The following is a 144,179-nucleotide window of genomic DNA, read 5'->3' on the forward strand; positions in this document are numbered from 1 at the left end:
GTCTTTGCAGAGGTCCAGGGTTTCTTGTTGACATCTCTGATTATTTTGCGCTCCAAAGTTTTGGAAATCTTGTGTTTTTTGACTGCTCAGGTGTGGTTTCAAACCGAGTTAGCAGAAAAAGCAAGCAAAAAATCCCATAGAGGGCTAATAATTTTGACCATCTCAATTTTTACCAAATTGTTCATAAATAAATCTCGAATATTTATTTCACATTCCAAAGTGTACCAAAATGGGGTCATATCATTGATGAATGATTTACTAAATAAAATTTTATGAATATTGCTAACATTGGGCATTATTTTGGGGAAATGTTAAAAAGTTGCATGGGGGCTAATAATTTTGACCTTAACTGTATTTACAATGTAAATATAGAACCTAGAGCTGCTTTATAATCAAAACGACATGGAAATCTCACATCATAAAAAATGGGGCTTGTAAATCCATTATTTTTCCATATTGCTTACCTCTCTTGTGTAACACTCATGGATGGAACAGTTGTAACTTTATCATAACTGAGAGAAAGGCCAATAAATAATCTAGTAAATCAAGATTCACTACACAATAAAAATGAATCATTATCATCATTAGAAGAAATAGATGCTAACTGGCTGATATGGAGTGGGAGTGTTGTGGCTGCTGGCTGTAATTTGAGTGGACAGCACTGTACACACACATCTGCAGTAGCAGCAGCTGTGGCAAATTATGTTCCATGTGATTCTACTGTTCACATGTCTGCAAGCTGTAAAACATATTTGTTTGGTGTTTAAGTTATTTAGGATAGAGGAGAAGAAGAATGAATTTGAACAAAACACTGTGCCATGTTCAGAGGAACAGGTAGTGATTAAGACTGGCATCAAAAAAACACACCGACAGCTGGAAAACTCGTTCTGTGTTCACGCACACTTCATTGGTAAAATGTTCCCATATGGAATTTCACACCCCTTTCAAAAAATAGACGCTGGGTTTCTCTTGGCTGCACAGTTTCTTTCAGTTTCCCATCCATTCATTAATAAAATGTTCACTCTTTCCTTCGCCTTCACTTTCCACCTCCGTCCTTGGACCCTGATTGACTACAGAAGCTGTTTGAAAATCCTCAGCCTGTCAGTATTTGGAGGACATCATCCAGCCCCGTTAATATTGTTCATAGGCTGTGGTTCATAAAAAGCTTCCACACTACAGGGTGGTACGTGCAATATGAAACACTCACTTTCACATAGCAGCTGAATCCTACAGTGGCATTGATTCACGTTTTCTCAAAATGAATTTTCATGAGCAAATCTGAGACTTGTGTGGTATCCGATTGTTTGACATGGAATCCTTTTTGTCCGTATTCCTATGTATGGCTGCTTTTAATTTTGAAATTTACTTTGATTGATTTTGTATGCCAGTATGGTAAAAAAAAAAAAAAAAAAAAAAAAAAAAAAAAAACCTGAATCAACTTTAAATATTTGAAGAAGAAAAAGAAAAGATTGTATCAAATAATTATATTATATTGTCAATAGCCTTGTCTGTCTGTCTTGGTGTATGACTGACTAAAACCTACCCACAGAGGGCAGCACTGCAGCTATTATGTGATTCTGTCACAGTTTAGAGACTGGAAGTTAAAAACATGATAAGGAAGATAACATGGATGTGACTAAGCTATGGAGAAATTCCCTGGAGATGGACAATTAAGGAGCAGGGAGGAAAAACAACATGAAGCTTGTATTGTTATAAGTAAATACTGTACATGTGGGACTCGGGAGTTGCCTTTCATTTCGGCAAAGACTCTCCAAACTTATTTCCATATCTTGAGAAAAAAAAGTGTAATGCATGAAAGAGTTTGTGCAAAAGCATTCATCTTTCCCAATCTACTGTATGGTAATGACAAGGTGGCTGTTTGAGTGTTAGGTGTTAGGTAATCTCACTGTCACACAACTAATTCTCATTTGTCTGTGAGGCGAAAAGCATTGTCCTGATATCTGCAAATCTACTAAAAGGCCGGATTTCCCACATGTCATATCAACATACTGGTCATCTATTTTCTTGAAAAAGCTGCAAGTGCTATTCAGTTCAGGTCATTGTGTTCCAGTGAATTTACAGCTGCAGCCACAGGGGGCAGGGTTTCTTTTCTTTCTCAATGGAATTTGCATTCCGATGGTCATAACAAGTACTAGTGTTTCTCGGGGCACAAATGAATGAGTAGTTTCAAGTCACACTTACCTGAGTTAATGTGCAACCATCACCACCAGTGGCTTGATGAAACCTGTCCACATCACCTGCAGGATGCTCTGGGCTTGTAGCAGAGTTGAGGAAAAATCAAGAACTCTCACTCTGCTCCACTTTCCAGGTTCAAAAGTGTTGGACGTGAATGCGCTCAAAGTCTGCAGTTCAGATGTGATTAGATTAGATTCATCTTTACTGTCACTGGGCAGAGTACAAAAGCAAAGCCAATAAAATATAATCCCTTCTGACCTGTTGTGTGACTACATAGAGGCTCTGGCCACCAAATTGTGTTCTCTTGACATGGAGACATGTTTGTTTGGTAGCCTATAGGCTACCAAACAAACATTGGTAGCCTATATTTTGCATATGAATGTATAGCTGTCAGGTTATGTATACATAACCTGACAGCTATACATTTTAAGTTAAAATGAAAAGGAAAAAAAAAACATTCAAACTGAAATCACAACACATAAGCTATTGCAATTGCAATCACAGCACCATATGATTGCAATATAACATTTTCTGCATTTTGTGTGGGTTAAAGTAAGTAGGCTATAACTCCATAAGTGATGCAATATCCTACAATATACTGTGGAAAGTAACAATCTACAGAAATTCTGCATGTAAATAAACAAACAAATAAAAAAAAATGCCACTGTATTTTGTGGTAAACGTTCATTAGTTTGAAATTACTGAAGATACTTTCCCTGCTTTTGATTTTGTGAACTAGTTTTTGCCTGGGTCATGTGTAGCAAGATAATTACTTTGACCTTTGGATATCTTCTTTTCAGTTGGTTCTGGGAAGAGGTGGTTACTTGTGGCAGTGGCACCAAAACGTTATATTATAAATACTAACCATGTATGACCATTTAAAACCACTATCATTATTTTACAGTTTGATTAAACCGGTGAAGACAGCTGTATTTCTTTTCGTAAGGAGTGATTCCTCGTCACGTCAGTAGACGATCTTTGAGTCGGAGCGAGACTGCGAAACGAATCCGTGGATGACGTCAGTTCCGTGTAGCTTTGCTCCTGGCTTCACAGAAAAGAAGACAGCGGATTATTAACGAGGAGTCCCGCGACAAACGCCGGGAGAACAAGACTTTACCTTGCTATGACATTAAAATACTCATAAACAAGTGCACTGCATTGTTTCCCTCGGGCAGTTTCTCCTTTTCCTGCCCGGACTGACAGAAGACACATCAGCCTCCTCCTCCTCCTCCAAGCCGCGCGTCAACTGGGATGCACTGGCGTTAGCTCATTAGCTCGCTCGTTAGCTTCCCCATCATCTCCGTGTGGACGACGGGACCAAGCACACCGTAAGTCAAACCGCTTGCAAACGTCCATATTGCTTTTTGTCTGGGTTTTAGATAGTTGGACATGCATGCTGCTGTTAACCAGCCGGCTTTACACAGTCCGCTCACTTGTTTGCCATAAGCAGCTTCCTATGCATGTGTGAACCGGGAGCAGGCCTTTTTTTTTTCTTGGGAGCAAATTAATTTCCACCCCGATAAACTGCTACAGTGTAATGAACATTTCCGAGGAAAAGCGAATATTAATAGCTATTTTTTACGGTCACAACATAGGGTCAGCGGACACAGACTGAAACCCACGGAGGCCGAGCTAACGTTACCTGCTGTTAGGAGAATAACTGTGCACCTGTGCCCGTGCACCTGTCGGGGCTCCCAGCCAGCCCACCGCTTTGCCCCTGTACTGAATTCCTCAATCTATTCCATGTTAAACGACTCACAAGAGTAATATTTTTATTATAATTATACAAATACTACAGTATGTGCTGCTAAATGTCTATTTCTATTTGGTTTGGATGTTGCACAATATTGATAACAGCCTGTCATGTACTGCTATTAAAGTTCAGGTCAGAGCTCAGCCAAACTACATTTTCCATTGATCTAGTCAGGTCGAAGAGATTGACTAAGAGACAAAACAGACGGGAGACTACGGTGGCACTAAAGGGAAACTGCAGGAAGCAGATCAGGGCCCATTTCAGATGTTGATTTTATGCAAAGCACCAAATTTGTTTGCTCGGTTTATGACGATCGATCGTGACTCTCGTTGTTAATGTAGATTGTCTGATCGATGAGAAGACTTTTCTTCAATGTATAGTACCGCATTTTGTTAATCTGAGCAAATGAGGATGAATGTTATTGGGCAAGAGAAGCTCCTCTGTCCCGCGGTGTGTTAAAGTCAACAGTGTCATTCCTCTGGATGTGGCCCGAGCATGGCAGAGGCAGAGGGGAATAATGGAAAAAGCCACTTAGGCGAGCCAATGTAAACAAGCCTTACTCATACCTCCTTCATGCAACATCCGTGATATTGGTGCCAGCGTAGGCCCACTGCCATAAACCTGCTATACAGTGATGTTTAACATGCTGTGAGACTTGTGTCTGCAAGGTCAACAAACCCCAGTCTGTTTGTGTAATATATATTTTGATGCACCCATTATAATAGGATCTTGCATTGCACAACAGCTTAATGATTTCACGTCAATTAAGGATAAAAGGATAATGTACAATTATGTTTCATAGGAATCTCTTTTCAGCATTCAACTAACAATTATAATTCCAATGTGGTCCGTTTGTTTATAGGCTAAATAAATTATAATTAGTAGAGTAGATAGTTACTTTGTTAGAGACTGCAGGCGAATGAAAGTAAAGCACTGCTCTGTCACGGATGCATTTATTTCCGTCTCTACCAGACTACCCCACCACCCTGCTCTGTTTCCCACAAGCTGTGAGGTGAAGTGGTGCAAAACCATGCACAGAGAGTCCGCACAGAGCTAGACTCCTGTCTTAATCGTTTTAAACTCACACAGTCTACAGCAGATCAGAGAGCTCGCTGGAGTTTTTCCACGCTCCTTCGCGATAACCTTCTCCCACATTTGTAGTCCTTATCTATGCACCACCATCATCTGCGGCCTTGTCACATACAGTAGTCAGGTCCAGCCAAGCCAGTTTCACAAATCATAACAGACGTTATCTTGAGACTCTTTTCAAATACAGCATGTCTACCATACTCTTTATGATATTGATTTCTGAGACCCCGAAAATTAGCAACAATTCAGTGCACACTGACCCATTATTGGTGTTTGTTGGAGTAAATGTGTCAAGCTGTGAATTTATTCCAAGTCCAAGCCCAAAAATATATATATTTATAGTAGGCCTAATCAGTTTGACCTGTAAGAGAATGACTGGAAAATGTTGAGGTAAATATTTAGTCGTCTCCCTCTAGTCGGGGTTTTGAAGGGAGTGGGTGCAGTGAACAAACGGCCCTTTAATTGAGCGGAGTGGCCACTTCAGCGAGATGGCTCATTGTAGCAGCAGCACCCGGCGCGAGGGGCTTTCATAGGTGTGTTGTTTTTAATGCCGAGCGGTAGCCTTGCTCTTTGAAAACCACCTCCTCTCCTGTTTGTGGCAATTATATTCCCATCTGCCTAATGATTTGGCTGTTTTGACTACACTCTTTGGTCTCTGCTCTTCAAAGCAGCATTAAAGCCTCACTGTTTTTCCATGGCTGCCTTTTTCACTTTATTTACATGCAGTGCCCCTGTATCCATATTTTGTCTCTCCTTCTCCCCCCTCAGAAACCGTGCATTATGACAGACAGCATTATGAGTAAAGCTGCCACTATGGAGATTCCTATCAACAGCAACGGCGACACAGGGACACTACCAGAGGACGACAGCCTTGAACAGGTGGGTCACGGCTAATGTTTCAGCTGACAGTGTGCTGAATACTGAGACCACCCTGGGTAGTTGTTGTTTACCTATTTAAAGCACTTAAATAAGGAAACAAATATGCAAACTGTTTGTTTTGAGACCAATGTGATCCCAGGGCAATGAAAGATCATTTACATTCTCACAACCAAACATGCAAACAGAACAGCGTATAGACATTACAGAGATGTTTACTTAGTGACATACCTTATTTATAGTGTTTTTCTCATACTTAATGGTTATACTTGATTTATAACCTCATTTCAATTCTGTATTAGTTTATATTATATATATAATATTTGATTACTATACTATTTCCATATATGGTCCATGCTTGGTCACATTAGAAGTCAACTTAAAGTCAGAGGAAAAATGTTTAGGGTGTTTTTACTGTTCTCAAATGTAAAACTGGATCACGTTGGACCCTCAACATTATTTAAAGGTTAAATAACGTGTTACTTAAACATTTTCCATTGTGCTGTGCTCTTAAAGTAAACTAACAATAATGTAGAGCCCTGTATGAGGAATGTTCATCTTAAATATTCCCTTGAAATTTAGGTTCTCAGGAAAATCACTGCTATCAGTTAATCGTTCATCGATCGATAAGGTCTATCAACTAACAGTTAATGAATTAATCGATAATTTGCGTCCCTAGTCGCCAGTCGGTGTAGTGTTTAATATGTATTTCATCAGGCTCTCAGATATTTCTTTCTTTGCCTTTACTTTTCAATTTTCTCCTCAGAAAAATCCAACAATAGCCTTAACTTGATGATGTAACAGTGATACAGCATGACCTTCAGGGATAGTACTGTATCACTCACATGAGAGCGCATGAGGAGAATCAAAAACCTACATAAGTCAGCCAGCTGATGTCATTACAGGGTGTTACAGCTGGTTGATCACAGTGAGACGGATCAAGGCGTTTGAAGTTGACATAATGGTGATGAGTATTGTTCTCAGCGACCACTAGATTAGCAAAGGGAGGTGACTCTTTTCATACCGCTCAGTGTCCTATAATAAAACGTACTGCAGAATTCAGGGCTTGTTCCTCTTAGTTGATACTGTTTGAATGTGGACACTGAGTCTCTCTGTGGCTCTGCCGTCATGTACCTGTATGCAGCCGAACAGACTGATCATTCAGAGGGTGTGTATCAGTCTCGCTGTGAAATCAAATATTCCCATTTTGCCTGGATTTAACTGCACACTGCCAGATGTCCTTGTGTCGTTTAGCTCGATTAGCTGCAACTGTGGAAAGAAATCCTACTGGGAAATCAGGTGTTGGTGCCCACATGTCTCCTTGGAAACCATATTTCCCCCATTAACTCATGTGGCCCCTTATGTTAAGAGTGACAGATGCGTCTCTGGTGGATTTTCCTAACCCAATATACGAGACTCTCCGATGCAGTTGTTGCTCTGCAGGTAGGAAATGTTTATTCACAGAAGGTGTTTGCATTTCAAGGCCAGTGCTCATTTGCTGGGGTAGAAGCACAAACACTTTGTCTCCACCCTTTTTTCAGCAGTTTCCTATTCAGAGTCAGTTAAAATGAAGTAACAGTGGAGTCGAAGAGTAAGGAAGGTTGCTTCCCCTGCATCCAGGGCACACCTTGTTAGACAAACAGACTGAAGATCCTGGAGGAGGCAGTGCTGCTTATTTGACTTATTTGCTCACCAAACTGAGTGTGGCTCCGGTTGCGTAGTAAAAGGAAAGGCAAACCTTCTCATCGGGTTTGCACAGTGAACAAGTAGTCAAGTATTTGCTGTTTTTTTTTTAACCTCAGTTTTTATGTGTTAAGCATCACTGTTTAGTGCTGGATATTAACCGGTTGTCATAGCAACGCCGCAATTAATCTGGCCGTGTGACTGGCTGCGCTTTGTCCTTGGGTGAAAAGGCCTCCAAGATCAGATTGATATCTGCCGTGCAGCGCTCGGTTTGAAGCTGCAGCAGTTTGTTTTGCCGGAGAACGTACATGTAGAGATGAAGATTGGCAGGTTAGAAAGGAGCAGATGTCCGGTTTCAGACACCGTAGCTCTGCGCTCGTCTCAAAACATGGTCGGTGACTGGCAGCTTGACAGTGACAGAAAGGACCGGCTGCCAGCAGCATCCTGGCAAGAGCATCAGAGGCATCGAAGTGGATCAAGTGGAGTGAAGTCAAAAATACAACAGTTTCTCATAGGTGGAAGTATTGTACTGTAGTGATTTGCGGCGTTTGAAATCAGATTCTCTGTGTATATCATGTTATAACACTCAGGGGCAGCATCTGTGCAAAAAACAGACGAGGCGATTTGCAAGCCAACAAACTGCACTGTTATATGACAACCCAAGTTTTTTTTTTTTATGATGGCTTAAAGGTTCTGTAGATTCCTTCATCTTAGGAAACAGGCTCTGTGTCAACAAAGTGTCCAGGGAGGGATCAGTGTCTGCGTCAGTGTTCTCCCACACTGAACAGATGCCACAGCATGAGGCAGATCTCTGATGAATGAAGGCTTTGTCCGTCTTTTTAAACATGTTGTTTAGTTCAGTGTTTAAAATGATGAAAACTATCACTGTAGGCTGCAGTCGGTAAAATGCTACCTGGAGTTTGGCCATTCAAATGTTGGTGTTTGTGTGTGGATGTTGTGTGTGTGTATGTGTATTGTGTAAACGGTTTCGTCTTACAGTACTTGGTTTTCTTTTCCCTTAATGTCGATGTCACTTTCAATGTCTTGTAAATGAATCCGTTGATTTCCACAGTGTCGAATTCGACTCAGTATTTTGTGTCCAGACAGTGATGGAGTTATATCATGGCAAAGCAGTGGAAACACTTTAGACATGGAGATATCAGGCAAAACATGTTCACCCAGTGGACCCACTTTTGAAACGTTGACATGTAGCAGCTAAAGGCTGAACCCTGACCTGACCTGCTGTGATATCAGTCATCACTGCTCTCCATCACATCCTCGCTGTCCGTGGACGTTACAATGATTTGTCTGGGATTTATTTTTCTTTCTTTGCATCGTTCGATCTTGTTTCATGATTTCCGTCATGGATTTTTCTTTTTTTGTCTCCTTTTCCTTTCTTTTTTTTTATTCTTTTCTTTTTCTGTTGTCGTTCTTGTTGTGTTTGTCGTCCCCACTCCCCACCCCTCTCCTCCCCACTCCCTTTACCCCCCCCCCCCCCCCCCCCCCCCCCTCCTACCCCTATTCCCCTCCGTTCCTCCTCCATCTCTGTGCAGGCTGCAAATCTGCAGTGGAGCTTAGATGAGAAGGTAGGGAGCTCCAGAGGCACCAGGGTGAGCAGGCCATTCGTGCATTCATGTGTGTGTGCGTGTGTCTGTGTGTAGTGTGTAGCGCTGCTCAGTGGTTTGACCATCACTATGTCGTTTTATTTCCACAAAATGTCATTTCTGTTCCAAACCACTGTGCAGCTTGTGCTGTGATGCCTGTTAACTTCAACTCCCTCTAACTCCAGCTGGAGACGGTCTCTCAGACTGGACGTGTCTCTAGAGACGGAGCCGACAGCTGACACACATGACAACCGTTTAGATTCAAAAAACTATCTAGCTCGTGTTGTCTTGAGTGAGCTAACATAGCCTAGATTCTCTCTGTGTATGCGTTTGTGTGATGTGTGTGTGTGATTCCTTAATTTTATTTGTGGTGGGTGTTGGGTGACGAAACAAAACACGGTGGCGTACTACTAACCATCATGTCATACTAATGCTGTGATGCTGATGTGTCTCTGCCTCTCCAGCTCTGTTTTGATGCGTCAGCTGATGTTAAAATAAGAAACGTAGTTGTGTTACAGCCAGACAGTCAGGTGGCCGTTAGATCCGTCTCAACGAGCAGAGATATTGTTCATCAGTGAACGCTGTTTGACCTCTACCAGATCACAGCAGCGGTATTTTTGCTTCCTTTTTTTGTCGAATCAGAAACGCTCGCTGTGTTTGTTTACAACAAGAAAATGGCTTCCTCCCTTCTCCAGCATTCGTCTGTAGTCACAATCTCACCGTGGAGTCCAAGCCCAAGGTTTCAGGAAGTCCCCTATACATTATCCTCCCACTTCATTTCCTGATGGACGATATGGGCCTTTGCCCACGGTTGAGTTACTGTACATTGTTTTTGTAGCAAAAATGAAATGAGACAGGTATGAGTAAAGTTCAACCCTGTCAGATATTCACCCTTTTTTCCCATAAATCCCTCACAAAAGTGTTTTTTTTCTTTACAAGCTGATACGCCAGCAAGAAGGCAGACAAAAGAAAACAGCAAGTTTTAATTAAAGAAAACACACAAGATGGATCATGTGGCTCAAAACACAACCCACCCTCCCCCCCCAGACACACAACTCCTCGTGATCCAGAGCTACACTGAAGCCTGTGATGGTGATTATTCTGGAAGGAGAAAACAGTTTGCTCGAGCATTTCCTGCTGCATAGATCACAGGAGTCACTGCTTTGGGTTAGACTCTTAAGTCTGTCACAGCTCTGGAGTATAAGCCTTCTTTGCTTGCTCTCTCAACAGCATCGAGGCAGCAGATTCAGCTCAAATCCCCCTGTTAATCATTGACTGTGCACTTTAGCGGTGTGTTTTCTGTCACAGTCTTTCCCTCTCTTTGCTTCTAGATAAGTAGTCAGCCAAGTTAGACAATGCCTGACGATCGTGTGTGTAACCAAACCCTCCTAACATGTAGCAGTGTTTGTCCCCCCCTAGTGAATAAGCCTTTAACTTACATTGTCTTCACTGAATGTTAACACTCAAAGTCATAATCGCCTGTTTACATATCCCCACCCCCAAAACCCTTCCCTTTGTTCCTCTGTTTCTTTTCTTTTTTCTTCTTTTTTTTTCACTGTTTAAACTTTGCAGGACCTACAGCAGGTGATGGTATCGGGTCCCAATCTAAATGAGACTAGCATTGTATCAGGAGGGTATGGAGGAACAGCAGAGGGTATCATCCCCACCAGCTCAATCAAAGGTAGAGTCCAACGTCACGCTTTGTCTCTCTCACTCATTTGTGACGTCTTCTTCTGTGTCTTTTCTCAGCCAAACTGTCACTTTGCCATGTTTTTTTTTTTCACTTGTTCTCTTCACTCTGACGTGGAAATCTTTCTGTCAGTTGAATTCAAGTCGTGTTTGATTTTTCTAAACCACCAATCAGACTTTCCATGAGGTCATGCTGCAGTTCATTTGCAGTTATTGGTCGTCAGTCTGTGCTGATTCATCACCAGCTTGGGCCTCCTCCCTCTCAGTCTTATTACTCAGATTCCACAGCTTTATATATACGAAACACTGCACACTGATTTAAAAGATATTTGTATGTACCAAAGTGTTCTCATAGTCATAATCACCAAGCATGATCTGAGTCTGCTCTGTGTAAGAAGGTGTTTGGACAGACAACACAGTTCACCCTCCCTTCATTCTTCTCAATGGGAGCCAGGTGACACACACACACACAGAGCTCCAGTAAGAAAACACAGGCTTGTCCAAGAAAGAAATGCATGACTTTATTACTATTGGCAAGGAGATACATTGACCATTCAAATATGTGCAAAGAACACACTCCATATATTTGCACTGTTCATTTAGCAGCTGTCGCATTCAAAGATAAAAGGACTGCAGCCTTGATACAGTATCTTCACACCCCCGAAAGACAAGCTCATTTTCATATAACACTTAATTGTCCCTGAATGTCAAGAAATGGTTTTGAAACCACTTGAGTCAACTGACGTCTGATGTCAAACAGAGCTGCGATTTACTTTTTAGACCAACACTTAGAAAAATGACTAAACGCTGAGTCATTAATAGATCCAACACACACTGTGATCCTGCAGGTCTGCAGCTGAGGGATTCATATCTGTTTATAGTTCAATCCACTGTTTTCAGCCGTGCAGCTGTTTCCACAGTTTCAGAGGGAATATCACACCATTTTGCGTCTTACTTGATACTAATATCTCTGCATCTGTGTCCCACCCTCTTCTTTCTCTCAGGCCCTGCTGTGCGCTACAATGCAGAGTTTAACAAAAGGATCCCAGTTACAGGATTAGGTGGCTCATTAGACCTAATTATTATCTGTCCTTTTTCATTAATTCTTCTCTTTTTTTAATGTAGAGAAGGGAAGTAAACTTATGCTGGCTGCTCCAGGCTGTTTTTCTGTCACAGCATTAACTAACATTTCTTCCTCTGTTTCCTGGTTGTTGGGCTTTTAAACTCGTCCTTTTCTGTACCAAAACAGAAAGTGTGCATTTGTACGAAGACCTCATATATCAAAATGAAAAGTCAGACGTTATACCAGGATCTAAAGTAAACTTTAAGTTTCTCTGAGCCCCCTTTTTCTCATGTTAATCATTTTTATTTATTGTCATTTAATAAAAGGCCGATCTGATTTATTTAGTATCGCACCATTCAGCACTGCTGCAGTTCAAACTGCCCCCACCGTCCCCATCACTCATTTGTCTGCATTGTTAACTGACTGTCATGCACTAAATGTTGTCTCTTCATCTTTGTGCTTGTCTATCTTTGTCTTCCACCTCCTTTTCACTGCTCCCTCCCACACGTTCCTCATCCTCCGCTTCTCCCTTTTGTTGTTCTTACTTTCCCGCGTCTCCTCGCCCCCCTCCCCTCCCCGAAAAAACTTCCCTCCTACGTTATCACTCCATTTTTGGCACGCCTGCTCACACTCGATAATTACTTCAATTCTAACCCTTGAAATATCCAAACATCATTTTGAATCCTGATCCTGAAAAAACAAAACAAAACATGGGAAACAAAACATTCAACCCCACTCCCATACCCTACCCTAATTCACACTGATCCTGAACCAATCCTTCATCCTTAACTTCCCCGGACCCTCACCCAACCCCAACCCCCTCCCACCATCCACTGTCACAGACCTGCGTATGAAGGCCAGGAGAGGTAGCGTTCCCTCCAGCAGTTCTGTCATCTGCCATTTAGCAGGCCAGTCCCATGAATACCAAGGTACAGGAGAGAAGAAAAGGCTCCACAACGAATAACAACCAGACCAGCAGTGACTCAAAACACCCCTGCAGTCTAGTCTAGTTTTACAATTCATCACACCTCAGTGACAAAAAAATTACAATATCTAGATAGTTTTTCCTCTATGTTTCCTGCCAGTTTGATTCTTGCTTTTCACTCATCAACTTGATTTCACTCCTGTGCATGCTCTCCAGCTGTTTAAGGGTTAATGGTGGTGGACATGGTTTTGTCTCTACTCAGTGCAGGACAGTGTGAATACTCCTTTAAGTAGTCCTGGGTTCTCTGCTCAGTATGCTCTTTGCTGGGGTCAGTCTTGATGTCGGTCTGTAGTGTGTTTGTTTGTTAACCTCGTTCTCGTGTCTGTACGTCTGGGTCTCATCTCTCAGGATCCAACATGCACCACAGCAGCAGCAGCTCGTCAATGGCGGCAGATGAAGCGACCCGCGGCGTGGCTGTGGAAAAGCTAGAAACAATGAAGAAGTGGGGCCTCAACACTTACAAGGTATCTGTAATGTCGACGATAGCTTTCCACCTGTCTTTATGGAGCATAAGTTACAGAAAAGAAGTTAGTTACAGGAAGATGTTTTGCCATACTGATGTGGCCACACATTTTTTTTCCCTGTGTCAGTGTACAAAGCAAATGATCTCGGAGCGTTTCGGTCGGGGGGCCAGGACTGTGGACCTGGAGCTGGAGGCCCAGATCGAGGTGCTGAGAGACACTAAGAGGAAATACGAGAATGTGCTGCGACTGGCCAGAGCACTGACCAACCACTTCTACAACATGGTGCAGACACAGCACGCGCTGGGAGACACCTTTGCTGACCTCAGTCAGAAATCTCCAGAGCTACGGGTGAGGCCCCAAAATGAATTTATGTAGTTTTTAATGTCACCCTCCTCAGTGCTTGGTGGAGTAAAAGCTGAATAGTGCAACATTGTTCTGTTGTATGTGCTAATGCTGTGTTTTTCTGTACAGGATGAGTTTGGCTACAATGCAGAGACCCAGAAGTTGCTGTGTAAGAATGGGGAGACACTACTTGGTGCCATTAACTTCTTTGTGTCGAGCATCAACACACTAGTCAATAAGACCATGGAGGACACCTTGATGACGATCAAGATGTATGAAAGTGCCAGGTGAGGACATTGGTCATTTCATCTAAGAGACTGAATGGAAACTCCTCTCAAGGGATCAGCAAAAAGATTTAGACAAATGAAACTACTGATATTGTCATGTACATCAAATGACAATGTGAAGGAAGGAGATGAATGTGATGAACCCACAGTGAATCTGGAGCATCTCTCAGCTGTGTGGAGTTTCAGTCTGATCCACAACTTTAATGTCTGAGTCGACTCAAACTGCAGAAAAGCTCTAAATCCACTGCTCTCTGCCTTCTCAGCACCAAACATCAGTCAGACTCAGGTGGAGACCTGCTGGTCTGTGTAGCAGCTGTTTCCCTCAGATCAGAAACAGAGGGTGAATGTTGAACGTGGCCAGAAACCAACTCAACATGAATGAAATGCTAAATTCCCAGATAATGTAAATAAGCAGTTCCAAATTCACCATATCAACCTTAAAAGGCGATAATGTCTTTGTTTCTGTCTCCCCCAAGTGGCCAGGTTGAAAAATGATTTCTCATTCATTTATTTTATTTCATTCTTGTCTTTCTGAAAACTCTGTGTTGTCTTCTCTGCTTTTCTTCACAGACTGGAGTTTGATGCCTACCGGTCAGACCTGGAGGAGCTGAGTATGGGTCCAAGGGACGCTGTCGCCATGGCCCGTATAGATGCTGCCCAGCAACAGTACCAAGTGCACAAGGAGAAGTATGAACGCCTCCGCTCGGACGTCATCATCAAACTCAAATTCCTGGAGGAGAATAAGGTGAGTGTGCTGGGTTGCCTGCATCATCATCACCACCAGCCCCTTTTAAGTGAGAAAAAATATCCACATCCACGCTGACTCAGAGTTTTCTCAGTGAGAAAATGTGCACTAACTAAATTCTACTCCCTTGTCTCCGTCTCTCAGGTGAAGGTGATGCATAAGCAGCTCCTGCTCTTCCATAATGCCATCTCAGCGTACTTTGCTGGCAACCAGCAGCAGCTGGAGCAAACGCTGAAGCAGTTCAACATAAAGCTGAGGCCCCCAGGGGCCGACAAACCTTCCTGGCTAGAGGAGCAATGAGAGGGCCCCACCGGACCTCCCGCAGCCTCCTTGTAGACCACCTCCACCTGTTACCTGTTGAATCCCCTAACTTACAGAGGACCACTACAGAGGGAAACGCATACAGATAATTGGGTGGATGAAGATACGAGATGAGTGTGTGACTGGATGACTGAACAGATGAAAGACGACAGGACAGATGGATTGCAGGGTATTATTGATGAGTGGGCTGAATGCAGCAGGAAACGTGGCCAGTTCCATGAACAGTCAGGGGGCTTTTAGTGCCTCTCTCCCCCCAACTTCCTCTTTTTTTCCCACTCTGACCTTCTCCTCGTGCTTTGTTCCCAGAGAAACTGTTCACCCCCCTCTCTCCCCTCTCCCCCATTTACCCGGAACCTGTCCTCTCTCAACACTACTTTGCTGTGTGCGCTTGTGTTCGTCATTCTTATGGCCATTATCGTACTCCTCAAGTGCTCCCAGTGATCTGAAATAAACTTCAACCCCACATCATCTTAGCAACACAGACAGACAAGTAAAGGAAACATAGTAAAATCCCACGAATATACATACAGAAGTAACCAAACACGACATCAAAACTCTTCCAAACCTCATCACTCTCCTCGTGTGCCTCCTTATGTATGATCTAATGTTAGTCCAGAAACATAAACTTCACACTACACATGAAGGGGATTTGTTTGGTACACTGGAAAGGAATGTGCAGACATTTCCAATCAATATAAACTTCAAATTCAGAACTGTTCCAGCTTTGAAGTAAATATTATATGATTGTTTGTAGCGTATAAAAAAGACAATGTTGTATTTACTTTAGTGTTTGGTTAATTTAACCATCATTTCTTTATTTTATTTTTCTAATTATATCAGTTTGACTCAGTTTGACTGTGTCTTATGCCTCAAAGTGAAGGACAGTGTATTGTTAGGCCAATGTGTGCTGGTGTTTAGCCTGCAGCTACTGCAGCGTTGCAGTGTTTACTCTGTAGTTAGTTACTAGAAATGCTACAGATACCAATTATAACCTTATTGACTTCTTTTATTTTCCCAAAGAGAAGAAGGAGAGAGGTAGCTGATGATTGGATGATCATCCTAGCTGTGTTTTCGTGGGTACTGATTGGTTCAGTCTCACTGAGGACTGAGGAGACTTTGAAGGACAGCTCACCAATGCCAATCTGCTAAAATCCAACACACTTGAATGGACTTACTCCATTGTTTAATTGTCTAACAGGCTGTATTTAAAAGGACGTCACACAGATACATCAACATGTGTTTCTGTTGAAAGTTTGTTTGTCTCGTTAACATCCAGGCTCATATCTTCCAGTCCTCCTAAAGCAACATATTTTTGTTTATAGTTTTCTTCAAACTGAAGATTAGCAGTGGTCGAACATTACTGATTATAATATTTCTACATAAAATCTTTTAATTAAGTTGTGATTGGGATAACACTAATGATTCTTTTTTTTTTTTTTATCTCCTGGAACTGAACTGAAACATTGTCTTGGTGTAATAGTAGTAAACAATCATGAATTGTTGACAATTAAGAGAGGGTATTGCCACATAGTACTGCAAATGTAAAGTTGAATTTTATGCATCGCTGTATTTATTGTGTCCATATGTGTTAATCATCAAATTGTACACTGGAATTTCTGGTTTGTGCAAATTACTCAGTTTGTGAGTATAACATTTAGGCATTTTACAGACAACAGACTAACATGAGGACATGCCTCGGATTAACAAAATCAGTAACTGATAGTAACAGTAACTGTGCTCTGAAAGAAAAGAAAAATCTAAAAGTGACAGAAAGAAGCTGCTGTGAAGTCAAATCAAGATAATTCAGTGTAATGAATGTTTTGCCATGCTGCGTTTTTATAATGGAAACAGAAGGGACAGCTCTGTGAAACCTCCATCAGTTAATGTGTCAGGCCTCCAGCTCCTCGTCTCCTCTCTATTTGCATGGCAGACAGCAATCCAAAGTACAGGTGCAGATATGCTCCACTCTTGGCCTTCAGCGTGCTAGCTCGCATGGACTGGCATAATGCCGTGCTTTAGGGTTCACTCTTTAAAGCTGCACTCCTAAGGACAGTCATGAAATAAAGTGGATTTGGCTTTTTATGAGAGGCAAATGTCAAAAATTGATTTGAAGATTTTGGTTTACGTGAATTCTTCCATGCCAGCAGGTCAACTATGTTTTATTCTGGCTGTCCCAAGACCTTGGTTACACTTATGGCAAAAACAAACTGCAGTTTCACTGGCCAGCTCCTGGTCTGTTTGACCACCCCACAGCAATATTAACAAAAATGTGACTCCTCTTTTCCAAACCTGCCCCTTTGAAATTCCTCCCCCTTCCTCCAAAATGAAGATTTATAAAAATGAGATATTTTATTTGTGTACAATTGATATTTTCTAGGTTGAGCTGGTGTATTGTACTGTACAAATGATTGCACATAATGGTATTTAAAGATGATCAATGAAGTTGTGTCATGGATTGATGTGATACTCTGCCTTCATTCCTCACTCAGACCTGAAAAGTCCCACCCTGCCCCCACCCCAAGGGAACAAAATAAAAAGTACACATTTTCAAAATGCTCTGGCTGTGTTTTCTGTTTTGTTCTTTTTTCCCCCATTGCTGTGTGGTTGTGAACTTTCTGTTGCATGTGGAGCAGAGCAGCAGCAGCACCAAACCATCTGGATTCAGTCAAATAAAACGTAATAATCAGCCATTTAAACTGTATCCTTGATAAACTTTTCCAATATAATCAGTAACATTTCAGCATATGCTGTCATGTGAAACCATAAAGAAAATTCTTCACACATTTTCAGAAACAAGTTGCATTAGTTGAGAATTGCTGCCAAAAATGTTATTGCCCTCATATAGTTGAGTTAGGTCATTAAATTCCTTCATCTATTAATAAAATCTAACCTTGTAGTTAGAATAATAAATGACATAGTAGTATTTATACCCACACACTCATATAATATTATACACAGTTTCACCCACCTGCCCGTTTTCAACTCATCCAAACTACCCCTTGTTTTTTTTTTCTTCTCTTACCTCCCCTGAACAGGGCGTGTCCATGTCCACACCGGCAACACGGACTCGAACGTGATTGGTGGAGACGAGCCGTGCACCTGTGATGCTGTCTGTGGGACGCAATGTCTGGATCAGTCTGCAGGAGCACGCGGCGAGAGTCTACAGAGGAAGAAGTTACTTGACAGCTACATTTTAACAGCACGGTGAGTAAAACTAGATCATAATGACGCTCTGGTGACAGTTCAGACTCTTTACTGTGTTTGCTGAGAGGCCTGTTGACGACGGAGGCGAACAAAGATGTGATTTCTAGCTGACAGCGAAAGTTCGACCAGAAAATGTCAAATGAGTGATGGTTTGTTTGTAGGAAAACATTCAAACATATCTCAACAACTTTGAGTGTATTCTCCATAATCTCCTATGTCAACGGCACGCATAACAACTCACTGAGGTGGATGCATTTCAGTGTAATCCCATTTAATTGCTTCTTCTGTGAACTCTGCAGCTTCCCCCCTTTCATCACATTAGACTGTAGCGAACGGTGCCAAAGCAAATTCAAGAGCATCGTTTAATGTGTGAATAAGTTTATTGGTGGATGACAGCTAAGCCGAATTCACTACTGGCCTCTGTAAAGTGATACAAGGTGTAACTCGAGTTATGTGAGGCCTCTTCTTTGCTGTGGACAGGGAAACATTAAATGGTGAGGGGTTTTCTCAATGACGTTTCATGTGATACACTGGAGAAAAATAACCAGAGCATCATACTGTATTGTGCTTGTGAAGTGAATGTTGTGTTAGTGTGTAGTTCACAGAAGAAAGTAGAAGATAAACACCAATGAAATGTAGAGTTGGTGTGGCAGACTATAGCCTAGTGTCTGTCCATTTGACAGGAAGAATTCAAACGAAACAAATTAAGGTGATAAAGTTGATTCTTTTCTAAATGTTTAAGTATTTTGACTAAGAAATATTGCCTGATTGGAATTGTGATGTTGATAAATGGGAACTGTAACATGTGTTTATCCAGAAAGCATCAAAACAATGAGAAGCAGATTGTCCCTGATGACTTTATTGGTGCTATCAGTGAGTGCACACACAGTTTCCTGCTCCAAACTAATTTACCTTTTATGTTTATAATACTGCAGTGTTTATTATCTCCTCAGATCTGAGTGGCCAGCAGTGGGATACTTATTTCCATCGTTGTTTGGATTTGAGAGAATACAGATGGAGGGAGTGCTGATTTTAAAATCCGCATCTCTTCCCAACTGTTCCTTTCAAGACTCCTCAGCCCCCGTGCCACAGGATGCTCAGGAAGATTCAGATCTCCAAGCATCTTCTGCCGTGTCTCCCCCCACATGTGTTGCTGCTGCACCACCACCACCTCCTCCACCTCCCCCACCTCCTCCACCTCCACCTCCTCCTCCTCCTCCCCCTCCACCTCCCCCTAGCAGCTCTTCTTTTGGCTCCTGTAATGTCCAGAGACGATCCATGAAAAAGCTGAACTGGGACACCATCCCCAGCCAGCGTGTCCTGGGTAAATTGAACGTTTGGACGTCCAAGCGGACTCAGAGGGACCTGGTGCTGGACATTCGGAGCATGGAGGAGCTGTTCAGTCATGTGGACAAACGGGCATCGCTGCGCAACTCAAGGGTCATGGGTCTGAATAAGTTTGATGGTCTGGACCTCTTTCTACAGGAACCTCAGGTAAATAACTTTGGGCTGCACTATTTGACTTGAAACCTTGTTCATCACAACAATGGTTTCCTGGAACTGATGATGACCCATTCAAGTTTTTATGGATGGGTAAACTTAAACAAAATCTGTGTGCTAGAGAAGTAACAAGCACGAAAATAGGAAGTTATTTTTCAAAGTTCTCATTCTATCATCACTGGGGAAGTGTTATTGGTGTTTTTGCTTCCTCAAAAATGATGAGTTATGTCTTGTATGAAGTTGTTTCATCTGGGTATGGCTGCACAGAGGTGCGTTGTTAAGTGAAACTTTTTGTTGCTGTCCTCTTCAGGTCACAATCCTTGACTCTAAAAAGAGCATGAACATTGGGATCTTCCTCAGACATTTCAAGAGGTGAGGTAAAAGCTGAAGCAAAGTGTAAAATTAGAGATAATTAGCTAAATAATTGAGCATAATCCTGTGACATATGGAGACAATGACTCACAGCAACAACTACAGTAAACAGTGGTCAAAGAAAGGTGCTCTCATGTCAAACACAGTGGATGGTGGAAACACAGATAATTACGCACAAACCGCTTCCCCTGTGCTAATCATTACCCAGCCGGCAGCCTCTTTATCACTGTGGGTCATATTCAAATACATGGAAATGCCCTTTTTAACATCACCTGAGAGCAACATATTGGAGAACATGTTTGTCTGAAATTTACCTATGACTCCTTTTATTAATACTTCAATGATAGGAAAACATAGAGCTGACGTAGTAAGTGAGGGTGAGCAGCGAAAATTGAAACAGAGGATTAAAGATGTTTTTATTTATTTATTATTATTAATTTATTTTAATTTTATTTATATATATATACTGGAACTGTGCCTGAAACTCTTTAAGGTGACGTCACTGACAGTACAAAGTTGACTCAGTTGTCACTTTGAATATCAAACACTCTGAATGTGTGTCAGCAGTAGCTACTGCTATAATACTGTTCTAGCAACTTTGCATCAGTTTCTATGTTGTAGTGATGAAAGTGCACTTGATGAGGTTTTTGACCTCATATGTATATTGTTTGTTTTAATGTGTGACGTATTTAAGTGAATTAATCACAACAGGCGTTCCATTGAGTAGATGACCCCATACCTATCCATTTGCATCATAAACTGGAATCCATAACTTAGCATTATTACACATCCAGTAACTGTCATTTAGCTACTAAATCAACGTAAAATTAACTTTTCTTTTCTTTTCTTTTCTTTTCTTTTCTTTTCTTTTCTTTTCTTTTCCCTTCTTCTACCCATGTCTGGCTAATAAACAAATAAATAAATAAATAATCTCCTATACTGTCCAGTAGCCACCCCTCTAGTGTGGATGCACTGTAGTGGCCTCCCAGGAGCACCTGAATACACCACCATGAGGAATTTCTCAAAAAAAAAAAAAAAGAACTGTGAGGATAATAGTAACCCATTGTAGCCTGGGAGGTAGGGAACAACTTCTGTGAATCAGGAGGAAGTGTGATGTTAGAGAAGTCATGGTGATGATGAAACTATGGCGCCTTCTCATACTGTAATTGTTGTGTTTTGTCTCCACCTGCAGGCCAGTGACGGAACTGGTGCAGGACATCCGTCAAGGGAACTGGCTCAGATTTGGGACAGGCAAACTGAAAGAGCTTTGTAAACTGCTACCAGAGGAAAATGAGGTAACAGACATTTGAGCCCATTGTAGATACAACACTAGTCAAGAGTTTGGAGACATTTTCCCATTCATTTATTCCTTTGACTGATAGCCTACTTTATGTGGTAGGTAATGATAAAAATATATAATCATTGTACAGTAATCACCATGAAACCCGTGATAATGCACAGGTGAAGCAGCTGCTGTCGTTCAGTGGGAACCTCTCTGTGTTACCTGAGGCTGATCAGTTCATGGTGCAGCTGGTCAAACTGCCAGGGTGAGTCTGGAGGTTTTCAATTTGGTTAAAAGCATTTATGAAAAATTTAATTGATTTATGTACATCTATGACCCTGTATACGGTATATTGTATTATTTGTATGATGCTAAGGCTTTTGCACCAGACAGACTTCGCATACAGGACACAAAAATACGTGTGGCTCATTGAAAACAATAGCGCCTTTTTAGTGATTTATTGTTTACAAATGCTCTCACTGTTGCCTTATCTCTAGATCTCAGATTCAGTAAATAGCAGCTTTGTTTGTGTTGTCTTTCCTCCAGCTACGAGGAACGCCTGAAAACAATGGTGCTGAGGGAGGAATTCTTTCCTCTAATGGAGGAGGTGAAGAACTCTGTTGCTGTGATGACCAAAGCAGCTAACGGTAACATTTCACACACAATCCCAGCTTGGTCTATTTTACACCATCCAGCCTCCAGTTGATGTTTATGTAAAAGTCTCTTTTTCCTGCCTCCTCTCAGAGCTGCTGGACTGTGATGACCTCCACTCTGTGATCCGGCTGGTCTTAAAAGCTGGGAATTACATGAACGCTGTTGGTATTTCTCTGTCAGAATCATGCGTCTGTTATTAATTCATTTGAGCTCCCATTTGGTGATTTCATTTCTTTTCATTATACTGATGTAGAAATTGAAATCATGTCTTATACAGGGTGGTTACAATGCCAACGTCATGGGCTTCAGGATGACGTCTCTGCTCAAGCTGGCAGACACTAAGGCCAACAAGCCTGGCATGAACCTCATGCACTATGTTGCCAAGGTGAGGAGAAGCCCTGGGATGGCAGCTGCTCTCTGAAGAAAATATATGCAAAATTGTGATGCCACCATGCTATGTCATGCTGACTCTCTCTGTCTTCCACCCACAGCAAGCACAGGACATTGACACCGAGTGGCTGACCTTTCCCACCCAACTTGAACATATTGGGGAGGCAGCAAGGTGGCTATATTTCTTTTTATTGTATTTGGCAGTGTAAATGTGTTTTGTTCATAATAGTGAATTCAAATGTATCTTTATCCAACAGTGAATATGATTGGTTTAATGTGTGAGTTTTGCGTGTACCACAGAATTTGTAAAGAGGAGGTGATAACAGACTTTGAGAGAGAGGTGAAGAGGATCAAAGAGGTGAAACTGTACAGCAGCAGACAGCCGGGCATCTTGCAACAGATGGACACCTTCCTCATGGTAAACTCTTCTACTCACAAATTGACCTTTTGCAAGCTTTGTGTACTTTGCATCCTTGTTTTTGTTTCTCAATAACTTTTTTGTTTTTTCTCAGAGGGCCGATGCCAAGCTGGCTGATGTGGAATCCTTTCTGCAGGAGCTAAAAGCCGCCAGCAATGCTGTTGCCGAGTACTTCTGCGAAGACCCGGCAACCTTCAAACTGGATGAGTGCTGCTCCATCTTCAATTCATTTTGCAAGCGGTTTGATACCGCTGTACAGGTAAAGAATCTGCAATTTGACTTTCAACTGGCTCCATCCTCCTGTCCCCTTGTGTCATTGGTGTCCTTGAACCTGTCCTCCCTTTACCTGGCTGTAGGAGAACCGAGAGCGAGAGGCGGCAGAGCAGAGGCACAAGCGCAAGGAGAGCATACGTTTTGCAGCCAAACGACGCTCCACGATGTCTGGCCCAGTACCTGAGCTGGATCGGGACTCGGCCAGTTTGGAGTCAGCCTTGCACAGCTTTTTGTCCACTGCTCCAGAGGGACTAGCCAGAGGTAGGAGGTACTTGCCTCCGGTCGAAGGATCCCCTGCCGACCGTAGTCCTCGAACTGTTAAGTCAGCAGAACCTGAGGCAACGAAACAGAGGAGGTCTGAGAAGAAACAACCCAAACTGCAGAAAGAGCAAGTGGCAACGCCAGAATCCAAGAAGGAAGCTGAGAAGATGCGCGAAGTGACTCGGAAGGTACTGCGCTACCAAAGCAGCAAAAGTAGCCTCGATGGGGACAGAGGTTCGGGAACTCCTCGGCGTTCGGAGAGACCACAAGACTCTCCAGCCACTCCAAGTACCCCACGACCTAGAACCAGAGACTTCTTCTTTGCCAACAATGGGGACATGGGCTCCCCTTGGACTATCTTGAGCCCTTTTGCTAATTCCCAAAGAAATATCCCTAAGCGAAACCGACAAGCCTTCCCACGTAGACTTTCCTCGACTTCCGGTGGAGATGACCTGGATGATGGAGTCTGGGAGACTGATGTCCAAGGCAATAGTCTTCCCAATCAGGACAGTCAGACTTCTCCATCTGGGGGTTCTGCTTCTCTTCCCGAGTGCCCCCATCAGAGAGCTGTGTCGCAGGGTCTGATCCTCAGGTCCGTCTCCATGGAAGAAACCAGGCGATCTCCAACATCTGGTTTCCGCCTGGGGGAGATGTTCCAGAGAAGCATGTCTCAAAGGTCGTATTCTTCTGGCTCAAGGACGGACAATAGAGAAGAAAGCACAAGAGTCTCTCCATTGCATCGCGCTAAGGCCAGGAATCACGTGGAAGGGCAAGTAAGCAGCTCCGGACTTATATCCTTCTTCAGACGCATTGGAGGCAGAAATAAGCCTGGTGATGTGGAAGAACAACACTTCAAAGGATCTAACACTTAATTAAAATTTTAAATAGAGACAGAAACTAAGCTTTGTCATGTTTTTCTCCTTTAAAATTTGTTTGTCTTTTTCTCCCCCCCCACCCCCGTCATGGTTTTACTCTTCAGTGGAGCCAAGGCAACCGAGGACTTGCTTTGAACTGTGAAGACTTTGATTTTTGGAAGTCAAACCACGTACAGAAATCGAAACATCTTTCTTTCTTTTTTTTGTCTTGTTGTGCACAATAAAGGGTGACGTTCTACCTTTTTTATAAACAGTTGTATATGGAATACGCACTTACCATAACATTGCAAGTGGTACCTACCGCTTTTCAGATTGAAATGTGTCCTCATACATCCTTGTCATTGAAAGCCTTGCCGGTGCTGCTAATGTCTCCTTAGTGACGGCTGCTCGGTTTCCAGTACTTACCTTTCACTTCATCTATTATTTCTTCTCTCTGGCAGTCTGACTGGAGGGCAGTTGGTCCAGAAGCACAGACGTTTTATTAAGGTTTTTAACACTCCAAGTGTCTACATTTAGACAATCACAAAGACAAGTGCTTCCCAGATTTGTAATTTAGATGTTGAGTTTAAATTTCAAACATGTGCCTAAATTTGTCATCGCAAGTGACATGGAAATTGAATCTGAATAGGTCACGTTGATGAACCCACACTGGGTATTTCCAGTACCCCTCCTCCCCTCCATGGCTTCCAGATGATCTGTCCACCACCACTGTGCCACCATGGTGTCTCTGCTCAGCAGTAAGTGAGATTTTGGACAGAAAGAAGCATTCAGTTGAGTCACTTGGGCAACAGGGTTTGTTTACACCCATTTCATTTGAGCCCTCACAGTGTAATAATACTCTCTGGAACAAGCTGCTCAATACAGACTCCTTTCTGACTGTTCTGTTGTCCACCCACGTCCATCCCTCCCACTGGCACAAGTTCAATGGGGACATTTGCAGTCGCCTGGCATTTCAAATCAGGGGGCATGATGAATAGATTGAAAGAGGGAATTTGGGAGATATATGAGTAGATTTTTTAAAAAGAAAGTGAGCTACTCCGTGACAGCGAATGTTAAGCCTTTTAGCTGTAAGTATATGCAAACTCTCCTTCATGGTTGCTCAAAGCAAGACCTTGCACACAACAATGTGGTGCTTGGAGCGCTTCATCAGCGGTCACTGACCTGTTTGATGTCAAATGAGAGCTCCAGAGTACAATCAGGGCATTGTTATATCATGTTGAGAGCCGTTGAGGACCATCTCATGTGAATCATCTCCTGGGGACATGAGGTGACCTGCCGTCTTTGCCAAGTTGCACTCTCACCGGGGTTATCCCTCATCAACCTTGTGCTCAGAGTACGTGTGTTTGTGTATGTGTGTGTCCCAGTGAAAGATGAGAAACAGGCATGAATAGAGACGAGAAAGGAGGTGGGGGAAAACTTGGACCAAGTGAGAGAGAGAGAGAGGGAGACTTGAAAGTTGTATTGTGAGGGTGCATTTAAGCAGAGAGGAGCATGTGAGAGGAGAGAGGGAGCCAGTATCTTAAAGAGACAGAGAGAAAACATAAAAGGGGACTAAGTGTACAGGACTTGGAGATGAAAAGGAACACAGCAAAGCCTGTGTAATGCCAACTGTGGATATTCTTTAATGGAAACTGGCCACTGGACAAAAAAAGGTAGATTCATTAATTAATTGACCGAACATTTCAACAATTCAACATGTTTTAATAACGCGTGATAACAGAACAGCTATGAATTGCTCTAAGTCATATTTTCCGTGTCTTAATCTGTGCTTTTCCATGTACTTTAAAATTGAAAGCCTGAGGCATTAAATACTAAAGCAAAGCGTCTATGAGAGGAAAAGTCTTGTTTGAACAGAGCACTGCTGACATTACATTCTCTCGCTCTTCAGTAACGTGACAGAGGATCACACCGTGTGGTTGCTTGTGCTACAAACTTAATCCACCATAACAGCTATGGGTATTAAACTGTTTACAAGGGTGTTGTAATCAGATTTGAGGTTGAAAAGGAAAACCATGAAGAATCCACTCGTGATGCACTGTGATGTGTTTTCATAACTGCATGCGAAATCGGCCTACACCCCTCTGTGGTACCCCTCTGTGAAGGAAATATGAATGTTGACCCTGAGACTAAGGACAGTTTCAGGCCTCACATCTAGCAGAAGAAAACAGGAGGCTGCTAGTTTGAAAGAAGCTTTTTCTCTGTGAGATTAGGCTTTTGCATTCATATCATCTTTTTTTTCTATCTGATATGAAGTTATGATCGTCCTGATTAAGCACAGGCACTTGGCCATAAGATTAGAACAGGTGACTGGTTTTAATGTCACTACTAATCTCTATGTTTTTTCTGGTTGAGTCAACTGAGTTTCAAATCAGATCAAATTACTAATGATTCAGAATGACCTCTTAAAACTGGTCATGCATATTCACCAATCAGTTACAACACTGATGCCATGTTAATGTTATGACTGATTGATTTATAATAAATAATCAATATTGTAGAAATTGTAAACTACTGTGTAAGTAAGTTTTCTCTTTACACAAGGACTCTCATAGACATCATTATGTGATTGTCCAAATATGGACAGAGAAGATGACAGGATATCAATGTTATTGATTGACATGTATCTAGTTCAGTTTTATTTCGAGTTGTCAAATAATTGACCCCGACGTGATTTGAACACGCAACCTTCTGATCTGGAGTCAGACGCGCTACCGTTGCGCCACGAGGTCCTCTGGTGGGCAACGGTGTGGACAACAACTACTATTTAAAGTAGTGACTATTATGTCATGTGGATGCTTGTATGAGTTTGCGATATATTTGTCTCGTGAACTCTCGCGCATCTTCCAACCCAGGCTGTGTATTGCCTGCTACCTGCTCTAGCTTGCACGCGCGGCCACGTTGATAGGAAGTGTCTCCTAATTTCCACATAAGAGAGGGGCAGAAGGTGAGACCAGAGCGCCGCTTTGTCGTTTCATGCACATGGTATGGACATTTACGTGTCCCTCCAGTCATATGTGAAGGTGTTGCAGGTTGTCTTGTCCTCAGTCCGTCACAAGATGGCGCCATTTGGTTTCTGAATCAGTCTTCATCTGTCATCTTTCCATTTTTTTTTTTTTTTAACTTCTTGCTTTCATGCCACGAGACAACCATGAAAGCCCTCAACAAAACAGGTCCTCTTTAAAATGTTGGTTGTGAAGACAGTGAACTCTTATTTGCATTTTATTTGCAAAGTAATGCAAATTTAAACAGGATGTATGTGACATACTTATTCAGGCTCATGGTCCCTTTACACAAATGGAAAGAGGCACTGGATTTAATTAATCTGTGTTAACATGACAACTAAAAACATGATTTTCAAAAGCCTTGTGTAGCTACCTCCCCTCATGTGTTATGAATACATAGAAATTATAGCTTCTGGTTCAGTTGCTTTAGGTTTAGTAGGTCTGTCTGTTAATTCCAGATGTTCTCTGCTTAGGAAAGAAGAGGAGCATCTGGAGAATCTAGGACACTTAACCTGCTACTGTTCATCAACAACTCATCTTTTCATACTAAGATGGATAGGTAAGTGCACACAACATGTAAAAATGTATGGCTTTTGGTTGGTCACATATAATTTGTATTGTCTGTTTGTTGATAACACCAAGATAGAAGTGATTGTCTTCTATAATTGTGGCAGATTGTTTAGTTCTCTCAGGGTTTGTTGTCAGCAAGGTAACATAAATCACTATATTTATCAGTTTGCTCAGTATTATTGTCTCCCCTGAGCTGGAGTAATTTGGTACACATTAAATGGTGAACACACAACAATGACTATCCATCCACTTCTTTTTATTTCACTCTATCTGTGAAAATATCTCACAGATATTCCTGGTATTTGGATGCTGAGGTGGAACCATGGGATTCAGTGTGATTTCTAACACGCGCGCCTGTCAGTGTGCATTTGTTTTGTTGCTGGACAACACAAGACGGACTCTTGATTTTACATGTCACGACTCCTCTTCCCGTCGTCAAGAAACTGTAAGAATACATACAGCCTCCCCCACGCACCTCGCTGCTGCAGCAACCACAGCTCCAGTACTGCTTGATTCTCAGACTAATACCCAACTGACCACATTCACTGGGGTTTAGCCCAATTATAAAATCCATCTAAGACACAATCTACCAGCTGAGAGAGGGCTGGGAGTCTGCTCTTATGACACAGCTAATGAAAGTTTTTTTGAGTGGAGGGTTTGGGGACAGAAATCCTCGTTCCTGTTTGTGTCACCATAGTTGAGCAGTGGCATGATGTTAAAGCGTCTTACTCTTCTCTTAAATAACAGCAGTTAAGCTCTAGCTTCTGTTGAGTTCTCTATCCTACACATTTCCGCTGACCATTTTCCCAAAGCATACTACATTATGTTAATATGAATGCCATGATTTCCAGATTCCCTCTGTTTCCTGTTTATTACAGAATTTGTAGAGACTAGTTTGTAGAGACTTTCTTGAAACCATGGAGCTATTAACATATACGGTGGCCTTTTAGACGCAGGAAGCCACTGTTTGTGTTCTGGTTTTAAATCCCTTACCACATAGATTAATGATGTCTAGCTAATGTGACAGTGCGGCGGAGGGTGAGGGGATGTCAACCACAGCACCTCAGGGAATCTAACCCCATAGAAATGACTAATGAGGGCTGCCCACTGGAGGGCACACACCATGAAAAGGCCAGAGGTCAGAAAACACCACAGACTAGATATGTAATTCCAAAAATTATACACTTTTGATAATTAGAGTTAAAATGCTAATAAGGGGTTCAACGTTGGTCAACTAAAGTATCAACATCAATTACTCCCATTAATTCCTGTAATTTAAAATGCTTTGCACATTGATTATTATACCATTCTGAACCGTATAGACGCTCACACCTGCCTGGAAGTTTGGAGGTCAGTCTGATAACTTCAGGCTTTGGGGAATGATCAACAGGACCACCAGTGCAGTACAGAGTTATTGATTAAACTCCTGTCTGATTACATCAGTTTCTCTGCTCCTGCCATCAGATTATCATAGTATCCACCTGATGTGACTCCAAATGCAGAGCATGTACTGTACTGTAGACTCGACTGGCTGGTTCCCCCTTTATAAAGTAGATGCAGAAATATAATGTCTAAGGTGATATTTGGTGATTCATCTCTGTGCAGTATTTCCAGTGCACTTTCTTGACAACACAGGTAACCAATAGGTCTTTTTTTCTCTTCTGTGAAAACAGCAGTTTGTCTGTGTGCTGAGTCAAAAGCTTTGTCTGTACCTGGAGGGTTTTCTAAACCTGCACAGAGAGACCGGCTTTTATGATTTGCAGGTCAGGGATGAGAAGCTAACTGGACACAGAGAAAGAGAGAGAGGGAGGGAGAGAGAGAGAGAGAGAGAGAGAGAGAGAGAGAGAGAGAGAGAGAGAGAGAGAGAGAGAGAGAGAGCAGCCATCTGTGTGTTCTGCTGCACTGGATGCAGTCTCCATGGCAACATGGTGCTCCCGCAGCAAAATCCTGGGAAGATGGTTTGGGCCCCACCCCCATGCGCATGCACACAAGTGCTCCACAGACACATGAGAGGAGGACGGTGCTCATGCCTCTGCTGCTCACACACACACACACACACACACACACACACACACACACACACACACACACACACACACACACACACACACACACACACACACACACACACACACACACACACACACACACACACACACACACATATGCAGATCCTATAAAACTCCACTACCATGATTCTCCTCTCAGTGTATTTCACTACGGAAATGTAACTATGTCATGTTACATTTCCTTCACAGCTATGATACATTGCTTGTGGAGAGCTTGAAACATCTTTGAGTTCACTCTGTCTCTTTCTCTTCTTTCTTTCATCTCTCTCATGTCTTATGTGCCACTCCATCATCCCTCCAGCGTCTTTAAAGCTGAGCACCACATTTGTCATTCTTTCCGCTCAGTTCCCAGCAGGCCTTGGTCATCCCTTCCTCGGCTGCCGTGGCTGCACCTACACTCAGTCTGTGTGGAGGAGAGAAAGAGTGATAGACCTGGGTGCCTTTTCTGTTTATCTCTTCTTTCATGTGAAGCATCAGCAATTTTCTGTTTCAGCAGTTGGAGCTTTTCTCATTCTCCTTACAAATGCAATGAAAAAAAAAGGAGGGAGAGATGAGATAGGTGAGGGAGAGTGAGGGCGCAGGAATTAAAAAATTCTCTTGTCTCTTTGTTGCCATATCTGCTTCACTCTGCTCATCTCTCACGCTATTGGACAATCCAGCCCCCTCCCATTTCCACACCAGCCAGTCAGCTTGTACAATCTCTGTATCTCTTGCCTCCTAAGAGTCTCTCTCTCTCTCTTTCTCTCTCCGTCTCTCTCAGTCACTTTCCCTCCCGCTAGCACACACATACATGCGTTACAGCCAGATCTCAATCACACACACACATAGAGACACACACGCCTTGTTCCTGCCTGTCTCCCTTGACTCCCTGCATGAGTTGCTTTTTGCTTTGGCGATGTCGGCTTTTGTGGATGGATATCTCTCCCGCTGGAGGAGAACGTGCTGAAACTTCCTCACACCTCTCTGTTCATCTGTCAGGATCCCGCTGTAAGTAAAAACCCTGCTCTCATCCTTTGGCTCTTTCATTCTCCCCCACACCCCACCACCACCTCCTTTTTTTTTTTACTATGTGCCAGTGCTCATTCCTTCATCCTCCACTATTTCCAGCCCGCACCTTCCTCCCCTTTTGGTTGGAGGGTGCCAGCCTTTTCCCTTCCCTCACGTCTCTCCCTCACCTCCCTCCCACCGGCTGATGCTGACACCCCTGTGTTGGCCATATGCAGAACAATGCTGCAGGCCATTTGCTGGCCTGTGATGGGTCTGTGCTGTGCAGCATTATACCTGGAAAAATATTTTCTGCTGTTGTATGTGAGACACTCTCTGTGAGGCTGGCCTGACTGTGATGAGTGGAGAGAGATGGAGCCCAGTTATCTGTGTTGGATAGGTGGTTTGGTGATTTTCTGGTGTGAATACAAACTGAGAGATTTGTAAATGGCATTGATGATGTAATAAGTCTGATAAGACCTTGTTTTATTGAAGAAATTAAAACAAAAATCAGTGTTTTTGATTGGAAAAAAAAATCCATTCAGGCAACTTGTATTAATTTCATATTATCCACTGCAACTTTACTCATCAATGCTGCTATTTCTCACCATCACAGTCAGGTGACCACCTTATATGGCTTATATCATTTTTAGCAATTTCAGATTGAATGCATTTTATGGATTTTTAGAAAACTTAAAAACTCTTTGGATTGTTTTTGATTGACAGGATTGTTGCCATTACTCAGTGTCAGTGAAACACATTCCAGTCCCGCTCTTTGGTCTCATACTAACCTGTACCAGGATACACCTCATGATGCCGGGAGCAGAGGGTTACTTTGACCTTAAGCGTAATTCTTTGAACAGAACTCCAACAAGACGCCGAGGAGCTCAGACAGAGGTTTGCACTCTTGTACATGTAAGACTAAAAGCTGGGATGTTGAACAAGGGCATTTTCTAAAAGGTTGAAATAGTGATCCAGGGGCACCTCTGGTGGCTGCGTGGGGGGAAATGGAGACTGGAATGTCCAGCTGGCATGGCAGGAATGTCACCGGAGCTGCATGGGAGGGAGGAATGGGAGGGAGGGATGGAGGGGGGGGCGAGAGTCAGGCGAGCAGGGATGTAAACTTAACGGTGAAAAAAGAGCACTGAATGATTAACTGAATGGTGGCCTCCGCTGTGACAACTGGATTTTCTGCTTGGTTTGTGTCATAACTGTCAGACGCAGCCCTCTGACTAATGCTGAGGGTTTGATGCTGGTGCCGGTGCCAATGCTGAATCAGGTGTCCTCTCACACAAACAGTGCAGCAATCCTCAGGAGGAAAGACATGGAGCCATTTTTGTTTTCTATAAATACATCAGTCGTAGTTAAAAGTCCCGCAACAAATGGCACTGATAACCCTGTTAGTTGTGACAGTTGTATCCTTTGTATGCGTGTATATGTGTGTGTGTGTGTTAGGGATGTGTAGCTCGAAGGTGATGCTGCTGCCATGGGTAACAGCAGCGGAAATGTATCTTCCCTTCTGCAAGGTCAAGAAAACGTTTGTTGCAAGTTAGAGTTTATGGAAATGTTTTTGTTGCTGCATCAGAGAGAGGGGGGGGGGGGGGGGGGGGGGTTAGTGAGGAGGGGGAGCAGGGTCCTTAGTGGCAAACTTGTCCTTTGGCACACAACCAAACAAGTAGAGCTCAAACTCATTAATTCGAAGTTTTTAACATTTTTTGATTAAACTTTCAAAGCTAGAGGGCTTCCCCCGAGAGCTGGAACTAACGAGCTGCTCAGGATAATTGTTAGGCTACTACCCTCTACTGTAAAAGTTGGGATGTAGCTTTATTGAATAACCTTTTAGTTTTAGTTTTTTTTTAATTATTATTATTAGTTTAAAAAAAAAAATCAACTTTATTCCAACTCCAGTTTTTCCAGGAGTATACTGGACTCAGCTGTTACAGATGGAACAGTTACATGGAAATAATATTAGTGATTACTGAGTTATGTTCCAATGAAGTGGTCTCAGTTTCTATGCACATTATATTTTACAGGTAATATGCATATCCTTACTTTTTTGTGCAATCTCATATACAAATGTAACATATGCAGGCTACATACTGAATTTCTATGTAATTTGTACATAGCACATGAAAAAACACAAACTTTATATGTATAACCTGCTAGAATGTGGACCTGTTTCATACATTGACATGTTGCTTTCTTTAAGCTTATGGGATATGTTTGACACAAAAAAAAACATACATAAGAGTATAGATATGTTTTCTTTATGTTGTTTTCAATAAACTCACATACCGGTATACCAATTAGATAAATATTAGCTTATACTATATAAAAATCATCACATAAACATGCCCAGTATATGTACATATACACATTTTAGAATGGATATATCCTCATATCCAGAAGATGTATATATGTGAATGTAATTTAGGTGACATATATGGCCCCAACCAGGGCCGTTGCTAGGAATTCTGGGCCCCCTTAAAGAATACTAAAGTGGGCCCCTACGCCCTGACTTTTCCAGTTTTTTTTTTCTTAGACTACATTATGTATTATCATTTTTTATTTAGCCTACTTTGTTTGATGCTAATGCAGCATTACTATGAGTAATAGTGAGGGTCTTATGCAGAATAAATCAGTCATACAAAGATTAGACTACTGGGGTTTTTTATGGGCCCTACTGGGCGCTGGGCCCCTAGAATTATCATCACCTTTCTCCCCTATACAACGGCCCTGGCCCCAACACTCTTGATATAGAGGCATATAATTTATGTCATATTTTACATTCCTGTCTGGGGCATTAACTTGGGACAAAAATGACTGAATTATTGAACTACCGTTGGCTGGATCTTAACAGATTCCATAGTTAGAGTTGGCATCTGTCCTCTGTTTGGTTACAAAATAAATGTGTGTGTTTGTGTGTGTGTGAGACTGCATACCTCGATGTTCCCACATGTACAGTATTTATGTGTTGAGTCAGAGTGAGTGCATGTTTGTGCTCTGGTTATGGACATTTAGGTTTGCAGAAGCACATTCAACCGTATTTACTTTGCATTGTGGGGGGAGAGCCATGTGGTGAAAGCTTAGTGACTGAGCTGAGAGATGCAGTCATGTCATGTTGGATATATTTAGACGGATCCCTCAGGGGGTCTCAGTAATAGCACTGACCATATTATGCCATTTCTTGAGCATTATATTTATATCAGGATACTAAACTGCAGTGAAACACAGCTACTGTTTCCTACAGTACTGTTTTGTACATTTATACATTTAGGTAAACATGTTATTATCCCCAGAGAGAGATGCTTTTTTTTGCTGACTGATTTTACATCCACATAAAAAAATCTCAATACAATTATTCCACCTAAAAGGGCTAAATGCACATTTCTTAAGCAAATCTAGATCATTTCTCAGTCAGGTTATTCTTGTACAGCAGTTTTTGACTTTTATTTTCACCATCCTTTTCCCCCACTGAGCTTTGATCAGAAACAAGATGCTTGTTTTCTGTCTGGGCCTACAAGTCTAACCTTTATAATAAAACACAAATCTGTCTTCTGATGCTACAGCTCATTAGATGCTCTGATCAAAGGGTCAAAAAGAAGGAGATATTGTGTCTTACAGTCAGTATTGTATGTCTCTGGCAGGGAGCTGAGCCTGTTGTTCTGTATGAAAGCAATAGTTACACTCTTAAAACAACAAGCTACTGAGGTTCCTGCCGTCACTCTTGATATTAATCCTTGAACCAGTCATGTGTTGGTTTGTTACTTCTCGAAGAACAGACACTCTCTCAGGCCCTGTGTAGTATGAACACCAATCAGGCTTGTTTGTATCTTACTAATATGGATTAGGGCTGCAAAAAAAATCACAGTATAGCCAAGTGCAATTTTTGTTTTTTGTTTTACATTGTTGTACATTGTGAGCCATAAGTGTGCCATAAGTTGTGTGTTGCTGCAAAGACGCCCAACAAATCAACGTTCAAAACGTTAGGGGAAATGTTTGTGGCACAGAACACACAACAAATCACATCTTCAATTTTATGTTTTCAAGTGAAAATGAAAACTAAAATGACCATTCCACCTGAAATTGCGATCACTACCTGCCCATATAATCATAATGTAAAGATTTTAGCAGATCATGCTGCCCTGCTTTGGACTGAATGTTTCTGAATTGAAAAGTAAGAAGAGGAATTAATTCTCTTGCTGTTTACCACTAGAAAGCAATCACTTTACCACCTATATATGTGGTACGAATAGTGGTGTGTTTACAGCACAATGTGTATTTAAAAATACACACAGATAAGATTTGGTGGGGCAAAAAAACGTACTTGTGCCATAGCTGTGGATTAATGATGGAGCATTGGCGTCTGAATGCTTTTCCGAGTGCTAATTAAAACCATGAATCAAGCACTGGATCACAGATACGGCCCCCTCAGTGTTGGGATGGCACAGGACAGTAATGGAATACATACCTCTGGACTTTCTCACTTGTCTTCTGCACTCCAAAACTAATGCCTTTGCAAGAATATGGAAACCATTTCTTATCTTGACGAATGTAAATGTTTCTGCTATACTGACTAGAGCATCATTTGTTAATTTCTCTTTGTTTAGCTCCCACTGTATTTCACTCTATGTTGCATAATGTACCTGTCACATTTACCCGGAACTGATCTTTCTGTGAATCCACTTTATAGCAGTTTCAATCAAACTGCTGTAGTTAAAAATCACAGATAGCCTAAAGCCTAACTCTCTGTCACCGTGTTGGAGCTGCAGCTCTCTGACTGAAATCTGCCAGCTTGTGATTCTGCGTATGGGGAAATCCTGACGTTCTTGTTTATTTTCTCTTTTTGGTTTTTTTCCCCCTCCTCTTCTGCGTTGATGATGATGTGTCACTAGAGTTGTGTGCACCTGTGTGTCTGTGTGTGAGCTGAAGTGTGAGCCGTGTGTTAATACGTTGATCCAGGCGGTTCCTGTGACACATTCCTGCCCAGCTTGGCTCAGATCGGGCGTGCTGATAATTTTAGCTGTGCTTACATCAGTTGGGCCGGCTGCTGCGTGCAGGACGGAGAGGAGAAGGTACCACAGCACCGCTCCACATTTGTCACCCGGCTACGTCGTCGTCCTTGCCCATGGGCCCACACATGATGAACGACTGTGCTGTAATGTGTTAGTCAGCAGATAGGCTTTTCCCTGTTTGTTCTTTCACCCTGCCTTTGTATAGCAGCAGTTTGACACACGACAAGGCAAACAGCATCGCAACAGCACGGTCAGTATATTGAAGGATTTCTTCAGATGAAAGGAGCTCCTGCAAAAAAAAAACTGGATATGTGAAGCCTGTTGTTGTGTTTGTGTTGAGATGAGATTGTGTGAAGATGTTGTTTCGACTCTATAGAGCCATTTTAATGGAGGCAAAACCAGTTTCCCTACCTCATGTGCAGAGGTTGACAAATGTGCATCATAAATCCTATCGACCGATCAGCATGAAGAACAAATGATGGAATTTATAATCCCCTTTAAGTAAATGAATTCCCGCCCTGATAGGACCCATGGATTTTATTTTTTTTTATTTTTTTTTAGGATGCCTGTTTAGAATTGAAAGGAAAAAACACACAACAAGAACAAGTTATTCTGCTCCTTTACAACCACAGAGTAACAGCCAAAACTCCAGGTCATGTTACATAACAGCTCTATTTCATCTCTGACATCCTTCACCTTGTTTGATTTAGATGTGTGTGTGTGTGTGTTTCTGTGATATGAAAGATAGGAGGGAGAGATGCCCATGGCCAAGTGCTTCTCTCTCTCTCTCTCTCTCTCTCTCTCTGTCTCTCTCTCTGTCTCTCTCTCTTCCATTTTGATTGGTGTGCTTGTTTTCTGGATCTTTGCCTCTTACATAAACCGCATTGTGACCTCACACACGGATGATGGCAAACATCTAAACTCCCCGCATACCCAACAGATAAACACACAACAGGTAGACGAAGCCCTGTTGAACTTCAAACCCCCATACCTGAGACACACCAGCACCGTGGCGTGGGTGGCTCTGTTGTGGCATGTGACTTGTGGACTGTGCTGTTTATGTTAATATATGTTTAGCTCCGGGCATCTATTCCCACAGTTATTTAAAGAAACAAATTATGTCAGGATCAGCTCCTCTACCCTGTGGCACATGCTCTGCTTTCATTGAAACAAGTCTCTCTGCTGGGAGAGGGAGAGGGTCGAGGTGGAGTAAGAAAGAGGAGGAAGAAGCTGTAAAATCACGTAATATTGCCTTTGATTGTATTCATTTCAAAATATTTGAATATGCACTTAAAAAATGTGGAATATAATCTGTTTATTTCTTGTATTTATTCTGATATTTTACAGGCTGTTAAGTCACAAATGCAACAATCATAAATGTCAATGTCAAGTGAGTGTTTGATAGTCATAATAATTTAGAAGAAACAAGTGCAGAAAGAAAACAGGTTGCTCTTTTATGTCTCTTTAGTTTCTTCTTTTATTTCTCCAATTGGGTCTGGATATGGAGATGAGGTTAGGATGTTACGTGGTTGTGCACACAGTGACATCATACATCGCTGGCTCTGAGAGCCGGAGCCTGTACGTCTCTATCCGAGCCACTCGTGTATCTATATCTCGAGGCTCAGAGGAGCTGAGCTGCTCGTCTGATGTTCTCTGTGGTGTTATTCACGTCAGGGATCTCCACATAAAGTTCTGCTTGCAGGAGGGGAGATATACAGTAAACAGTAGAGGTCACAGAAATACGTTTTGATGGTGGTTTATGTCAGACTTTTACAAATGTACAATTATGTGTTCTTATATTTTTTTATTTGCCTTTATTTGTAGAGTTTTGCATGATTATGCCACCTATACAGTCATACTGTGGAATCGATCACATCTGCTCACACACAAGGTGCAGGTGTCGGTCATGTGTGTGCAGTTTGATGACTGAGGGGATTACGTGCTTATTTTGAATGATGTGGACACTTAATTGAATAGCTTTCTTTCTTTCTTTTTTTTGGCCTCAATTTGATTTGAATAGATGTAAAGCGAAGGCTGTTTGTGTTGGGCTGTTGGCACATCATTTACACTCACACACCTGCCTTCCCTGAGGCCAGCTGTGGTGTAACAACAGCTGGGTCGCTGCCACGCACGGCACAACCCATCAATCAATCAGAGCTTTGCATATATACAGTAGACCTGAGCAGCTGATAGTGAGTCTCACGGTTACAATAGTACAGTACTTAGTCTTTCAATGGCCTATGTTTGGTCCATATAGTGTTTTTACATGTATAGAATAGCAGAGACGCTGATAAGTCAAACCTTATCAGTAGTTGCATTTAGAGTTATGTCGGTCGCCTTTACTTGGTTTTTCATTCACGACTTTGAATACAACCACACATCCCACACATGGCTGTAGGCTGGAGGATACTGTCTGCACTGCTGTGGGATGTTCATGCTATACAAGCATATATGAAATCAAAGTCTGAGCCACATGAATGGGAGCGCTGTGGCAGCAGAGGAAGACTTCCTATGTAAATGTTTAGCATGTGGATCCTTCTCGAGTGTTTCTGAGTCATTACTATGCTGGTCATCCGAGGATCGCTGCTCTTTTTCACAGTGAGTGTGAGTGTGTGTGTGTGTGTGTGTGCAGCTGGGAGCACGTGCCTGCCAGTGGTGTGAAGGGGATGAGAACTGATAGCTCTATATATAGAAGTATATGTATGTGGAGGCTTAAGACCGGACAGTGCAGGAGAATGGAGGCTCGCTGCTGAGCATACTAACTACAGGCTGCTCCATACACGCCATGTATTAGCTATGTGTGTGTGTGTTTATGTGTGTGTGTGTGTGTGTGTGTGTGTGTTTTATTTATATCTTTATGAGGATCAAATGAAGCTTTAAACCCTCAGAGTGAGGTGTGTGTGCTGTTGTATGCGATTGAAGTCATTTAAGTAGCAAAGGAGGAAAGGGGGGAGGTGCTAGTAGTGTGACTCACTGAAACAGCTGACAGTGTGTGTGTGTGTGTGTGTGTGTGTGTGTGTGTGTGTGCGTGTGTGTGTGTGTGTGTGTGTGTGTGTGTGTGTGTGTGTGTGTGTGTGTGTGTGTGTAGAGATAGAGTTATCGTGAGGCCCGGAGCTGTCTAACACTCCAACAGCATAGTGGTACACCCAAGATCTTAGGATCATGCTCTGTTACACAAGAGGCATCTCATTATTCAGTGTGTGTGTGTTTAAATGCACAGTATCTCTATGCCCCCTTCTTCCTCTTCCTCTTCCTCTTCCTCACCATCACGTTTTCCTTCAGTTTTTTCCACTCCCTCTTGTTCTCCTTTTCCACATTTTTTTTTCCCAAGCTGACTTATTCTAACACCGGTCACGAGCCTTCAGAGCGCAGCAGACGGATGAGAGGCCGGAGGATCCACCACTGTGAAGGTGCTGCAGCTCATAAAACAACAAGGCATCAGGTGTGCAGCGCTGAGCGTGGGCACATTACTGCCTGCGAGGAAGCACAGCAGCACCCAACCTCGACCCTTGTTACTCCCTTTCGCTCTCACAGAACTTTTCCTGTCACATTATTTGTTGTCGCTGCAGTATGCGACTTCCTCAAGGTACAGCAGGATAAAGCGTGTGACACCAGAGGACCTGAGAGAAACACGACACCTAGGCTACATTATACCCTATATGATTCTTTCACTTCTTGATGGAGGTGTTGATTTTCTTGTTGCATAAGCATTGTTATTATTACTGCTATTGATCCGCCTGAGGCAGAACGGTTTCTTTCAGTTGTTGTTGAACTGAAGTTCCTCTCAAGGCATGATACAGACTCCATTCATGCAAACTGTATTCTTATTTTTATTCAGAGGAAAAGGGAAAGGGCAAATTCATGTGGTTTGATATTTGGAAATGTGAAATGAAGCACTCTTTATTTTCTAATTATCTGAGGTCTTTTTGCGTGTGGTCTCATGATATCATGTACAGTAGCTCCAGGAGACTCACTGTGTTGCTGCCACTGGTGGTTCATCTTCCTCCTGTTTAATAACTGCAGCACTGTTGTATATTCTGATAAAACTGTCGTTTCAGCAGAAAGCACAGAGCTGAAGCAATAATGCTGTCCAGCACTCACTGCGGGGACAACAGCAGCAGTCCTGCTCTAAAGGCTGCCCACACCGGAGCACTGCATTCTGTATATTGCTTCTGTCAGATCACCCTCTCTCTCTCTCTAATTACTCGCTGCCGAGCATGAAAACAAGACATCCGATTAGATTGTTCTATCCAGCGGCGGTGCGTTTGTGGGAGTTGATTTTATTTGGAAAGAACAAGCCTTCAGATCTTGTAACCGCTGTCAAGTCCAGCAAGTGTTCAACTTATTAGTTTAAAGGGATAGTTAAACATTTTGGCAAATTGGCCCGTTGCCATAATCCCTACAGTATAGTCTTACTGTAGGTGTAGGTTCGTTACCTGCAAGCTATTTTTAGAACGGCGGAGCAGAGCCACGAGCTGCTCGGAGCTACGCTACAGAGGCTAATGGGATTTCTTAGTTTCCCTCATCAAATTCAAGAAATACACAATCCAACAACTCCAAAACGCTCTCGTGGACAAGTTGTGACCTGCACATTCACCACGCTATGAGATAAAAATGGAACGTTACAAGACAGAGTTGTTTTCGAGGTAAATTCATGCAAAACCACTGATGCGCGTTCCCTTCAGGGGCAGTTTTTCAGTAAGCAGTTTCTGCATTTACCTCGAAAACAACTCCGTCTCCTGACTATAGGGATTATGGCAATGGGCCAATTTGCCAAAATGTTGAACTATCCCTAACATGTGTAAAAAAAGAAAGTAAGAAAGAAAGAAACACCAGCTTCAACTAGAAACAGTTTTAAGAAGCTGCAGCAACAGAAAAACCACAATAATCTGCATGGGTGACTCACTGAATTCGCCGCAGAGAGCTACAGACCTGTCGTTCTCAGAGTGGTGTTCTCATCCTCTTATCCTTTACTTCCTGTTAAACCCACCGCAGCGGTCCGTCCGGCCCGCCAGTTTAGCCTGATGGGATTTCGGACAGGTGGGCGTGTGGGCGTGGATGGAGGGAGCCGAGCCGGAAGCGACGACTGCATGGACTCAATCCGTTCAGATTAACCGCAGATTGATGTTTTTTGTCAGGAAATCGTCACCTCTTGCTCCAGATTAAACCCTTGAGCACTTCATAAGGAGAGCGTGTTGAAGAGATTGGGAGCAAAATCATCCTGTGGAGAGATATTTTACTTGAAATGCAAAATGATAATCCCCTTTTCAGAATTAAGGGTTTTTCTTAATCCTTGCATATGTGTAATTTGATACTATAATGCTGGTCTGAGAAGCATATGATCCAAATTCTCATTTGAAGTTTTTTTTCTTCTTCTTTTTTTTTTAAAGGTGACATCATGTATTATATAACTCAGTGTTTTGTTTGGCCGGCCTGCGTGTGTGTCTGCGGGTGCATGTGTGCACTTGGCTGGCTAGGAAATGACATATTCTTCATAACAGTAACTGGAGGCCAGATGATCCGAGCGTTCAGATGAACGTCACCAGGCGGCTGCCGTCTCGAGACGCGAACCAGCTCCTGGGCCTGAATGTTGTAGCTTCTCCGAGCTAACAGCGTTTCACAAATCACATAATGAGGCAGCAGATTGAGGCATGATGTGCAATATGCTCTTGGATTCAAGTTATTGTCTTTCCAGCTACAACAGTTGGACTTTTCCTTCTCCTCTTCTTCTTATTTTCCTTCTTGTCTGTTTCAATCTCTACCTCTCTCCCTCTGGCCAGCACGAATACTTGGCCCATGATGCAACCCCACTCCACAGTTTAAGTTTCCCAGCCAATCAGAGCGCGGCAGTAGGAGGGTATCCAGTCAGCTCATGCTTGTAAACAGCACTGACAGTAGGAGGGACTTTCAATTCACACTCCCCACCCTCTGTTGTCGTCCCTGCTCGGCCCTTTTTCAGCGTGTGTGTGTGTGTGTGTGTTGTATTGGAAAAGGAGAAAAACGAGAGAAGGAAAAAGGAAAAGGAAGAGTGGTCAGCGGGGCTGAGAGAGGGAGGGGAGTGGGGCCCGGGAGTGTGAGTCAGGGCGTGTGCTGATCCTCCAGTGTTGCTCTTGACTTGCAACACACAGCTGCCATGGAGCGTCCTGCACCGATCCACTCCTCTGCACTGACAGTAGGTAGTCTCTCTCCGTCACGTCCGTGTGTGTGTGTGTGTTCTGTCCTCACTTCATGTGCGCATGTTTGACTCTGACAGTATCAGCTCAGCTGTCACCATAGTGACGTGTGTGAGCTTGTCCAGGCTGCCAGCACACGTCCATGTCTGCTGTACAGGTGCATCCACAGTGAGCGCAGAGCAGATGGGCTGATACTTTTATTTTTTTTTACTGTATTCACTCTCTTTCAGATTAAAGCGCCTGTCTCTCTGTTGCTTCTCGCCTGCCCTCCTGTTGAACTGGGAAGAACCACAATTCATTTCCTGCCTGTCCTACTCCATACCCCACACTACATTTCTGTGTGTGTCTGTTATAAAAGATACACACTGGCTGGGAGGATCCTGTTGTACAGTGAAGCAGCAGTGCTGAATGAGACAAAGAAAGTGAGGGAAAGAATACTATTACTTTGTGTCCTGTTAAGCCAGCTGTGAATGGACGCTTTGTGCATTAACTCCACGGGTGTTAGGTTTTTTTGTCACACGCAAACCTGCTGCAACCATGCACTTAAAATCACACACGCACACTGTTAGTCACACTGGCAAAACTGTAATCCTGAGAGTTTGGGGAATTACTCAAGCTAAGGTCATCAGTGCCATTACTGCCGTTGTTATCACGTGCATATTTGCCAGGAGACTTATTAACACCTTTTCGTTTTGACGGTGTCGGCTGACAGTCCCCCCGCAGGATGCGTTCGCTAATACATCACTTTTGTGAAGCTCCCTGCAGTCCTGCCTAGGCTTGGCTTTATCCCACCCTGCTGCTTTTCAGCTGCAGAGGCTAAATTCTGAATCTGCGCGTCTTCAATCACTTTTCAGCCTGTCAGTTAACTGGTCATGGTTACTTTAAAGCCTCAGAAAACTAAGCATTGTGGCCCACTTAGAGTTAAAGCAGGCATGGATGAGATCCGGACCACGGTCTGTTGAGTATGTACAGAACTCATGTGCTGTGTCTGACTCTCACACGTGTCTTATGTTTGCATTTTACATTTCAATCAGCCAGACTGTAAATCACATACGAGCGCTTTCATGCATCAGTCAAACTGTGACTGACACTGAGCAGATGGTTTTAGCTTTTGTGCCCCCCCCTCCCTCCCTTTCTTTTTTTTTTTCATCCCAATGTTTTGAGAAAGACTTCTTATATTGAGGATTTATTCTGATTCAAAATCTTATTTTTCACAGAGTTCTCAAAAATAGATGTCTTTAAAAAAAAAAAGAAAAGAATACCCAGCAGTAAATAAATGGACACCATGCAGCCACCTCACTCTGCAGCCGTCCACAGACCCCTGCTCTTATTTTAGTTTCTCTGTCATTGCTTCCTCTCCTACCCGCTAATACGCGTGTCTAAATTTAGACAGACGTCATTACAGAATGATATTAGTATCAGTGTGTTCTAGTACAGACGGGGAGGTGTGAGAACTTCACTGAAGGATACAGAACACCCTGTTGTTGATCCCTCTTTAGTTCTTCATTATAAGGAGAGACATTCAAGCTTATTTTCACCAGACACAACCAGATACTCTAGTTTTGAGTGCAGGTTTTCTAGAGAACAATGCACATTTAGATTCAGATAAAACATAAGCTATTTAGCTGCTAATCATTTCCATGAGTCACCGTGTTGGTCCATCAACAGACTGCGATCGTGACCTTTACCCTCGCAGTCTACAAACTGTGTCACTGGAGTCTTTTTGCACAGACTGGAAAGATGCTGCTTGGCTGTCACACACCATGATCATGTGTGTGTGTGTGTGTGTGTGTGTGTGTGTGTGTGTGTGTGTGTGTGTGTGTGTGTGTGTGTGTGTGTGTGTGTGTGTGTGTGTGACAATGGGAGATGAGCAGAGATGGGACATAGGGGATTGAGTGTCGTATTAGATCCAGCTGTGACAGCTGCGCAGACAGTGGGGGGGAGTCTGGTGGGGGATGATGATTATCAGTGTTTGTATGTGTTTTTGTGCGTGGGTTGTGTGCGTCCTCGTCATTGTTTACGTAAGGGTCTCTGTTCATAACTACTGTACATCTTAGGGCCCAGGCGTGTTTGTAGAGAACATATGGCGCAGTTCACTCAACCCTACATTTATATGAGCAGCATACGAGTGCATGTCTGTGTCTGAAACGTGAATAATACATGTGCTGACCTACTGAGGAAATGTGGCTGGACGACTTCACTGAAGCCAGTAAGCAACACACAGGTGAAGATGTGTGTGTACAGCGTTGTTGAAAGGTGTCAACTGAAGCCCTGGGTCAGCTCAGGTCAAAGTGTTTTTTTAGGAACTACACACTGTCATGGCTTTTTTATCACTGTGGCAAATGGCACATGCACATCTTGTTATTCAGACTGGGTTGATGTTGCATCTTCTCGTTTTCACATTTCATATTTCACACTCACACACTAGAGGCCCATCAGCAATGGGAACTTGCTGCAGTAGCATCTTTAACACATACCACTGTAATTGTTACACCATATGCGTTGAGGCTTGTGCTGATGAGTGTGAAACTGGGCCGCGATGGAGTGTGTTGCTGGGCAGAATATCCATACCTTGTAGCTGTAATTCCATAATGGATGAGATTATGTAAGGCATGGGGCTCCTCCGTTTTGCCACTGTTAATAATGAATAAACTATCAGTGACACTGCGGTGTATTAAGATACATATACGTATGTGTATTTTGGATACTGTTTAAATAAGAGCCAGCATGAAAACATTGAATATACAAATGTTGCACTTTTCTGGTGGTTTATTTGAAGTGTCAATCCATAAGAAGATGTGTTTGTGGTTTTAGAAACCAAAAAAACATCTCATTATAGTTTTTCATCTTCTCTCTCAGACTCCTCTTTGCAGCGCTAGCAACAACAGCATAGTGAGCCAATCAGAGGAGAGGATCAGAGTCTCTCTACTGATTGGCTGACCGCTTTCTGACTGATTTAATAAAAAAAAAATATTGCAGATTTCAGGTAAACACTCAAGAAAACCAAACCCTGCAGAGCTGGATGGTGGGTCCAGGTGGACTGGGGCTTTGGGGCGCAGCCGAGAGCGGTTGACGGCTTTGTTGTGACATCACAAAGTCACACACATCCTGACAGTTCATTTGAAAGCACAGTTTCCAGAGTACAGGTTGTGTACAGTGAGCAATGTGACACTTTTCACTAATGATATAGAGAGAGTGACAAACACAAATAGAAGGAAACATTGACAATGTCCAGCACATTTAGTCACATCAGGTTCAATGCATCATGAGTGTGTATTTTTGGTTCTGTAACTGAAACTCTTTCCTTAAACTACAGATTGTTCTTGTTTAATTATAAAGCATTCAGACTCCTTTATGTTCCTGCTCTGGTGTCAACTTAGATGTTCATCAAAGGCCAGGCTTGTGGTCTTTCAGGTTTGTCTACATCTGCTCCTGGCTCTCACATCGAAGCCTGGCGCATGTGTCAATTTCCCACCGTTCTCTTTCAGCTGGAATTTGTGTGGTATTAACCCAGAAATAACGCCACAACAATGGAGACATTTTCATACTAATCAAGGAATTAACCAGCTTTGTTCACTTTGGCTCCTGGTACCTCCTGTGGGAAGTTTACTGAGCTTTAGCGGCCTTGAAAGTGACACTCGACAGAAAAGCTTCTATAGGCAAATATTCATTGCTTTTATCTCCCTCTCTCTGTCTCTCTGCAGGCTAACTGCTGTCGCTGTCCGTGGCTTTGAATGTCCTCTGCCATGGCGAAGCGTGAGGCTGGGAGCACCAGCCCTGTGGTGCGTCAGATAGACAAGCAGTTCCTGGTCTGCAGTATCTGCTTGGATCATTACCGCAACCCCAAGGTCCTGCCCTGCCTGCACACCTTCTGTGAAAGGTAACTAACGCTTGTTTCAATGAATACTGCAAAACACCTTAATTACCCGCAATTCCCTCATGCTAACCCCTGACACAAACCTAAATCTCTGCTGCTACGTGTATCTTTTTGTGACCTTGCAAAGAAGGCGGTAGAACACAGTCTTTACTGTAGCTGTTTCCCAGCCAGCACTTAACCCTCCGTCTTATTACTGAAGCATTCCTGTCATATTTACATGTCCCATAATAGAAGAACCTCATCTATTGCAAATCCCGACCCACAATTAAACAGCTCAGAGCACTTCTCCTCACCGACTCCTCTGGGATAAGTGCATTCCTCAGCATCTGGGACCGCCAGCGACTGCCGGCTGACAAAAAGCGCCATTGTTGGGAGATACATTTTCAATACTAGAATTTGCAGTTCTTTAGAAAGATGACACCCCCCTCGGGCCATACTTAGTGGGGCCTTTAGTGCAGAGCCAAGCCGAGGAGGCTTTTGGGAGAGTTTGTTGTGGGTCAGGGTGGGAGGATGAAGAATGAAAGGAGGGACATGTTGCCAGGTGCAGGAAATAGCCAGGATTATTATCAGACTGGTTTACTTCTAAACCTACGATTAAACAAATATTTATGGAATAGTTCTGAATAGCCACACAGAGTATGGGATAAAGCCTTTTTCCAAGCAGGGGCAACGAGGGGCATTTGCCCACCAGAGGGCAAGTTTAATCCCCGGTTTAACTGGATGGCATGTGATCTGAAGCCCTGCTGAGGTGAACAGATTTTTTGTCTGGAACCATACGTGATGTAGCCAGAAAGATGTTTTAATACTGGAAGGGCTGAAGTAGTTTTAGGGGGTTTTAGGCCAGAGCTGGCAACCCCCTGCTGTGCCTATTGTGCTTGGCACGGTCCGCTATCACTTTTAATTTAGCTTCCATGTGATTATCTGTCGTTAATCGTGTAAACTCACAGTAGGTCTGCTTATGAATATATAACCATTGCGCTCACTGTTCAGAGATCAGGATCAGTTCGCCTCAGGTCGCGCCGCATTTTCAAATTATGCCAAAAATAATTGAAATCTTCTAATAATGGAGTCGTGTGGTTTCTTGCTCTCAAACAGAGGTGACTGTTTTATTTTACAAGGCTGAGAGTGGCACTAATATTAAAACAATTAACCAGTGAATCAGTCAGGTAGTTGAAAGAAAAGGAATGAATACATAAACAACAGTTTTGGTTATCAATTAATAGGTTTTCTCTGTCAGTTATGAATAAATATATATATTTCTTGCAATAACATAATAAACAATCAAGAAAAAGAAAAGAAACATTGGATGGTATTTTCAACTACCTCATCACTGTACATTGTCATTGCAGATAGACAGCTGTACCAACAATGGAAATAATCATTACAGGCCTTTTCACCACATAACTCTTTGAGCCTGCGGTCGCCAGCTGCCTGCGCGAGCCACAAAGGAATAGTGTTGCAGTGGTGTTGACAGAGCGATAGGTAGACCAAGACTTTTGTTAAAGCTCTCAACAGCTCATGACTTCACTTCACCAAAGTCTGACTGACACAAGCCTGGTGTGTTGTCATAAATAAAACAGGCAGGTGTTAGTATGCAGCCCAGGCAGCTGCCAGAGACCCCTGTGTACGGCAACACACACTTATCCCCCCGACTCTGACCTGAGGTTGTGTTGCAGCATTAGCCACAGTATCAGTGATCACAGGAGATAAAGCACAGAAAAAAAACAGGCAGGGGAATGCGGTGTAATCTGCATAATGCAGCTGAATTCTGCTGACTGTTTGGTTCAGGTTTTGAAGGTGTCTTATGTTAAATTGATTGCCTCCAAAGGGCAGCTGGAGCTGAACATCCTCAGCCTTCGGGGGCTGATGGGATAGATGTGTGACTGCTGGCAGGACGAGGCTCAGACAGGATCCAACACACATGTGCCAAACACAGACGTACTGTACTCTCCCTGAAGTCTTCTGTCTCAGCGGTTAGGCTGATTGGTTTGCCAGAAATTCACTTTCTCATAGACAAAGTCAGGGTGTTTTTTTGTGTGTGTGTGTGTCTTTGCTGTGGCTTGATCCTGTGCATCGACGCGGATTTACACTTTCCCCCAATTTGTTGTGACAGCAGCTCCGCTCAGGCGCTGTCTCTCAATTACAGTGATAAGGTGACAGCTCTCACTCTCTGGTGTCTTCCCCTCGCTCTCTCTCTCTGCTCTATCGCTAAATTAAATATGACTGATAGAGCACTGCAGAAGTATCGCTTGGTTTTTGCTCTGACTCTCAGCTTTCTTTGATTTGTCGTCTCCCTCCTCAGTTGTCTCCAGAACTACATTCCCCCAGAGTCCCTGACGCTGTCCTGTCCAGTGTGTCGGCAGACGTCCATCTTGCCGGAGAAAGGAGTTTGTGCTCTACAAAACAACTTCTTCATCACTAATCTCATGGAGGTTTGGCTCGTAATCCTTTCTTTTATATAACTTCAAGCCAGACTCAAATGTGTTAGCCCCGACTGGATTTTCAAGTTCATCGCTTGGAACAAAGGAAGAAATGATTTGTGAGGTAAACAACAAAGCAGAGATTATTAAAAACAGTTACAGACTCTGCGGAGTCAGAGGGGTCTGTGTGTTTCTGATGCACTTTCTGTGTGAACCGCTCCCAGTGTTAAACAAAGGGAGGACATTTTTTCAGACTGAGGTCATCCTGGACAGTCCTTGCTTCTTTAAGGGGCTCTTTTTAGGGGTTTGTTTGCCAGTGCCACCACTTCAATTCTGGCTGGGAATTTTTATTGCATATCCTAGTTCTGCTCTTTTTTCCTGTCAGCAATTAACTGTCTAAGTCAAATAGAGGAAAAAATGTCTTTAGAACATACTAAGAAAGGAAAAGAACTGATTATTATCTTCCATCTTGTTAAAAGTTGCTGAACTATAATATTTTTTTAATCAGGTTCTTCAACGAGACCCAGAGTGTGTGCGGCCAGAGGCCTGCAGTGTCCTGGAGTCGGTCAGTGCTGCAGTTGCAGGAAAACCTCTCTGCTGCCCCAACCATGACGGGAAGGTGGGAGGACATTAACGCAGTCATTGCCTTTTTTTGTTTTGTTTTTAGCAATGATTGATGTCAAAGTGAAGCTGAACTGTACTTGAATTACCTGCAAAGTCCAAGCAAAGAGTGAGCGAGCCCTCGGTTTGTCTCCCTCTGCAGGTGATGGAGTTCTACTGCGAATCATGTGAGACAGCCATGTGTCTGGACTGTACGGAGGCCGAGCACCGGGAGCACGTGACCGTCCCTCTGCGGGACGTCGTGGAGCAGCACAAGGCTGTGCTGAAGACGCAGCTGGACGCAATACACAGCAGGTAGGGAGCCGCTAAAGCTCTCAGGATATATCCCTCACATCAGGTGTTGGGAAGAATAAGCGTTTGGCCCAGATTTGACATCTCAGTCATAAAACATCACCTGTGCTGCGCCAGCGCTGTACGGTGGCCCTCAGAGCAATGACACAAATGTGCTACAAATTCAGAAAACAACTTCATCAATTTAAAAGATATCAGTGATGAAAAAACAGAACTACAGGCACTCTTGTAACCCTTATGAAGACCTAAGTGGTTGAAACCGGTCGTTTCATTTTTAGATTTGTCTTTGTATTAGCCATGATAAAATAAAGGCTTTTTAATCTACAACTCAAATATGTTTTTTTTCCTCTGCTCTGTGCAAGAGTACCTGAAGTTCTGTTTTTTCGTCACTTGTGTGATTTTGAGCCATCTTCTTCCAGCACCAGCATTTTCTCCTTAATTGCACAATAATGATCATTTCTTGAGCACACCACTACCTCTTTTCTCAGTTGTAAAAAATATACATCCTACAAAAACTCAGAACTCAACAGAAATGTTTCCAGGGACACAAAAAAAGTGATGGACCCAGGTAAAGACAAATGCTACAGTACAGTACATATTTGCACTAATATCTGAATCATGTGATATTGATGTTACAATAAACCAAACTAACTCACAAACCCCACTAACGGGTAGCTGTCTGCACAACCTCTCAAGAAGAAGGGTTGCACAAAAGTACACCCCACAGTCCATCACCTTTTTGTTTCCCCGGGAACACTTCTGTTGTGTTATCAACAAAACATCCAGAAATAATATCATCATATAACGGTTATCGGGATCAAATACTTATTTTCCATGCTGTATTTGCAGGTTTTCTCTTACGTTAAAGGGATAGTTCAACATTTTGGCAAACTGGCCCATTGCCATAATACCTATAGTCTTAGGAGTGGGCGAGTGGGCGAGCTGGCTCAAATGCTCTTGTGGAAGTTGTGACCTGCACATTCACCACACTATGAGATAATAACGGAACGTTACATGACGGGAACACACATCAGTGCATGAATTTACCTCGAAAACAACTCGGTCTCGTAACATTCCGTTATTATCTCATAGCGTGGTGAATGTGCAGGTCACAACTTGTCTACGAGAGCTTTTTGGAGTTTTTGGATTGTGTATTTGATGAGTTTGATGAGGGAAACCAAAAAATCCCATGAGCCTCCATAGCGTAGCTTTGAGCAGCTCGCGGCTCTGCTCCGCCGTTCTAAAAATAGCTTGCACCGACAATTAAAGGTAACAAACCTACTCCTAAAACTATAGGGATTATTGCAATGGGCCGATTTGCCAAAATGTTGAACTATCCCTTTAAAGTGCATTGACTTTGTAGGGCCTCTGTAAGAACGGCCTATGTTGACGCTTAGAGAATATGTTTTCTTTCTCATGGTGTGATGTTGTGTGATGCCGCAGGCTCCCTCAGCTGACAGCAGCCATCGAGCTGGTGAGTGAGATCTCTCAGCAGCTGAACGACAGGAAGAATGAGGCGGTGGCAGAGATCACCAGCACGTTCGAAGAGCTGGAGCGAGCGCTGCATCAGCGCAAGTCGGCCCTCATCACAGACCTGGAAAGCATCTGCAGCACCAAGCAGAAGGTGAGTAGGCTTTGAATATACACACATGCTCTGAACAAAGGCATGTTTTTGTGCCTTTTCTTCTTTGCACACCAATTGTCATACAAACAGGTAGACAAACATGACACATTCTTGTCAGCACACTTCAGCCTGCTGAAGTGCCCTTTTCATCTGCTTTCTCTCATCTCATGTTTTTAGTCCAACCCGTTCTCCTCATCCTCTCGCTCTTTTGTGTCCTCTCTATTCCGCTAACCTGAGTGCAGGTCCTGCAGGCCCAGCTTTCATCTCTCCTTCAGGGAAAGGAACACATCCAGAGCAGCTGCAGCTTTACAGAGCAGGCTCTCAGCCACGGGAGTGCGACCGAGGTGGGCCGGCAGATTGTAATTTGTTCAAGCAGGCTAACAAACACTTAACAACCCATATGGGAGCCAGCTATCAAATACAATGCGGCAGTGTAGCACAATGAGGCGCTCTTGCAAAACGCTGGATATAAAAAAACGGACTCAGAGGACAGAATGTGTTTCTTTTGCATGTACAGGTGCTGCTGGTTCAGAAGCAGATGAGTGAGCGAGTGACGGCGCTGGCCCGACATGACTTTCCTGAGAGGCCACATCAGAACGCACACCTGCACTGCCAGGTATGAGCTGCTGCTTATTCTGGTCACATAATGTACAAGCAGTACCTCAGTCTGTAGATATAGTTTATAGATATATATCTGCAAGGGCAGTTTCCTGATCGCCTTGGGTAAGGAATATGAGCATCCAGTTGCAGGAAGTGGTTCCACAGTGTCAAATATGTTTTATAATATAATGTTGGCAACAAAATCAGATTCATAAGAATAGCTTTGACAATAGCCAATAAATTATAGCTCTTAAATGGAAGAGTGAACACCCGCCCCCACCCTCTCTGTGGTTTATTGAACTGACCTCTTGTATCCTCAACAAGAAAATAATGTAGGCTACAATCTAAAACAAAGGCCAGATAAATTTGAGGGAATATGGGGTAATCTGATTGAGCATCTGAACACAGTGGACATACCCTGTAGTTGATTGAAGGGTCACACTAAAACTAGATGTAGTTGCTGACTAGAGAAAGCTAACTATTTATATTTTATTTGACTTTTTCTTTTATCAAGTTATCAACAGTATGTATTTTCACTATGAAAATAACCCTAACTCTAATTTTCTTTATTTGTTTTATTTTCTATATTTTTTGTTGCCTATTTTATGTTATGATCTTATTGTACTTTAATTTGTATTTAAGTGTATTTCTATATACCAGTAATGGGAAATGGGGGAAGGGAGCAAGAGGGGGCGCTTGGGTTGAAAAATATGTACACAATGTGTTACTCAAATACCTGTCTTTAATATGGAAAAATCCAATAAAAACAATGTTAAAAAAAAACAAAAAAACTTTTGTATTGTCTGCTGCAGGTGGAGACTGAAGGTCTGCGACGCTCCATCCAAAACCTGGGTGTTCTCCTCACCACGGGAGCTGTAGCTCACACCTCCGTCGCCACGGGAGAGGGCCTCCGCCACGCAGTAACCGGCCAGCATCACACTGTTACCGTGACGACAAAAGACAAAGTACTGCCTTCAAGTTATTTAGCCTCACTGTCATTTGCTACACATGTAGAGTGAACCATGGAGTGCAGCTTTAAATGTTGTGCCAATTTCTCTCTTGTTTTTTGAAAGTTATTTTTTAGAGGGCCATTCTGGTCACCAAGGCAACTAATAGGAGTTATTATTATTACATAAGGTTAAATCTGGGGCTTGTGATGCGCTGCCCTGGATGCTGCATCCTGCTTGAAGTTAAAATATATATTTTTTTATTCTGAAATTAAATCAGTGACCTCTGTCTACAGGATGGGGATCTGGTGCGGACAGGAAACGCTGTTTTAAAAGCGGAGATAACGTCTACTGACGGGAGCCGGGCCACAGAGGCGGACGTATCGGACAATAAGAATGGAACGTATGAGGTGGGCTACACGTTACGCTCCGAGGGGGAGTACTCCTTCGCTCTGCTGCTGTACGGCCAGCCCATACGGGGCAGCCCGTTCCGCCTGCGGGCGGTGAAGCCCTCGGACGTGCCGCAATCTCCGGACGACGTGAAGAGGAGGGTGAAGTCTCCCAGCGGGACGGGGGGCCACATACGGCAGAAAGCGGTGCGGCGGCCCTCCAGCATGTACAGCACCACCAAGAAGAAGGAGAACCCCATCGAAGATGAGCTCATCTACAGAGTGGGTAAGAGAGATGAGGGGAGGAAGTAGTAGACTGATGTCACAGCAGGAACAACATACATACCCTTTGGTTTGTGGTTTGAACTGCAGATCAGGAAATGTAACATCACCACAAACTGGTTACTAATACATAAATAACTTTATAGATCTCGCTCCCTTCTGGATGTTGTGGAAATGATCATAAGTATGCTCACTTAAAGGGATAGTTCAACATCTTGACAAGTTGACCCATTGCCATAATTCCTATAGTCATAGCAGTAGGTTTGTTACCTTTAATTGCCGGTGCAAGCTATTTTAAGAATGGTGGAGCAGAGCCGCGAGCTGAGGCGGGGGGAGATTTCTTGGTTTCCCTCATCAAACTCATCAAATACACAATCCAACAACTCTAAAACGCTCTCATGGACAAGTTGTGACCTGCACATTCACCATGCTATGAGATATACCAGAACGTTAGGAGACAGAGATTAAAAAAAATAGCTTGCACTGACAATTAAAGGTAACGAACCTACTTATAAGACTATAAGGATTATGGGCCAATTTGTTGAACTATCCCTTTAAACTATAAAAAAAAGTAACCCTGCCAGGAAGTGTCTGAGGATTCGGCTTAAACGGGTTTTTGCAAGTTCTGTGACGACATGAAGAAAAGCCTTAATGTTCCCAAATCGTAAAACGCTGCTTTTACTTTGGAAAATGATCAGCATCATTGTAGCTACAGTATAAAAAAAAGTTTAGCCCCAAACCACTGGTAGCTCTGAGCCTTGGAGGAAAAGATGTGACATGCTGAGACGGAGGTAAAAATATCAAATGTCACATCTACTGAGTGTGTAATTATCTCTCTGTCAGGTTCCCGGGGCAGAGAGAGAGGGGAGTTCACCAATCTGCAGGGAATCTCAGCCTCCAGTAACGGCAGAGTGGTGGTTGCCGACAGCAACAACCAGTGCATACAGGTGAGCCAGACACACAGAGAGTGGTGGGGTGAGGGGGGGTTGCATGTTAACGTGTGTGTGGGTCAGTGTGGTCATCCATGCACTGTGATGGCACCGACTGCAGGTGTTCTCCAATGACGGCCAGTTCAAGATGCGCTTCGGGGTCAGAGGTCGGTCTCCGGGGCAACTGCAAAGACCGACAGGCGTCACCGTGGACATGAACGGGGACATTGTGGTGGCCGACTATGACAATCGATGGGTCAGCATCTTCTCGTCTGACGGCAAGTTTAAGGTGAAGACAGGACATGACGCCTCACTCAACGTTTATTAATTCATGATGTCTCCTGGAGGAAGAGATTTTTACTCCTGCCTCTCTGTCCTCCTCCTCCCTCCCAGAATAAGATCGGAGCTGGACGGCTCATGGGTCCTAAAGGAGTGGCTGTGGACAAGAACGGACATATCATCACTGTGGACAACAAGGCCTGCTGTGTCTTCATCTTTCAGTCCAATGGGAAGCTCGTAACTAAGTTCGGAGGCAGGGGGACGTCGGACAGACAGTTTGCAGGTGAGACTAGAATAAATATATCATGATGAATGTGTTTAACACAAAATATTCTATGGATACTATTGTAAGAGTTTAGCAATATGTTTTGCAGCTTACAGTTTAATGAGTTTTTGTTTTTTCAGTATAAGCTCCAGTTTACAGTCGCTTGCGCTCACCTCTATTAAAGACTAGTCTATTAGCTGTGCCTGTCTGGACATGAGAGTAGGAAGTGAGGCAGTTTCCACACCATGAACATCCTGCTCTGGGTCTAAATAATAAATGTCCCACTCTTCTTTTGTTACACTTTCTCTGCCAGTTTGTGCTTTTATCGCATTTCTGAATATGGACTGTTACATTGTGATGTGGTACTTGTAGGGAAATCCCCAGGCGAGGTAACGCCCCCCCTCCTGCTCCCTTCACAAACTGCACCTGTGCTGACCGCCCTACTCTATTTTCTTCTTCGCTTATCCTTCATCTCTGACTACCTATTTTTTTTCTTTCTTTCTGTTCTTCCTCCTGTTTTTCCAATTCAGAAAAACTTGGCCCAAACTTAAATAAATCTGGCTCAGTGTTCAGTAAGTACTAAGTGTGGCCTTGCTGCAACCTTTAATCCCACAGTGCAGTGCCCTCTGTCTAACCCGACCCCCTGATTCTGTGTCTCACCTCTTGAAAACTGTTGACAAACTGTTGGATGGAGCTGTGCCTGTACGATGCCGATCACACATACAAGTACATGCCATTGTAATAATCACTCGCTATTACAATAATGAACATTTTGTCACATGATTGTGGTTTTTTGTTTTCTTGTGTAAATGAATGAAGCAGTCGGTGTATATGATTTCTCTCCGCTCTGACTCCAGTGACATGAAACTAACCAGTGTTCCCTGTTCCTTATGAGACAATCAGTGTTGAACTCAGCCAATAAGAGAGGGGAGTGAGGCTTCAGCCTTCCCCCATGATCTAACTTTGAGTTTTAGTGCTGTGGTGACACTCTGGAAAAAACAGGAAAACAATCAAGTAGCTCAATTTCAAGCATCTAATGCATGAAAGAATATGAGCAGACTGTTCAACAAATCACAACAGCTAACCAGTTAATTAGCTTACATCATAGCAGTGTTAGGCAAACCAGCTCAAATCTGTTTCAACATCCTACTAACAGCTAAGGGAGTGATGCAAATGACCTGAATCAGCTCCTCTAATAATAACCTGCTTTTCTCTTTTAATCCAGGTCCACACTTTGTTGCAGTCAACAACAAGAATGAAATAATCGTGACCGATTTCCACAATCACTCAGTGAAGGTAACGCATGCTGCGTTCAAAGGAAATAGTTTTTGACAGCACGCCTTTGTGGTTTTGACTTTATTCATTTGGACAGAGATGTTTGAAGTGTTAAGTTGTGTTCTTCCTGACTTCCTGTCCCAGGTGTACAGTGCTGATGGAGACTTCCTGTTCAAATTCGGCTCTCACGGTGAAGGCAATGGCCAGTTCAACGCTCCCACCGGTGTGGCTGTGGACTCCAATGGAAACATCATTGTGGCTGACTGGGGGAACAGCAGGATACAGGTGAGATGTTATCAACATCACAGCTGTGTTTTGGAGTTAAAAGCCTGCACATCTGAGTGTCTGAGCCACTTGGTAATTCTAACACTGAAACTTTTTTTTTTCTGTTTCAGGTGTTTGACAGCACAGGCTCCTTCCTCTCATACATCAACACCTCAGCAGACCCACTGTACGGCCCCCAGGGCCTGGCCCTCACCTCAGATGGACATGTGGCTGTCGCTGACTCCGGCAACCACTGCTTTAAGGTTTACAGATACCTGCAGTAAACTGAGAGAAGACACCGCCGACACAACTCCTGCTTGGACAAGTTAATGTCACAAACGGCTTGTGGACACAGAAAGAGACCCCAGGTTCCACAAGTTCATTTTCTTTTCATTGGATATGAAATATTTCGATATTCAGAGCAGACAACAGAAATCTGTGGAAACTTCTCACTTGAAAACAACTCAAAACTACAATTAAAATGTTTTTAAACCCCATTTTACTCATTTCTATTGAAGAAAAGATTATGCTGGTAAAAGAAATGAAAAATCTGGCATCGTGTAATTAGATGTTTTATCTGATCACTCATGGTTTGTCTATCTTAAAATTCCACTTAACATCAACCGCATGAGGTAAATGAGATGGAAATGAAGCTATGGAACAAGGCGGCTTCAGCTCTGTGTCTTCAGTCTGCCACTTCACCAGTTTACAGCCTAACAAGTCTAAAGTTGGTGATTCACTGCAATTTTTTTTGGGCAACAATCCCAGCAACCAACCAGCAAACAGAGAGAGACACAGAAGCAGGAGGGGCGGGGGTCAACCCCCCTCCTCGGAGTGAAGGGTGACGACGCTGCTTTGTGACGGAGGTAACAATGCTCAGGCTTTTTTCTTGAACACTGTTGCATGTCGGTGTGCTCTAAAAAAAATTCCCCCGTGATCACTGCCTTACGATTCCTCATCAGTAAACACAACAGAACACACACACGCAGACAGGAATGTGTTGTTTTCAAAGAAACTGTTTCTTATTCTCATTCTGCACCTTATCACTCTGTATAAATTCCTGCACATGAATATAGTTATTTTTTGTTACCAATATGCAATTTCTTTTTTTTTTCTTTCTTTTTTTCTGTTTTGTTTTGGTACCCAAAGACAAGTAGCAAGAAGCACAACAGAAAGAAAAGGTTTCTGAACCAGCTCCACTCTGACATCAATCTAACTCGTCTTTCTCTTCTATTACTGTAACCAAAACAAACTTCTTCTATCTGGACCCACTTGTTCTTGCACTTTTGTGAATTCATATCTACAACCCGATGTATATATATGCATATTTAGGTGTGTATATATATGTATACATATATACATATGGATTTGGTGTCCATGTTGTTTCACTATTATAGCCTAATTATTCCAGCATTAATAAATCAAGTTTTTCAACACTGGAGTATATACTAATACAGTAGTAGAAGGTCATGCCAAGTAGTAGCCAGCTGAATGACATCAATGGAACAATGTTGTATACACATTATTTGCTGTATTTTATTTTTTGCAAAAGGATTTAATTTATTTTTAATTTTCTTTTCTACATAATTTGTTCTACAAATTATTTTTCTAATTGGTGCATTTGAACTGTCTCCTCTTTGCCAAACGTCGTTGTACATAGGCCTTGTAACTTGTAGCACTGAAAGCCGTTCTCTCTCCTCTTCCTCCTCCTCCTCCTCTTCCTCAACAAGCTCACATCCAGTTATACACAGTAACTTCTTCTTCCCTCCGCCAAAAAAAAAAAAGTATTGTCGTAACTTGTTGTTGAACATTGCACAAAATACAAATATTATAAGAGTTATATATAGTTTGCAAGAGTAATATATGCCACTGTGTATAGTTATCATTTAACATAATCAGAGAAGTGTACTGTATATTACAATCATATTCTTGTTGTAGCTCACAAGCACCTTCATCATGGGGTTTGCAGCGGTTTGCGTTCATTTGCTTTGTGGTTTCGGTGTTTTGAAGGTTTTCTGTGTTTGCTCCTGGAGAAAAACACAACACCAGCTCACACACACACACACACACAGAGTTTTACACCTGTGTTTTTTATGATTCAATTGTCTGCACCATGATTTATCCTTCTCTTTCCATCTGCATCTTCTGCTTCTTTTGGAAAACTCTCTATAATGGCAGATTCAGTTGAAATTCCCTCCTCCATTAATTAATCTGTTTTTCCCACTCTCTGTACTGGTCACCGACTGTGTGAAATAAAGGAAGCACATTGAAATGAAACACTACCATCAACCATCTTGTGTAGCCTACTGTATACCACAAGAGGCCAGTCTTACAACAAGTAATCAGTATGTAATCATGGCAAAGGTATGATTGTAAATATTAAAGAATAACACTACAAACGCTTGTGCAGCTGGTCTGTTTCCTACAACAGGACGTCATTTAAAGAATGCATTAAGTCAGAATAATATATTGTTTTTGAGAATATGGTGATGATTCATATGCTTGTTGTTTTTATTAAACCAGCATGTACATGTCTTCTCTTCTCCTTATAAAGGAGCTTCAACTCCCATCCTGATGAGCCCTTACTGCTCTCTAGTGGCTGCTTGAAAAACTGCTCCAAATAGCAGCAGTCACCATCATCACCATCCTCATGCTGTAGAAAATTGTGATGGGAACTTGACTTAATTAGACAGCTATATACAGCTCTGGGAAAAAATTAAGAGACCACTTCATAATTATCAGTTTCTCTGGTTTAACTATTTATAGGTAGCTATGTGTTTCACTTTTGTTTTATTCTATAAACTACTGACAACATTTCTCCCAAATTTGAGATGATGCAGTGTTTTCAGAGCTGGAATAATGCAAAAAAACAAACAAACACACACACAAAAAACACACACAATACTAACATTCAGAAGAGTTCAGAAATCAACGATGAATAACCCCAATTTTTAATCACAGCAGTGATTTTTATACTCTTTGGTTCTGGTGATCACGTAATCAGTGCCTCATTAAGCCGAATCAGGTGCTTCTGTTGATGGCTGACATATGTAGAGTAGCTGATTTATAACATTTGAGCTGTGTTATATAGCAACTTTATGCTGCATCAAATAATATGTTGCTCCTAAAAACTTGAAAATGAATGGACATTTCAGCTGATATATTTAGTTGACTTGATTCTGTAGGTTTTTAGCCATTTTTCTGTGTTTTATTCTTTTGTTCTTCCATAATGTAATGTTTGAATTATCAGTAAATGCCATTTTAAAGATATTTAATGTTCCAGCTAAAATCCACATAGTGGCATTGTCACTGGAAAATGTCAAAATCACCCTCTATGTTTGGAGATGTCTCTCTCTAAACCACATAATAGACTGACATTCAGAATCTGTTGCATGAGGTCACCTAAGCAGCCAGAACAACTTGTGCTGATGATAGTGCTCAGCTGTTTGTGTCCTTTGTGGAGAAAACATCTAGGCGTTTCACCCAGTGGTGCAGCATGTATCATCAGATTAATGGGCCTAATGAGTGGATGTTATTGTCATTCAAATGCACTTTCTGTAACAACTCTAAGACAGAAATTAAGTGAATCCTGGTCTTTTACCTGTAACACCTTTTTTGTAGTTAACTTTGTGTAGTAAACTCCTGCAGGATTGTTTCACTGCTTCATGATAAACTATTCGCATTACATTGGTATGGGCTGTTATTTCTATGGCTCCTCATTAAAACCACATTTCTGTAAAGAGAGAAAACAAGTCACAACGTGACATGACTGAGTCATTATCAAAGCAGCACCAGCACCAGCAGCAGGAGGAGGGGGAGGAGATGGAGAGAACTCTTGTTTTCTCACCTCCTCCTTAAATGTTCTTGCTGGATGAAAACTGAATCAGCACCAAACTGAACCGAACAGTTAAATGAGGATGAGGGTGAGGAAGCAAGATTCATGGTGGTGTTTCTGAAGTAAACTGAAGGAGACATCAGGAACCTGCACATATGAAAGTAAAAAAAAAAAATCTTTAAGTGCACGAAACTGAATCTGAAGCAAACAGGTTCAATAGTTTAAGGATAAAAGATTTCCTAAATCTAATGAGGCCAACTTCAATAATTTGGCACATAGCGTGTCCACTTTTAACTACAACAATTTTGCTGAGCCACTATGGGAAACCCATATTCTTAAATCCATATTACAGGCTACAATAATATTAACGTAATCAGACAACTGATTTCCTGGTTGTCTCGTGAAGAAGAGTGGCATCACAGAGCAAAGTACGTAAAAAGTTCAAAAAGGAAATAAAGTTCTAGTCTTTTCATCTTTTTTAATCTCATTGTAAACTCTGAGAAAACACTGAACATTAAAAAAGGTGAGAGGGCCACACACGTATTACAGAGATTATTTCTTTCATGTCACATTTATCAAGACAGTCCAAAAACGGCTAAGCAGGATACATGAATGAAAGTCAGCAGTGAAATGTATGTATAGGCATTAAATGAGGTACATCATCATAGACAAAACTTTCATCAGCAAATACTCAAATGACAGAGGACTGAGCAAAAAAAAAAAAAAAGGAGCCTCTTCAGATTTACTACAGGAAAATCCTTTTTTCAAATATCATTACTCGTCATGCTGTTAAATGTTTCTACTCTGCTCCTCAAATACAACATTGTTGGTCCATAACTCTGTGGGGAACTAGTAAAAATAAAGATCCAATACAATTATAAGCTCAGATAAAAAAAAAAAAAAGGTTTAAATCATATATATTTATGGAGGAAAGAAAAAAATATATAACTGTCAAGATATATGTACTTTTACATTCAAAATTGGCATTAATCAATCAAAAATAGTGAAAAAATATATAATCACACTAGACTGAGCTGGATAATAGACCTAAAACGGTTATAGGACCAACTTGCAGTACCAGGTCCAACTCGACAAGATGCAATTAATAAACTAAAGCAGAATTAATAAACAGAATATACATAAGGAAAAATGTAATCTGTAATAAAACTTTCATTCAGCACTCCATAGGTTTTCATTCCATCAGGTTCTTCTCTGTGAACCCTGACAGTAGAGGAATGTCTTACAGTAAAACTCATTTACAGCATCACCCATTAGAATATGTGGGGACATAGCTGAAATTGATCAGTGATGATTAACAATTTGCTATAAGAATATTTGAAAAGTTTGCTTTGTCTTGCACCTTCTCAATTTCAGGCAGCTGATAAAAATGTTTTGGATTTTAAAATATCCTAAACAAAGCTAAAATGTGCCATCAGTAACATTGCTCAAAAATAAGCTGCAACACAGGAATTTCAAACAGTTCAAAAAAAGTAAAACGTGTACAGTAACGATAAAAAAACGATACATGACGACGATGTTAAAAGGTTGATGATAACATTATTATCTGCACTGAATGCTTAACATCCACAAAACAAACAACCTGAGCCATTAGGTCCTGGAAGTTTAGTTATTGTCTGAGAGCTTAAGTCCCAGTACACGCTGGCCAGTTGCGTCAAAACCACTGATAATACCAGCGCTGACGAGAATCAATGAGGGAATCTTAACTGTCAAAAACTATCAATGTGATAACTACATTGTATTTCCTTCAAGTTCTACCCAACAAGGCGAGAGCACTGACCCTGCCTGGCAAAAACTTAAACGGTGTGAGTTAATGTACAGTAGTATAGCATAGCACTTGCTAGTAGGATAAGAGCTGTACATGCTCTAGTCAACAAGAGCACATGAGGCCGCTGTATCCCAGCAGACACAGTGATATAGACAGCAAAGCACCTCTCCAGGCCCCCGGCCACAGTCGTCAGGGGCAATAAACCTACAGTGTGTGTCTATGTTGAAAAATACCAAATTCCAAAATTTCAACCTCAAAAACAAAAAATGAGAGAAACGAAGCTCTTCATTCCAACCAAAGTGTGTCGACACACCTGGTGATTGTTATTCTGAGTGACCCCTTGTTTTCTAAAACCAGTAAGACCTGCGAGAAACAGCTCAAATGCATACAACACATTTTTCCAAGCACCCGTCACTGCTCTCTCAGTAATAGTGGCATATCTGCAGCCTGCTGCCTGGGTCGTTCTTCCCTGGGCTGAAGAAAGGGTAGACGGGCTCTTCAAAGCAGGTGTCAAACATGTAAAGTCTCTTCATTGTGACGGCGTCGTAGAAACTGAGTCGCCCGTTGTCGTAGTCTAGGTAGACGCCGACCCGGGGAGAGTTCCAGTAGTCGGCGACCGGGATGCGTCCGTCCTCCCCGTTGGCGTAGAGCCGGTCCTGCAGACACAGGCTCCAATAGCCCGACGAGGGCGTGAGGCTGACGAAGCCCTTCCTGTTGCTGCACTCGGTGGTGACTCCCAGGTACCACACGCCTTTGTCTCTCACATCCACCTCCCAGTAGTGCTGCCCGCTGGCGTACTGGGCCGTGGCGAGGACGCCGCAGAAGCGCGTGAAGCGGGCCGGCAGGTCCGGCTCCTGGTTGCGGACGCGGCCCTCCTCCACTTTGGTGTCAAAGTCTGAGATGAGCAGGTTTAGGTGAGCGGTGTCTGGGTCCAGGGTGAGGTTCTGAGGCACTACAGAGAGACACACACGGGGAGAGGTGAATTCCACGCAGCTCCTACGTGCTGATGAAGCTGCCAGTGCATTTGTTGGAAAGAACAACTTGACATTTGTGTCCAAGAAAACTGGAAGAGCTGCAAACCAGAAAATTCTCAAATACACTGACAGAGCCAACTGTGTCAGAATGTAACACAGCCCACAGATCCAATCACACATCCAACTAGTGTCTAGTGTGATCAGTCACACTCTGAACCGTCATCCTGGGCTACTGTGTTTAGCTCGTCTAGCTAATAATAAGCTATATTTGAATTAACTCTAGAACAGTGGTTCCCAACATTTTTTGGCTCGTGACCCCATTTTAACATCACAAATTTCTGGCAACCCCGCGATCACGTGTCTCAGCATATATTTTTATATGCTGCATTTTATTTGAACTCGATTTATATTTGAGAAAGTGAAAGTATAGAATACAGTTGTTTAAGATTGTGTGTGGTGTTTTTAATCATAATTAAAAAAGAATAATAATTAGTTAAAAATATATATAATATTATAATATCAGTTTTTTTTTCTCAATTAATGGATTTTTTAGTATAAATCTAGTATAACCTATTGTTGTATCAAAATTGTTTATGCACTAAAATAAAAATAAACTAAATACAGAAATACAAAAACAAAAACAACAAACTCACTGGTATGCAGCACATGCATCATCTTCTTCCACATAATAAGCTGGAAGGGCCCTGAGAAGTCTGTAAATTCAGTCTGACAGTTGACTGGATCCAGAGATGTGAAAGGCTTGCAGTGGATTACTCTGTAGGGAAAGAAAGGCAGTGAAATCATTATGCAATGGTCAATTCTTTCAAGGAAATTTTTTGATGCAATTTATATAGATTCATATTTAAACAAAAGTCTGTAAGTTACTTACTCATTGAATGTTTCAGCGAGGCTCTATTGGGAAAAAAGAAAGCACATTGATTTATATTAAACTTGCTTGATATTGATCTCATAGTGGATGAGGAGCAGTCATGCCAACATCATCTGAAAGACACTGTGTGTGTTCATATCTGGAGGGGTATTTTCTGAAAGAATGAATGAATTCAAGTATCTTTAGAAGTTACACCACCTCTGTGTTCAAGCGGCTGACATGTTACACTGACCTCAAAGCTAGTTTTCCCACTGATGTGGCTGTGGATATCAGCGATGGCTTTGTCCACGGCTTCTGCTTCCGACTCCACGGTCTTCAGGTTGTCGTCTATGACGGCCATGGTGGCCACCTCCTCAGCATCCAGGCTATCCAGCAGGGAGTCTCTCTCATCCAGCAGGAACTGGACCAAGGCCCCAACATCTGCCTCAATCTTCTCCTTGAGCCTCTGTTTCTTCAACTTCAGGACAGAGGATTACAATGAGGGATGTGATGGTGGGGACGGGCAGCAGTGTGTCGTTTCAGTGTTAGCTGTAATGTTTCTGTGCAGTGTGTATCCTAAACGTTAAAAATAAGAAAAGCTCATTCCATACCCTCACATCACTTTTGTTGCGGTGATCAGCTGATTTAACTTTTACACATTGAGACTTCTGCCAGTTGAGCTCCATTAGCCTCAGCTTCAACTCCATCTGAAACAAACATGGTCATCAAGATGTACCCAGCACAAAGTCAATTGTATTACAGGCTTAAAAAAAATACAGATGGTTTGGATAATAAGACAATCTGTAATCTTTCAGCCAACTTACCTTCATGTCATTTACAACCTCTGGTACTGGTGCCACCTCATGGTGTCTGAAACAACAGAACAATTTGCCAACCCGTTAGTGGTTTCCGGAGCAATTTATCACACTCTCAGAACATTTGAAGTTTCCTGCCTTCAGAAATTATGGTTGCATTCATTTTCTCCTAACTGCCCTTGGCATTTCCGTGAGTCGACTGCCAAGTACATTTCACGTCTCATAAAATGTTTAAAAAACAAAAATGGATAAATATTTTCATTTTTTTTCATCACTTCCTCTATTGGTATGTTGCTGGCATCTGATATCATACCCTCTGCTTTGGAAGGTATCACCATTGTTTTGATCATGGTTCAGGTGTGGGCTTCACAGATTCCTTCATCCAAAGACAGATAAGGCAATATGAACCTGTGTTTGCAATGGAATAACCCTTAAGGCATTTATTTGGTATATTGTGTTGGAAGGCATGTGAGCTGGCCAGAGATCTGGAAAAGATCACCTTTGTGTGCAGTAGCACCTATCGGAGGTCGACTGAGGAGATCAGAGAGGAGCAATTCAAGATACCACTGTAATGCTACGCAGTTGTGAAGGTTACCTGAGCAAAGCTTACTACAGGCGCTAATAGGAATATTCTTAATGTGGCCACAGCACCCATCTGTAGGTACCCACTATATCCTATATTTCTTAAGATCACATTTAGTACAAAATCCTACACAATACATCTAGTTCATGTGTCTTGTTATACATGCCATAGTTAATCAAGGGCAGAGTCTGTCCCAGGGCAAAAGGACCCATGTGTTATGACTGTTCATTCCCCAGACCGTAGGCTCTGTTTATCATATGCAAGCAAAGGGTTTTTTTCTATGACCTTGGTCGCTATGGAAACTGCCACTGGGGACGGGGCCACTTGACTCAGTCTCTCCACAGCTATCCTTGAGACAGACAATGAACTATTGCATCTATGTCTTCCTTGTAAGTGACCTGTGAAAGCACTGCCAATACTACAACAAAACCGAAAAAGGGGAAAAGTCTAACAGTGAAAGCAAACGAGAGTTGGCAATGAAGTTAATTAAATATTCAAATGTGCAAATCAACTGTATAACTTCCACATCAAGCTTTTAGGTCAATTTTAATATGAATGAGTAAAACAGGTTCATACACAACCCTCAACTACACACAAGTTTATTGAAGATACATTCTTACAGGTAACTGCAAGACTTTTGGGATAGGGATAGTGAGAGTTAAACCTGTTCTGGTTTCTCACAAGGGGCAGCCATGAGCTTGCAAACAAATGTCTATTTCAGAGCTAACAACAAGCTAACCCAATAGTCAAAATGTCTCTTGTTTCCCCACAGAAAGTGAGAACACGACCAACCTGTGTGCTCTGGACTCCCGACACACCACACAGATGGGCCTCTTATCAGTCTGGCAATACAGTTTCAGCTCTTCGCCATGTTGTTCACACTTCCCGTCCACTTTAACGGGCTTGGAGGGAGTGGGACAAGACCCCAGACACTCCAGATCATCCAGTTTGGCCACCAGGTTCTGCACCAGGTAGTTTTTGGTGAAACTCCTCTTGTTGAACACCTGAGAAGAGAGAGAACAAAGAAATCAGCTGTGAGAGAGGCAGGTATCAGCACAAAGTCAGCAATACTTGGTCTGCAGCGTGTTTATTCATCCTGCAGTAACGTTAACGTATCCCATCTCCTACATAGGTATAGCAAAAAAAAAAAAAAGAAGTAGGCTGGCCATCGATAGCTCACCTATCTGCTGATAAATGTTAGCATACCTGGCTAAAGCCAGCGAGCTAGGTATCATAGCAACAGTAGCGACAAAATGCACTGCGTAGCTAATTTTATTACACAAAACTACCGGCCAACCAGCTGCTTCCACTTGGCTAATTAAAAAAAACTTGGAAGTGGTACTCTCATACTTGTACCACCATTTTTGGGGGGAAGAAAGCACGAAGAAAAATACAGCAAACATGTATTTACTTACCGTCCGACACTGAGGGCACTGGTAGCCGTAGTCTCCGCCATTTTCATCCCAGTGCATGCAGATGCAAAACCGACAGAAATTATGTCCGCACTTGAGTATGACGGGGTCTTTGAAGAAGTCCAAACAAATTGCACATGTGAGCTCTTTCCTCAGGTCGTCTCCAGTCGCTCCAGCAGTGGCCATGTTTACAAGGCAGCAGCAGCACAACAACTGCAGGAAGTGGAGGAGGAAGGAGGGGAGGGGAGGGGCGCCTGCACATTTGTGGTGCGTCATCGTGCGTCTTAACCAATCAGAGCACTCTCATCCTCTCTCGCTCTCGCATCCACTCAAAACAGAATGGTGATGAGACATAAAGTAATGATGATGCACTCATCTGGGGTCATTTTCATCTAAGTCTGTGCTGTTTTTGGTTCCCATGCTGTTGTTTTATTCCCGTGTACTCGAGCTTTATATCTGCTCACTACATCTGCTGGCTTGTTGTTTAGTTGTTTGCTTTTTGACTGTTTTGTTTTCCATTAGCTCTTCTTTTGTGGTGAGGCTGAGTCCCCTATTTTAAGAGCAGTGGGACATGTGTGTTTTCGGATTACATTTACCCTGAGGTTTCTTGTGCTGCACTTGAGGTGAGTAAGTGATATCACCTCTGAGCACTCCTCATCAGCCTGCCTCAAGTGGTCTCAGCTCACCTTTTTTCTTATTTTGCTTATTTTATGTTGGACTGTGGTTTTAGATATTTAAATATTTATTTAAGATTTTTGTAAAATGCCACTTTAAAAACATCACATTTAATATAGCCTAATAGTTTAATCCCTCGTCTAGTCTGTGTTGTGATTTTCATTTGCCTTTAATATGTAGGCTATTTCCTTTTCAGCAGGCCAGTCCTTGCTAATTGGTATATTTGGTAATAAAATATTTAATACTTCTCTGCCTTGTCTGGGACAATTCGTTGTCCTTGCATCTGATTTCTGAACATCTAGGATTTTGAGATCCATGACCATTCTAATAATTTACATATTTTAAGTAAATGGGAGCCTTTTAAAGAACATTTTCTGATACCCTCTCAAGTATAAATGTAAAAGGGAGGTTCTATGAAAATTACAGTTTTTAAAACAGTGTATGTGAATCAATTACTCTCTAAAATGAAGCTAATTCCAATTATAAAACTATGAATGAAAGGCTAGGCTACTCAAGAGAAGAATAAGTACTTGAAAAATAATGGAACATTTCACAGAATTGAGCCCATAGTTCACAGACCGTAGCAAGGCTACAGGAAGCTAATGGCCATTTTAAGATGTAATATTTTCTTTTATGCTACTCAGTACATTTCTTTACTCAGTCAGCACACCTTAAATTCAGTTTGTTTTATTTGCCCTTTTGAATAACATTCTTCAGATATGTTTGGATCAAGTGCTATATGAATTTTAACCAGATTATGTGAAATGTGACTAATCTATTTCCTCACTTGGAGAAAAATTAAGTGACACCGACAGCATTCCACCTGTGAGTTAAAACCAATCAAATCTCAAATCCTCATTTTCAGTCTCAAGTCTCAACTCATGAGCTCAGCATAAATACTGATAAAATCAACAACCTACCAGTAAGCAACAATATTTATTCTTAAATACATATACATAAAAACCCATTCATAAAAAGACACAAAGTGAATATCAAGTTTGATTGATTGTTTGTGCTAAAATTGTCATATACATGGGGATAACTGGCTGTGGGTTATACATTACATTGCATAGCTTGGATTGGATTGGCATGTGAGGGATGTGACTCAAAAAGGTGCGTTTTGATGTCAGATATGGTGTTATCTCCAAATTCATCAGGGCCTAAAATGATCATCATCCATGACGACCATCATCTAACCCTGATAAATACTGGAAATAAGTGCACATTGATGACTCACAACACCATAAGACAAATATTCAGGAACACTGATCTCAGCATGTTGTACATCCAGAGCAGAGTAAGACAGAGTAACAACACATGTAAATAAGATTTTCTTTTTCTACCAGTGACACCAATAGAATGAAAAAGCAGATTATATTAAATGTCTCAAATGTTATCATGGCGACATACTGGTCTGTAAGCAGCTATTTTGTTTGCATCCTTTGTTCGAAAACATGAGTCAGAACACTGAAATCCCACACAGCACTAGTGACAAAAATAAAGCTTACGGGAACATAATGTGAGAAGAACAAGGGTCAGATCATTGGCTATGGACACAGTATTTGCATGTTCACAGCACCACACTTATTAGCAGTGTAACACAGAAGTGGAAAGTGGCTCCATAGAGATTCTCTACAGTCGACAGTAGTAAATTGTGTTACAACACACAGTCCATTCTCTGTAAAATAAATAACTCCTGAGATGAGTGTCTTTATACATATGTACCTTTAACCAGTGTTATTTAAAAACAAATATGAAACATTACTCAATATGCAACACAGTGGAACGACAACACTGCCAGGATGGATAGCAGTAAACAGTGTGCTGACAGGAACCACGATGAAGTGTAAATGGATGACAAGGGTAAATACAAAAAATACACACAATATGAAAAAAATAAACAATACATCTGGGAAAACATTCCTCATCATATGGTAATCAAAAATAAAGAACAGTAGACACAGCGAGCGAATGAATAAAATGTTCAGCTGGTTAATAAACATAAATTCTGACAGTAGTGGTTTCATCTCAGCTAGTCTGATAGGAGAGCTACGCAGGTTTAGTTCACAGATAAGAAACATCTAGTGTTGTCTTGTGTTTACGCTTTTCATTGCACAATGTGTAATCCAGATTCAGACAGTCACAGCAAGTATTTCAAGACAGAACTGTAAGCCTGAAGGCACAGTTCAGCCCAGAATGAACACTAATCTACTCATGCAGCAGCTGCATAGTCTGAAATGTTTTGTAGCCAAACATTTGGGCTTTGAGTTCAATATTTATAATGAGTCCAATATTTATCTTTCAATTCCCAATAACTCCTAAATCCTCCGGCTGTGAATGCACTTTGCATCCATAATGCAGTCATGGGCTGTGAAACACTTAGAAAATGCTACACAATCATGTGTAGAATTCTAGTTTGTATGTAGAAAAGATGCTTTTGTTTCATTAACGTTTTGGTAGATGCTGAATTCAGGCGTACTGAACTTCAGTGAAGTTTTACCTGACATGAGTTCAGGTGTGGTGAACTACTTCTTTCATTGAAGACACCAAGTCCTCTTTTTACCCGAGGGACTAAATCTCAGCCTTGGTCTGTGTGACACTAGCTTTATTAGAAAAGTGCTCTCTGTGACTGGGACTGTCCTGAAGGGATATAGCTGCTTCAGGCACTTTAACACCATAAAGCCAGTGAGAGTGAATGGAAATACCATGCTACCAGCAGCACAAGTTGGAATGTAAAGTGAGGACAGTGTACGATAGACTGTTGTGCTGTTTTCTGTTGCAGTGATCAAGGTGCCTAATGGATCCAATACTGTAGAAATCCCCCCTCAATAACAGGCACATACATACACACACACATACGCACACACCAAATAAACGCATATGATCAATCTCAGATTTTTGGTGTTATGAAAGTAATTTAATACCAGTTAAAAATTTAGAAAAAAAAGAAAATCCAAAATTTTCTATAAAAGCTCCCACATCCTCCTCATCCCTTTGTCCATCTGTCCATGCATGCATCCGTTTGCTCAGACCTCCGAGCTGTTGTGGCAGTCTTGCATCCTCACCACCAACATGGGCTCCGTGCTGATGGAGCCTTTCACCACCTCCTGCACCCCCTCCCTCCAGCCCTCCTTGACATCCTTCTGTCTGGATCGGAGCACGAGCACGACGATGACGGTGATGAGGACAGTCAGCAGCACCCCCACCAGCGCCCCCACCACAGTCACCAGGCCCTCCTCTCCCTCCTCCGCGTTCAGCTCGCTGGGCTCCGGCCTGTCCACGAACACGTCATCCGGCCCCGCCGCCCGTCGCTTGGCTCGGTCCAGAGCGATGTGCATGATGTTGGTGCCGCGGCTGTTTTCCGCCCCGATGTCCTCGGCGACCTCGGGGACGTCGTCGCCGGCCGACCTCCTGGGGCGCCGACCTTTGCCGCTGGAGGATGCCGGGACCAGATCGCTGCTGGAGGAAACCAAGGAGTGGTACTCCAGGCTGCGCTTCCCAATGCCTCTGTTAGCGTTCTCTTTGGAGCGGACTGTGTAAATGGTGTGAATGTACCACTCACGGCCTGCAGCAACCTGAGAAATACACACGATTATGATTATGCAGAATAATCTTACAGTAGAATTAGATTCAGTTTACAAAATGAATGAAATTTGAAAGACAACAGAAAGCAAACCAAATTGGTCCCTAAATTAGCACATTATGAATCATCTATAGTAAAATAATAATAATATAAATTGGCAGCTGCCGGTGCTAAATTGACTCATTAGACTCATCATGGAAATCAGTGTGCTTTAACAGCCTGAATTTATTTGGTGATTAAAAAGACAATAAATTCCTGTTTGGCATCATCAGTCACAGCGAAACATACTGTAGATCTCATTGCTGTTCTGCTTCACCATTGTATCTCACAATAGCTATTTTTTTGGCAGGGTAAAATCTCTTGTGACAAAAGAAGCTGCTGGGTCACAATCAAAATAAAAGTCATTGGCTTTGAGGAAGAGAAACATATAGTATACCTGGAACATGGCTGTGGAGTCCACTCTGAAGCCATCAGAGCCTGGCTGTCTGACAAGAGACATGGCTGAAGGATCGTCCAATGCCAGCACAGCATTAAAACTCACATCACCGAAACCTTGTGCCTGAGTCTCTGGCTGGGCCTTGTCCTGATGGAGGAGTGGAGTAGGTTAGAATAAGGGGAAAAAAATAGAAAGCGTTACGTGTAGATTGAAAAATATCACTAAGGTGGAACTTCACACATTTGTTCAGAAATTATCACATAAAAGAAACTGTACTATTGACAATTTCTTGGTTGCTCTGCAGGCTAACACCTCACGATGCTAATTAAGACTTCTCTTCCTCTGAAAGCTTTCCCTCTGATGCTTTGCCACCACATCTCTTTGCATCCATCTGTGTACAGAAACTGCGACATTACTGTAGAAACCTGAATGTACTCACGAGTATCTTAAATCTGTAGAGCAAAGAAGGAGAGTCAGCCAGGCAGCCAAATTCGAACTTGGTTGGGTTGTACTTTGGCACATATCCATCAGCGCCGGTGCAGAGGAACACCTTCTCTATGCTGCAGAAGAAAGAGTCTCCCAGATTCTGCACGGGGTCCACCATCACACGGCCATAGATGGTATCACCTGAGATAAGAGATTCAACACATTTAGAAATATAAAGAGAATACTGAGAGGACTGATAGGAGTTTATTATTCAATATCTTATTTATCTTTACCCAACATTCAGGTCCAGTCTAAGCAGAAAATTCATTGAGGAAACAACAAAAACTAAATTCATATTTGCATCTACATTTGATGTGGTTTTCCAGGTTTGACTCTTAAGACGGTACACCTGTAAAACTGAATGCTTTTAGCCTCGAATCTCATGATGTTATGAGTTATTTTAAAGGGATAGTTCAATGTTATAAGACAGAGTTGTTTTCGACATAAATTCATGCAAAACTGCTGATGCGCGTTCCCGTCAGGAGCAGTCTTTAGGCAAGCAGTCTCTGCATTTGCCTCGAAAACAACTCTGTCTCATAATGTTCCGTTATTATCTCATAGGGTGGTGAATGTACAGGTCACAACTTGTCCACCAGAGCGTTTTGGAGTTGTGTATTTGATGAGTTTGATGAGGGAAACCAAGAAATCCCATTAGCCTCCGTAGTGTAGCTCTGAGCAGCTTGCGGCTCTGCTCCGCCGTTCTAAAAATAGCTTGCACCGACAATTAAAGGTAACTAACCTACTCCTAAAACTGTAGGGATTATGGCAACGGGCCAATTTGCCAAAATGTTGAACTATCCCTTTAAGCACTATGACAGTTTAACTTTAACTGCTGTAGTGCTCACTGTGATGGATTAGCTACAAGTTTGTCAAGTAAGACTTGAATCTTGGTCTTTTGACTTTTATACTGTGCCGGTATGAACTTGAAAATAAATGGCTCCTTGAAAAGAAGAAAGAGAGAAAATCACATATTGCAGAACTGACAAAATGATATAAAGGAGCTACCAGCTGTGGAATAAAAAGATCTACAATTATCAGCACGCAGTAATTCTTTAAACCTTCACTGCACAGATGATTGAAGTGGTTAGAGCGAGCCGGAGGTCACTTACCCTCGGAAAAGGCTTCGTCACTCTCCTGACCGAAGCCCATGGAGCCATCGGAGAGCCACAGGCTTCTCTTGGACAACAAGAACATCTGAGTGTTCAGACTGAATTCTACTGCAACCGGGTCGCTCACCTGAGTGTGGGGGACGTAGGTAGTTAGTGGGGGCGATGAAGAAAGAAAGAGAGCCAGTGACTCAGGAAGGAATAGACAAAAACTAAAAGGACTGCCGTACTTGCTGGAATCGGATGTCTAGGTCGAAGGTGACTGGTTCCCTTGGGTTGCAAACAGGAGGAATAGTGTACTCCATATTCTGGGCTGTGGTACAAGGGATCAGCTTCACAGTGTAGGTCCCGGAGTAGTCTCGCACCTGTATGGAGCAGAGGGGACAGATACACGAGGGTCAGGCTCAGGCGTTTCCATTAAAACAAAACAAGAAACAAGCTTTTGATACGACTGTACTTACAGCAAAGTCAGAGGTGAACAGCCACTGCTGCACCGGCTGGTTGTAGGTGGGCTCACTCCTCATTAGGGTGAGGTTAAAGGTCAGGCCTGGGTGGTCCACACTCATCACCATGGATGACATTGAGGTTGCTTATGTGAGGGAGAGAAGTTCATAATAGCAGATATAATGAAAACATATCACCTTTTGAGCAAAGTATCTTTAGTGATTGGTGGATAATATATAGTTACAATAATCAGTCTCACCAGCTCTTTTTATTCTGCCTCCAGAGTGAGACTCCACAAACAGACCCCTGAAACGAGCCTTGGTGCGGAAGTTCACCACCAAGCGTCCCTGTTCATTGATGCGCATGCTGGTCGGATACAAGGCACCTGTCAAAAACACACACACACACACACCAGATTCAACAAAAGACGGTTGTTGAGACTGAGTCCAGAAACACAAACTCTAATATTGTCTTTGAAACTGACCCTGTAGCTCAGCCTGAGGGGGGCTGCCGATGCCGTCCTTCCACAGAATGGCCGTGTCGTACACAAACGTGAGGCGCAGCTCGGACTGCAGGTCAAAGTGCTGCCAGCCGCCCGTTCCCACGGGGGAGTGGAACACATAGGACACGTAAAGAGGCACGCGCAGGGTCACGTAGGACTGCACCAGGTTCAGAACCTGTAAGAACGTGAGCAAGAGACTCGCTGTCAAAATGTCTGAGAGGCAAACATACTGAATGAATTCAACCATCCTTGAACATGTGTTCTGCTTAGCACTGAATAAAAAGCAGCTTCAGGCTCATAATGTTCTCAGGGAACAGAATTCATTATTGACGATGCACCCTGTTTAAAACAACTCCTCAGTAGATACTGTGCCACAGCAGTTGTATTATTCCTTTAAATTAAAGTTGACTGTAGGTCGATGAGCTACAGTATAAAAAGCACTGAGAAGATGTAACACATGAACACACTGTTCTCCTCCACAAGGTGTTTGAACTCACTCCCACTCAGAGCTGTCAAAGATGCATAAAAGTCGTCCTGTGCTGTACCACAGTGGGCAGTGATGTGGGCTTGTGTTGTTCTTTTTTTTTTTACATTAGTTTTAGTTTCCCAAGTATTTGAAAAAACTTGATAATGCCTTTAACATTACTGAAGCCCAACCTCTGAAATATAATTGCATATATGCACAGAATGTAATATTACAGACACCTAAAAATAATTTGATGACATTTACTTTGACATTTGCTTTTGTAGAGATAAAGAAAAAAAATTACATATCTACACATACAACTCAAGGCCTAGGCTTAGGGTAACATGACATTTTAGCCATATCAACATAAAGTCATCCACTAGGGGTCTCTGTTCACCAATGTTATTTCAACAGTTTGATGTGACCTGGAAGATTTGAACTAGGAATGTGGCCACACACAAGTTTTGACAGCACCAGTTTGTCTCATGAACTGAAATTGCACTGAATTATCTTTGTTTGACTTGGAACGTGCAAAAACGTGTCAATTTGCATAGTCAATTACTAAACCCAGAACTGGGCAGGAGATTAACTGGCAAGAGAAGCTAAGAAAAAGCAATTTGGCACATGATGTTTTTGTTACAAAAAAAGAAAAAAATGCAATTCCTAAATCCCCTCATTCCCATCCCTTCTCCAATCAACTATTCTTCATCACTTGAGTTCATACACAGAAACATCCAATCTTACTTCTAGAACATTTCTGACATAACACAAAGCATCACTACATAAAGAGTCTGATTTAATATAATTGCAAACAGAGAGATTCTCCACCAGACGTTAATGTAATTCACTACTCAATTTACCCAAAGTCAAATGAGAAACTTAATGACTATAACCTGAGAGACTAACTACCGACCTGAGGGTCTGAAAAACCCCAAATATTATTTCAACAACCTCCTACTAAAACTGTATCCTGACTGGAACAGGGAGAACAAATACAGTAGCTGTTCACCCTGAGGTTGTGGAGAACAAGATGTTTTGAAATTTCATCATCTAAACTTCTTTGTGTTGAACCTTTTAATCTTAGATCTGCATGCACTCCCAGGACTAAGAAAAAGAAGGGAAAAAAATGTTTTATACTTTTAGCTTAAATGAATGATTTTGTCTTTTGTTCATTGGAGGTCAAGGAGTTGTGATTATTCCTGTCCTCTTTGATTTGTGCGCCCCGCTGGAGCTACAAGGTTGTGACTTCTTCTCTGGTTATTTATTTCTGGCATGAGAAATTCTAGGTTTGTACTTGTATAAACACAGTTTGTACTTTTACAAAGCGAGAGACTGTGTGAATAAAATCTGTGAGCAAACAATATCAGTAGTGAGGATACACACACAAAAAAAAACTTTATATAGACATCTCAGTGCTCAATCCCAGACAAGTGTGTAACCCTGAGATTTCAAGAACAAACATTGACCCTGGTTTTACACCTGAATTTGACTGGACAAAAACAGACCAATCACAAAGCACTGTGCAAGAAGAAGTGATTTTCATTAATTTAAAGACACAAGGCAGAAGCCTGTGTGGAAAACTTTCAGGATCATCGTCATCCCCAGGGTAGCGAAGTACCTGATCTCTGATTCTGCACTGATTCGGTGCTTTGTGATTGGACTGTTAATATCCAATCAAATTCAGATGTAGAAATAGGGTCAATGTTTGCACTGGTGAGAGCTTTATACAATCTTCTACTCTTTATCTGAATACGGTTTTTTTTTCCACAAAAGCACTTTTTCAGAGTGTGTCTGTATGACCTCGCCACTGATATCATTCACTCACAGACTATATTCACTGATTGTGAATACAAATCATTTCCACACACGCACAAACCTTGTTGTTCTCCTTTTGTTGTTCAGATTTGTACTACAACCTCAGAATTACTTGTAAACCTCTTTTTTATGACCTCAAACACTTTTTGGCCCTCATTTGAGCCCATAGCAGTGACAGTGTGACAGTGATCTCCCTTAATGAAGTGGAGGTCTGGTGGATGACAGGTATCATGGGTAACTATGTGTGCATGGGGCTCGCGCTGTGACTGGGCACAAGTACATCAATTTTTCATTTCTTCTTTATCTCCCCGTCTCCTACACACACACACACGCACACATACACATACACACTCAGCAGTCTGATCAGCAACAAGCTTGTAGATCAAAGGCTGAAGGAACACAAAAGAGCAGCAGGACATGAGCAGGGGAGCAAGGGTCTGTTTCCTAATGCACAAAAACAACAAGAGGCAGGAGAATACTGGAGCTGCGAACGCAAATAACATCTGAGACATGTGTTGCGATGATGCAAAAAACAGCAAATATCTACTGGAAGTTTGTTACCAGCTAACTGATGACGGCACAGCAAAACTTAGCCACTTGATGTCCAACTTCTCCAGTGAAAGAGAAACTGTACAAAGCCGCCTGATAGATGCTGTAGGTCAGACTTCTGTCTTTAACGTTGACAGGATGTTGGTACACTACAGATGTCCAGCGCTCCAAAATAAATTGTTTTTTCTCTCATGGTTTCACAGGATCTAAGCTTTAAAGCTCCGTATTGATAGCAGTGCTAAAGCGCTAGAGGAGCAGCTGGGAACACTTTGTTTGAGTGTATATTTTTGTACACATGCGAGTGTGTGCACTGTAGCTAAAAGATGCCAATCACATGGCAGGATGTAGAGCTGGCAAACACACACACACACACACACACACACACACAATGAATGACATGCAGGCAAACAGATATGGTGCCGCTCTGTCTGGGGCTGTAAATAAGCTAAATATACAGACAGAAACACACACAGGTGGACACAAACATCCTGAGGCGAACAGGCAGGCAGATGTACATACAAAGCCTCGATTGGAATTTATAAGTTGTGAACGTAGGTACACAGAAACACACAAAAACACACACACACACCTGTCCATCAGTGCCTATGGTGCCTCCGCAGTCGGTGAGCAGCTCAGACATGTGGTAGTAGCTGGTGAACTCCCAGAGACAGGCTTCCAGGTTGAGGTTTTTGTAGAAGCGCAGCGTGCTGTTCCCCCGCAGAGGGCCGCTGAACTGATAGGGGGCCGCGTCTCCCATGCTCTCGGGGCTGCGCGTCGAAGCGGTGATGAAGCCGTAACCGGTGCTGACCTCGCCGAAGTCCAGCAAGTTGGAACAGCGGTGGTTTCCGACCCGGGTTCCATCGGGACTGAGCGTCAGGTCGAAGTTCATGAGCGGGCGAGTGGAGATTACCGGGAGCATGCCTTCAGAGCAGAGAGAGAGAGAGAGAGATGATGATGATGTGATCCTGAACATGTCCAGCTATACCTTTGATACGTGAACTGAGAGAAATGATTACTTCAGAAACTAAGCAAAGAAATAGTCCAGCAAAGAGGGCAAAAGTAATGAAAAGAAAAGCAGGGGAGCAACGGGAGTAAAAAAAAATGAAGGAGGAAACCTGGAGGAGGTGAGGCAGAAGGAAACTGATTAAAAATCAAGAAGGGAATGTTAAGTAGCGGGTGTGCTGGAGGGTTTTCTACAGCGGGGTTCGATACAACCCGGCGAGATCTATATTCTGGCTGTCACGCTCCTGAGGATCCCCAGACGTGAATATTACACACACTACATTACACTTCACTTCATCTGTGGTACGAGTCCTGCCTCCAGCTCCTACCCACCATCTATGTGAGGCATGGTGACAGTCACTTTGATGAGGTTGGGATGTTTCGGGTCGTCTGCTCCAGTGTAGCGCAGCTTGGCAGAGAAAGGCTCGGCGCCGACGGTCCCCATCTTACGCGGTTGACACATACCTTTATAAGACAAAGGAGAGGAGAGAGAGAGAGTGTGAACAGACTGAACGCCTGCGATGGGATCAACAGCTGGTTACTTATGTGCTAAATCCTCCTCTTAGTCATTTCAAATTGCTTTACATACTGTTAACTTCATTTCCTGCCTGAGCTAATCACACAGTCAGGATGTGATTTCCATATTTCTAAGAACACCTCGCGACCACCTCACACAAAGAGTCTGAAGTTGTTGCTTTCAGGGTTTGTAGGTGGAGAGAGTGCAGCATACTGAATGAAGCAGCACAGAGACAGAAAAGAACTTTCTTTCTTTCTTTCTTTCTTTCTTTCTTTCTTTCTTTCTTTCTTTCTTTCTTTCTTTCTTTCTTTCTTTCTCCATTTTAGAAAAAGAGCGAGAGCCCCGACACTTCATCAAAGCACAAAGCTTGTGGCAGCACTGGGTTATTATCAGGGCTATTGTGAGCAATGGAAATGGCCTCTCTCCTTATAATTTCCTAAATGGTTCACAAGAATTTCTTTGGCCTTTCAGCAAATTTACTGAATTACTGCTCTTAAGCACAAATATGATGTATTTTACTTTGAGTTGCATTTCTTTCTTTTCAGAGCGAGAGATTACATCCACGTCATAAGCTGGTCTTTTACAGTATGGTGCATTGTTACTAGGGCTGTCAGTTGATTAAAGTATATAATGAGCGTCTTGAGTTAATGAGGATTCATTGTAAATTAATCACATACTTTTTATCTATTCAAACTGTTCCTCAAAGGGAAGTGTTTAGTAATGGATAAAGATGCTTTCTGTATACAAATGTAGGCTAAACTTTATCATGCATCAAGCAGAAACAATGATAAATCGAATCCAGTAACCCTCAAAGGCCTCACTGCATTAGATATAAAAACATATGGGGGTCAAAGGTCATTATAACAGTGCATGTGTTAATTGCATTAAAAGGGGTGATGCATTATCAGGTTAAATTTGACAGCTCTAATTACTACAGATATATATCAACCCCAACAGAAAAAAACCCACTTGTGTGTTAATGCCTCAGAAAAAACAGTTCAATAGAATGATAATAATACTCACACTTATGTAATTTGGGATTTTACATGTAATGGAGTATTTATACATTGTGGTAGAAGAAGCCTGTTGTCTGTCTGACTGTTGTTTGTCACAAGTGTATTTCTCTTTTAACAAGTCTGTTACACAACTACACTGTATAGTAGGTTCTGTTCATACAAATAAACTATTCCTGAACCTTTACAATGCAAAATGAAAACAAAATGTTTTCAATAGTAATCACAACATGAGGACAAATCTGTGTTTAATCCGCTCCCCTAGAAAACTGGAAACATAAGACCTAGGAGACAGATGTTCATTCTTCTGTCCTCACCTTCCTCCTGGCTGACGGTGACAATGGGGCTGCTGAGCTCTAACCCTTCATCCCCGTTTGAATTAACAGCCCTAGCAGCGCACTGCACCCTGGAGCCTGCCTGGAAGTAGACTGAGTCCAGTGTGATCATCTTGGAGGAGGTAAAGAAGGTGTCAAAGTCCACCTCCCTCATGGGGCTGGTGACGCCATCGGGGCCAGCTGGGGCACTGATGAGCCAGCGGTAGCGGGTCAAGGTGTTGTTGATGTGCTCGCTGACACAGATAGAGCCCGTCTTGTCGTAGTCTGGGTATTTTGTGTTGCAAGCCTGGAGGACGGATAAGGAATATAGTAGGAGTGGGCGGATGGGCAGGGACAGCAGAGGGATGGGAGAGATACAGCAGATGCCGGAGGAAAAAAGAAGAGAGAGAGAGATAAAGAGTACAGATGGGTGAGCAACTGTTGCCAAGGAAATCCAGATGTTTCAGAGTGTTACGTTTCTCTGTTTGAATTCTTAAAAACTGCTTCTTTTATAATTAGAAATACAGAGATAAGGCATGGAGGCGTTAGCTTTGAAATGTTCCACTGGATTTAAACCTGTTGACACGGCGCCTCCCTGTGCAGCATTCAGCACTTCAATTTGACAAGACTACTTCATTTTGTCTTCCCAGGGAACCTCCTACACAGCTGACCACAACACCGAGAAAACAAACACACACACACACACACACACACACACACTAAAAGCTCCAGCCACATGTAGCATTCACCTGAGAATCTAATGACTTAACACATCAGGAAAATCCATTTAAGTGTCTGACTGAGCCTGTATTCAAGAGTGGTTTTCCTGTGGGTGAAAGCACGAGGACTGTGGCCTACTAAAGTGCGTAATGTGTCTTTTAAGGACAGACTCCGGAAGGACAGTTTCACTTTGGCCTGAAGAAAAGTATGGATCCTGGAGGATAACAACGTGCCCTCTCCGCTCCCGGAGGATGTGGGTCCTCATTAGGTCTGGCTTCCTCATTATACAGTAAGACTACAGTACCAGGCTGCAGAGTTACCTGGTGTTGCTACTAAAGTGCACAGCTGATGCCAGATCAGTTCAAAAGACGTGTTGAAATCTAGAGTCTGACTTACCGTCACACAGATGACGGGGTAGCCGGCGGGTGGGTGGAGGTTGTCCGGTGTCCTGGCAACGTTGTCGTAATGGAGCAGAGACACCACATGAGGCAGAGAGGGGAAGGTGACGTCTGCCATGCTGTTGGTCTCCTCGATGTAAACTATCACTTTAGTTACCTGTTAGGCAAAAAAAATAAAAATAAAAAAAGGTGAGGTGAGCCTAATGAGAACTACTCACTCAGACACAGTGAATCGCTATTAATGGGATGACAGGAGTAACCACAGAGCACGATGTGTTTACAGTCTCATAGTCGTGGCTGGTTCCTGGCTTCTCTCATTTTTCTCTGTCTCTGTCTCTTTTCTTCTGCTTGCTGAACTTTTTTTCCCCCCTCCTCTTAAGTAATCTATTATTTATCGTGAAATGTTTTCATCACTTTCGGCTCCAACTACAGTAAAGTGCTGCTGTTGTCTGGGCTGGGAAACTCGTGTAAAAGAGATCCCCGATCTCAGGGGGACTGACCTGGATAAATATGGGTCAAATCAGGAAATAATAAAAAAAAAAATATATTTTTTTTATCTCTTTACTTTTTCATCAGGCTGGAATCCAATAACTGTCTGTGTGGGGTTTTTGTGCGAGTGCGTTTGCTGCGTGATGGTTGTGAGGCATGAGGAACAACTGACCTGAGTTTCAGCCACCATGTTTTCATCCGGCTTCAGGTGGAGAGTAAAGGCTTCCCTCATCTCTCTGATGCCGTCGAACAGCACCTCCACCTCCACCACATGTTCCTTATCCCCCTGTTTAAACTCAATGTCTGAGCACACACACACACACACACACACACACACACACACACACACACACACACACACACACACACACACACACACACACACACACCAGAAAAAGGCAGTTTGAAATGTGTCTCATTAACTGTACAAAAAGCAAGAACAGATCATAATAAAGTGTCTGGCAAATTGGAGACTTTTTGGTGGTGAACTTTTTTTTTTTGAGATGTCAGAGAAAAGTTTTGTTGAGTTTAGTTTTTCCACAAAAGAAGAAAAGAAAGGCCCCAGTTTAGCCCGAATCATGTTTTATTGCTAGAGAGGAATATATCACTTGGCTAAAAAGCAGCACATGCAGGTCTCTATTTGCATACTGCCAAAGGTGGTCCATCTCCTTGCATGGAAAGTAATAGAGCTTTACATTAGAACTGTGCTGCGCTGAGAAAATACTGCACGAAATGAGAAATTCAACGCTGAATGATTCAAAACTGCTGGGAGATTTGCACTATTTGAACGGCAGGGCCGGGCAGGTATGATTTGAATAGACTCAATGTAATTCACATAAATATTTCAAGGCTTGATTAAGCGGAGAAAAGGTTCACTGCACTAAAAGGCGAGAGGATAGAGAGGAAGATTTCACCCTGCTGACAAAGCATGTAGAATACTGAAATTCAATCAAAGATTACACAACCTTCCACTGGACTATAGAAGAAATAATCTCCCCCCATTTGGAATGAAATTAGAAATCAATGACCCTGGCCCCAATAAACCCCTCCCATATGCCCCTTTTCATTAGCTTAACATTCCTATAGGGAGCCTTGTCTCACACTTGTCAAAACTATATTAGCTTCTACAAATGTATAGCGGGAATGTATTAGGATATCTGCAAGCAGTAAGAACAAAGGTGATCTGTCTCGCCACTAGTGGAGCCGCAGTGTGATACATCGACGAGTGGGTTCCTGAATTATTTGTATCATATGTAGGAAGAAAAACTTTTCAGTGCAAATTACTTTTATTCATTCAAACCATGCTGGTGATTTAAAGTTTTGGAGTCAGTTAGGAAACTCTTGTGAAGATCCAATGCGCCTGATGTTTTTTGTCAAGGTCACATTACTGTTGCATTCTAATTAAAAGTGCAGATTGATTTGAAAAGGTCTGCTCTGTTTCTCCCCAATTACTCCATTGAAATGTCAGAGTGAACTGGAGGAGCCTTCAGATGATGGTGTGGAGAGTTTACCTTGAGACACGGGGTAGTAGTCCTCTCCTGACACAGCAGAGCCGTCCTTGGTGTGAACGCGGACCACCGACACCTTCGATGTGTCGCCCACTCGTACCACAGGGACCCTCACAGTTGCCACGGTGCCGGCCTCTTTTGGTTCGCTAACACTAAACTTGTTTTCCAAGAAACGGATGATGGATTCTGAAGTAAAAAAAAAAAAAAAAAAAAAAGGACAAAGATATAATTAAATGCAAACAAGCAGTTTATTCTTGACTTGATTTCGTTATGACTGAACAGTTAGACATTAAAACCATACATAAGAGAAAGAAATATGTTTTATTTCTGACTTCTTCCATTTCACTTACTGTCAGCCGTGTCCTTGATTTTCACCAGGGTCTCATTCAGAGCTCCTAATGATGCTCCAAACTGGGAGTCGCTCTTCGGGTGGCCCAATACCAACCGAAGCTCCTCTCCCTCTTCATACAGCGTGTCATCAACCAGTGACAGAACGCACGGCTTCTCCACCTCGCCTAGGGTGAACAGCAAGATGACAGGACATGTTAAAAAATTTAAGGTGGAAGAAAGAATAGAATAAGTTTGACAATTATTCATTTTTTTCTGCTTCTTCTGTATTTGCTCAGGTACTCTAGAGGTTCTTGGAATCCGTTAAAATAAATGCACTGACAGTGACAGCATAGTGAGTAAAGGTGTGGAACAGTTACACTTGCAAACCTTAGTGATATCTGCAAGGCACTGTTGATCTTGCAAAAAATGTGTGACACAGAGCTGAAAATTTGTGATTGAGCTGTTTATTTGATTAAGATTAAGGTGTCAGCTTTCATGTTAAGATACTTTTAAATAAAACAAAAGAAGACAAAGACAAAATTTGGTGTGCTTGTGTGATTACTGAAGTACCTGGTAAGAAAGTGATGATAGATGCATCCGTGTTTGGCCGTTCGTCAAAGTCGGAGGCAACCTGAGCGGAGCCCTGACGGGTGTAACAGCGAACAGTGGATTTGTGTCTGATGTCACCGCTGCGATAGACTGTCACAGCGATCTGACCGTCGCTCTCCTCTCCAGAGTACACCGGCTCACGGAACTGGACCTTTGGCACTGTCAATCAACGGGAGAGCTCAATCATCATGAGTGACAAAGGCAGTAATAACGTCCTCCATGCTGTTTGGCCTGAGGTTAACTGGATGAACTGATTTCATGAAGCAAATACAATAACACTGTCAACAACAGGAACTGAACTGTTGAGTTCAATTGTGTAGGAGTGTAAAGAAACACCGAGCTAGAGAGAAAAGATTCTCAGACATTACAACTCTAGTGTAGTTTTCAACAGTGTTACTACTACTGTACTTACTACTGATTTTTTTTTTTTTAAGTAATCATGGTTACCAGTGACTTCTCTCTAAAGTAACTGAGTTATTAAACTGAATTACTACATCATCAAAGCAACTAATTACCAGCAAAAGTAAATTGTGTTACTTTTTTATAAAATGCTCAAATATGTCAAATTACTTGGACTGGCCCCCCCTAACACCCTAATCTCTGTCACTGTGTCGTGGAGCCAGCCTGTGCGAAGGAATACTGAGTAAGTTGGTTAGTTCCAGATAAACAGATTTTATGGACAAAAAAAGTTGTTCCTAACGTACACTCTAACAGGTGTATTATTTAGTGACGGGACTTTTGAGTTAAGTAACGGCGAGTGGCAGCACATTTTATTGTCAGTAACGGTAACAGGGTTAGCTATAATGGGGGAAGCAGTAACTTTTGTGATTACTCGTTACTGAAAAAAAGTATCACTGGTTTTCAACCACTTACCACAGGGGCTTCTACTTTCAATAGAAACAAAAAACTTTATTGATATAGCACATCTGGGACAAAATGGTAAATGGTCTGTATTTTATATAGCGCTTTACTATGCCTGAACGATACCCAAAGCGCTTTACAGTACATCACATTCACCCATTCACACACACATTCACACACAAAAGGTATTGAACATGTAAAAAAAAGAATCTACAGTCATGCTAGGCTCTAGATGCTGGGAGGCCCCGTCAGTGCTTTGAGCTTAATGCGAGCAAACATCTTTAATGCTAGTGGCAGCATGCTAACATTTACTAGTTAGCACTGAAGCTGAGGCTCATGGGAAACATAAATCACCACATTAATTAATTGAATTTCTGATCAAACAGTGGTGCTGGATGAGAAGTCTAATCATCATATCTACTGATATTAAAGGCTAATGGTGGCATTAGTTCTGGGGCGTCATAGGCTCCATCACTAAATTTCATGGCATGCTTCCTCTAGGGATCGCCAAATACTGGGGTCATTCTCTGGGACCCATAAATGTCCAAATGTAGCAGCTGTCCATACCAACACTGCCCTCCCTGTAGCCATGGCGCCAGAATGTCAAACCACTTACAGTCAGACACTGAGTCGTTGATGAAGACTGTAGCCTTGTCAGGATCTCCCAGGATGCCCTGCACTGGCATACGCAGGACAAGCTCAAAGTGCTCAGTCCCCTCCAGCTCCGGCTGTCCCAGGTCATCCAGGATGGTGACCTTGAACGTCTGCATGCTGACCCCCGGGGCGAAGTCCAGGTTACGACTGATGCCCACGTAGTCGATACCAGCTGGAGGAAGGAGGGGACAGAGAGTGTGATGTCAGAAGAATGAGGAGAAGCTAAACAGAGATGGTTTAATGTGTAAATTCAATCATTTCTAATCAGTCCCAAGCAGCACTCGCTCGGCCGTTTGATCTCACCCTCTGCGGAGACCGGCTCAGCCTTGCGAGAGCGGACGATGACGGTGCCGGTCTTGGACAGATCGGTTCCCGTCCTCCACACTTTGACCTCCACATATCCATCGCTCTCGTCCACATGATACTCCAGCTCTCCAAAGTAAAAGACTGGAGCTGGGAAGCACAGAAAGCAAAAAAAGAAAGGGAAATAAATACATTGGCAGCACTTTGTAATTCCTCCATAATCTTGTTTATTCTGCACAATGGGTTCATCGTTTCCCTTGATGTTCCAACTTATGATCCTGCCCAGTTTTGTTTGTTGATGCAGTTTTGCTGTGTTCGGCTTCCTGCCACAAACTTCCAGACTGTCTGACATATAAAATACTTACATACAGATTAAAGCCTCCTTTGATCAGTGCATATCTGTGCACAGGTGATCTGTTAGTCGTCTCATGTTGCTTTGAAATATCAACACCTTTTAACTGGTCCTCCACTTCATATGACTCACCTGTATCATTTTACCTCGTTTTACCTTTTCCTCAGTGTTAATGGTGTTTGTCTTCCCTTCTTATGCATGCACCTGTGGTAACATTAGACCTGTCAGCACCCACCCGCACTCTGACATGATTCATTTGTAAGGGCCAGCGGCCGGACACAGAGGTCAAACAGCGACGGCCCATTAGTCTGAGGTAAATCCACAGGGAAGCGCGACCTCTTAACCTTTCCTGACCTTTCGTCCGACCTCGTAGTTATCATTCTTTGTTAGCGCTGTTCTCACAGAAACCACTGAGTATTTTCAACGAGGAAAAAAAAAAGATGAAGTTAGCACTGGAAAACAATATGTATGTGTGTGTGTGTGTGTGTGTGAGAGAGAGAGAGTCAGAGAGAAAGCGGCCCCCTAGACTGCTCAAAGGCTTGTTTGAACTGGCATTGTTTCCTGAGGCAGCAAAGTGGAAGCATCCAATGTGTATTTGACAGCTTCATCTCTGGCAACCCAAGCCCCCCCACCGCAAACACATCCACACACACACCTCCCCCCATCCCTGTCAAGTCCATAAAACTGACAGAATAAAAGTACCTCTGTCTCCATTTTAAGATGCCTCTCTCTCTCTCTCTCTCTCTCTCTCTCTCTCTCTCTCTCTCTCTCTCTCTCTCTCTCTCTCTCTCTCTCTCTCTCTCTCTCTTTTCCTCCCTCATTCAGTTGCTTTCTTATATTCTGGCATATAATCCAAAAATAGCCCTGCGTTATTATCATTTTTTGGTGTCATGATCAAACACTTCAGCAGTCGAGAGGTAGTTTTTTTTTCTGAATACTACTTCACTGATATATTAAATTTCATATCTTATTTATATACTTTAACTGGGCCAGATAAGAAAAGCTAAGCACAGTCTTCATAGCGCCAGGACTGAGGAAAATTACTGCAGTTACATTTTGACTCTAAACTTGAACAATATCGAGTGAGCATCTTACATCAATGGCAGCCTCTCCATCTAAAGACTTGTTTCCTCAGTGCATCTGTCTTTCTTTCTCTTACCTTTTTCCTCCCACACAGCCAGCCTCACCTCGCAGTAGCGCTGGTTTGTAATGCAAATAGACTTTATTTGCACAGTGGCAGTGGTAAAAAGAGGATTACAGATTGTGTGGGTGGGTTAAAAACATCTGACCAGATGTAAACAATGTGAAGACTGACAACTGTTTCCTTTTTAATACTTCTATTGATTATTTCCGTTGTGTCGAGATGTGCTTCAATAATAATAATAAGATCACAAACATGTTTCTTTCAATGCTCAGAGAGGAAACGTCTGCTCATGTGCTAATGTACACACGTCTGCGCCTGGGACGACAAATTCTTGACACCATGAGAACGAGCTGAGTGATGAGTGATGAGTGAGAGCCGCATCCTCTCTTCCCTCAGGGGGCAAAGCCGGTGGTTTAGCACTGTGAAGTGTGTGTGAGGGCTGGGGAAGGTGTAAAGCCAAATTGTGATAATTACTGTGTGCGGTTGTCTGTAGCCATTTGTGTGTCACTGCAACTTTAAACACCGTTTATAAGACATTCTCAGCTGTCCTCTTAAGAAGGGCCCCGCTTTTTTTGGAGTGAGCCCACATATAAGACCTTACAAGCTTCTGTAAATACTACACAGGAGGATGAGGTGCTTTTATTTTTCATACTCTTCTCATCAGCATGTGAGGTTGAAAGTCATAAATCTAAGATGCGAGAAAATTCATATAAAAAACATTATTTATGTTCATGTCTGCAGAATTTTCTCTAATATTAGCTTCTTGTCACACAGTGAACAGTTGTTTCTACTCAGGGCTTTGAAAAACTGACATAATAATAATGTTGATTGTTCCTATTATTATTTTTTTTTTTTCATTTTAAAACTCACTTTTCTATTTTTTTTCAACAGGAGGCAAAATTAATGCAGGAAAGAACTGTGAGAGAAGAGACTCGCTGCTTATATGCTAATTGTGGACATGTGGTGCAAGATGGCATGTATGTAAAACAGTCGAAATTTGTAATTGAAATGACTTGGTTCGACAAAGGAATGTGTTGTTATACAATAACAATAGGGGAGACAAACTATGATACAATCTCCCTCCAGCAAGTGGAAAATAACAGCAGTTTGTATTTATACCCAGGGCATAACGTACAAAGTGGTGAGTAAATCTGCTGCATCGGGAGTGTGATCAACTGTAAGCCTGCCCTAATATTTTCAGGAAATACTCCGAGCTAATCTACAATTCTACAAACTGTGCTGTGGCAATATTGTAGCCGACTGAGAGAGCCGGAGCGTCCTCTCTCCTTGGCAGGGTACAAGGAGATGACAACACTCACTTTGAGTCAGGGTGTGCAGCCATGCGGATCGCAGCACACAGGGAGACAGGTACTGTAGAGTTTAATCTGATAAAGTACTAAATCTAGCAGACACCCCTGGGCCTTTTTTTTTTTTTTTTTTTTTTTTACAGCTAAAGTGAGGGGAAAGAGTGAATGTGTGGGAGAGGGGAGAGGAAAGGAGTAGTCGTGTGGGGGGAAATGGATGGAAGGAGAACAGCAGACTGAACTTGACTTTGACCTGGGGGAAGGAAAAATGGGGCTGAAGAGAGCAACGGCAGTCACTTCCATTCGATGCAGAGCTTGAAGTCTGGTGCGTGCGGACACACAGACACGTGAAAAAAAAAAAAAAACATACATGCACCTGCACACACGAGTAAACACACACAAAGCGCCGTGACTCTCGTTTCACTATTTTTCCTGGGCGACTTGAGGTTGAACTGAAGTGAGGGAGGCTGCGGTTTTGACTGCCTGGGTGCAGGTATTAGAGCACTGGCAGACGGTGTATTATCCTCTGGGAGGCTAAAAATGACACATCATCTCTCAGTGGAGTTGGGCTTTCACAAACACATTTCCATTCCTTTGAACTCAGCACCACGACTGAAGTCTTCTGACAATTTACTAACAATCAGACAGTGTGTCATGCTTTCTTGTTAACTAGCCCCCTGATGCCTCTGCACACACATATTCAATTTGGCGCAATTGTTTGTATCCCTAAATGAGCTCTCAGTTCTGAGTCGCTCATTGTTTTATTTATCCCAGTAGTCTATAGCCTGGCAGCAGCGTGACAGGTCCTCTCTGTCACCGCTCTTTCTGATCCAAACAAATAAAAGAGCTACCAAACATCGGAAAACAGTCATCAACAAATAAAAGTGTTTTCAGGCTGAGGAAACTATAGTTAACTGTAAGTTGCCTTACGTGATACAGTGCGTTGTTTATTTCCGCTTTGATCAGACAGCGTTTTCACCGCTAAGTCCAACTAAATCAAAACTCCTCTCCTCATTCTGCATCTGAGTGTCTGTGAAAAAGTTTATTTTTCTTTCTTCTGTAGTTATTTAAGATTGCAGCTAAATGTAGGCGCTCATTTCCGGCCTCAGACTATGAGCAATAACAAGGTCTGCAGCTATCTAACAAGGTAAGAGAACACATGAACAGAAAGGACAAACAAATAAATTCAGGGCACCTTAGAATTTATACGTTGTAGCCAGTGAAAACAAGCCATTTAATCTTAGTTGGACTAAATGTAGGTCAATTAGACTTTCTTATTTATTTGTTGATGCATCCTCCTCACAACTCATCTTAACATATTAGCTGGCGCTGTGGTGCGTTTAGTGTTACTTGTACTTGACTAACAGGAGGAAACTGGGGCAATTTGTACAGTTTGCATTTTTCTAGTTGGAAGCCAGATCGATAGAGGAGCCCATAAGCCTCTAACAGCCACAGCGTGAGCACGAACAAGAACAGGCCTCCTTCACACTAGTTATTTGGCTTTGATGTAAATTCAACCCCTTTGTTACATGGCCTGGTATTTGTCCCAAATTTATTACACCACCGCTCCCTTCATCATTCATCTCTAGGAGGAACAAAGTATGACTTTTACTGTAACAATCTACGGCATGGCATTTAACAAAAAACCTTGAGCAGAGACATTCAATCTCTTCAAGTCTATAAAGTAAATCAATGCAGAATAGCGGGATGGTGGAGAAAGCCTGTAGATTGGAGTAGGTATTTCCCAGCAGGCCCGTCTCTCCCGAGATAAATCTCAGACATTTCTCTGCCTTTCAGAAGATGTAATCTGCTTTGTCCATATAATGCCACAACGTGATGAAAGCAGACAGTGGACATGTGATAATGTAGTCCCACTGGACTCCTGTGTGACTCTCCACTGTAATTAAAAGCTGAGTGGATGACAGTGTGATGGAGTTTTATTCCATCCGTCTCCTATGGGGTGCAGGGTCCGTGTCAGGGTGCTCTTATCCTACATGTCTCAGCACCCAGCAGCTTCGTAAACAACTTTAATTAAGAGAACTTCTGTGACACTAAAGCTCTTCTGACAAACTTCTAAATGCAGCAGCAAACTCACTCCCACAAACTGTGTTTACATGTAAATGTGTGCTGGCATTTATGCATGTTTTTTTTTTTAACCTTAAGTCCATACACACACACCGAGCAGAAATTAATTAAATCTCCTCAGCTTCTCTTTGGAGGCAAACTGCCTTTCGCAAAGTTCACTATGACCTCTCATCCGTGTGATTTGAGTGCATCATATTCAAGGGAAAGTTTAACCAGAGCTTGATTTTCTCTTTAAAGTTAATCAAACTTTCACAGAAAAAAAAGCAACTAATTACCTACGGATTGACAGACATATGCTGCATCTACGTACATAACATCAGAATCATCAGGCCTTACCGTCGTCCATATCCTCCAAGATGTTGACTCTGGCGGTGGGGTAGTGCATTCCTAGACGGCCCCCGACAGGCAGCGACAGCGTGACGTTGAAGCTCTCGTCTCCCTCGTACAGAGAGTCGTCGATGATCACCACGCGACACTGCTTCTCCCTCTCACCTTTGTCGAAGCGAACGATGCTGCCGTGCTCCTCCGGACGGGAGATGTAGTCGGAGTAGGACAGGACGGTGGTGGGGATGGTTCCTGAGGCGGTTCCTTCAGACGGACCAGGACGAATAGAGGAGAGAGCAGAGTTTAGAGAGAGGGGAAATGAAAAGATGTCCACCATTTAAAACATCTAAATGATTGAAATGATATAATTAAAACATAATGCATTTTGGAAGAGACATCAGAAAACATGAGCACTCAGCTTTTCAAACAGCATATCTTATTTTAGGGAAACTGAGTGATCAGCTTCAGGCATGGGTTTTATGATAGATTCATTGCATTTCATTTTCATATACTTACTCATATTTAATCAAATTTGATGTGAAAAGTGGGATGAGGGATTGATTTGAAAAAAAAAAAATTGAGGGGGCTGAACACACACACAAAACATCTTCATCAGTAAGGCAATGCAACGCCTTTCTTCCCTGCATGCAGTTCAGTATATTTCAGACTGTTCCAGTAGCAGTAATAGCATGTGAAAGCTTGACCTTTAATTACAACGAGCCCATCAGTTCAGTCAGTTTATCTGTTTTAATATCAGAACACAATGGGAGCAGACCACCCCCACAGTGAAACCTGTGTTGTAGCCACTTGTGACATTTAACAACTTCATTAGCCTAATCAGCGAATGCATTATCACTTCACGTGTTGTCTAAATTTATTCCATGGGATTTAAAGGCAGGAGGTGAACATACGGGGCTGAAATCCGCTATTTCTCACCCATTGTCTCACTAACCTGCTGCAAATATGCTACCGAGAGTCATTTGAATTATAACAAAGAGAGCCGAGCTGTTGTGGAGTTCTGCGTGGAGGCTCGTCCTTGATCTGAATTAACCACCGTCAAACTTAAAAGGACACAGCTAATCATGAAACAACTGAGATTAATCTGCTATTTTTTATATTTAGAAAAACACTAGCGTAGCATGAAAAGCTTCTCTTCCAGTGCCCTGCTGTGTTTTTAAAAAGCTCTCCACCATACACATTAATACTATTTGTAAGTTTAGCCAATGCGACGTAGGCGGCATTAGCTGTTTACTTACCAGCCTGCAAAAAAACATTGGGAGCCCAGCATCGAATTTCATTCATTTACTCACCAGGAGCTGTCTCCAGTGGGGGGAAAACAACGGCAGCACAAGCCTGCTGCTCAGAGGACGTATTATAACCTCTTATCTTGTAAACACAACGTTGCCTGAAGCTTTTTGTTCGGCAACAACCGCCACCACTTTCTCCCAGAAAACCTACAAATAGCGCCTTTAATAATAGGTACACCAGCATTAAACTGCCTATTCACAAATGTGAAGGAAAGGTTAACTAACCAGGACACAGTCAGAGAAGAAGCTGCAACTTGCTGTCATTCTCAAATTAATTAACAGGTTTATTAAATGCAGGACCCATAAAAAACAATTAACTCTGAGTTATGATGTGCCTCAGTCAGTAATTTTTGACAACACAGCAGTAAAACTGGATGATGTTTTCAATTATATTCAACCGAGTTTTCAATTATTTAGGTGTGAATATGTGGTTGAAATGTATGCATTGAGCCTTTAAATAACAACTTGAACCATTTTTTTTATAGTTTGACCACTGAGGCAGGGGAAGGCAGAGTTCGCTGAGGATAAACTGGTTAGATGAGGTGAAAAAGGGCCAGGCCATACCCTGCTGTGTGTAGCAGACCACCATGAGCTCCTGGCTGATATCTCCACTGCGGTGCACTGGGATGAACAGCTCGCCTGTATCTTCCTCCACTGAGTGGATCTGTTCAGGGAAGAACACGGTCGACTCTGTTTTTGGGGAGAGAAGAGAACAAATGCGGGGCGTCAGAGGGAGAAAAAAAAACACGGAAAAGGGTAATGATATGTATAACAATCTGCAAAAAAATCCACAGTACATTAGGCAGATACAGGCCTTTGTTCTGGCTCTGCATTAGTGAGCTGCAGCCGATGGTTTTTTTTATTTTTTTCTATTCAGATCTATTGAAGTGGTGGACCTGCAGCGTGCTTATTCATATTCAAAAATAACTCTCCATCACAGTTTTCAGTTTGATGCAGCCAGAGGTGCTCTTCAAAGAGACCCCTGCAGAAGTTTTTTTCTTTTTTTTCTTACTACCCTAGTGTGTCGCAGACAATTACACATGCAAGCCTCCAAGTTCATCCCACAGCAGCCAACCAGCCGGGAGTTTCACACATCGACTGCTCTGTTCACGCGGGGGTCAGCCCAGCCGGCTCTCTCTCTCATTTTCTTTCCCTCCTTCGCCGCCGCCTCTCTCTCCATCTCTGAGAGGAGTTTGTGATTGAGAGAGAGACTTAGGGCCGGTGAAAGCACCATCTATCAAAGCGAAGAACTTACTGGCATTATAGAAACAATAAATGTTGGAGCTATTTTCCACGGACGCACGGGGACCAATAAAAACATAGAGTGGACTGAGCTCTTGCTCGTCCCAGATCTTCTTGTGAGTTCGTTTTCCCCCTTCCCTTGTCTCTCCCCTACCACTCGCCCCTGTCTCTGCTTGCAAGAGAATGAATGAGCGAGCGAGTGATGGGAGCTGCAAGACACTTGTGGATTCCTTGTGCAACAAAAACTAAAAGGCAAAAGCTACAGCATGAAAAAAACACACACACACCAAAAAAAAATGAAATCCCACCAAAAATAGATTTGGACATTTGAGAGAAAGAGATCAACACCTTGAGATGATTCTGTGGGATGAAGTCATCAACATAAAACAATCTTACACACCACAGGAGGGGGCAAACATTTCTCTTCTTTTATGGTAACTCCCTAAATCGTCCTCTCTCCTCTCAATTTTCTCCCCTCTCCTCCATTTCTCCTTTCTGCCGGTGCCCACAATTTGCCGCTCCCTGGGGGGTTCAGGGCTCATAGCAAGGGATTAGGGTCCGCTGCTTACCTATTCCACACACAAACACACATACACACCTCCTCCCCTCACAGCTCTATCACTACCACCTCACACCTTGTTCTTCTAGTGCCTCCAAGTTCACCCACAATTTTTTTTTTCTAAGTCAAGTGGGTCAACTTCACCTCCTGGAGGAAAACACACAGTCATTTTAAAAGATTAATGGGGGAAAAAACACACGCGCACACATGCTTTTAGAGATGGTGTTAAACCAGAGGATACTTGCACCATACCTTGTTGTTGTCTTGTCCAAATAAAACAATACAACATACACAAAAATGTTCCTACGCATAGAACTTCTCCATTATTGATCATTTCATGAATATTCTATGGATGCAGGGGTGTTTTGTTTTTACTGTTTGTTTGGTTGTTGTGATATAGTTCCACATTTTTACTCATTAACAGCTTACAGCGCTGGTTATGCCCATCAGCTAATTACCTAAGATGTGACTGTACATGCAAAGCAAATGAGCCTTGTTGCGCGCTGTGCAACTAAAAGGCAGCAAAACACCCACGAGTCACAGTTCGATACGGCGGCGCGACGTCGCAAGATGCTCTCCCTCCCTGGTGTTAGTCAACAGACTTGACATCTTAACTGAGACAAAGCTCCTATAATTACACGAGATGCGACTGCAGCTGCCTTTGTGGTTCTTCTACTGAAAACATCGCAGCAGAGAAAAGCGGGAGAGAGAGAGCGGTTCTTCATCATTTAGTGGAATGACCTTGATGCAAAATGCAGTGGGGTAACAGCTCTGGTGATATATAGTGGCTATTGAGGAAGCAAGAAAGATATCACTGGCTGTGGCAAGATGCTACTGCTGCTTGCAGCAAACAGTCTAACAGCAGGCTACCACCTTCATCTTGAGTCAGCGTTGCGCATGAATTATATATGACAGAAAGTGATAAAGTTTTGGCGGGGGAAGGCCAGGCCATCACAGCCTGTAATTAAACAAAGTTTGTTATTGCAGCAGAACTGTAACAGCGGGTGTAACATAGGCAAACACACAATGGTACAAGCAACTCATTGTTATTAATCAAAGTTTCAGCACAGAGTCGCGTGAAGTCTTGAAAAAGAAGAAAAAAGAAAAAATAAGAAAAATAAAGAAGAGCTGCAGGCGTTGGTACAGATAAACAGAGATTGCCCATGCTGTTAGAACAAACTCAGCTTGTTATGCTCTCCTTAATTTCGGAGCACTTTTGGCTAAAGCCTGTCGATCCGCTCTCCTCTGAGAGAAGCTGATATTAGCCTAGCTGACACGTCCTCTGGGGAGGGAATCTACAGGCTAAGCAGAGGACCAGACAAAGCCAGTTTTCATCATTAGAGAAAGAAGCTGGAGTACAGCTAACGCCACAGGCATAGCTAAAGCTTCACTGGCCCATTAGAGTACAGAGTGGCACATCTCTGTCACATTACACGATCCCAGGGGATGGCAGAAAACAAACCAGCCCCTGCCCTCCACACACACCATAATTAACCCACAGGGGAGGATAGATTGAGGAGGAGAGGGAGGGAGATGGAGAGGGAGAGTGAGATCAAGACGTGGTGAAAGATGGAGAGCGAGGAGATAAATGAGAGTGCGAGTGATGAAAGCAGCTGTTGTGTATGAATATAATGGGAGCTTCGGTGTTTCCATCTTTGTTACGCATTAGTTAGGAATTGTTGAGTGGAGGAGAGCGATGCATACAAAAAAAAAGTGAAGGTAAAAGCTTCAGAGGAGTAAATCCAGTCTTGATAGAACAGGGCAGCCAGTTTGTCGCACCACTCAATATTCCATTAACATTTCAATTTGCAGGCAAAGACACAGAGAACACGAAGGACGAGGCTGTCAGGGAGAAAGTCCCTGTTTTATGTGTCTGTTTTTTTTTAGACACTTTCTGTAGACTATTAAGAGTTTGACCAGTGTCCTACGGTGGCCCTGAGAGCTCAACACACTGCAGCTTAAGCACGAACATCAACCTGACAACACATGCACCACAAATTCACACAATACAGTGAAAAGTGTTTCCAGGGGGACACAAAAAAGTGTTTAATGCCTGCTTGTGACTTCTGTTGTTATGAATAAGAAGTGCATCCCAGAGTGATGTTTGTTTATTTGCATGTGTTTTTTTTTTCTTTTCAAGTTGCGGGGAGTTGAGCTCTCAGGGCCACCGTATTGTTCTCTGGCAAACAGCAATGTGAGTAAGTATCCATAATGAGGTCCATTTATAATCTTTGATTTGCCCTGAAGAGTAAAATGTCATTAGTATCTCTAATTTAATAGGATAAGAAATAAGAAATAAGAATCTGCTCAAATAAACTCTGGCTACTGTAAAATATAAAAGAAAACAAATCTTGGCTGTCAACTGCGTCCAAACGTTTCTTTCTTCCTCCTCTTTGCCTGAGGGCAGATTTGCATGACACCAAATCAGAAAGCGATGTTTATACTGACACTGGGCTGTGTATTTCTCATTGCTTTGTAACAGGAGTACCTGAGTGGCAGCCGGGCTTTTTCTCTGCAGCGTGCATTATAAATGTCAGATTCTTCTGTGTCTCCAGTCGCATTCATCTGCCCAGGTAGGCAAAGCGCACGCTCGCCTCTGCTCTGGATATATTTTATTAACTTTCAATCCTCCGTAGCCTATTGCCTGTCCATAAAGGCTGCATTTGATTTTCATTTTTTAATAACGGATGTCATATAGAATATGGACACAAAGCTGAATGAATTATATATTCATGCAGGAAAATATGGAATAAATAAATGTAGAATCAATTCTATTCTTTCTAGAATATAGTTTTTTTTATAGTGTGTCTGTGTGAGTTAACACGCAACTGCCAATCAAGTTTAATTTGTGATGCCCTGCAGAGCCATCCATCCAGCCAACTTTAATACACTGCATCTGAATTCAGTAGTCTCCACATTGTCTTCCACATAAGAGTGTGTGATGTGATGTAAGTTTGCACTGACCGTCGTTGGGGTCCAAGATCTCAACTGTGGCCGTGGCAGGGAACTCCATCACTCCCATCACTGGCTCCGACAGCAAGATCTGGAAGGTTTCCGCCTGTTCGTACTTCCCGTCAGTGAGGATCCGAACCCGCCACGTGGCTCTGGTCTGTCCCGGGTTGAACTGGATCTGCTTCTGGGACTTACCCTTGAAATCCTCCTCCTTCTTTGCGCTACCATCCTGGGTGCCGATGCCTGAGAGATACAGACAGTGATGGACGTTAGAGAAGCAGGAAAAGACAAGGGAGAGCAGGCCAGACGAGTTAAAAAAAAAAGAAAAAAGACAGAAAAGGAGAGAAGAACAGAAGGAGACAAAGCAAAGAAAGCAGCCGCAAAAAGGTGACAGGCAGGAGGAAAAAACAGATGAAAAACAGATTAGATATTCACACCTTTTAATGTTGTTCAGAGAATGGTGTGAAAACGAGCGGTGCATCTATTTTTCCTCACTGATCATTTACAGAGCCTCAGAAAATGTGTGAAATGAATTTGTGACTGAAGCATTTAAATAAGCATATTCACCTCACTGGGATGGATTAGCCACTATGGCTGTTTTCCAAGTGTTAGGCGTGTGTGTGTGTGTGTGTGGTTTCTTTTTTGTGTGTGAGTGTTTCACCATCTTTTCTCTTCAAATAGCTCAACAAATTTCATCTGTAATAAATCTTTCATGTGAATCCACGCACATGCTCCATCGATACACCTTTTTCAAAAGCAGGGGATCCTCCGGGTGATACTGAAGGGTTTCACATATAAACGCACATCAAGGAAACCAAGGTGGTGTAAGCCGTAAAATTATGTATTACATTTGTAAATGCGTTGTTCGTTCCCCCCCTTTTGTCTGCGCTCACACTGCCTTGCGAGAACAATGTGAGCATATGCATGCCAGGTTGATGCATGTGCCCGTACATAAGAAGGATTTGTTTTCTTTTTTCAGATGTTCACAGGCCTGAACAAACAAGAGGAAAAAAAAGGGGGAAGGTGACAAACACATGCAGATTAGACTGGGTACATTAGATTGTACAAACAGTAAGACTCCGGCGGGCGGCACTGTATGCAAATTATGTGCTGAAATTAATCACACATATACATACATCCGCTCTCATTTGTGTTTATGTCCCTGCGAGGACCTTCAGTGCTTATAATAACTAATAAACCCCAGAAATAGTGAGGAATACTGCAATCTGATGTTAAACTTTCTGGAGTTACTTTACTGACTTATTTTGGGGTTTGACCCTTTCATCGACTCTTTCATCGCTTTGTCCTCCAATTATTTCTCCAAACAGTTTTGGCAGCGTTTCCACAACAACAGCGCAGAATGAAGTCCTGAGAAAACCTTTTTTAAAAAAAACAAACAAACAAAAAAAACACCGGTGGTTACAGCCAACTCTAAAACAACGCAGCACTATCTCACATTTGACCGGAGGATTAGATATAAAATATATCACCCACTGTTTCTCAAAAAACTAATGATGTTGCTATTCCTGACTGCAGCTGCACTACAGCACAAACAAGACTTATATGAATGGGTCACAGGTGCATGCTGGTTACGCATAATGTATATTTCCACCGCTTGAGTTTAATAAATTCAACCATATATTAATGCTATTTTCACACTTTGTTGGCGTGAACTGAGCTGCACCTCTTGTTGCAGGCAGTCACCCAGCTGCTCCTACAGTATAGCCTCCCCTGCATATCACTGACCCTCCACCTCCATTATTGCAAATTAACTACATTTATTACATGTACCATTACTGCTATAGGAGGCAGAGCAATTGCTTAACATAAGACACACAGTTGATTTACTGTAAATGCCCCCTCACGTTATAATAGAAACATGTTTTAATCATTTTGAAAGGGACATGGCCAGTGAAATAAAAGCCCAATATGGTGGTTGAACTCTGTCACTCACTAACTCAGTCACTCACAGGTATTCGCCTAAAAATCTACTTCTCTTTGAGCTGTCTGTCAGGAGCTTGTCTAATGGAAGTTCTGCCACGACAGCTCTCGGTTCACTTCTTCACCTGCTGAGTGGATCCATCAGCTTAACCTGGGTCAAGTCTTCTGAGGTGAGGGTTACACAAAGTTGTCTAGTAGTAGTAGAAGGGTACATGGGTAATGTGATTCACCATGAAATATAGATTCTTCATCAGCCTGCACACGCACGAGCAAGCTTACACCAAAGCCCTTTTTTTATCATCTCATATTTAACTAAAGCTCAGAGGTTCTGCAGCACTGGCCAAGCTCTGATTGGAAGCACAAAGATGATTCGTAAATATCATGGAATCCCCTCCTAGATTTTGACATTTCTCTTGCAGAGATTAATTTTAAAAAATGGCGTTCTGGTGTAGTAGGTCCATGACTATCAACAGCCAGTTCTAGCACTATTTATGGAGTTGTTTTCTTGCTTTGGAGCACGGGTTTGTGTTACAGGTAATTACAGACTTATTGGCACAACAAATAAAAAATACAGTGTATATCTATCTATCTACAGTATAGCCAATTTGGGGGTTTGCCAGGAGCAGAATGGAAAAACAACTTCAAAGGTTAGATTTCAGTCTTGGTTGAGTGGGCACATCTGTGGTGTGTATTGGTGATAGAAGCACTTACATTTTAATTATACTACAGATACCAGAATCATGATTTTTATTCAATATGACATGCCTACTGAAGGCATGTGATGCCTTGAAAACTAACAAACTGTGGGCTGGATGGATTCCACAGCTACAGCAGAAAGTCAACACTGTTGCCTGACACATAAATAGAGTCATAATTTATTGCCTTCTCGTATTATGTGAAATATGCGCATGTATTGGGTCAGGGCCCGAGCCTGGGAAATGATCCGCAGCCAGTACACATGCATGGATCATTTCCTGTAGAAGAACAGTGCATGATTTGAATTAAGTGCAAGAAAGGCAGACCGGACTTACAATGAAGACTACATACTGTATGCACTGTATAGATAGAGAGGCGGTAACAGAGTGTAAAAACACCAAATGTTGTTGGCATAATGAGGGATTATGATTTCAAAACATTGAAAACTGAAAGAAGTGTCCTCAAGACAGATGGTTTCCAATTCCATCTCTCTCATCTTTATATCCAGACGATCTGTTGATCCACATCTAATACAAATACAGGTACACAAAATCCCACCCACGGGAGAGAGAAGGTGTTGATCTTAAAAGGGCGGAGCATCATCGTGCCAGTCGCACTGGACTCCCTGGAGGGCAGAGACACGCCACAGCTAGGGTTGCACCGAGGTTCTTTCTCAGCAGGTGGAAATACTCCCTCCCAAGCCCCCTCTGATCTCTACGGTGCCGCTCCTCGCTGCTACAGTCCCTTGTGTTTGTGTCTCTACAACGCACACACAAACTGACAGGTGCAAAGAGTTGCTCACAAACACACACAGATTCTGTTTATAGCTGCAAACTTTTCTTACCCTCGCTCTGTATTGTAGTTTATTTCTCCATTGAAAGCAAACACTGCAGCAAGCTGAGTTTGGCTGAATGTAAAATATACAATTCATCATAAAATTTATGATTGCAGGTACCTTCATGCTCATTATACCATAAAGGTCATTTCACTTCCAGACAGCTGAGGTGGAGATCTGTAGAGGCGAGGTTCAGGGGGGCAACAGTTTCTATTCTCTGCTGGTGAAATAAAATTATCTCTATCATCCACCCTGCTTGGCAACAATAATGAGGCTGGAATAGATCCCACAGGAGATGATATATCTTAACCTGGCAAAAGTACACCCAGTTAACAATTCTCCATTTATCTCACAGAGCAAGGTCAGTGCAGAAAAGGACAGAGCAGAAAGAAGAAGAGAACAGTTGTCAAGAAGTGAGGTTTGACATGTGGAAGGAGGGGAGGGGAGGGAAGGGAAGGGAAGAGAAGGGAAGGGAAGGGAAGGGAAGGGAAGGGAAGGGAAGGGAAGGGAAGGGAAGGGAAGGGAAGGGAAGGGAAGGGAAGGGAAGGGAAGGGAAGGGAAGGGAAGGGAAGGGAAGGGAAGGGAAGGGAAGGGAAGGGAAGGGAAGGGAAGGGAAGGACTTAAGGAGGGGAGGGAAGGGAAATGAAGGGAAGACTTGTGGAAGGAGGGGAAGGGAGGGAAGGGAAGGGAAGGGAAGGGAAGACTTGTGGAAGGAGGGGAAGGGAGGCAAGGGAAGGCAAGGGAATCTAAAGACAGAGCAAGAACAAACTGCCAAGAGTGCTTTGCTGGAAAGAGAAAAAGATCATGGAAGAAGGAAGAAACAAGATGAATGACAAACACGGAGTGGGTGGAGGAAGAAAATAAGAGCTTATGGCACAGACCCAGGGCTGTACACTTGTACGGCTGCAGGAAGAGGAGAGGTGGTGTCTTTGATGAGAGGAGAAAAAAAACAGGTTAGGTGCAAGAGGACCAAACGCTCTCCACGTGGAGATGGTGTGAGAAGAGATTACAGATGAAAAGAAAAGAACCTGAGACGGATTAAAGGAGTTGACAAGTCAGCGAGGCGGGTGTGACAGGAGAGAGAGAGGAGAAAGTGACAGAACTCAATTAGAGGAGCACAGCAGGTGAGACGGAGAGCACACCCCCATGAAGAAGCAGAATTAAGCCGGTGGTTGATATCTTAGTCATGTTTTGGGATTTTTTTTTTCTTTTCAGTAGAAGTGAGAAAGTGAGGTCTAAGCTTGGAAACAGCGGTAGAAGAATCCAATCTGATCCCTGCGCTCCTGTCCGGCCCCGTTCTGCCTGAGCTCTTCTTTGCGGGGGCATCTTTGAACCTTGATCTTATCTCTGTGCTCCTCCTTCACTGATCCTCTCTATACCTATATGTCCTGTTGTGATGGAGCATGTGTAACAGCTCCCCTCCGCCGTTGCCTGGCACCACACCAGCTTTCATCAGTAAAGCCTCCGACAACATAGTAAGGTGTGTTTTTCTCTGCTCCTCCACCCCTCACACCTTCTCTATTTAATCTGCACACACAAACACTAACTCTACCAGGAATTCCTCTGTGTATTTCTAGCTTTTTATTTCTTCATAGACTCAATATTTTTGCCCTTATTATTTTTTCCTTTTCATTGCAGGTCTTGTTTTAGTTGTGATCTTCAGTCTTTGTCACTAACCTCCCGTGCTCCTCTTTAGCAACCCCCCACACAGAAAGATGCCTCTAATCATTTTTGGTTCAATTTCACCATGTTGGCTTTGAAATGAAATATTGACTGAGCTTGAAAGGCGTTTTTAAAAGTTCCTCACTGAATCAACTTTTTAGAGCTTAATCAATTTGTAAAAAACTAAATTAATTGGCAACAATTTTGATAATCAAATTTTGGCAAAGACATTTGTGCAATGTGAGGATTTGTGTCCTTTCTTTGCTTTATATTACTCTAAATTCACTATATTTTAATCAGTTGATGACTGAATTATGTCGCCTTGAGCTCTGAGAAATTGTGATGACACTTTTTCAAATTATCAGCCGATTTTCAGGACAATGCAGCAGAAACATAACGGACGAGGCCAAACAGTGGAAGGTTAAACTGTCTGGATCAGTTCACTGGCGGACGTTTGTTTTCAGTCTTGAAAGATCGGTGCTCGTGAGTGTAGACAAGGTTAGGGTTCCCTACACTGTTCACCTGATGTGTAAATAAAAAGTAAAAGACAGTTGATATTTAACCTCCTATGTACTTTTTTTTTTCATTTCAAATGCAATATGATAGATCTTTAATATTCTTTGATTAGGGCTGCAAACAGGATACAGAATTGTCATGAATTTGAGAATAAAATCCTGTATTGAATCACTATTAGGCAATAGTTTAGTCCTATATTTTTGTACATGTACAATAATTATTAAGAAAGAAATATAATTCCAAGTGTGAGTTATATCCTATAATCCAAGTGGATTGAAGAAGTTTATCAGTGATGTGGACAAGTTCTGTATCCCATCCTGACCACAGCGTCTGGGTTCAAGTCACGTCTGTGACTCTTTGCTGCATGTTATGCTCAGACTTTCCTCTCCAATCAAAATTGTCAACCACCATTCGGTAAAATAATTTTGTTTATCCTTAATGTAATTCCCCCCCCCCCCCCCCCCCCCCCCCTTTTTACAGAGATGGCAAACACTAAATAGTTTTAAATAGTAAACATACATTGGGTTCAATGTTTATCTGTTTACTAGATGATTTGTGAGACTTTTTGAGAGATGCAAGGTCACCTCCATAGCTTTGATTTTATTTTATTTTTAAATCGACGTCCTATCTCAATATGTGTTTCTGTGTTTGTGTCCTTGGTCTGGACATCAATATCACAAAGGCAATGACACGAGGGAGTCATATTATAATTTGAGAACTATCGGCAGAGCATCTCTGCTTTAATCGCTGCCTTACAATCACTGATATCAAGGCTAGATGAGGCGACTCATGTAGAGGCCAGCCGAGGACGTCGATCAAAACTGTCCACTGTGGCAAGGAGATCTCTCAAAAATCATTAAGAGCCAAACACATGAAAGCTAAATTATCATAAGTGGAGCCTCAACAACCCTGACTCTTAATGAGATATTTGCCTGACAACAACACAAACTGTACAGCTTTAAAACTCAATTGACAGCAAAAAAAAAAAAAAAAAATCAATCAAAGGCGCCATTACTGAGGGAGCGCTGGATTGGATTGTATTACATTGTATGGTGTTCCTGCTATTTTGTCCCTTTTCGAGTGTGTTGCCACTCTATTATTGGTTCATTGGCTCCATTCCTCTGTTCACCCGCCCAGCAAATTGAAATCTATGAAAGTTATTAGACTTTGATCAGTTTCTGTTTTTCATTCAGGGTTGATTTAAACTGGACCATATTTCATTATTTGCGCCTGAACAGATGCACCTCACCTATAGAGGCACAGATGCATAGAAAAGTTGACATGCATAAACATACAAACAGATATTGCTTAGATCAGTGGTTCCCAACCTGGGGGGCGCCAAAGATCCAGGGGGGGTCGCGAAGCCCTCTTGATTTTAAGGGGTTTAATAATTTTAATGTAATTTAAATGTTAAATGAGTAGGCTAAGCATTTATAAATATATGTGACAAAATCAACTAAATTCAAGGGCCACATTAAACATTTATTTGTGTATTTAAATAGATAAACAAATAAATTATAGGCTTATATCAATAGATGATTGAATATCAACAGTTTTAAAACATTAAATACATAATATAGCCTACAGCAGGGCAATATCAGTCACAATGAATTTGAATAACAGCATGGAACAATGAGAAAAAAACCTGTGTAAAATTACAACATATTCAGAACTTGTACTTCTAAAAACACAATTATGTTTTTAAAAGTACAAGTTCTGAAGAAATATGTTGTAATCATACACAGGTTCTCCTGATTGTTTGTTCCATGCTGTTATGAAATTACTGAAATATAATAAAGTATGAACAATAGAAAAAATGTGAGTGCTGCCCTGGGTGAGGGTGGATGAACCGCTCAGGTGCTCTTCAAGGACACAGGATTGAGGAAAAACTGAGGATAAAACACAGCAAGCAGACCGTCCATATAATAAAGTATTTCATGTAAAAGAAGTTATGATGTTCCTTATTTTATTTTACATCGGGGGGGGTCACCAAAGTTTTCAATGGTAAAAATATGGGTCCCTTAAGAAAAAGGTTGGGAACCACTGGCTTAGATTATGTGACAAAAAGTGATGATATGGAGCAGGACAAATAAATATTTCTTCTATTTAGTTTTCCTTCAAACCATCCTACACACAGATCACAACCCTGATCTCAACATGTTGGAGTGTCATGGGTCCAGATGGAGGCAACTTTTATACAATGTGCTCTGGCACCACGTTGACCTACAACATGCATGTAAGCTGTTTATAAAAAAAACTTGAATGTGTGTGTTCTGAGAGAGCAAGGTACTCACACACTAACTGTGCAAAGCAATAACACACACACTCGCAGGTAGACAAATTTTAAAGCTCATATAAACTGCTGCACTGTGATGCTAACTCCTGACCAAGCGATTAACAGGGATCAGAGAGACGTTGAGAGGTGGGAGAGGGTTAAAGCTGCTTATAGCCGCTGCGTCTCGCTGAGCGAACGAGCTCAGGGACGATAAAAGACGGAGCTCAGAGGAAACGCTGAGGGACGGGGACGTCAGCAGCGTCGTCATCCTTTCAACCTGCACAAACACTCATGCTGTGTCTCACTTCGTGTAGCCGTCTTCTCCCATACTCACACCTGCTGGTTGGTGTGCAAAGAGGCGTTAACATGCAGTGCAGTGTACTGCACAAACCTGCATGGTGAACTCAGAAGGTCAAAGAGTTGAGTGTGAAGTGCTGGACACTTATCACCCTCAACGACTGCCATCTTGGCTATATGTGGTGGAAGAAGATGAACCAAGGATGTGGCGGCTGAGGGAAAAAAAAAGGTTGTTGTTGTGGCGACTGTGGCCTAATTTCCATGTTGGAGACAATGCTATCCTGTTAAATTAATGGACTGTGCCAGTGAGTATACTGTATGTACACGGTGTACTACATGTGAGTGCATTGATGCAGTGGTTCTTAAAGTGAAACCAAAGGAGTCCTTGTGGGGGTTAGTGAAAAGGGGAATAACTTATTTTTGCCGTAATTCCATGCATAAGTGCAATCATAACAGAATGTATGAATATTTTGGTCATAGGTTTCAAAAGCTTTTGTAATAACACATCTAAAAGCAGAAAATTGTGCGGGTTCATTGGTCCTTGATGTGAAAAAGTTTGGGAACCACTGCTAATAGAAGTATGCAAATGGGGACACAGCATCAGAAAACATGCTTCAGTGTTCACCTATATCTGCTGGTCCAACAGCTCATTAAAAACTGTAGCATTGATGTTTGTGAAGCTGGATTGCAGCTTTGACGAGCACAGAACCAGCTCTGTTCTCTGTCTGACACCGTGTTGCAGCCAGAATGATGAACATTTTATTTTTAAGTCTGCTTAAGATTCACATACTGTCGGCACTTCCAGACAGGGGTGAAATGTTCCAGGTGTCACTGGTGTCGCTGAGACAATTTTCACAGACTAATATGTCTAAACTGTTACCCGTGAGGCAGGTGAACAACTTACTTACGGTAGATTGATGATAAGCTTAATGTGAAGAGCCAAACAGGTCTAATTTGGATTCAAATGCAACAGTGTCCTTTCTTCTTCTAGTCAGCATTCAGCAATGGACACATTTATTTAAGAACAAGACATGGTGTAGGCATTTCACAAAGCAGCACATTAAGTCTCTTGAAGTGAAATTGTGAGATTGCAGCTTTGTATTTTGTCTCATCTTAATGTCACCTCAGTCTCCTCCCTTTTAAGCTGCAGTTCAGGTCGCTGATGCATCAAGCCCACCTACGTAAGGCAACTAGACAAAGACAGACTGACACATTGGCTCAATCTGACACCAGCCTACTGTCTTAAGTTTCCGTACACACTGCGAGGACTTCAAGCAGCCAGCCAACCATATTCAAAGCTATTGTGACTCTCATTAAATAGTCCTGTGATACGGAACAAATACAAATTGAGAATATGTGTGTGTGGGTATAAAAGCTGCTTTGAGCCAAGCAGTTTTGCTTTGTACTTAAGTTGTCAGCTTGTGCATAGAAAATAGAAGGCAGAGGTGAGGAGAAAAAATCACCACTGGAAGCATGTATTCCCTCGACTGAGCAGCCAGTTAGACTTCGAAACCAGTTCAGTGTGCTCAGTTGGTCAAATGTGCACTTAAAAGCGCCAGCAGAGCCGCGCACACTGTGAAAACTACAGGGTCGTTGGCCAGACACTACCAGCACACTAACTGTCAGCTCGGTCTATTAGAGCCCTGGAAAACAAATCAAACTGATATCAACAGACCCACATTCATTCATTGATGTCTGCAGGGTTAATTAATTTAGAACCAAGAGAGGATGTGGTAATTGAGAAGCTATGATAGTGATGGTATTTTATCAATGATTTGAGCTAACTTCAGTCATCACCATTATTTCTGCTCCGTTTTCTCTTTGTGGCTTTAGTCATATACAGTTCAGAGCAATTAATTTTTATTGCCCTTCGACGTGTGCTTGTTTTGAGACCTGTGTTGTGCCCTCTCAGTGGTAATCGGGTGAAAATAGCATGTTGGTTCTAAAGCAACGTTGAAGCAAAGGAAACTGTTTTCTGTACATTGTTTTCCCTGTATGTGGTGGTAAATAAATAATTACGTCTCCGCAGCTCTCCTCACAGTTATCTCATAGTGTTTTCACATTCTTAAAAAGAAAAAAACAACTCAAAATGACTCAAGGCCAAACAAAATTACTTTGGCTTAGAAGATAAATCTATACTGAACATAGGAAATGTTGCAATTGGTTTTTGGTTTTAGCTGTGGTGTATATGTATTGAGGAGGCGATAGTGATGTACACATACTGTAAGGCTCTGCAGTGAGGAAAATGACAATACTGGGTATGCAATCAACCATCACACAAGAAAGTGTGAGAGGTTTTCCTGGAATCCATTGAATTTTTAAGTTTTTTTTTCCTCTGCATTCTTTCTTTTAGAGCTAGTTATAGAGAGGCATGAAAAATCCAATATTAACAGTAGTGTGAAGTAATGAAAGTTTAAATGAATGCTACAGCGAGGCAGCAAACCTGCTATGTTTGTAAGGCTGCACTCCGGCACAGTGGTGCTTGGAGCTAAATGCTATTTTTGCTTTTCTCTTTTAGATTCACCTCTTGATTAAAATGTCTAAGAATCATTGGGGGCATGCCCTCATTTTAAATGATGTCGAGAGTACACTTAAAACTGAATAAATACATAAAGATAATCAACCAGAAGACATACAACTTACTTTTGAGAGTGGAGGAATATTAGCATGCTAATATGGTCACAATAGCTGAATCCCAATTCAGGCCGTATCTGAAGGCTGGTTGCATCACTGTTGCGACAAGACTCCATTTTGGAGGCTCCTTAAGCTGCTTTAGAAGGAGCACTCGTTGGAGCCTCCATGGATTAATTCATCGAATGCTGGTAAAGAAAGAAGCTACTTTTGACTGTAAGTAGGCTTTTATGTTTCAGCTCAGATCAACAGTAACGGTATGACTGCTAAAAGCGGGGGCATTAATGGGGAACTATGCAATTCTTGTCACTTTTCTGCTGTTTTGCTAACCCTCCTCCTGGCCATGTGCATTTGTTTTCAACAAAGCCGTTGAGAAAGCAATCGATGGAGCGTTGGATAACGTTATTTATCATATACATGTTATGATGTGTATATTTGTATTTGCGCCGCAACGTAAACATGCGGGGGTATACTTTACGGCCCAAACAAAAGATTGCGGTTTAAAGGGTGTGTTTGTGTTGCAGTGCCAGCGAGACGAGAGCTTGGATGGCGCTGATCTTGCAAGGTTGGTTTTCACCTCTGAATTGATATACAGCTAATGAAAATGCTATTTTGTTTTGCTAATATGATGTTTAGCAAAACAAAATATGCAAATGCTAATCCATCCAACAGACATACACTTATTGAGACACTGTGAGAGTGTAAGGAACTACGGTTGTCACCCATCCTTTTGAAAATACAATACTGCTTTCTGTATTTATTTATAATTTATATCCTATATTTATTTTTTCACATTACAGGTTGCGCATAACTGAAGTGGAAGACCATCCCAGCTAACATGACTAAAAACACAGGGTAGATGAGACAGAAAGACAAACACTCACCAATAAAGGACGTCTCTCCAAGGTAGCCTCTCCGTCTAAGCGTCACCTCCAGAAACTTGTCCTCCTCGTCCACCACGTAGTACTCTTTCTCCAGAGAGATCCAGGCCCAGTCCAGACGGAACTGCTGTCCCTTTAGCTTGTTACCACCTGGACAAAATATGAGAACATAAAGGCAATGTGTTATTAAGATTAGCCTTTATCTATCTTAACTATCTGCAGCTTAAATAACTCAGGCGTGAAGGTGTAAACAGACGGTTTATTAGATCTCTATGGAAATACTACTGTGGTGGGTCTGTGCCCATTTATTTCCCTGATTTAACGACCAAATACTGTGTTTGGTTTTCAGTAAAAAAGAAAAACACAAAAAAGCTGGAAACGAAACTGTGAGGGGAAATTCTGTGACCCAAGGGAGCAATTACTGTAAAACTGTAATGAAGAAAAAGTGTTTTAATTATTTCCAATGTGCAGTCCAAATGTTCACATCACATCTGCTGGAGAATATTTACAGATTCATAAAAAAAGGAAACAACCCAATATTGAACCACTCTATACGTACGGTCAATCTTTCCCTGAGTTCTATAATTAAATTCACATCCTCCTTTGTTCAACTGCATTTTCTTTTCTTCTTTCTCTTCTTGCTTCTGCAAAAATAGCACATCATCCTGAGGATCTGAGTATGCCAGCCAATCAGCGCTATAAAGGAAGGGGTTTCCAATGTGAACTGTTGTGTTAGTGCTAGGCTAATAGTGCTCGATGGCTGTCGCTTCAAGAAGCGGATAGAAAGTATCCTGCTTGTACTGTAGGGATGCTTTGTGTCTAATTTACCCACCTACTGCTGGGGTACAGGAGAGAGTTGTGCAACGAATGGAAATAATGAGAAAACACTTTATAACTAGAGTAAAAGAAGTGGAAGGGAGATTTTTTTTTTTTTAAAACATGCTTTTGTGTAGTGAAAAATGCTTCATTACGAATGCTTTTCCAGTGAATGCTAAACTACATGTCTGAGAGTGTGTGTATTTTCCTGGCAGACGGAAACGCAGGGGTGAAGGACTGTTTGTGCAAATGTCACATGTTGGCCGTCAGAAAGAGAATGTATTTCATTGAGGATGATTTCAAAGCTATTTGTTCTTTCAAGCCATTTCTGCCACTTGAAGGCTGAAGCAGTGTGGCAGTTAAAAGTACCAGCAATGTGGCACTTGACCTCCATCACATGATCTTAGGGTGATCATAAATGGGTAGTTTTGTTGTTCAAATTTTCCTTGTGTAAAAGGGGGGGTGCTATTCTGTGACTATCCTGCATCCTCACACTCTGAGAACAGATAAACAGAATTAATATTATTTCCCTGAAATACATCCTGATCAATAAATATAGTATCATAAAGAGCGTAAATGACACCCTCCACCTCCACAGTATACAGGTCCAGCTCTCAAGCTATAAAACATGATATTCAGACAGGGTGCAAAAACACAGCTGGGGTGAAAAGTTCGGCACTTTCAAGCTTAGCACACATAGCAACAAACATGGCCAAGGTGAGGAGATGGCTAATACAATCAGAGCTCAAGTATCCTCCAAAAAGTCTGTAGGCCAAGTTCAGCACTCACTTAGCAGTTGCAAATATAAAACAGTGCGCGCTCACAAACGCCCACGCAAACACACACAGCTCTTCCTTTTCAACTTCCCTGCAACCTTGACTTTCAGCCCAGCTCCCTGAAAGTAAATGCAGCATAAGCTCCCTGAAGTCTTACAGTGTGTGCGTGAGTGTGTGTGTGTGTTTGTGTGTTTGTGTGTACCGGCCTGACTGTGTGACCTCCCACTGGAGGTGAGGAGCTGTGCAACAGACAATGGGGATCTGAATCGGTGGGCTTCAGACCGCCTCATTCCTCCAGCCTTTGCAGGAAGGATAAAAGACTTCTCATGTGTGCTGACCGTACAAAAAAAAGCTGCTTTGAAATCATCCTCAATAGAGCTAAATTCACTTAACACCTTCTTTCAAAGGCTTTTCAAACAAAAAGCCTCTTTTTTTTTCTTCCAATTGGGGATCACAGTTTTCTGTACAACAAATTTTGAGGATTTTGGGCACCCTGGTATAAATCTGCAGAGAAAAATCTTTGATGGTACAGTTTTGATGATGGCTTGTGATGTTGGATCCACCGTATGGAATAATCACAGACTGTCCAGTCGGATGGAACTACTTCATAGGATGTGAATTTATCACAGCTGCTGCTTTTCAACGTTTCCTCCAGAAGTTCAAGATATGTGAAGGGTTGTGTTACATGTGATCTGCAAACCCATCATGCTCTGTCTGTTATGGTGTGAGACAGTGCAGACTCAGCTCCTGACTCAGATGATGCAGCTCTGGTCAAAATGTCAAAAACATTCTACAGTAACTGAGAGTGACAAGCTTTAGCTAAACATTAAAACATTCATATTTTGTTTATATTTGAAGTTTGACAGATTTTGGTTCCATTTTAATGTAATTTAAAATGTAAACATTGGCAGATTTAGGGCTTATATATGAACATTTAGTGTGAAAGTGAAGCAAATATTTTGTTTGCATAATACTGCTGACCCAAGTAGATGTAAAAGCCTTGCTTGGAGTGACACTTCAATATCAGCCAGTGCTGCCTTGATAAAGCCTTATAGTTTCTTTCATTTCATTGTTTTGGTTTTATGGTGCACTGTTTCGGTCTTACAGCATGGCTCAGTCTTAATGCCATCATTTGCTGCTTTGCACACTAATAATTATACCTGCACTAGCACCAAGCAGAGCACAAGAAAGCTAAATGACTAAATGTCTGGTCAACAAAGACGGACCAACCTCAAAATCAGAGCTGTGAGGAAAGTGATTTTTAAACGCCTTCTGCCCAGAGACACGACTCTAAATCAAAGCTTATGTTACTGCTCGTCTGCTGGGTGTATCGGCTGTTTACTCTGCTGCTTTTCAGCTTCTTTGGCCACAGGAAGTGTCACTTCTGTTTTAGATAAAAAGCCTTTTTATCAGTGCAACCTTTCATCAGACATATCTTTCCTCTCTAACCTGCTCTGTCTAGAGATTTGGAGACCCTCAAAATAAACCCGTCATAAATATGCAACCATTCAAAAGCACATCAAAACAACTATTACTGACCCTCAGCAAGACCTGCTGTGTTTCTGAACATGCAGCTAAGTATCAGCCTAGAGATTCTCACACTTTGGGCTTAGGGAGAGGATCAACTCTTTCAAGTCATGAAACTTAAGGCGATGTAATGTCGAGAGATGTTAATGTTACAGTCAAAGTAAAGTTGAAAGTATTTTTTCTGAGTTTATTAAAGCAGATTCAGTCAAAAGTCGTGTGAGTTGAGTACACAGAACTGTCACATATGTTCTTTCCTAAGAGCAAACTAAAAAATCTGAGTTCTCTAAAAAAAAAAAAAAAAAGAAACATTTTAAACAAATGTTTGCACTAGCTGTTGAAACTGCCTGTTTTTTTCTATAAAGATTACTACAGTCAAGCAGCCAACGCAGGCTTTTCTCACCACCATTACCACTGTGATTACACCAACCAACCAAAATCACAACCATGTTATACTGTAGTCTGCTAAATGTCAGTGAAGCCCCTTTCCCACCCGCTAACATTGGGCTTTTGACAGCAAGTCATAATTCACACCACTGATGTAGAAATTGTCCTGCTTTTTTGCTGTACAGACTTTCAGAGCACAGACACTGTCACCTGTCCAGCATGAGGCTGTAAAAGCAGAAATGCCGCAGCTACAGAGAGCAAAGGGATGAAAGAGTGAGCGCAGCTTCAGAATAGGTTTTTAAAAACAATCACCAATCAAAGCGTCTCACACAGAGGCCCCTGTCACTTTTACAGGAGCCCCAACAGGGATGAGATGTGACAGATCCGTTTTTAGTAGTTTGCATGGTGCAGCTCAGTCTCCCCTGCGTCTCTCTCTCTGTGTGTGTGTGTGTGTGTGTGTGTGTGTGTGTGTGTGTGTGTGTGTGTGTGTGTGTGTGTGTGTGTGTGTGTGTGTGTGTGTGTGTGTGTGTGTGTGTGTGTGTGTGTGTGCGCGTGTGTGTGCGTGTGTGTGCGTGTGTGCGGGTGCACTGGAAGTGAATAGGACATCGAATTGAACTGGCAGTGGAAAAGGGGTCAATCAGATTATATTAGAGGGCTTACCCCTGTTAAAAAAAAACCCACTTACAGACACTTGTTTTGGTAGAAAAAGGGTATGTGATGTGTGTTGAATCGACTCAACACAAACCTGTTTTATTTGATCACAAAGCCATTTAATTAAGTCCTTCAAGGGACAGTAGAGGGTAACACTTTACAATAAGGGTCCCTTAATTAACATTAGTAGGTATATTATTAAGCATTAATTAATATATTAACAATCATTATGTATCGCTTAGGATTAGGAAACACATTCATTAATGTAGCCTATTAGTAAGCAGTTAATTCATGTTTAATACTCAAAGTTAGTTAATACATTTAAAAAGTTGAATAATGTCATTAGTTATCATGATGTATGCATCATTCAGCATTAATTAACACATTAGTTTATATGCTTAATAATATACTAACTAACGTTAATTAAGGGACCCTTATTGTAAAGTGTTACCCAGTAGAGAAATCAGACTGAAATCACACACATACTACAAATATGGATAGAGAACAGATAGAATATAAAGTTTTCAGATCAGATTCCCTGAAAATGCTTTTTAAAACCCTTTTCCAACACAGACTCAAGTTAGTCTAATAAACATAATCCACACTAACATGTAGCACAGTGGGGTTATCTTTCATACTCTATGTTTTGAGGATGTGTGGCTATTAATAAAACTGCCATGTTGGATCGCTGCATGTTAAAGGTCCCATATTGTATGAAGTGAGACTTCTTTTTTGACTTTTTTGATCATGTAGCCGGTCTAGGTCCTATATGAACACTGTCAACGTATCACAGTGCTCCGCCCACAGAGGAATCCATATTCAATAACGGTGCTTTCAAATGAGCAGTCGGGACTTCTATAAGTTTGTGATGACAATAAAGTAACTGCACTCACACATACTCCAAGACAGCACACCTGGACACACCACTCAGACTTAGAGCTGCTGCCCTCAGGCAGACGTTTCAGGACAATCAAAGCACGGACAAACAGACTGAAAAATAGCTTCTACACAAGAGCTATGCCTGCACTGAATACTGTGCAAATAAGAGCAGCAGCATGGGAATGTGAATCAATGTGTGTGTGCTTATGTGTTTTTTTTTTTACGGTTTTAGAGCTGTTTTATTTACTGTGGATATATTCATCCTATTGAATTTTATTTTATTTCATTATTATAAAGCAACTGTAGCTAAATTCATTGTACTATTTGAATATTTTAAAATGTGTTTACCTGAAATCCACTTTTCATTTTTATTAGATCACTTAGACAACAGTCAGCCAGTCAGAAGAGAGGCCCAGAGCTTCCTCTCTTCCTACTGTTATCAACCTGCTGTTACTAGATCTCCAGAGACAAGCCAGAGAGGGAGATGTAAAAACAACATTGAGGCGGTTTTTGGTACTTACAGCTACAAATATATCTTCTTATATTATCAACACTTCAAATAAAAGTGTAAAATACGGGACCTTTGAAAACGACACTTAAACTGACAGAGATTTTTATGATCCAGAGCTATAATTAGACTTCGAGTTTTACTCTTTAAAAAACATCAGGGCTGTCTCGTCTTCAGTTTCAGCTGCTTGTGTGTATATATGTGTGTGTGTGTGTGTGTGTGTGTGTGTGTGTGTGTGTACACTCATGTCTGAGATTTCACCCCCAAAATCAAAGGACTTTTTTCACAGCAAGGCAAAGCCGTCTACTGTTCAGTACATCTGCTGCTGGCAGTGTGGCCCTTCCCTCGCTGTTATATCTCCATCTACCTTGTGTACTCCTTTGTATACGAGTCCAGAACTCCCGGTGCAATTGGCACCCAAACGGCTACATACAACCAACAAACCCGAAGATCTTTTCTCTCAGCGTGGGCCACCTTTGAGAAGCATTGGACCAGCTTGTAATCGCTAAATCTGCTATCTAGTATTCACTCACCTGACAAGATGTTACTTTTTCACATAGCACGTGAAGCACCTCGACTCGACAGTCTCTGCTAAAATAGACTGGTAGTAATATTTCAGCAGTAATAGGAGCCCACACGGCGGCATCCATCTGACACTCTAGCGGCACTTTACATACATTTTGACGGCTTACAAAACACAAACATCTCACTCCCTCAGGAGGTTTCAGTACCTTTTAGTTCATCCTGACAGATGTGCAGTCGTCACTGTGCTGATGCTGCTGAGCTTGGCAATTGTGCAACTAGTGGCAGAGAGGAGACTGTGATGGGTTCTGCACTCAGCTATTTCTTTAGTCCAGAAGGTGTGTGTGTGTGTGTGTGCGTGTGGCCATGGACCTATCAGACGGAAAGCAGGTCATTTTGCAGGTCTTTTCTAATCTAGTGTCTATGTGTGTCTGAGTATGTGTATGTGTACTGAATGTGTGTGTGCATCCCCACTACATTTACACAGTGCCCAAGGCTAGTGATAGTGATAGTGGTAGAGATAGTCTCTCTTGAGGTGTACTGGGATATCAGTATGTCTGACCAAGGAGAGGCGTACGTATTTAAAATGCTGCTCAACTCGAGGTCAAAATGACATTCATGTGCATGAGGTTCCTTTGTTGTTAATTCACCAGGATCAAATACGTTTTGACCGTCTCGTCTGCACTGACATTTTCACATGTGAGCAGGTAATTATTTCCACTCGTCAGTACGTTTGATCAGCCGCTTCACATGACTTCACAGCCACAGCCGGGACGCCAAGGACAAATGTGCCACTGCCGTTTATATCACAAAGACTTATAGATAGACTGTATATCTGTTTGTGTGTGTGTGTGTGTGTGTGTGTGTGCCAGTTGGTAACAAAGAAACACGAGTGCACATACAATTAACCACCCCCACCTCCCGAGCCCGCTAACCACGCACCAGCCCTAAAGAGATAAAAGTTGCATGCGACAGAATAATGCATTGTTTCCTTCCTACGTTCAATAGCCGTCAGGCATGAAACACCTGAAGCATCCTCACACATGCAACCATAAGAATCTGACATGTAGGGCAGAGATTTCTCCCTCCTTTGAAGTTCTTGTGATACACTTAATAACCTTGAGGTTTTTCACTGATGTCTACAAAAACAGCCATATATGACCCCGGGCGTAGCTTTTGGGGGGGAAAAGGCTCGGGGACAAAGAAATGGTGGCTTCCTTAAGGTGTACTGTACGTATGTGTGTGTGTCTGCACTTGTAGCTGCAGCTGGGCATGTGTGTGCGCCTACATCTGTGAGGTTTTGAGTGTCAGATGAATAATAACACCTTAAAGCGTTCATCTTCCCGCAGGATTTTTTGTGTGTGTGTGCGTGTGAGGCAGAACTCCAACACACCGATCACTCCTGCTTCAGCACAAGTCTCCCCATGCCGCTAATATAATATTTAACAGAGGGATGGGTTACTGAAATCCCTGGTTTCTTCTTGCCACTTTTCCTTTTTTTTTCCTATGCTCTCATTTCCCTCCATTGTCTCCAACTCTTCAGATGATCCTGTTTACGTCAGTGGCTTGCCATACTTTTAGATGTATGGTTTTTATTATTTTATAATAAAGCAGAGCTGAGAACAGCTCCCCAGCGCTGTGTGCTTTCATACTGCAATGTGAACAGAAAAGTGCAAATGCAGTCTCACTTTTTATACTGTAATGCTTATACGATTGACAGTAAATATAAATTAAAGGTCCATTAGAATTTATTAAAAATGAAACAGCCGAGTTCATGACACATGCAAAGGCAGTAAAACAGAGAATATGAGCTGGAATTGTCACTTTCCACCACTTTCATTTTGCACAGAGAAAATCATGAGGAGGAAGGATAGGGTGGAAATTGGATGAAAGAACTAACTTTTAAGATTTAAAAAAAATTTAAATTGTAACATTTCAGTGGCAAAAATCAACGCTGCAAAGAGTCATCTTCTTGTTTATTCTTCAGATCAGAGTGTGTTTGGTCATGTTTGTGTGGTGGATCAGTTGTCAAGCTTAGAGAAACACAGAATCACAGATGATTAGCATGATGAAAAAAAAAAATCCCTTCACATCTCTCAACAAGTCTCATGCTCTCATCTCGACGCTCTAATGAGATGCAGATCATCACCGGCGACATTCACAAACTGCAGAATGTGCCGTAATCCAACAACAGAGACATCCATCAGCACCAGCGCTGACAGACAAACACGGCAGGGAGAGACAGCAGGACACAACAGTGAGGCTGTGACAAGTAAAACCAATTTCTGATGCCTCAGACACTCGGCACAATAAACCGCAACATACTTTGAGATTAAACTCGACGAGACGGGGAGGGCAGCGTGTTAAGGCTGTACCTCGAGAGGAAAACAGGACAATGATCGGCAGCGAGAAAGACAAAAATAACACCAAAGAACTCAAATATATAATGAACACGAGATGCTGAGTGGAGTAAGAGAATGGAAAATGAATAAAACACAACCAGAAAGATCTGAGACTGACAATGTGAGGAGGGAGAGGTGAAGGGGATGAAGATGGAAGAGTCGAGCCCTGGGAGAAGTGAATGACAGTAAATTCCTGAATGTAGACGGATAAAGAGAATCCTCTCTTAAAGCAAGTGTCTGTCTGTCTGTGTGTCAGCCTGTGCCACATGCTGATGCATTGCTTTGCAATTCTGCTCTGATCAGCTGGACAGGTTACCACCAAAAGAAAGGGATTAACCTGCTCCATTTGTGGCTGCAGTGACAGCCAGCTTACACCTGTGTGTCTGTTTGTTTGTCTCTTTATTTGCTTTCACATATAAACTCACTCAGCTCCCAGAGAGAAGAAGGTGAGATATGTTAGAAGAGGATTAGGAAAAGGGAAAAGTCAGATGGGATAGTATAGAGAGCTACAAATTCTACATTTGGAGAAGGTTGTGGGGGATGGAGGTGTAAATGAGACACAGGGATGTGATACAGGAGAGTGGTGTTTGATTCCCGTGTGAATCCAAGTACTGTAGCAGTCTCTTTTATCCAAGTTCACATGCATTGTTATTCACCATGTGACCATGACAACAAAGATCGTCTGATGTTGAGGATGTACTTAACCATAATCATGATCTTTTCCCAACACTTTTGTGCCTAAATTCAACCGAGCCAGGACCATCATTACTGTAACCATGACAAAATAAATTCTGTCGATATTGTTGTAACGATGACAACCAAGGCCCAGTATGCCTTGAGACGCTATTTTAGCAGACACTTATGAATCGTTTGGGAAGGTTGAAAAAATTTCAGGCTGAAGGTTGTGTCTGAAAAGCTACAGAACTTTGGAAACAGATTCAAGGTCTAACAGTGTGAGACTTCCATGTGTTTTTATTATTATTAAGCAGGTGTAGGAGCTAGGTACACACAATTCGTATTATCAGGATTTCTGAAACTTTGTGATGTCACACTGAAACATTCCCCATACACCTGCACCCACTGTCAGGATTTACCTAAAATGCTGCTATATTCTTTATTAGAAAAGAGGTTTAGAATTTCACATCTAATTGTGGAAAACAGTACAGCACACTTGAATATAAACTATGCAACCTTTACAAGCAACTTCCTCAATGTCAGAATTTCTCTCAGATGCAGAAATCCCAGACTGTATTATCATTCTTATAATCGATATCATTTACATTTGTGGTCGTGGATAACTTCACATTTCTATGCCAGATTCTGACTCATTCTATTATTGAGCTGAAGAGTTTAAAAGTTATTAGAGAGGCAGTTTAAAAGAAAAGGGTACCCCAGGGAGGTCATTTCATCTGAAGTGTTGTCACTACTGTTATGGAGAAAAGGCTTTTTGAAGCGAGGGGGAGAAAGTCACAGGGCAGCGCAGATTCATACTCAATCACACATCATGCACAAATAAATTGATGCTAAAGAACTTGCGCTCTTGCAGTGCAGTCTGTGGTGATAATTAGTCTTCTAGCACTAACAAGGGAAACGCTGCACTCATTATGTTGTTTCATTCAAGAGAAATATGTGACAGAGTGAATGTATTACGTGCAGTGAAACGCAGACGTGGGGATGTGGAAACTGCAGGGGATCTTTTAAGGGGATATATTGTAACTCCAGATAAAGCAGCGGTATGTCGGGGCTGCTTATGGGCAGGGAGCGGTGAGGACGGGATGAAAGGAATCTGTTGTAACAATCAATCCCATTTGCAGTGAGACGAGTAACATGGTAAAAAAAAAGAGAGAGAGTGGAACACGCAGGTATATCCCTCAGAAACAATCTGTCGGCGTAAGAACACTAGAAATATGTTTTTGTATTGTAGCTAAAAGAAAACAAAAAACTAATCACAATTCTATTTATGAGCAGTGGGGTTAATACCACTGAAGATAAAATTCCTCCAAATCAAAAAAACAAAACACGCTTGCCCTCAGCGGCATCTAGTTATGCATAGAGTTATACAGTCACTACCCACAGTGGGAGTGAATGAAATCAACAGCAACATCTCTTTCCAGACACAATGCACCAGCCACTCCAATAATCCACCAATAATCCTAACATCTCCCTGTCAACAGATGCTATTGTTTCATCAGATCAAAGCAATCAACGGCGAGGTCTGTGTCTGCAACACTGCTCACAGACACATATTAAAATCCATTCAGATGCACTGTATTGCATCGGAAACGTCGTAAAACCTGCACAAATAAACACCAACTGTCTGCATGGCTACATACCGCTAGGGTTGAAAAAAAAAAAAAAACTAAAAACATTTAATGAGTGTTTCTGTAATTTGGGTGAAGTGACCTTTTACTTAGAATGGACCCATTTGTTTAATTAGCCAATTCACTGAAAATAATTAGCAGCTACTGTATTGTGGTAATGATTGATGAAATTCTAGTCCCAGCTTCTCGGATATGAAGGTTTTCATCTTTTCTTTGTGTGTTTTCTCTGTTTACAGTAAACACAACAGCTTGACTGTTCGGACAAAATTACAATAAAAAAAAAAACGTTAACAGACCAAGGGATTTAACAGTCAGTCAGGAAAATAATTTGCAGGACACTCGATAATGAAAATGGCACTTTTGTGTTTTGTGTTCGTCTCTCCTCTTGCTGTCATTTGTGAAATCTGACAGCCACAGAGAAGCCTGGGAAACAAGATGCGTTCTGGCCCATTACAGCCAACCACAGGGATCGCAGCTGGTCTTAACCTGTGACAGAAGGTGCTTCCTGCCACTCTTCCTCTGTGGATGAGCCTGTAATAGAGCCATGTAATTACCAGTGGTAATTACCAGTAGTTGCCTGGGAGCTCTGCCCGGCTTAGATGCCCTGGGCTCTCATTACTCACAATGCTGCCTGAGCTCTTAAATATCAAACACCTCTTTGTGCTTGAGGCCTGACCGCCCCTTAGCCTTGGGCTACCCCTCTGCACTCTGCTGTGCCTGCATGTGTGCCACTGCTTGCGTGAGTCGTGTACACGAGTGCACATGTATGTGGGTTACTGTTTTAATACATATACTTACGTGTGTATGTATATAAATATAGGTGTGTACATGCTTACATGTACATTCATGTGTTACAAGAAAACCTTCCTGCTATAAACTTGCTTGTAAACATGGAGGAGTTGATTTGGAAGGGGGGGGGGGTCTGTGGAGAGGAAGGATGAGAGGAAGGATGCTTCAGATGTTCTGGTACCAGCTATTGTGACTCACTGCATTGCTGCCCTTTAAAAGTATGTTACCGGCTTTTTAATATATATTTTTGGCTTTCCTTTACAATTTCTATATCCGGAACCAACACCAACTCTCCAAAAGAGGAAGAAGCCACAGTAGATCAGTAAAGTTATGGATTGATAATGTAAACTCATGAACTTGAAGTACAGATATTACTGTTAAAAGCCTCAGGCCTATTAACTTAAACCAGACTATTGCTGAGAACAGAGAAAAGAATAAAAGTCCTAATAACTTTAGAGGGGCATTAACAATCAGTTAGTCATTTTTTCCTTTCATGGGCACAAAGACACAGTCATTCTGTTAAACATTTGCATTTCCTTGTAAGTCCTCCTTGTAGGGCTAAAGTACAGTATGAAAAACTAAAATAGCTTGAAAAATGCACCTATGACCATTGGCATGCTTTTATATGTGAAGTGGGCAATACACAGTTCTCCTCTTATGAGATGGTAATTTGCAAAGCACTTGTCACTAACTTGCCAGTGAGTTGTAGAGTAGTTTTAAAACTCAAGGGCAAAATCTAACAACATATGACTTCTATATCCTAAAAAATAATAATCAAAATAACCTTGAAAACAAACCGATGACCTTGACGTTTTAATTTGACTCTCAATTTAACAGCCTAGTCTGCCAGTGAGTGTCTGAGAAGCATTGTGTTATTCCGCCAAGTTCCTGAACGTGAATATGAGGATTTCTCTGCCAAGTTTTATTCAAATACTCCAGCGATGGGAGGCTTACTGCGCTCTTCATCAGTTGTTCAGTGTGTGCTCTGTCTTTAACACAGAACCATCATGTTTGATCATATGCAAGGAAAATGAACAGACTGAGAGAAATCAGAAAAACTGCTGCGACTTGTTCCAAATACTGTCAGTACTCACTTACACACATACGCACCTCTACCGCTTTTACAGTACATTTTAAAAGAGGATCGAACAAATGGCACAAACGTGTTAAGTAGGCGACAGCACAGTCTGGAAAGTCGCTGCAAATTTGCACATAAAGCGGAAGGCTGTAGCGTGGTTATGCAAATTTGAATCATGTGAATTTCAGTCACCAGACAAAAGGTGAACACAAGTCAATTATTAAAAATCATAAGAAAGAAAAGAAAGGTTGAATCTCCATACACCTGTTATCTGACAACTTTAACAAGCATTGACTAGGAGTATGTGTTGTATAAAGTAGCCTATACTGTATGACACAAAGTGCATGTTTTAAGAAGGTTCTTCTTATGGTTCCTGGAATTTTTTTTTTTTCAGATGAAATCTAGATATTTTTATTACTTATTATAGTTATTTCTGTGTGTTCCGTGTTAATTAATAACCTATAAATAATTGCTTTACAAACCTTTCTATATAAATAATGTACAATAACTAAAGTAAGACCAGCGTTTTGTTTTCGTATTTCCCTGGCATCTCTGACATTGAGTTTCACTTTAATGTTTCTGCTCCGCCTTTTGTCTTCTTGCTCACGAATACAAACACTTTTTAATTTGACTTGAACTGCAGTTTTAGCAAAGGCTTTGAAATGTTACTTCATTAATGATAATTTCCATTCAGTGGTACAATATTCGTTTTTCTTTTCCTGACTCTGCTGATCTCTGAGCTTCATCAATCACTGAAATTTCCTATACGAGCCTCCCAGTCACTGATTGCTTAATTAGCTGCTGCCTTTAGTAAAAAGAAGCTAATTTATGCACACTGTGAGCACTCTTATAGAAGGAAATGTACAAAATTTTAAGTGGCATGTGCATAATTTAAGACGAAGATGACAGTTATTATATAGTCATAAAAATAGAGAGGAAGACAAATCTGATTCTGTTTTTTACATACTGGAAAGAAAACATGTTGTTATTTATTTTCTAAATTCAAACTGCTCATTGCCCTGAGTTGTCTTGACCTTCAATTGTTGGTATTTTCAATACAGGGTCCAAATGCCTTTCTCCATGCTGACAGAAAAAAAAACCATTAAATCAGAACAGCATATACAGTAATGCTGCCTGACATATCCTGCAGTCATATTCACAAATTACACATGCAGTCTCATCAAATCACTGAACTGTGAAAATGGCGGGTGTTAATCTCCGCAACCACAGAAAGAGTTTTCAATCTTTAATGAAAGTGAAAGCCTCATCAGCTCCTCCAGTGAGTTAATACGATGTAGCATCATTTGTATTGTACAGGTAGAGACACACGGCCTCCGCTGACCTCCGCACACTCTTCAAATCCTCAATCAAACTTAAGTCAGCACGAATGCACCTGAAGCTTGAAAGAGGAGGAGGAGGAGGGGGAGGGAGGAGGGGGAGGCTTCTGTTTAGCGCAATGAATATGAATGAAAACAACAGAAGTATCAAAAAACAAACTTCACTGAACTGTTTTGTGAAATCTGCAGGGGAACTGTTTGCAAAATTAAACACACTATGAGCTGGAGTATGATGCTTGACAGTTGACTCGCAGGTGCATCACAATTGTGAGTTGTGAGCTGCTGAATGAGTAATGAGGGATTCTCTGAACCCTGACAACTGCTGCAGAGGAGAGCCGCTAATTCACCCGGAGAGATGAGAACCCAAACCAAGTGGTGACAGGTTTGATCCCCACCAGCGCCTTTGCATCCATCAATAATCGGAATAATATTCTGCAACAAAAATCCTATTGCATTTATTTTTGGCTGATATTGCTTTTGTGATTTCAGTTGGCATGATTATTTTAATGTTTTATTTGCATTGTAATATAAAGCCTTATTCTGACCATAGAGACCCAGGTTCTCTCTCTCATTCTCAGTCAGAATAAATGCAAAAAAAAAAACTTTAAAAAGAAAAGAAAAGTGATGGACCCCACTGGGATGCACTTGTTATTCAATGCTTTTAAGCTTTTAACTTCAACAGGCACATGTGGGCCAACACAACTCAGCCAGTTCATCACTTTTTATTGTCCCCTGGAAACACTGTGGTATATTGATGTGTACAACACTTTTACACATTTGTGTATTTTCTTAAGTTGCAGCGCCTTGAGCTCCGAGAGCTGTCATGTGAATTGCCATTGAGGAAACACACTGTGGATATCTATGTTCATTCATCGTACACTTGCATTGGATAAAGATGATGATGCAAAAACCTGAAGGTAAACACAATGAAGGCAAAAAGGTGAAATCTTACCGTTATCTTCAACAGAGAAATGGAAGAGGTCAGATGTGGCGTTTTCTTCATTCCTCAGCACATAACAGACCTTCAGGTCCTCAATGTCAGCTGGAACAGAAAACTTTTGTTCAGTTTACTTCATTTTTTTATTCTTTTTTTCCCAAAAAAAACATGGATGTGTCAAAAAATCAGAGTTGGACAAGGCACAAAAAAGTAATTTGTGCAACTGTGATAAAAAAAAAAAAAAACCCTGTCACCTAAAAACTAATAGAAGGAGAACCATCAGAAGGATCTCACAGAGGTGACAAGCAAACAACAAATATTTTGATATAATTCATGACAGAGTGCAAATGAGGGTTGGTGCACTTTGCATTTTAAACCGAATAATTTCACTGTCGTGTCAATGAGAGATGATGCACGATTCAAATTCTAACAACCACGTGGCTCAGGCTTAAAGTAAGGTGGTGGCTAAATTATAAATCGCACATCGAAGCGATTTGCCCTTGCGAAGGTTAAAAAAATATATTTACTTATTTATTTATGAAATAATTTGCATTTTAAGATAAAAAAAAATCTTCATGTGAAGTTTCACGCTGGTAGCAGAAATAGCCTCAAACACACTTTGAAGTTGTATTATGGGTTTATGGCTTGTTCAAACGCTCTCCGTCAAATAATCGTTCAAAGATGGAAGCTGTCCTGCTCCAGCTCCGTATCAGCTACAGTAACAGCAGGTTTCAAGTATCACACTGATTCAGTTCCTTATCAGCACTCAGCATGAACAATTTTCTACCAGAGAAAGCACTCTGAAAGTCATGCATCTGTAATCCAGGACGATAAGGCCACCACCTCCAATCTGAGACAGCTCCAGCTAAAAACCTAAAGAAAACGTTCAAATCCTGAACCTGTCAGCTGTCTGGGTCAACGGTGCTGAAAACCAGGTGACGGTGGATGTTTTAATGACAGACAGAGGGGAAGAATGTTAAAAACAGGATTGCGACGGAGCAGACTGCACTTCCACAGCTGTTTTTTTTTTTTTTTGCTTAACTTCTTTGAATTACAGGGCTCTGTCTGCATTTTTTCCACCATTCTCCAGAAACGTCTATTACAGTGCAGAAAAAAAAAAAAGAAAGAAATCATCGAGACTGTGAAAGGGCTTGGCCCCTGCGAACTACCTCCTTCAATAATAGATGTCAGAGGAAGGAGGTTCATAAAAGTATAAACCCCTGACTACTGACTGGGACACAGCTCAAACCTCTTAGGTGGCTTCCTGTCATTGCTGCCTCGTCTACTGACGGAGGAAAAACATATAAACGCTTTACAATCACAGCCAGGTAAACGGCAGCGACGGGCGGCGTCCTGTGTTCATTTGTTCACATTAGCCGCTATTGATCTGCTTGTGTACGGAGGGCAAGAGGAAGAGGATCTTGTCCGTGTCGTGATGCAGCCTTGAACTTCAGGACCTTGCAAATGAAAAGTCGACACTGTGAACCGGGGGCAACGCTGTTCATCAAATATTTAAAGAGAATGCCTCATGGGATGTGCCCTGGAAATAGGATGAGTAAATAAAGAGCGAGGGATTGTCTCTTTCACCTGACTGACTCCTCTGACGAGCCCGTTTGCTCTAGCTCGCTCACTCTCTCACGCCCCTCCTCCCCCCTGCCTTCCTTCATTCTTTATTTCTCTCATGCCACCTACACCCTCCTCCCCGTTTCCTCCTGCCTCCTTTGCACATTCTCTTCCACTTTACCAGCTCTCTCTGGCCCCTCTCCTGCCCCCTTTGCCTCTCTTTCCTCGTTGCACTCTTGTCTCGCCGCACAGTGCTTTGCCAGAAGGGTCTGTCTCGTGCAGATTTATAAAAGCTCTTTTGTCCCCTCCGTGTTCCCAGTCGCCCATCTGCGCTTACGGCAGGCTGCGGCGCGAGCAGGTGAATTTTCTTACTTGTTTGTATAATTGCCTCAGTGTGAAATGAAAAGCCGCATTGATTGTGTCATTTTAAAGCCCAATCACCGGCATTGTTGTCTTGAGTCTGTGCTCAATACCAATAAAAAGAAATGTACGCTTGCAGAAACTACTTAGAAATTCATAGTTCAAGAGGGATACTGAGATGTTTTGGTTTTCTGTGCATTTCCTTTAAGATCCACAAATTCCAACAAACTCTTTTCAAATTTGGGCGAAGGCATCCGGATGTGCTGCAGCTCAAATGCCAACCTTTCACTAAAAGGTCTGCGCTGACCTTTTCACATCATCCTCTGCTTCTGTCCTGCTTCATCTAACAAACCACTGTAGAGAACATCAGATGTGAACATCTCCCCAGAGATGCAGAAGTCATAAATTATTCATCTCTAACCATCTACAAGACATTTGCGTGAAACAGCAGCCCCTAACTTTGGTCTGCTAATTATGATTTGATGAGCAGGGCACATCTAAATCAGGCCCCACAAATTAACCATTGAGATTCCCGAGCCGGCGCCCGTCACTCATGGGAATAATTATTACCCCATAAATTAAACTCTTTGGTGGTTGGTGAGAAAAATTCATCAAAAACATGCAGGTTTGCAGGGATTTTTAACTTTAACATTTCCTATGAGGTTAACACATTACACCGGAGTGGATCAAAATGATTTGATTAGGAAAAAATTATCAAAGCCACTTCCATTTAAATGATAATATAAAAGATTTGACATGTTTGAATAGAAAAAAAAAAATATATATATATATATATATATAATTTACATTCTAGAGTCTAGGATATCATTTTATGTAATTTATCTTGTGTTGTTAGTTTTTTTTTTTAATTAAAATGACTCATGGGATTTGATTTGATATGACACGTAGCTGGAACATTTCTGCTAATCACAGTCTATTATAAAGATGATAAAAGTTCTGAGCTTACCTTGACTGAACGTATCAATGGAGTTGTTCCCGTGTCCCAGGTTGATGATGTAGCCGTGTTTGGGCTGCGTGGTGATGTGGAACAGCAGGGAGGCCGGGGTGCTGTCCCTGTCCTCGGCCTTCAGCACTTTGGGGGTGATGGGGAAGCCCAGGTGACCCGTGGGCAGGATCTTCAAAGTGGGGGCACCTTTATTCACCAGGATCTGAGGGACGCCGTTGTCTAGGGCCACAATAGTGATCTTCATGGTTTGAGGGTGTCGGGTCTCGAAAACGGTGTCGGGGAAAACAAAGAAGTCTGTGTGTGTGCCGTCGGTCACGGTGAAGGAGAAGGAGTCCTCTGATGATTCTGTGCCGTCGTGCTTGTAGCTGATGAGGTTTTCATTGAGGTCTTGTTTTGTGAAGCCGGTGACGGGTGTGGAGTGGTTGTAGAGGAGTTTACCGTGAACAGGCAGCTGAGTGATGGTGAATTTCAGCAGTTTCTCTAGCGTGTCCTGATCTTCAGCCGTGAGCTCAAACGGTGTGATAAGCTTGGTCTGTCCTTCTGTAACGAGTAGACTATTTACAGTCACTACAGGTTTCTTGTTGTCGACATCCACGATGGAGATTCTGAATGTTCTGAATATGGGATTGTAGCCGTCGGTGACCTCAAACTCAAAACTGTCCATTTTCAACTCGTCATCAGACGTGTGGATGTAGTAAACTTTACTGCCGGCCAGCTGCAGCTGAGTAAAGGACACAATGGGCATCCCGGGGGTGTCTGTGCACTCCAGGTGGCCCCTGACAGGGGCCCTTGTGATAGTGAAGACCAGGTTCTCATCAGGGCTGTTGAGGTCGGTGGTGCTGAGAAGATCTGTAGTCAAAGTCACCCTGCCACCTTCTCTCAGTGACACGCCTTTACTGACAACATCCGGGAAGACCATGTCGATGCTGCCCACGGTGATGTAGAAGTAACGATCAATCAGCGGGTTCATCCCATCCGTGACATCAAATTTAACCAAGTCTCGGATTCCCTCCTGCCCATTGTGTGTGTAAACTAGCAGCCCTGCATCGAGTTCAGCTTGTGTGAAATTCATTCCTACCGTGATATTCTCCAGAGGGCCGGAGGGAGTTCTCCTCTGCAGGAGACCCTGACCGGGCCCAAACCGGATGATGTATGTGAGCGTACTGTCGTCTGAATCTAAATCTGTTGCTTTTAGCACTTTGTTGTTGATCTCTTTGGCCTCGCCGATTTCCACTTCCAGACCGTCGTTGATGAGCATCCTGGGAGTCTCGTCATCCACAGAGACGATCATAACCACGGCTGTTTTCTGCACAGAGTACTTCCCGTCCGTCAGAATTACATCAAAGCTGTCCTCTGTTGTCTCTGAGTCATCATGCTCATAAATAATACTTGATGCTTCTCTGATCTGCTCTAAAGTGAAATTAGTCACCGGAACTGAGCCTGTGGGTAGCTGGTTCAAAATGGCACCGTGTTTTGGAGGCTTGGAGATGATGAACATCAGCTCCTCAGGTGGGATATCAGCATCGGCCCCATTCAGTATTGGAGTGTCAATGACAATGTTCATCCCTTCCATCACCACTATTTCCCTCAAATAAATCTCTGGCTTTTCATCATTTGCCGGGATGATGACGATCGGGAAGAAATGGTTCTCTGAGAAATTGATGCCATCAGAGCACCTGAACGTGAACCTGTCCTCCACCGGCTCTACTCCTTTGTGAATGCTTTGCACATAGTAGACGTTCCCCTCCCTGATGTCTCGGAGGGTGAAAGCGCTAATAGCCGTTCCTGACCTGGACTTCTCCGAGCCCGGAGCTGGTGATATGTTTTCCACATAGCCAGCCGTGGGCTGCACAATGATCGTGCAAAGGATATCATCTGTTGGAGTGTCATTATCATCAGCATCCAAGTGCTGAGGGCCAATGGCATATTTCTCCCCTTCAATGACGCTGAACTGAACACCAACTCCGACCTCAGGGGCCTGGCTGTCAACAGGAAGGATAGTGACGCGAACGTGGACCCCGTTGACCGTGTTGCCGCCTACCGTCCACTCATCGGACATGTCCGTCAGAGTCAAATTGAAGCCGTCCTGCAGAGAGCTCAGACCTATCTCACCACCGGTGTGTGCGTACACCACCACACCGTTAATGATATCAGCCTGTGTGAACCTGGTAGCAGGCACTCCTTTAACCAATATTTCACCCATAACTGGGGGGTCCTCCACAATAAAGGTCAGCTGGAGGTCATCTGTGTCATCATCGTGGCCTTGGATGACATTAGTGGTGATTTCCGTGGCTCCGTTTTCCAGCACGTCCATGAGAGATCCGATTGTTCCCTCAGGCAGGCTGACAGTTGGAGTTTCATCATCGATAGGCTTTACATTAACTCTCACCGTCACGGTCACAACATGGATCCCATCACTCACATCCAGCTGAAACTCATCACTCACCGTCTCCTCCCCGTTGTGAGTATATGATATCTTCCCCTCTGAGATATCCTCCAGTCTGAAAACCCCTTTTTTCTCTAGGTCAGTGAATGCAACCTGGATTTGTCCATGTTTAGGGAGCTGGCTCAGAGTGAAGGTAATCTGTTTACTCTCCGTGTCGAGGTCCATGGCGTCTAGCTCAGCGATGGTGATGATGTGCATGCCGCGTTCAAGCACGGTAAAGCCGGTGTTTGTAATCTGAGGGGGTTTATTGTTGACGGGCTGCAGGTAAATAGTGAAAGCTCCTTCTACGCTATTCCCCGCTGTGTCCTCGACCGTGTAACGAAACTGCACCACGTGGGCTGTGATTCCCAGCTCGATGTCCGGGGGGGCGTAGGATATTTTATGATGGTTAATCTGAGCTTGTGTGAACTCCGTGACCTCGGTGTCAGAGCTGTCAGTCAGAACCAGGGAACCAAACAAAGCCGGGTTATTTTCATCCGTATCCGTCGGCGGCTGGATGACGGTGTATTTGAGGTCACGGTCCTCTGAGTCTAGATCAGTGTAACGCAGAACTTCTTTGTTGAACTGAGTGAGCTTGTACTCCTGAACCGTCATCTGCAGGGTGGTGCCGGGGAACAGCTCGGGGGGGACGTCGTCGATGGGCAGAACCCGGATTATGAATGCGTTCTCCCCTGACTCGTTAGGGGGGTCGTTGTCATCCTGAACCGTGAACACAAACTGATCCATGACTGTGTCTGTGTTGTGAGGGCCTGTGTGCTTGTAGAAGAGCTTCCCATCCGTGATATCTTTCTGAAGCCACTCCGTCACCTCCTTCTCATACACTTCATCCTCAGCGTTGAACTTCCAGGAGGAGGGGTCCTCGGGGGCGTCCGACTGCCTCAACAGCACTGTGCCGATTGTAGAAAGGGGGGGAACAATAGTGAATTTAATAGTGGAGTCCTCAGAGTCAATATCAGCGGCGCTGAGCATGAGGGGGGATATGGGCATCATCTGGTTTTTGAAAAGCACCAGACCGGTGTTGGCGTTTATAATCGGTGGCTCGTCGTCGGTGGGAACGATCGTGATCGGAAATAGGAATTCTACTTCGTTCTTCCCATCGCTCATCTTGAAGACGATGTTGTCGCTGTAGGTGTCGCTGCCGTCGTGCTGGTACACGACGACCCCTGTGGTGAGGTCATCGGGCGTGAAGAATTTCCTCTGAGAGCCCAGCACCATGAGGTCGCCGTGGCGCAGCCCGTCCACCACCGAGATGGTGACCGTGTCCAGGTTGTCTTCGTCGCTGATCTCCAGGTTGTGCGTGGTGAACAGAGGCCTGGACTGGCCCTCGTACAGCAGCTGACCCGTGTTGCGTGTCACAACGGGGGCCAGGGAATTCATCGGTTTGACGACGATCATGAAAGCGAAGGGGTCTGAGACGGCCCCGTCTGTGTCCACCACCTCGAACTCCAGCTGGAAAATCCTCTCAGTGTCTGAGTCCAGGGAGGGGGGCTTGTAGGCTATTTTCAGATCCCGCAGGTCTCTCTGGTAGAAGGATGTGATGGGGAGGTTTCTGTCATCAGTGCTGACTATGTAGCCCTCCTCATAGGACAGGGGAGAGGTGATGTTGAAAATAAGCTCATCTGGGTCTGACTCTGCATCCTCTGCGGCGATCATATCAGGGGTGAGGGCTGTCATGACAAACTGGCTGACCTCCATCATCATCATGGACACAAAGCTGGGCTTGGGGCGAGTGTTTTCCTCTCCCTCTTTTATGCGAATCATGAGATGGAAATACTCCTGTTTCACTAGGTTTCCCTCTTTATCATGCAGCTCCACCACCATGGGAACATAATCTCTGTTGGGGGACTTGTGGTCGAACGTGTGCTCGTAGCGGATGTCAGCTTGTGTGAATTCGTCACAGTCCATCATTTGGGAAAGTTTACCCCCATCTACAAGTGTACCGTATCTGGGCAGCGGGCTGCCGCTTGACAGGGACGCCACCTCGCATTTGTGCGAGTCTCTATCATAGGTAAACTCTAAAATCTTCTTATCAATGGGATTACTGAGCCCCTTCAGACTGTCAACAGTGAGGGGCATGTTTTTGGTGAGTAACTCTAGCTGCGTAAAAACTACTTCCACCTCCATCATGAAGGGGATAATGACGGTTTCGGTTTGAGCGTCATACCTGAGCTGCAGCCTCACTCTGTCTTTAGCCGGACTCCTGGAGCCGTAGTGGGAGTACGTCACGTCGTTGGGGCCGAAATCACAGGGAAACTTTTTGGGCGAGAGATGCCCCGGTCTCTGCGAGAGCGGGTCGTTATCCAGGACGGTGATGCTGCATCGATCCCCCGGCTGAGTCTGAATCACCAAATCGTTGATGGGATCGATGAAGACAGATCTCCCGAAAGGCACGCGTACTCCGTTGTTGGCCACCAATATCGCGTCTTCTGACAGTTCAGATCTGAGCGCGTAAAATAATCCAGAGCTGTCGGGCTGCGCGGAGACAAAACCTGTTACTGTGAAACACAGGAGAAGTCTGCAGAACAACATCTTGGCGGCGGGTGTGATCCAAAGCATCCGAGAAACAGTCGCTGTGCCTCTGCCGTGGTGATGCTGAGAGATCCCCCCCCCTGCTCTGTCACTCGGTGAAGGTAGAAAAAAGAAAAAAAAGAAGAAAGTGTTGGGAGTCAGCTGCTGTCTACACGGAGACTCCCGTGCATCTGTCCACCCGGACCCTCCACATACTCAGTGAGAATAGCGCGCAGGAGTTTTTAACTTCAGACACTTGAGAGGCTGCGTAAAGGCGCTGCCGCCCACCTCTGCGCGCATTGGAGGGTTTTTTTTTAGGGCTCGGTGCCTCAGCCTGGTCGGTAATAGGCGGAGCGGCTGACACTCACGGGGAGGGCGGGGCTTAGAGGATGAGCTGAATTACATGGATGTGATTCACATGGTTCAATTACTGAGGCTGCGCGAGAGGCTGTTGATGAGAAACACAGAAGTCTGAAGAAAAACTGATCTGAGAACAGTACAGTCCAGTCAAGGTGATGATTTCTGTTGCACTACATTTCCAGAATATAATGAGGGCATTCAAAGATAATACCCCCTGAAGAAAAACAGCCGATTGACACACACTGATGTCAATGCCTCACATGCCAGAAAGAAAGAGAAAGTTGGCTGCTTTGATGATCTTTCACTTAGTTGAAATGTGATAATTCAGATTACATGTCCTATCTAGTGTGTGTATAGACTAGTCAGTTATCTCCAGAAAATAAAGAACCTGTGTTTTCTGTTAGACTGAAGGCACATGAGTTCATTTGAATATGCCCACAAACTACAGACAATTTTGAACAGTGTTAGAATAATCTGTAGATTTAGCTTTAAAAATAAGGTGTTCTACAGTTAAAGAACAGGCTAAAGGTAGAGATCAGTTATCCAAAGCATGGCCACTGGGCATGAGATGATGATAATAAGATAAACTTTTACAAGCCTTTTTGGCATTATCCCCCTACAGTCAGTAACAATCTACTCTCCTCATTTGCTCTAGCCTAACTTGAGCATGAACGCCTCCTGGAGACAAAAAAAAAAAAGAAAAAAAAAACTCAAGCAATAAAGCTGATGAAAGCGAAGGACAGAGGTGGCTTGTTCCTCCTTTGTGTAAGCATCCATCCATTTTTCTATTCTTTCTTGTTTGGTAGCTTATCTATTTTGTGAGCAGGCCGTTGAGTGTTGTTGACCTTCCCTCAAGGAAGAAAAAAGAAAAAACAGGGGAAAGCTCTCATAGCCCAGTAGGCTGGAGAAAGAATGACCCTGTCCTTGTCAGTATGGATCAGTAAACTACAGTATGGTGCAACAAAAAAAGAAAGAAGAGAGAATCCAGAATATTGCCATAAGCAGCAGAAGCAGCGGGTGGGACGAAATACACATTCAGCTGTCAGGGAGCCAGAAAAAAAGAGCTGCAAATTGTTTCTTATTGGTCCTAGGGAGGGATTTGTACAGCAAGTTGTCAAGCTAAGTCATGAGAGAATAAACCCACTTGCTCTGCAGGGAGACGTTTTTGATGTGATCCGTTCCCTGCCATTTAAAATTTTTTGCTGAATACTTTTTTTTATTTGATATTTAGCCGTTTGTGTGGAGAGAGGGATTTTTTTTGCAGTGGCTCTGGCAACGGTCCCGGTCAAATGAAAAAGCACGACTGTTATTAATCAAATAGAAGTCAGCTTAGGAGTTTGTGCAAAAAAAAAAAAAAAAAAAAAAACTTTTTACGATGACTGAGACTTATTTCCTGCACCTTCCAGGAACTTGCACGAGTTCATCAGTGAGAGAGGGGCCATCAGCAACGTGAGTGTGTAAAACTCCATTATGCCATTATGACTCAAATTCACATAGACGGTGAAATCCAGTTGAGGGATTTTCTCCCATCACTGCGAAACTGGCTACAAGTTTCAGACATGAATATCTTAAGAAGCTCTTCTTGCAAACCTGGCAGCCTGGAGTCTTAAAAAAAAAAAATCTGCATACATAAGCCTGAACCCTAGCATCTCTGCCTGTGACTGCATTTTGTTCTCAGCTCTCCACCACCCACGTTTAAAATGCCAGGTGATTAGAGGGTTTGGAGTGCCTTGTCATTTCAAAGTACATGGCACCCTGAGCTTTTCCAGCTGTTGTGCTCTGTGTATGTGGCAGAACATTCTTATATGAGAGACCACTCAGATAGATACATGTCAGATCAGCTCTGAGAAGTGGAGCACATTTAGACATTAGATTATACTGGATGCAGACAGAGGGAATGACGGGGAACAAAAGAGAGATGGAAGAATTATTATTCTCAGCCTGACTAAATTAGAGGCTGGTGAACATGTTCAGCTGGAACTTTGTTTGTTTCCCACAATGTTATTTCCCATAAAAATAAGAATAAAACATATACAGGCTTCGGTATGACAGCATGATGAGCACCTGTTTATAAGAGATGCTTATTATTTCGGCTCCCAGGATGTCGAGTGCTTCACAAACAAGTTTTCTGCTCCCATCTGACTAATTAGCAGCAGAAACTGCGGCTCATCCCTCACAGCTCGTCTCTATCACCTACCAGGCACTTTGAAACTTTTGGAAAGTCCAGCCTTGAGATTTATGACATATTCATACAGTACGGGATGTTGGGGTTCCTTCTCTCACAGCAGCTGCTCTGCTGCGATAAGGCCACACATGGAGATTCTGGGGTTTGAGCCTACATGGGAGCGTGGACGATACAAAACCGTCATGTACTGTAATGAGGCAGTACGTGAGGGGTAGGAACCCATCAGATTGTTGCATTTGCATAAAATCTTGGCAAATGCCAAAAAACCCTCATTCCCTACTTATCATAAAAGCTAATTTATTTGAACTGCCTTTTTTTTGGAGGAGCTGGACTCACATTGAACATTAAAAACCAAATTAAAATTCATCAATGTTGCACAATTTTTATTCAATAGCAGCAGCACACCAGAGCTCAATGAATTTTACACTTTCTGCATTATACTGTATGAAAATGAGGGTTATTATTTCTCTGACTAGTAAATGTATGGAGCAAATGACTTTATCCCATTCCCAGGAGATAAAGCTGTCAAAAAGAAGAAAAAAAGCCACCGTAAAACCTAAAATAACTGCAGAGGAAACAATGCAGAGTCTCGCTGCAAAGGCTGAGCCCCCGTACGACACCGAGGAAACTTGGTTTGTTTGGAGACACGCACGCACACACACCTCAGGCTTTATCCCACCAGAATCAAGAGGTAGCAGTTTTTAATGTGTGATACTGTGACAGTGCAAAGTGTAGCAGTAGAAGAATGCAGTTAATTTTAGGAGAACAGCACTGCCGGTCACATTTTAAAACACATTAAATAAATGACCCATAACCTAAAAGAATTATTCATTTTCAAAGGACAGAGAAAAATCTCCTATATGCACACAGAGCAGTGGAAATAAAACAAGTGTAATATTCGATTGCTTGCACTTTACTTGAGTGTTACCATCTTATGCTACACTGCACTTCTTTTCCACTGGATTTCAGACAAAAAGCGGAAAAGGGACATTTCTTTTTTTACTGTGCTGTAATTGAACAGCTATACTGTAGTTACTTTGCACTTTGCGCAGTTACAACGCTGTCGTTAACTGAAACCAGTCTCTGCTCTGCCAGAAATTGCTCTGTACGTTTCAATTCATCATCATCCAGTAATGAAAAGTACGAAGGTCCTGCAGAAGAACCTACATTTACCTTAACAAGCACCTTTGTTTTTGATCATACAGCTGTTTCCCTCATGCTTTCAGCACTCAGCATCAATGAAAGGAGTGGGGCCCCTTGTCACTCACTGCTGCGTCCTCACTACATCTCCATAACTGCGCAGAAAAACCTGTCGCATCTTGAGGAGGCCCGGGCATAAAAGCAACGGCTCAGCACGCAAAACCACTGATTTTTCCCCCTCAGCCTGCAATTACAGTTTGTCCAGGTCAGCTGAAAGTGTTATGGGAACCCCCATAACCCCTCACACCCCCTCCCCGCACGTACACACTCACACAATGACATACAAACAGATCCAGATTCACATCTGGTCCGTCTTTGTTCCCATATTACAGTCGTGAAAACTCAGGCATTCAGAGGACACACCAGGAACTCTTTACTCCAAACAGGCATCCCAGCACCGCCGCTGCTCTGTAATCATCAACACAATGACCATGTGAGTTTACACTAAGTGCCGTTCTGGTAAACGTTTACCGTCTGGCGAAACTGCCAGTTTGTTCCTGCGTCTCGTTCACTCATTTACATGATTTACAGATGACAATGCTCCTGTAGACGTTTGACTTTCAGTCAGAGGAACTGGGGTATTATGGTGCATTAGAGGAGAATTGGGTAAATATCTGTTGTATCTGTGACTCTGTTTTCCGGATGAATTGCTGGAAAATCTGTGAGGGGGAAAAATGACATTCAGTGACATTCAAGACTTCTAATGAGCCACTCTCCAGCTTTAGTGAAAAACACTCCACTTCTAACCAGCTACGGTATAGCTCTGTTTCCTCCAGGTTGATGTCACTGGTTGTGCCTTGTACCTCACATGTACAGTATGATAGCCTCTATACTGAACTGTTAGGCTTTTAATGACTTGTTTACAGCTCGTGTGTGAAATGATCTCCAGCTGGTTGGCTTTGTGACATGTCTCCAGCCCCCCTGCCGAGCGTATTCTCTCTATTTCATGCGATTTCACAGAGGTGATGAGTCTAATAAGGGACAAGACTGCCACACTCCATCACGCATCAGACAGAGCACTCAGCCCCTCAGCCCTGCAGGCAGCGTCAATTTGCCGAGGCTGTTGGTCAGATCTTGTCGCTTCTTGGGGGAACGCACATTTGTTACAGCACTTTTGCAGCATCTTCTTGTTACTGCGAATTGTGAAACGGAACAAAGACGCATATGAGAATGAGGGAAGACTTTTAAGACTGTAATCAAAAGACTTCAGTGGTGAGAGACCAAGAGGAGAAATGTCTCCTCTGAATCAGGCAAATCAATCATTTAAAGGCTGTCATGGTTTACACCTAAATAATCAAGGAAAGTAGTGGTGTTATATTTTTTAATAGACTACTGCTCTCTGGTGGTGAAGAACAGCAGCAGCACGAAACAGGAGTCAGCTCATGACTTGAATACTGCAGGTTCTCAGCTGCATTTACCAAGTTGCACTGACTTGCAAAAATGAGGATGATGCAGCAGGTCAGAGCTTTAAATGTTCTTGAGCTAATGCTCTGGGGCATCCCAATGCTCAATTATTTCCACAGATCGTGACACAGATATTAAAGGTTTTCTTTTTTGCTGGCTCAAGGCTGCAAGCAGTGAGGGTTAGAACATTAGGGTGTTATACAGTACAGTAGCAGCACATCAAAGGCCCCATGGTACAAACACAACACACAAAAATCCATATTCAATTTCCATGTGAACTCCAGTGAGGATTTGGACTCTGACTTTTGACTTTACAGACGTCTATCTGCTTGCAAAAATATACTGCTCAGTGAAGGCAGCACCGTTAAAGACAGTCATTAAAAGAAAAGAGAGAGAGAGTGTGAGCGCCTAATGACAAAGTTTCAGCTGTCACAGCTGAACTCGGTCGGACCAGACAGTGCAGCTGGTTTAAAGGTTAACAGCATTCTGTTTGACAGCCTTTGCCTTTACTCCAGCGCTGCTTTTTCCTTGCGTTCCAGTGAGTTGTTCGCTGTCCACTAATGCCTGATGCACACATACGCGCCGCACACACACATGCACACACATACGCTCTGTGACATTTAATATCAGAGCACCAGTGAGATCTCCATTACAAGGAAGACTGCTTTTATCTTATCAGCAGTCGCCTTGGAGTTCACTGTAAGATGTGTGACAAACAGGCTCACCTGTGTGAAAGCTGCACCACTTGTGGTGCCTGAGTGAAAGGAGGTAAAAGAGCTTTTAATACAAAGAGAGACAGCAGCAACATGACATCAATAAAATGTGATAAAATGTGACAATAAGGCCTAAAAGGTTCTCTAAAAATACATTTTCATCTGACGTGGTCCAAACCTGTCGATTAACAAGTGTACACTCAACAAAAAGGGCATGTTACAAGATGGTCTTGAGAATGGAAAAGAAAATGCTAAAGAGGCACTGCAGTGACTCAGAGCTGCACTTCCATGAAGCTGGTGAACTCTAAAGAGGCAGATATAAAGTATGAAATAGAAAATGAAGGTGAAGGTGAAGCAGCAGATGTTGAGATGCCCAGACTTTTTAGTCTTTTGTTATATTGCTAAATCCTACAAATCCCATAATGCAACTAAACAAATGTCTTTCATTACCACCCCTCCCGCCCTCGACTCCTAAATACCAATTTCTTTCAAACCCCACACCTCCGGTTTGTAATAAAAGCTTCTTGTTAAATATTCAAGACTCTCCCCCAAACCAAGACAATCCCAGTGACACCATTTTCTCAGACATTTGCAAGATCCCTCCTGAGCCACAGAGGACATTACACAACTGCTGAATAATAGTCTTTGTAAAACTTAATGTCATGAGTGAAATTGCCACAGTGTGCCCATAACTGACCCAGTCAGTGCTTCTAAATGGTACTGTACTAATAAAAATACGTTTTCAGAGAATAATTTGTAACATTTGGATCCCACTGGTTGAACATGTATTAGTATACAGTAAGAGATGGTATTTAGGATTAAATTAGGACTTGAAATGACATAATTATTGCTATCAGTATTATTAGATGTTGGTGATATAGTTGTTGTTATAGTGTTGCTTTAGGGGTATTTACTATTTCAGGTTTTTTTTTCTGTGGTTATTAGATTATCACTTATTTATTCATATGTGACTCAAGGTGGCAATTCTAACATGCTAATCTTGTAGCTTGTTGATGTTCTAGCAAATATAATGTTCTTACTCCATCTCAGTGTAGCTAGCAGCATGCTAACATTGACCACTAAACACAAAGCAGCAGCTGAAGCTGTGTTGATTGAGGGAATCTCAGGTTCGTGAATGCGCAAGACCATCCAAGAAACTGTCAAGACGTTGGAAAATATAACCACTAATGTCAGCCTGAGTACAACTCTCTGGGATACATTGTCATGGCAACCATTGATATTTGTGCTAAACTTCCCATCCCTCCAATCAATTGGCTCAGTTGTCAAGACATTTTACTAAAATCAAAAGTGTGAATTTCATGTTTATGCCAAAAGGAGAATGTCAGGGGATCAGCAGAGTAGAGCCAGTAGGATTCATACTTTGGGAGCCGCGATGGTCCAATCCATCCAAGAGCTGCTGGGATATTTCAGTCTGGACTAAAGTGGTGGATAGAGAGAGTGACATTGCTATCCACTGAGCTGTGCTGCTGGCATGGATAGAAAGAGTGAAACAAGGCAGAGGAGATAGAAAGTGTGCAGCAGTAGAGTACATCTCTGCACACACATGCAGCAGATGAGCCGTTGTTGGAAAGACTTTGTTCTTTCTGTTTTGACCAAGCTTGGATACAGATACACACATAAACAAGCAGAACTCGCCTGTGGCTGTTGTGTCCTTAAAGCACACTCTCCGAGCTGTTTATTAATACTCCCACCAGCCCTTCATACACATTTGTGCAGAAAGTTGGTGCAGAGAGAGAAGAGATGGCCTACAAAGAAAGAGGGGATTATAAAAGATTAGCTCTAGGACTGCCTCAGCAGATTCAGGAGACCACTTTAACTTAAAGAAGTGAGGGGACTTTTTAATGTTTCTAGTTTCTCTTTTGCAACTGAAAAACAGAAAAGATGCTGATGTAAAATGACACCACATTGTTGTCATGACAGCAGTATGTCTGTGTTAGCAGAGAAGAGCGCCTGGTGTTTGGATCCAAGGTGAACAATCTATGCAAAAAAAAAAGAGTCGAAGAGGCTCTTCAGATTCATTTACTGTTGAAATAGATGACATTGATAAAAAATAAAAATAATAAGAAAAAGATTGTAGAGAGTAAATTCTCAATGGGACCAGCTTCAGCTTGAGTGTCATTTAGAGAGGTTAGAAAATACAACAACGGCCAAGAAGGAGAGAAGTGCTGAGAGGCAGAAGGTATTTTCCATGAATTCATCAAATAGGTTGATGAATCATTGTCTGGACGTGAAATAAATGGATCATTTTGCATCTCAAGAGCATGTGTGTGTGTGTGTGTGTGTGTGTGTGTGTGTGTCTCTGTGCTTTTCACCACGAGATGTGTTATAAATGTTCATTTTCTCAAAAACACTTGGTTAGAGAATTCACATCAGTCACAGCGTGCCTCTTTGTATTTGAGAGGAGAACCACAAATGATGAATTATATGAAGTGACTTGTATCAAAAGATAAATTGATTTTAAAGGACAGAGGAGCAGGGCAAGGATGTGCAGCATTTCTATAAAGATATGTGCCACTGAGGTCAATAAAAAAAAAACTACGTTTAAACGTGTTTTAATAATATCTGGAAATCAAAAGATAGCATAACCTTGCTTTAAGCCACACTATCTCACTTTTGCCCAAAGGATATCAGCTTCACAGATCTATGATACAGAAGTATCTACCTCCAGGCTTGGTTATGTGGAGTGTCCTATCCTGTAGCTATTAGAGAAAATTGCCGTATGTTTAAAATATGCTTGTTGACTACAGTAAATATCTGTTTGCCATCAAGATTAATGAGCTGTCATTTCTGCAAAGGAGGAGATAGAAGAGAATGCTTCAGAGCTGCCTAACAATGTCTGCGCTCCCCCACAGGATTTTCCTCCAGCTGCTATACTTATTTGACAACAGAAGGGGGCAGAATTAGGTTATTAATATAATTAAATAATCTGGATGTGGGGCCTCCAGTGGTTTAAAAAAAAAAAATTGTATCCCTGAAGCGAGATAACACCTGGCTGTGTGTGTTTTTGTGTGAGTGGTGATTGAGGCTCCAGCTGATTTGGACCACACACATCTGTGTATACACATGTGCTGCAGGTGTTTGAGTGACAGATGTGTGAGTGAAGTGAAAACGAGCAGGAAGGGCTGTCAGAGAGTGGAGCTGCTTCCATTCCCTGGTTCCCCATGTCTTTATATGGCTCACTGACCTGTGGCCCCAGCATTGGTCTTCTTACCCACCGCTGCGTCTGTGGAGGAGCACCAGATCTCATTTTAGATTGGCTGCCTTTAATGTGAGGCCAAGGAGTCACGAGTCAACGTGTCATTTATAAAGCAGTGGGGCCACAAAGGATTGAGGAAAAATAAAAGAGAGGCAGTGGGAAAACTCATTTTGGAGCAAGTGGGCCTTGATTCCGCTATCTGTTCCTTACACGCACACACACACACTAACACAGCCTCGAGCACTCCCATTGCGATCAGTAATCTTTGTCATCCCTGTGTCAGCATCCTGCCCGCTGTTCCTCTGCGTGTCTCCTGTCTCCAAACCGAGGCACTTTGGACCGAGTTGGATAGCAATACAGATCAATCGCTCAGTGTGGGTTTGAAAGTTTGCTCTTTGTGAATTTTGTATAGTCTCATAAAAATTTTAAAGGTCCCATATTTTTAACTTTCACCAGTGTTTCATTTAAAATGTTGATATCCACAAAAATATATAGTTGTGGTTTTATCAACCAAAAAAACATTTCAATGTTGTTTTATGTCTCCTCTCTCAGGCTTCTCTGTGGAGCTCTGATAACAACAGTTCAGCCAATCAGAAGAGAGGAGTACTTGAGCACTTACACTCCACAATAATGGAGCCTACACCTGAAAGTACATGGAGAGATAACTTTATACAGCATGGGAACTTGAGGGTACTGACAATGGCTTGTAAAATAATTTCTTAATATGTCATAAACCAATAAAAAATGAAATGTAACATTTAGATGTCTTCTTTTTAAAATACTTAAACTGGGAAGCTGGGATGTTTTTGAATAAAGTGATAAACAGCAAGTGTTTCAACAGGTGCTTTTGTGGTTTATTCCAGAAATCAGACAAACAAAAATGTTTTTCGACAGCTCTAGTACAGGATGTTATTTCTGCTGGAAAATAATACACTAAATTCCGGCAGTCTGAATTCATACAGGTGCAGGGGCAAAGAGTACGAGCAAGGGACACATCCAGCCACCCACAATACTGCACTCAGAAGAGGAACCGGCATCTCATTATGTAGAGATGTGCTCATACTCAGTTAAATGTCACCTAAACTCCATTCATTTCTATCATCAAAAGTGATAAACCAAGCTGAGGGACTCTCAAAGCTGCACTGGCTCCAGAGGATCTGCTCCCCTGCAGACTGAACAGACTGTGTTGTTGTAGCTGCCAGACAAGATTTCTCTTAAGAGCCATGCACTTGCTGAAACCTGGAAAAGTGCTGGTGCTGCTATAGTGGTGGATCAGAGGACTCTCTTGCTCTCGTGATAGTGCAAGTCAGGAGCTTTATCCAAGGCGTCTGTGTGAGTCTGTCAGTGCAGCAGTTTGTCTGAACATGGCTCAGGACGGACGACTCAACCTGAAATGTGATTATGAAGCATCTTTCTGCTTCATTGCTCTTAAGATTAAACTGCGGGTCTTGTTTTGTTTAACAGTGACATTTTAATTTCATGCCTAAAAGAGCATAAAATCAGCAGAGGTGGTGGAATGAGCAAACTTATCACGTTTTCTTTTTCATTTAAATGAATGCATTTTATCTTTTGTCTTGTACTCATGTATCTCTGTTCCCTCCTGTAAAAAAACCAACAATGTTTCAAACATTTGAGCTGAAATGTTCATTCAGGTATAGAAGACACTAGCAAATACATATTATTTTACAAACAACTGCAGTAATTAAACATTTTTTTCAGAGCACCAAGGCCGACTCTCTGCTGCATCCTGACCACTCTGCGGTCTTTTGTCATTTCACAAGTACATTTCAGTGCCCAGCAGTGACTTTGATTAAAACAAATGAGGAAATCCATTTGTGATGGCGCTCCTGCTCCTCCCCACCATCTGAGTCTGCACGTCCTAATGGATGGTGAGACACAACGGTGTGCTTTCTCTTGTGAATTATGCACGCTCCATTATTCTCTCTTGCTCATTTTTCTTTACCAACTATGCATTTTTGTTTCCGCGCAGTGGCAAAAGAGAACCACTTCTCAAACAAATGATTCAGACCTTCTCACATGATAATGATAAATGTAAAGGGGATAATAAACTGCTCTCCCTCATTAATCAGTCACAGAAACAATGAAGCATAAACTCCTGCTCTACCTATTAGTCAGCCTCTTCTTTTGTTTTGAAAGGGACTAATCCAGAGGCTTAATATGAAGATATATATTTCTATCCAGTGATTTAAAAAAATAATAAATCAAAGGTCTCCACAGAAACGAAAGAAGACTGCAATCAAAAGCTTCATTTATTTCGTCAGGCGAATACCGGTCTCCAAGGTGCATGAGCCAGACCTCTATTGTGACAGTCTTGTGGCTCTCTGCGTTTTGGCTGCACCCTGCCTCATTTTCTCACCACCTGTTCCTTAGCTCCTAATTAATCCAGCAGTGCATATTAAATAGAAGTGTAGATTATTCAGGGTTATCATTTTCTCTTTTTTAATATTTATTGTGGGGAGAAGGGACATAAAACATGGTTTTGTACACCGAGACGCGGCATTTGAGAGCAAACCAATTTTAAGATGCAACCTGACAGAGGGCAGCAAAGATCCACAGGCCTGTGCAGTCTGACAGCTGAACAAACACATTTCTTTACATTAGCCACAATATGATATGCTCTGGGAAAATGTGGTCGACCGTACAAGCTCAGCACAGATCCACGATGCAAGTCTTGTGCTTCTTCTCTGACAACAGGTGCCTGACAAAAAAATGTGGACACATATTTCTCTGCATCAACAGCCACATAATAATATAATGATACAGTAATGGTCCTTAAAGCATGTTGTACATGCACTTAGAAAAGCTTACATTACCATATCCACAATGCCATTAAAAAAAAGTAAACATTGCAAAATATTCATGTACTGTTAGTCACTGTTTATTGCCATTTACAAAGATACAAAAGCTATAACTGTTGACTCAGTTGTTTGTTAATCTTTGCACAAATCTTTCCCAGGATGCATCGGCTGTTTCTGTGTGAGTGGGTCAATTACTCGGTAAACCTTTTGATGCAACTATGATTAAGAAAAAAAAAACTTGACAGAGAAAGACGAAGCAGGGAGCAGCCAAGTGTGTACGCATGTCATCGTCACGACTAAATACATATGTATATATCTTCTTCGGTGAGTCATTGTCAGTTGTGGGCCAGAAAAATAAATATGACACACGCTGAGGTGTTTCCTGGGTCTCAAGTGTTGTATGATTCCTCTGGGTGAGTCATTGTGCCGTCAAGGAGGGAAAAGCAGCATCAGTCTCCTTGTCCTCCCACTCTGTCTCTGGGAATGAGGCGAAGCTCTGAGCCGTGTTTTAGAAACACATTCCCTGCAACACAGGACAGATCACCGCATAAAGGGAACAGTTTATAATCCGTGTGCTTTAATAGGGGGGTTTTACAGCCACTAATTCTGCTACACTGCAAACAAGTTGTCAGCTCACCAACTGGGAGACTAACTGGTGAAAAGTACCAAACATTATTTGTTTGGTTTGTTAATATAACTAATTGTAGCCACCTCTATCAGGTGTATTTCAGTGAGCACCCACACACCGAGTTCATTTGAATAAAATATGATAACACCATGTCATTTAATTCATTAACTTGCTCATTCAAGCAGCAACTGTGCCGAGATCATATATGCATAACTCACTCTCAGGGCCATCAGTGTATAAGTGCATCTTTATTATGCCTCAGGAAATGTACAAAATTGGCCCTATGAAGACATGCAAGGAGGAAAAGGTTGTAAAATGACCCTGGATCAGTTTTTACCATGTACCAGATCCTGAGAACATGAGGTAGCCTGGCTGCGGTGGGTGGGAGAAAAAAAAGGCAATCTGACAGAGGTGTCTGAGCAGAGGCTATTCTTGGCAGCGCTGCACAGCATGAATGTTGTGCAGATAAGAAAAAAGGCTGTTGTGAATGCCCACTACACTAATTTCCTTTTCTTACCAGAAAAAGACTCAATCTTGCCTTTGGTCAAAGCAGACATTAGCTGATCCCAGTCTATATAGAAAAGCCAGTCATCTGTTACCTGTCTTTGTTGGAAATGATGACTT

The 144,179-nt window shown here is 42.4% G+C and overlaps 6 protein-coding genes across 9 annotated transcripts in view; 3 read left to right on the forward strand and 3 right to left on the reverse strand.

Annotated features, from left to right (window-relative positions):
* The first annotated feature begins 3,235 nt into the window (after positions 1-3,235).
* On the forward strand, positions 3,236-17,653 carry arfip2b (ADP-ribosylation factor interacting protein 2b). Of its 3 annotated transcripts, XM_083987379.1 has the most exons (10): positions 3,236-3,524; positions 5,807-5,917; positions 9,151-9,207; positions 10,774-10,882; positions 12,796-12,882; positions 13,287-13,402; positions 13,529-13,750; positions 13,874-14,031; positions 14,602-14,776; positions 14,921-17,653. In XM_083987379.1, exons 2-10 carry the CDS (start codon positions 5,819-5,821, stop codon positions 15,074-15,076), a joined length of 1,179 nt encoding a protein of 392 aa, XP_083843505.1. In that variant the 5' UTR covers positions 3,236-3,524; positions 5,807-5,818; the 3' UTR covers positions 15,077-17,653. The 3 variants fall into 3 exon arrangements, with proteins under 3 accessions (XP_083843505.1, XP_083843503.1, XP_083843504.1); XM_083987377.1 differs by lacking the exon at positions 12,796-12,882; XM_083987378.1 differs by lacking the exons at positions 9,151-9,207; positions 12,796-12,882.
* A 629-nt stretch (positions 17,654-18,282) lies between these two features.
* Positions 18,283-24,323, forward strand: fhdc3 (FH2 domain containing 3; the record flags this gene model as incomplete). Its single annotated transcript, XM_083985954.1, has 12 exons — positions 18,283-18,301; positions 19,255-19,795; positions 20,112-20,173; positions 21,366-21,468; positions 21,635-21,720; positions 22,002-22,102; positions 22,200-22,270; positions 22,387-22,494; positions 22,601-22,671; positions 22,800-22,917; positions 23,012-23,176; positions 23,274-24,323. Exons 2-12 carry the CDS (start codon positions 19,316-19,318, stop codon positions 24,321-24,323), a joined length of 2,415 nt encoding a protein of 804 aa, XP_083842080.1. The 5' UTR covers positions 18,283-18,301; positions 19,255-19,315.
* A 17,590-nt stretch (positions 24,324-41,913) lies between these two features.
* trim3b (tripartite motif containing 3b) lies at positions 41,914-58,556 on the forward strand. Of its 2 annotated transcripts, XM_083986528.1 has the most exons (17): positions 41,914-42,138; positions 45,844-46,019; positions 48,319-48,448; positions 48,945-49,055; positions 49,200-49,351; positions 50,792-50,972; positions 51,215-51,316; positions 51,490-51,588; positions 52,385-52,537; positions 52,816-53,194; positions 54,034-54,137; positions 54,241-54,408; positions 54,513-54,681; positions 55,194-55,235; positions 55,889-55,959; positions 56,083-56,223; positions 56,334-58,556. In XM_083986528.1, exons 2-17 carry the CDS (start codon positions 45,874-45,876, stop codon positions 56,484-56,486), a joined length of 2,301 nt encoding a protein of 766 aa, XP_083842654.1. In that variant the 5' UTR covers positions 41,914-42,138; positions 45,844-45,873; the 3' UTR covers positions 56,487-58,556. The 2 variants fall into 2 exon arrangements, with proteins under 2 accessions (XP_083842654.1, XP_083842655.1); XM_083986529.1 differs by lacking the exon at positions 55,194-55,235.
* Positions 58,557-60,576: 2,020 nt separating this feature from the next.
* On the reverse strand, positions 60,577-66,669 carry trim47 (tripartite motif containing 47). Its single transcript, XM_083986383.1, has 8 exons — positions 66,479-66,669; positions 65,856-66,067; positions 64,490-64,535; positions 64,277-64,372; positions 63,919-64,143; positions 63,687-63,709; positions 63,451-63,572; positions 60,577-62,775 (listed from the first exon to the last, which is right to left on the reverse strand). The coding sequence occupies exons 1-8, from the start codon at positions 66,659-66,661 to the stop codon at positions 62,246-62,248; spliced, it is 1,437 nt and encodes a 478-aa protein (XP_083842509.1). The 5' UTR covers positions 66,662-66,669; the 3' UTR covers positions 60,577-62,245.
* Positions 66,670-70,176: 3,507 nt separating this feature from the next.
* frem2a (FRAS1 related extracellular matrix 2a) lies at positions 70,177-131,050 on the reverse strand (the record flags this gene model as incomplete). Its single annotated transcript, XM_083986574.1, has 24 exons — positions 70,177-70,725; positions 71,170-71,316; positions 71,609-71,796; positions 72,765-72,891; positions 72,992-73,126; positions 73,223-73,350; positions 73,465-73,590; positions 73,690-73,882; positions 77,127-77,458; positions 77,873-78,004; positions 79,387-79,690; positions 80,500-80,658; positions 81,163-81,293; positions 82,502-82,684; positions 82,849-83,013; positions 83,399-83,596; positions 84,915-85,124; positions 85,256-85,405; positions 90,477-90,728; positions 92,336-92,461; positions 96,537-96,767; positions 108,262-108,408; positions 123,201-123,290; positions 126,076-131,050. The coding sequence occupies 24 exons, from the start codon at positions 131,048-131,050 to the stop codon at positions 70,177-70,179; spliced, it is 9,378 nt and encodes a 3,125-aa protein (XP_083842700.1).
* An 11,310-nt stretch (positions 131,051-142,360) lies between these two features.
* ufm1 (ubiquitin-fold modifier 1) overlaps positions 142,361-144,179 on the reverse strand; it is a 9,460-nt gene continuing 7,641 nt past the window's right edge. Inside the window, exon 6 of the mRNA XM_083986491.1 lies at positions 142,361-143,450. Within this exon, the coding sequence (XP_083842617.1) occupies positions 143,377-143,450 (74 nt within the window). The 3' untranslated portion in view covers positions 142,361-143,376. The remainder of the gene's footprint in view (positions 143,451-144,179) is intronic.

This window comes from Trachurus trachurus (assembly GCF_905171665.1).
Source record: "Trachurus trachurus genome assembly, chromosome: 14".
Taxonomy (NCBI): domain Eukaryota; kingdom Metazoa; phylum Chordata; class Actinopteri; order Carangiformes; family Carangidae; genus Trachurus; species Trachurus trachurus.

Bases quoted from the DNA above. Each gene is read 5' to 3' on its own strand.
- arfip2b (XM_083987379.1), top strand. From the start codon at position 5,819: ATGACAGACAGCATTATGAGTAAAGCTGCCACTATGGAGATTCCTATC. The intron at 5,918-9,150 runs GTGGGTCACGGC...ATCTCTGTGCAG, and splicing joins AGGACGACAGCCTTGAACAG to GCTGCAAATCTGCAGTGGAG. The intron at 12,883-13,286 runs GTACAGGAGAGA...CTCATCTCTCAG, and splicing joins CCAGTCCCATGAATACCAAG to GATCCAACATGCACCACAGC.
- trim3b (XM_083986528.1), top strand. From the start codon at position 45,874: ATGTCCTCTGCCATGGCGAAGCGTGAGGCTGGGAGCACCAGCCCTGTG. The intron at 49,056-49,199 runs GTGGGAGGACAT...CTCCCTCTGCAG, and splicing joins GCCCCAACCATGACGGGAAG to GTGATGGAGTTCTACTGCGA. The intron at 54,682-55,193 runs GTGAGACTAGAA...TTTCCAATTCAG, and splicing joins GTCGGACAGACAGTTTGCAG to AAAAACTTGGCCCAAACTTA.
- trim47 (XM_083986383.1), bottom strand. From the start codon at position 66,661: ATGGCCACTGCTGGAGCGACTGGAGACGACCTGAGGAAAGAGCTCACA. The intron at 64,144-64,276 runs GTATGGAATGAG...TCTGTCCTGAAG, and splicing joins GCAACAAAAGTGATGTGAGG to TTGAAGAAACAGAGGCTCAA. The intron at 62,776-63,450 runs GTGAGTTTGTTG...GTCTCTCTGTAG, and splicing joins GATGCATGTGCTGCATACCA to TGCCTCAGAACCTCACCCTG.